General features: G+C 46.4%; 1 protein-coding gene across 6 annotated transcripts; it reads right to left on the reverse strand.

The window, feature by feature from the left end:
• Positions 1-40055: 40055 nt before the first annotated feature.
• LOC134408524 (mitochondrial peptide methionine sulfoxide reductase-like) lies at positions 40056-104354 on the reverse strand. Of its 6 annotated transcripts, none has more exons than XM_063140850.1 (7): positions 104191-104354; positions 91396-91510; positions 76843-76911; positions 73424-73543; positions 67059-67163; positions 55167-55273; positions 40056-41716 (listed from the first exon to the last, which is right to left on the reverse strand). In XM_063140850.1, exons 2-7 carry the CDS (start codon positions 91466-91468, stop codon positions 41558-41560), a joined length of 633 nt encoding a protein of 210 aa, XP_062996920.1. In that variant the 5' UTR covers positions 91469-91510; positions 104191-104354; the 3' UTR covers positions 40056-41557. The 6 variants fall into 6 exon arrangements, with proteins under 6 accessions (XP_062996920.1, XP_062996919.1, XP_062996922.1 ...); XM_063140849.1 differs by having other exon boundaries at positions 104099-104354; XM_063140852.1 differs by lacking the exon at positions 104191-104354 and adding an exon at positions 103972-104068.
• Positions 104355-144179: the final 39825 nt, after the last annotated feature.

The raw sequence follows: 144179 nt of genomic DNA on the forward strand, positions 1-144179 counted from the left end.
AAAAAGCCATAGTTTCTGGATCGACCATCATGCTAAACGATCCAAGGATACAGTGTCCCTGGGTTGTTAAACTGTTCCCACTGTAAAGTGATCCGATAGCATGTACTAGCAGGCTGTTGCAGTTGCAACAACCCAAGGTTTAAAAAACAAAACAAAACACTCTGCTCTGTTGATCCATCCAAACTGGGTCAATATTGCAGTGTACAGTGTTCTTGTTCAGGGTTACACCCAGCCAACCACTCCCTCTTCCAGGATACTCCATTACATCCCTCCCATGATTTTCTGTCCCCCTCTCTTTAACAGTAACGTTTTGTTACCTTCTCTGTAGCATTCTGTAACTACTGAGCTTGTTCCGTTCTCACTGGTCCTTTTTTTCCCTTTTCCTTTTATTTGACCAGCTACGAAAGAGGGCAGGGCTCCTGCAGCTGTAACTGTCATGATGAAGAGGGAATTTCACCAGGTGCTGCATGTATACAAATGATACCTGCTGAAATTCCCTTTTCTATACAAAGATACAGGAACCCTGTCCTCCTTTCCATATGGTGGCCTTATTTATGCCTATGGGAGATTGGTGGAGAGGGTCTCACTCCCTTTACCACTTAATGCTAAGCTGCAGCGGCAAGAAAAAAAGTTGAATTTCATCAGACGGAAAAACCACATTTGGGGTGTGTGGGAGAAGCTTGCTCCTGTCTATTTCAGTGTAATTTTTAGGGATTTGCTCCACTTCTCCTCAGACCGGAGAAGCAGGAGCGGATCAGGGGGCTTCGCCTCTGCTTAAGGCGGAGGCGAAGAGGATCAGGGGAGCCGCGGAGCGTTGCGGAGTGGATCAAGGTGAAGGCGGATCCTTCGCCTCGATCCAGAGCTCCGCAAAAAAAGGTAAGGGGGGTTTACTTGGACCTGCCGCTGTCACTGCCGCCCGTGTGGCAACGACGGCAGAGCCAGGTAAGGGGGAGAGGGTCTTACCTGCATCTGTCTGCGGTCCCGCGGCTGCTTCAACGGAGCCCGAGGACTCAAACAGGAAGACTAGGCCCCTAGTAATTTTGGTGCATATTTACAATTTAATTTATTTTATTTAAAACATTTCAATTGTGACACTTCCCAGCCTTGGGTTGGATCCAGATTCTGGTGTGCGCATCTCTGCTTGTTGAAGAAGATCGCTCTCTCGCTCTCCTCTTCTCCATGACCTCATCTCCATCTACCCCGAAATACTCTATAGAGGGTTAAGGGACCCTACAGTGTGGGGAGAAGGGAGATCCCTGAAAAAGGAGGGGAGGCACCTTCTGTGACCGAACCCTTCCATCCTCGAAAAACAGATCTCAAATCCAACCCCTTGTCATTGTTTCAGGAGATATAATTGGAGGGTATGACACCGATTCATGCATTCTCCTGGCAAGCCGTCTGGAAGAAGGCTCAGGGGCAGCCAAGGGGTTCCCCCTTATCCAGGCTCATTCTTGCTGGTACCCTTTTCCAAAGCGCCAACCCACATCGCAAGCGGGAGGGAATGCAATTCTTTTGTTTGACAACAATCCAAAATGATAGCTTGCAGTTTTGCAAAGCAGCCTGGGAAAGGTTTACTTAAGGGCAAGGGGAGTTTGAGAACTTGCACCTGGGAAAGGACAGCTCGACTGACTGTAACACTCTGGCATCCGCTTGACTCCAGCAAGTCTGTTCTGCCATCTGGAACCCATATCAAAGACAGCCAAGGCTCCTGATGGAATGTCACCCTCAAAGGGGGCTCTGCCCTGTGCAGTTTGCAAGCAATCTTCTGCCCCAGTCCAAAGCAATGGGTGGGAGGGTGGGTGGATAGATCAAGAAATCGCAAGCGAAAACCCGTGGCAAAAGCTGGGCAAAGTACAAGGATGAGCTTTTGCAGTGCACTCCTATTGCATGTCTACTCAGTAAGTAACAAATGAGTTAATGGGTCTTGCTCCCAGATGAGGTTGTAGACCTGCTGCGGCTTCAGACTGCAATCTTATCCACCCTTATCTGGGCGTAAGGCCCATTGAACGCTATAGGATTTACTTCCCGGGAGACATTCATAGGTCTGCACTGTTAGGCACGTGTTTACAAGGCAGAGCTTTTGGAGCCAAGGAGAGGCCGACCAAGGTTTGCCAAATGAACATGTATGCCATTGCTTCTCATTAGAGTCAAAACCACATGGCTGTTTGAGCATGCCGACGCATAGGTCCGTGGATAAATATTGCATCCCCACTAAAACCGGTGGTGGAAGTGAGCAGTTAATGGTATTCTTAGGGGTGGGCAACTTGTGGCCTTCCCAGTGCTTTGGCCTACAGCCCCTATAAGCCCTCAGCATTGGCTATCCTGGCTAGCACTGACGGGAGTTTCAGACCAAAATATCTGGCAGGCCACAAGTTGCTCAGTCTTGGTGTACAGAGTGATTTCACAAAGTTTAGCTAGGGAATGACATATTTATATAATGATTTATTTATTTACAGTATTCATAAATCGTCTTTTCACATAGTTTCACAAGGCAGTGCATATAATAAAACTACCAAAATCCAACAACTGCAACATTTTTTAAAAAAATAGTTTAAAAAGAGTGAGCAAACTCTTACTTTTATGGGAATCTGAGTTCGGGTAAAGCTGCTCCCTTAGTGGAGACTGATGCTTGTTTTGTCCAGTAATGTGATAGTCTTCATTTCTGATGTCAGTGCTTTAGCCAGCAAATCAGAAAATCACTTAGTAGCTGGACCACCTTCCTAACAAATGTAAACTTACATCTCAAAAGGCTCAGTTAGTTTGAGCCAGTCGGCCCATTGTTTTAAAACAACAACAACAGCTTAAATTTTGGGATGCATATTGTAGGATGAAAAGGGGAGATTCAGGGATCCTGGCATAGGGCTAACTTACCAAGGAATTACTGGGAATGATATAAATTGTAGTCAGGGCTGGCGCTTCCATAGAGGCCAGTTAGGCGGCTGCCTGGAGTGCCACAGTGGTAAGGGGGTGCCGAATGGCACGCCCAGAAGTCGCCCTCCCACTCCCAGAGCTGCTCTGGCCGAGTGAGGACAGCTTCCAGGTGTGCTGTTCCGAAGCCTTCCGCCCCACCCCCACCCCAGCACCCCTGGCTTGGCTTCAGCTGGGCGTCCGCCCAGCAGCCGAAGCCAACCCGGGACACTGGGGGGTGGGGGCGGGGGGCTCCACGTTCTGACTTCCGCTGCGCGCCGGACGTCAGAACGTGGAGCCATCTGACCGCCCTCCCGCAGCTTCCCGGCTTGGTTTCGGCTGGGCCCTCCCAGCCAAAGCCAAGCTGGTGGTGGTGGGGGAACAGACGGAAGTGGAGCTGCCCGCCCGCCCGCCCATCCATGCCACCGCAGCGTCCCGCCAAGCCGGGAGGACTTCGGGAGAGGGACAGGAAACCTGTCTCCGCCTACCTGGGGTGGTGGGGGATACGGTGGGGTGGGAGGGGGTGAAAGCAGGTCACCTTGCCTAGGGCGCAAAAAAGCCTGGCACCGGCCCTGATTGTAGTACAACACATCTGGAGGGCACCAGGTCAGGGAAAGCTGGTCCACATGTTGATGTGATATTGAAACAAGGCTTCTCAAGCCGTATGATTTACTAGTACAATCTTACCATTTCTGTTTCATTAGGCAAGGGTCATTACACCAGATAGGTCCATCTGCAGCTCTGGAGCTATATAGAGCCTCCATGTTCAGAAGCAGTATAGCCCCTGAACAGGGCCGACCCTACCATTAGGCAGAGTGAGGCGATCACCTCAGAGAGGAAATGATGGGTGCTGTGGTTCAGTGGCAGCCCCCTGGCCATTGCCCACTTTTGGAAGACAGCTGTGCATTCCTTGCAGTCTTCCCTGCATGCCCTAATTGAGCCTGCAACTCTCAAGTGCAAGAGAGGATGAAGTCCCATCCTCAGTACTGAATAAGATTCAACTACCAGTCCAGTAGGTGGATTTGAGTGAGAGAACCATTTTGCCCACTGCTTCAGATTCAGCATAACATCTTGCATCAGCCCTGGCACTGATCCTGGTGGTAAGGGGCAACTGTAGGAGAAGACTATTGCCCACATCCCCTGCTTCTTGGCTCCCTGGTGGCATTTGGCTGTCCTCTGTTGGAAACAGGGTGCTGGAGACTAGATGGCCCTTTGATCTGAGCCAGCAGGGTGCTTTTTAAACTCATGCCTAAACAAACACCTCATTAGCAGTGGTACCGAGAGTCGCAGGTCAAAACTCTGGTGTACAGTCCATGTAAAAAAAAGGTCTCCTGATCTGGATCGGCTGAAACTGACTTAGGTCTTTCTCTCTGTAGCTCTTTTGCCTCCCTGCGTTTGACATCCCTGCCCCGTCCCCTCTGCAGGCCAAAGCGCTAAGAGAAGCATCATCAACCATGCTGTTCCGCTGCCTCCTTCTCCCATAAGCTTCCTCACCCAGTGAAGAAGCTTCCCAAACTCCAAATGCTGTTAATAGGGAGGCCTCTAGTGGAAAGTCGATGGTACAGTCCAGTTCAGCCAGGCATTTTGGGACAAATTGGATAATGAACTGGAAGAGGCCTGGGAAAGACCTGCCTGAAAATGGTCCCTGGGTCTTGAAGAGAAACAGATCTCTCCTTTTCAGGCAGGCCAGAGTGTCAACCTGGGCACAGCCAGCCAGAGTGGAGCAGCATGTAGGGTGGCCACTTATGCGTTGCCCCCAAAGAGGAAATACTTCACCAGGAAAAAAAAGGACAAAAGAGGACACCAATTTGAATAGCACTTGCATAGGCTAATGTATATGTGTAAATGCTAATTTAGATATGGAAATACAGTACAGCTCACCCTAGTGAGGAAAACAAAAACTTATTTATTCTTATAAAATTTGGACAAAAGAAAAGAAAAGACACTTGTGTTAACGCTTGATGGTCAACTTCAAGCTCCGCCCTCGTTCTCCCTTCTTATGTTCAGCTTTCAAACAGACTTGGTCTGAGCAGTCCATCAAGTAGAAGATACTTCCAAATAGAGGATTGTCCTCTGATAGCTCTTCAAATAGAGGATTGCCCTCTCCAAAGTAGGACACCTGGCCACCCTAGCACCTGGCAAACCATCAAGGAGCAGCTGGGAACTTGAAACCAAAGGTCAGGCCAGAGGTCAAGTCAGGAGGCTATTTTTGCGCAGATCAAGTCACAACGATCTGAACAGGAAGCTTTTAAAGTCCTTCCCATTAAAAACAGTAAGGCCGGCCTGGAAGCCTTCACTGGCCACGGAGATATCATTGTTGTTATCGTCGTCGTCATCATCAGTTATTAATTGCATTTCTATACTGCCCCATGGCCGAAGCTCTAGGCAGTTTGTAAAGATGAAGCATGTTAAAATGCAGTATGCAAAGTTTTAAAACTTTTTACATAAAATGCGCAATATATACGAAGATGGCATTTATCTAAAAACAACTTTGAACAGTCACCCATAACCATCAGACAGATTCAGGACCATTGAAAAATCTGTCATATGCTGCCAAATTCCTGAGAAAAGAGATAGGTCTTAACCTGATGTTGAAAACGTGATAATATTGGTGCGAGGCAGGTCTCCTCGGGGAGATCATTCCACAGTTGAGGGGCCACCACTGAGAAGGCCCTCTTCCTTGTTGCCACCTTCCGAGCCTCTAGGCTCACCCCTTGGGGCAGCTGTGGACAGGCCTGTTGTCCCTATTCCAGTCCCTGCACTCATGGGAGGTGTGTGTGTGTGTGTGTGTAGGCATGCAAAGGGGACTGGCTGTCTAATCTCCCCTTTGTAGATATTCAGCATTAGAACTTATTTGAACATATAAATTTATACAATATATTGGCTGGGGCCATCTGGGAAACCCAGAGGGCTGGATTGGAACCTCAGACCTGAAGGTCTGCTCCCATGATATATAGGCTCGGAACATGGTGTGATGGTAGATGGTGCAGCAACCTTGCTGTAGCTAAGCAGGTCTGAGTCTGGATGGGAGATCACTTGGGGAAACTCACATATGCTCATCTGAGCCCCATCAAGGAAAGCCAGCACATAATGCAATATAACAAGAAAAAAGTATAAATCGTTGATATCCCCTTACCAGCAATAGTGTTACTTCCTTCCAATTGCACTTATTTGATGGGTCCAGTATGTATCACATCATTTGCTGATTAGTACCTAATAATATTTCCCAGATGTATCAATCTGGCAGCTATAATTCTAGTCTTTTGCTCTAATACTAGATTGCACAACTTTGCTACAATGTGTGTGCCAACCAAGTTTTGACATTCTGAATATTACCATATTTATGGCTGGAGTAAATTGCACATCACTTGACATGTGGGATCTAGTTGTAAATACATGTGCATGGTAAGGTTGTAAGGCTTCCAGAACCTTTTGTTGCAGAGGTGGCAAGGAGAACAGAGGGCAGGTTGGGAAAAGCTCGCTCCCATCAGTCACCGCAACTAAATGTCACTCTTCCCCTTTAGGTTAGATCTTCATACCCATTTTTATCCAATAAACGTCTTGATCACCCAAGGCCCCAGTAGCATCTAGATTTTCCATTCAATGGGAGATTGGGAATGAGCTGCAGGTTCTGACATTCTTCCATGTGTGAACCAGGTGCGAATCTAGACCAAAATGCATCTAATTACCTATGCAAATAGACTGCACTTAGGGAATCCAGCCTCTTTTGTTGCAGATGGCTCCTATGAGTGAGGCCTATTTGATAGGTAGGAGCTAGTTGGCTTTGTGTAGGACAGCTTTCCCCAATCAGGTGACCTCCAGATGCTTTGGACTACAACTCCCAGAATTCCTGACCATTGGCCATGCTGGCTTGGGCTGATGGGAGTTGAAGTCCAAAACAACTGGAGAGCAACAAGTTGGGGGAGGCTGGTGTAGGACCTCATTGACTTTGGAAATTCTGTATGTGGAAGGTCTGGGTTACAATCATAGAACAGTAGAGTTGGAAGGGGTCTATAAGGCCATCGAGTCCAACCCCCTGCTCAATGCAGGAATCTACCTTAAAGCATCCCTGACAGATGGTTGCCCAGCTGCCTCTTGAAGGTCTCTAGTAGGGAACCTATGGCCTTCCAGATGTTGTTGGGCTACACCTCTCATAATCTTTGATCATTGCTCATGCTGGCCAGGGTTGTTGGGATCTGGAGTTCCAACAACAGGTTACCCCACTCCTGGACAGGGCAAGATGTACAACTCAAAGGCTAATGCATATACACCACTTCTCATTGGGTGTATCTGGCACCTGGAGGTATGCATTCTTTTTGTAAAGCAGGGGTGGGCAACTTGTGGTTGTTTTGGCCTACAACTCCCATCAGCACTAGCCAGCATAGACAATGGTGAGGGATGATGGAAGTTTTGGCCAAATCACCTGGAGGACCACAAGTTTATCATCTCTGTTGTAAAGAATGAAAAATTGAACCAAGTGGAATTCCACTTCCAATCATTACTAAACAAATGCTATCAAGTAGGGATGGAGGGGAAATTAGTTCACTTTCCAGTTTAATATCAACTTACCTAATATTGCACATTTGAACCAATATATTAACCAAAACTGGGATAGCCTTCGAAATTCGTGCTTCTCCAAATTTTGGCAGTGGAGTTCCCCAATGAAAAAAAGTGTACAAAAATGAGTATATCAGGGGACACCACACACAGAAATGTGTACATTAGTGAAAATAACATTAAAAATTCATTAAATTAGAAAAATGCAGGCGCAATCTGTGGTCAAAGTCCATACATTTCTGAGCTGGCGATGTGATTCGTGGGGCCCCCAAAATGTGTTTGAAAGCATGCATATATTTGGGAAATGCACATGAAAAATGTGTCATTTTTAAAAAATGTGTACAATTATCCTTTCATAAATGGGAGAAGAAAGTGTACATTTCAAAGGTGTGTACAAAGGATGCAGACATTTAGAAAAATACACATAGGACTACTCACAGCTTTTCATGCAAGAAGAGAAAGACAAACTTTGCACTCTGCTATGGATTGGATGAAAGAACTTTGAGTTGGAATTCAGAGATCTTTGGCAAAATCACGTTTTGCTGATTCTCACATCCCTAGGCTATAGTTCGTCATACATTATCCCACCACCACCACTACTATGTATTGATTGTAGGGGTGTCCCCAAAGTTTATCTCAGCCTGGCTTGGATACGAACTCCCAGGGGCTCCTAAAAGCCAGTGTAGAAGGATCAATATCGGGGTGAAAGAAGAGCCTTCCCCCTTGGGCGTTGTAGTCATTCCAATGGGGCGTTCACCCATCCCTAGTTGAAAGTCATGTGTGAACAGTCCTGGATGAGTGTAACATGCATATCATCATCTCCTATATGATCCTCCTCCTCCTCCTTCTCCTCCTCCTCTTCTTCTTCTTCTGGCAGATGGACTTTACCTCTGGGGCATCCGTGCACAGAGATGGAAACACTGTTGGATTGATCATGCATGAATGTTCGGCGCACAAAGCAGCTGTATGTGTGTGTTCAGGGTGGGGGTGGAGAACTTCATGAAAGCTGCCTCTGTGACAATCTTCCCCCCCCCCCGCCCTATAAGGCAAGGAGCCTGCTTTCCTTCGACTTGTGGGGACACGGCCTAGGCATGGCGTGAGCAATCACTTCCTCGCACCTGGGCAAACGCATCAAAGGTGTGTCATTAACAAAGTACTAATTACCCTGAGAACCTTGAAAGGGAAAGTGCAGGCAGAGGAAGGGAATGTGGGTTGGCTGCTTCTCCCCTGGGAAAGCGCTGAGTTGCCAATTTGCTGGTTTCTGTTCTTTGTATTCTCTCTTCCTCCTCCCCCCTCCCCCCCCCCCCAATCCTGCTCTGGGTTCAGCAGCCCGAGGCAGCAGCTGAGCCTGTGCGCACAGAGCAAGCGGAAATCAGAAAGAAGGACCTGCGCTGCTGTGGCTGCTGCTACCCGGAGCTGCAGGCTACTCACTTGTACCAGGTTTTGGAGGGTCCCTGGGAAAGACGCTCTCGATGGGGCCCCTGTGTCCGTGAGTTCACCTTCTCACTGCCGCTGTCGCCAGCTCCTGTCGCTCCTCATCTTCCTTCTCATCCTTGCTCCCACTTGCTTGCTTGACAGGCAGAGAGCCAGGGAGCAGGTCAGCAGGGGCATCTCCTCTTCCTCTTCCTCTTCCTCCTCCTCCTCCTCCTCCTCCTCCTCCTCCTCCTCGCCACCACCCTCGTCTGGGCCAGAGCGAGAGGAAGATCAACAAGCAGGCTGCCATGGTGAAGAGAAGGAGCAGGTCCAGAGAACGCTGGTCAATGGGCCCCTGCAGGGGCAGGGGCCCTTGACAGGTGCCCAACCATGCCCAGATTTGATAGGCTTTTTGCCATTTGAGGCGGGGGGGGGGGGGTTAAGCAAATTTTCTAACTGCACAAATGCCCCATCAGGCCATGGCTAGACCCGCCAATATCCTGGGGATCACCCTGGGATCATCTCTGTGCATCCACATGATGCACAGTGGATCCCGGGGGAAGTGAGGGATGATCCCTCCCTTGTCCCGGGATATCAGCAAGCCCCTTTAGCCTGCTTTTTCCCATGGTCTCAGGATGATCCCGAGACTGGGGGATGTATGACCAGGTGTCGCAGATTAGTCCCAGCTCCTCGCAAGTAACTGAGAGGATCCAGGAACCATGAATGGGGCACAGAGCTCCTCAGGGTGGGGTGGGGGAGTGGGACGTGTTTTTTTTTTTAAAAAAAAACCACTTACCTTTTGTGCGCGACCGCTCCTTCCCCTTTAAAAACAAAATGGTGGCCGCGATGTCCTCCTCCTCCTCCCAAGACGTCGCGCGCCACGTGTAGACAAAGAGGGAGATCTCGCGATCATAAAATTGCAAGATCCTTCCCCCTCTGTCGCTCTAGACCAATAGGTCTAGCCATGGCCTCACTCACACACACACATGCCCCTGCCTAAGCCAAACACATTATTTCTCTTTCACGACTGGACAGATGATCACCAACAATAGTAGCACCTTAAAGTTAGAGACAGATTGACAGGGCCATACAGATAGCCAGGAAAGATGACTGACCAAGAGATGTACACCACTGGTTGTCACCTACACCCCTCAATTGAAACCACTGTAACGGATCGTCAGTGAACTCCAACCCATCATCAGCACAGACACTTCTCTCACACAAGCCTTGGGAGGCAGACTGGTCCTGGCCACCAGACAACCTCCCAACCTGAAGCAGATGCTAACCAGCAATAGTACACAGGACGGAGGAACCAGACCATGCAATAGACTCAAGGGCCAACTCTGCCCCCATATCTATTCAGGCAACACTGTCACAGGACCCAACACCAGTCACACCATCAAGGGCTCTTTCACTTGCATCCTTATATAATTTGTGTTACATGCCATCCCTGACTTTGTCTATTGTTAAGTTCTTAATAAACACATACACATAACATGTGTCGTATTTTTTCACCATTTTTTCCAACTGCACATTGACAGATTTCCAACTGTACATTTTCTCCCCGAACTGCACATTTTGTGTCCAACTGCACACTAAAAAAAAAAAACCTGATTTGAGGGAAAGGAGCATTCGTAGTTGTTGCCTAACAACCAGAACCCCCAAAAGTCAAGCTTTCTCCAGGAAGGCTGTGCAATGATGGGGAAAGTTTCCCTGGTAGATTTCTGTCTGCTCTGCAATGTTAAAAGCACAGAGTCTTTATCTATAATCCCCACATTCACACATACGCAACAACAAATTTATCTGTAAAGTTTAATTCTAGGGCACCCAGATGATGATCATTTCCAATATGCTAGTTGTGAGTGCCGTTTTTTATGTAGCCGAAATAACAGCATGCACACGCACACACGAGGGAAGTATCAGGAGGCTTGGGGGAAATGTGAGGTTTGCAGAAGTACAAACACTCTATGTGGGGGGAGTTCTAAGTGGGGAGGACCCCCAAAACAACCCAGGGAGGACTGCATTGCTTCTACTGCCATCGCCATCACCGCCGCAGCATCTGAGAACTAGGCCGTGATTTTAAGATATCGTGGGGGCAGCCACAGAGGTACTAATCAATCAATCTCTCTCTCTCTCTCTCTCTCTCTCTCTGTGTGTGTGTGTGTGTGTGTGTGTGTGTGTGTGTGTTAGTGTTGTGCCAAAAATATATTCCACATTTTTTCATCCATACATATTCAATTTGATACAAAAGAAATTGCTTTTGAAAAGAGGTGGTGAATAGGGGTATGCACGGACCTCCCAATCCGCTTCGTGGCCCGATCTGGAAAATACGGATCGGGCCCGATCCTCTTCGCGCTGCTCTGCCCATCTCCCACTCCGCTCCGCGGAGCGAGATCCGGCTTCGCCGCCGTCACTATATGGATGGCGGCGGCAGCGGCGCAAGATAAGCCACCCCACACACACACCTCCTTACCTTCCTCTGTCACGGGCTTCAATTGAGGCCCCAGTTGAAGCCGGAAGAGGCCTCGGCCTTCACTTCCGGCTTCAACCGGGGCCTCAATTGAAGCCCGCGACGGAGGAAGGTAAGCGTCCCTCCTCCCTGCTCCCTTACCTGGCAGCGCCGCCGCATGGATGGCGGCGCCGGCGGCGCCAGGTAGGCCAGGCCCCTGCCCCGTTACCTTCCTCTGTCGCGGGCTTCAATTGAGGCCCCGGTTGATGCTGGAAGAGGCCTTGGCCTTCACTTCCAGCTTCAACCGGGGCCTCAATTGAAGCCCGCGACGGAGGAAGGTAAGTGTCCCTCCTCCCTGCTCCCTTACCTGGTGCTGCCGCCGCCGCATGGATGGCGGCGCCGGCAGCGCCAGATTAGTCCACCTCCCCCCATTTACCTGCAGGCAAAGCTCCGGATTGAGGCGATCCTCTTCGCCTCGATCCGCAGCCCCCCTGACTCTCTTTGCCTCCGCCTTTTTCAGAGGTGAATTAGGACGCCTCACTCCTGCTTCTCTGAACCGAAAAGAAGCGGAGCACATCCCTAGTGGTGAAGACATTTTTGTGGTTTGGGTTTGGGGTTCTCGTGTCTACCTTACTTAGGCCAAGGAGTGCACCTGAGTGCCCTGTCTTTCATTGTCCAATCAACTCTGTAGCTTCCTCAGCTTCCCACACTTCAGTTAAAGTCCAGGAGAAGGCCTCATGAGGTACTTCCTTCCATTGGGCCCTTTCAGTTCTAGAAGCGCAGGCAGCCTGGGAGGCTGACAGGAAGCTAGCAATGATCAGGTAAGCTCAAACACGCACACGCACACAAACACAAATGATAAAACACCCTGAGAATGGGTAGAACAACAGACACCTCTTTCACGGGGGAAGAAAACTTTAAGGAAATTGGAGGGCAGAATTTGGCCCAGCGCTAGTTCTACCTCTTCCCTGGAGCTAGACATGACACTATCCCCCTCACACCTGCATTCTAGAGGATGCAAAATGGGGGCCAGCAGCTGATGTTGTTACACACACACACACTTATGAAAAACCAAAGAAGCTGTGTGACAACCCCTGCCAATGACGAGCCCTACTTGTGAGACACTTGTGGAGAATTTCTCCTCCCCCTGGAGAAGTTTGGTGAAATTGTTTCCTCAATATCTGTGACCAAAAATAGATTAGAGAATTTCAAGGAGCCACTTATGAATAGCTCTAATATGTGTGTGTCTGTGTGACAGTGAGTGTGACATTTTACAGGCCAACTGAAGGCAAAGCAAAGCAAACTTTGGAGAGGAAGACAAACCCTTCGGCTGATGAGTCATCAAGATGGGCCATTTCCTCTGAGTCAGCACCCTCCCAACAAAAACACCTCTTTGCCTGGGCTGGCCACCACTAGCCTTCCCCTAAGAGGGAAAAGCCCGGCCAATTCTCATCTGCATAGGATTATGCTAATTATAGGCCTACAAATTGCTCACTCTAATTACCCTGAACCAAAATCATCGAGAACTTTAAAATTAAAGTCCAGCTAGCAAAACAATTTAAAACAAGCAAACAAACAAACAGAACCTAACCACACTGAGACTAGCTAATAATAGGCCCGGAGATCTTCTTCAGAAGCAGCTGCCTAGGGCAGCAATGGGTGGGTAAGAGGCCCGTCTATAGCTTCGGCAGCAGGTGTGAGGGTATTTCCTTTCTCTGAGCCAAACAAGATGCAATAAGATCACCAGTCTCTTTAGATTTGGGCCAAAAGCAGCCATGGCTAGAGGGGAAGGGGTAATTTGCCGTTTCTTCTTCTGATGTTGGTTCCTTCTTAAAATTGCCCCTCTCAAGCTGCTATTAGGGAAAATGTACATCTGCTCAGGTGAAGTTGCAACTCACCTGTAAACATGCATCAGGGCAGATGCATTTCAGGTGCAGGTGGGGGCTCCCAGACTTGCGTCTGCAGAAATAAGCATTAAAAAAAAAATCCTCCTTGTAGAAAGCTAGTATGGCAGGAAGAAGGGTTCTAGTTTTCTGACATGTTAAGTTTCTGGCTGCAGGGAAGGTTAGTTTGTGGAGGGGAATAAGGGAGGACCATGGCTCAGTGGTAGAGCACATGCCTTGCATGCAGAAGGTCCCAGGTTAAATCCTCAGCATCTCCAGGTAGGATAGGCTGACCATATGAAAAGGAGGACAGGGCTCCTGTATCTTTAACAGTTGTATTGAAAAGGGAATTTCAGCAGGTGTCATTTGTATATATGGAGAATATCGTGAAATCCCCTCTTCCTCACAACAGTTAAAGCTGCAGGTGCCCTGCCCTCTTTTAAATCTGGTCACTCTAGTATAGCTCCTGCAGCTTTAACTGTTGTGATGAAGAGGGGACTTCAGCAGGTGCTGCAGGCATACAAATGACACCTGCTGAAATTCCCTTTTCAATGCAACTGCTAAAGATACAGGAGCCCTGTCCTCCTTTTCATATGGTCACCCTAAGGTAGGGGTAGGAAAGAATCCTGGAAAGCAGCTGCTAGTCAGTGTCAACAATTCTGGACTAGATGGACTAACAATACTGGGCTAGTCAATATCATTGTCAATCAGTGTCAACAATTTCGGGCAGGATGGACTATCAATACTGGACTAGATGGACAAACAATATTGGGCTAGTTAATATCACTGCCAGTCAGTGTCAACAATACTGGGCTAGATGGACTATCAATACTGGACTAGATGGACAACCAATACTGGGCTAGTTAATATCACTGCCTGTTAGTGTCAATGATCCTGGGCTAGGTGGACTACTGGACTAGATGGACAAACAATACTGGGCTAGTTAATATCACTGCCAGTCAGTGTCAACAATACTGGGCTAGATGGACTATCAATACTGGACTAGATGGACAAACAATATTGGGCTAGTTAATATCACTGCCAGTCAGTGTCAACGATCCTGGGCTAGGTGGACTAACAATACTGGACTAGATGGACAGACAATACTGGGCTAGTTAATATCACTGCCAGTCAGTGTCAACAATACTGGGCTAGATGGACTATCAATACTGGGCTAGATGGACTATCAATATTGGGCTAGTTAATATCACTGCGAGTCAGTGTCAACAATTCTGGGCTAGATGGAACTGCCTGTAACCTTGGAGAGCCACTGCCAGTCAATGTTGCCATAATGGGTTAGATGGACCAATGATCTGATTCAGTACAAGGCAGGTTCTTGTGTTCTTTTATGTGAAACCCACACATAGAACAATCCAGACACAGAAATAACTAGCCCCTCAGCAGAAGATGGCCACTTATGCATCACCAACGACAAAGGAGAATGAAAGAGAACATGATTTGCATTAAATTGGCATATGCTAATTTATATGCATGGATGCACATTTATAAATACTATAATTTAAGAAGAGTTACAAGACATCCCACCCTAGTGGGGGAGACTGTGACCAGGTGACTTATAGGGCTGCTCAGTCTGCTGTCCTCTCCCTTCTCATGATTCTCTGTCTTTCCACCAGCCAGCCCTCCAAAGAAAGGATGCCTCCAAATATAGGGGATCTGTCCTCCAACAGCCCTTCACTGAAGGCTATCCTTTGTGAAGCGGGACATATGTGGTTGCATCCAGTTGTTTCATTCCACCATAGGGAGGGAACCACTGGTGGAATGGTTTCCCCTTCCCTCCTGTAGTCCTCCTCAATGCCCCCCAACTCTGCTCTGGAAAGTCAAAGCACCCCCTGGAGCAAATCCACAGTGTACGCGGAGAGCTGCAGTGGAACCAGTGACCTAGGGAGGTTGTGGGCTCTTCCACACTAGAGGCCTTCAAGAGGCAGCTGGACAACCATCTGTCAGATATGCTTCAGGGTGGATTCCTGCATTGAGCAGGGGGTTGGACTCGATGGCCTTATAGGCCCCTTCCAACTCCTGTCATGCAAGTCCTGTCACTCCAGCAGATGTCCCATCACAAGAATGGAAGCCTGCTCACATGATGGCTGGATCCAACCCATGACCACGCTATTAGTACCTCAGGCTAGGAATGTCTCCGGAGCCTCCTTTATATTTCATAGAATCATAGAATAGTAGAGTCGGAAGGGGCCTATAAGGCCATCGAGTCCAATCCCCTGCTCAATGCAGGAATCCACCTTAAAGCATCCCTGACAGATGGTTCTCCAGCTACCTCTTGAATGCCTCTAGTGTGGGAGAGCCCACAACCTCCCTAGGTCACTGGTTCCTTTGTTGTACTGCTCTAACAGTTAGGAAGTTTTTCCTGATGTCCAGCCAGAATCTGGCTTCCTGTAACTTGAGCCCGTTATTCCATGTCCTGCACTCTGGGATGATCGAGAAGAGATCCTGGCCCTCCTCTGTGTTCGGGCCTTGAATACCATGGTTTTTTTAAAAAAAATAAAATGTAGTCATAGCCCACTTTATGACTTTCATGCACAAGTTACATGTGTGAATATCCGCTCTCAGACAAGATGATACATTTGCACACATGGCTATCCTTGTAATAGCTTATGGCATTCATTGAATGGACGTAATTGTTATACATTTCCCTGCAAAAACAGACCAATGTACCCTCAGAAACAAACATGAATGCAACACCGGCCATGGAAGGTCAAACTGGCTAGCTTTACAAGGAGGGATGAACTGGCCCGTACGGATTATTTAAACTGCGCAGTAGATATTTGAGAACCAAATGACATGTTTTAAAATGTTATTTATATCCTGCCTTTCCTCCAAGGAGCCCAAGATGACTTATATGATGATAAGAAAATAAGAAAAGCCCTGTTGGATCAGATCAAGGGTCCATCTAGTCCAGCATTCTGTTCACACAGTGGCTGACCAGCTATTGACAGGAAACCCACAAGCAGGAAATGAGTGCAACAGCATCCTCCTGCCCATGTTCCACAGCAACTTGTGTACATAGGTATACTGCCTCTGACACTGGAGGCAGCATATAGCCATCACGACTGGTAGGAGACCTACAAGCAGGTCATGAATGCAACAGCACCCTCCTCCTCTCCATTTCACCCTCACAACAACCCTGTGAAGTAGGTCAGAGTGAGAGTTAGAGATTGGTCCAAAGTCATCCAGCAAGCTCTATGGCTGAACGGAGACTAGAACCCAGATCTCCCGAGTCCCAGTCCAGCTCTCCAACCACTATGCCATACTGACTAGGGTGACCATATGAAAAGGAGGACAGGGCTCCTGTATCTTTAACAGTTGCATAGAAAAGGGAATTTCAGCCCATGTCATTTGTATATATGGAGAACCTGGTGGAATTCCCTCTTCATCGCAACAGTTAAAGCTGTAGGAGCTATACTAGAGTGACTAGATTTAAAAGTGGGCAGGGCACCTGCAGCTTTAACTGTTGTGATGAAGAGGGAATTTCACCAGGTTTCCCATATTTACAAATGACACCGGCTGAAATTCCCTTTTCTATGCAACTGTTAAAGATACAGGAGCCCTGTCCTCTTTTTCATATGGTCACCCTAATACTGACTCTCCGCCACCCTGTTCTGCCAAGTGGGGCCCTTGACTGCTGCCCCCAAAGTCTTGCCCTAATGGTACCACTGCCCAAAAGACCCAAAGAGGGATGGTGATTAACCAGAAATCAAGGACCATCCCCTTAAAAATATAAGGACATTTGGTAGATCTGGGCAGGGTCTGTAAAAAACACCCACCCCGACTATAATACCAACAACAACAACAACAACCCAGAAGCACATGCAGCATTGTCTCTAAGAGGTGCAGCTGGGGCGTCTTTCTTCCGACAGGACATGAGTAGGTGGCAGAGCTGTGCAACACCGAGTCACTGGGGCGCTGGAGCTGGGTCGGCGGCTTCGCTCGTGTCGAGCAGCAGGCGGCGAAGCAGGGGGAACGTGGGCGGGGAGGAAGGGCGGCCCGGGTGTGGGTGTCAACATCGGGCTGAGCTGCACGGCTGGTCCGGCACCAGGTGAACACCGGGATGGGGGAGCGTGGCTTGCAGGAGTGGCAAACAGGACACCGCAGAGATGAGATTACTCACCTACAGCTGTGAGGCACAGCAGAGCGGCTAATAAAAGACCCAAATGCTTCCTGTTGTTTCCTCATTAACACCCACCCACCTGACCTCGGGCCCGAGTTGCACAGAGAGAGAGAGAGAGAGAGAGAGAGAGAGAGAGAGAGAGAGAGCGGTGAAGGCTGATAAGACAAAAGGTTGGGAGGAGGGACGATGCAGAGTGGGTCTTCTTGTGAGGTGCTTATCTCCTTTTGACAGCTACTGTGGGCCAAATGGTTCTCAGACAAATTACCGGAGCAGTGGCTGGGGTGGGGGAGAGAAGCGGGGAGCAAAAAAGGCTTGGTGCACCTAATCTGTTCAAATGCCCCCCCCCCCCCACTTAGCTACCATTGTAGAAATCTAATGTGTGGGGGTTAGAGCATGTTTTAGCTAAAATTGGAGGGAGTCGAAGTGGGGCTTATGTATGTCATTGATTTCCCCCCCCCATGCATGCGCATGTAAACACACACACACACACAACACATAATTCAAGCACTGGGCCTATAATCATTGGATGTACCCCTAGGTTGACCATATGGAAAGGAGGACAGGGCATCTTTAACAGTTGCATAGAAAGGGGAATTGCAGCCGGTGTCATTTGTATGCATGCAGCACCTGGTGGAATTCCCTCTTCATCACAACAGTTAAAGCTGAAGGAGCCCTGCCCTCTTGACCAGATACAAAAGAGGGCAGGGCTCCTGCAGCTTTAATTGTTGTGATAAAGAGGGAATTTCACCAGGTGCTGCATGCATACAAATGACACCGGCTGTAATTCCCTTTTCTGTACAACTGTTAAAGACACAGGAGCCCTGTCCTCCTTTCCATGTGGCCACCCTAGATGTACCCCGAAAGAGTGGTCGTGTATCCTCTGAAGTTGGATGTGTGTTTTACAAGTTGAACTTACGCTGTTAGAAGTGGGCACCGCTGAGTTCAGGGAAGCATAGGCCAAGATAACTATGCATACTCATTGCAGTCATGCTGATCCTAATAGACTGGGTATTATACTATGTGCTGCTGCTCTTTGGTGTGTGTGTGTGTGTGTGTGTGTGTGCGTGTGTGTGCGCATGCACATGCACACACATGCATACCCAAAATTATAATAAGCTCCTGCACTTTAAAATTTATGACTGCACTTTTATAATAAGCTCTTGCACTTTAATAAGCTCTTGTCACTACACTGCACTGAAGACTGGTGGCTCCAATGTCAGGGGTAGGTGGTGGTGGGGTTAATCCGCCCTTAGCTTCAGTCCACCTTGGATAGCTCCTTTAGAGTTTTGACTGAAACCCGGAGCAGATTCAACGCCCCACTGACATTGGATCCACCAGCCTCCACTGTTACACTGCCATTATGAGCGCCTGCACTTTTATAAGCTCACTACAGTGTCATAATAAGCTCTTACACTTTAAAACTCACCACAACGCCATTGCTTCCATTCCAGAATTTTCAAAGGAGTGATGGGACTGCATTGCTTATTTACCATGGACAGGAAGAGGTATACAAGTTAGGCGGTCAAGAATTAGACAGTATAGGCATATGTCTTACAGTGTTTTATTGTGCAGTCTGATCCCTGCGCATGTTACTTCAAAGCAAGTCCACTGGTACTTCATGGTGGGGCTTACTCCCAGATAAATACGCCCAGGGCTGCAGTCCTACATTGTAATCCCAAGAACACTTACAATGAAGCAAACATGGTGAAACTTGCTTCAAAGGAAGCATGTGCAGGGTTCTGTTATGAATGAGCTTGCAGGGGGGTCTCTGGTTTGACTCAGCAGTTCAACTCTTGCAAAGCTTATCTTTCCTCTCTTAATCCCGCAATATCATTTGCTCAGGAAATCTCAGCCAAGAACCACATGACCTTATCACACATAAAATGAAACAGATTAGAAAGGAAGGAAGCTTTGCAAGATAGATTCAATAGCAGCAAAAAGCAGTCTAGGTAGTGGGTCAGCCCTTACAGCAGGCATCTGCCTTCCAACCCCGACACTGGACAAGTAGGTCTTTTACGGTTGTCATTATATATCGTTATATATCGGACTAGGAATATAAAAGAAATCCTCAACAGAGCCAAATAAGTTCAGATTTCTATGAATCCCAACTGAGGATTCTGCAGTGGATGGGTTTTTCCAAGTCACACAGGTTCTGTGAACTTGCAGACCGATTTCTCACTATTGGGGGGGGGGGGAGTGTGTGCTAATGCACATTAACAAAGGCATGAATGTGCATTTGGGCAAATGTGCTAATGTACATAGGTGCAAATTAGCACTAATGCAGATAAGCGCTAATAAAAATGACTACAAGTAGAACAAAATTCTGTTTAAAAAAATACGATCCTGTCCATGAGTGGACATCGGAACGAAAGACAATCTGTGGAACATACATCCCTAGATCAGACTATCGGTTGATCTAGACAAGTATTGTTTGGTCTGATTGGCAGAAGCACTGCAGAGTTTCAGGCAGAGAGAGTCTTTTCCATGGTCTGTATCTGATCCTTTTTTAGCTGGCGAGGTCAGGGGTTGAATCTGGGCCTTCCTGTTTTGAAAGCATGCAAAAGATCCCAGATTCACAGGAACCTAGGAAGCTGGCTTATACTCAATCAGACCATTGGTCCATCTAGTCCATTATTGTTGACACTGACTGGCAGCTGCTCCCTAAGGTTTCAGGTTGGATCTTTTCCTAACCATACCTGGGGATGCTGGGAATTGAACCTGCATTCAAAACAGGGGCTTTACCCCTGAACTACTGCCCCTCCACAATCCCTGGTATCCCCCGGTTGAATTGGGAAAGACCCCTGACTAAAAACCCAGGAGAGCCACTGACAATCAGGATAGATAATATTGGCCTAGAAGGGCCCGTTGTCTGATTCAGAATAAGTCAGCTTCCTATGTTTTAATTAGGGGTGTGCACGGACCCCCCACTCCGCTTCACTTTAAGATCCGCCATTTTCGGATCGGCCCGCTCCGCCCCGCCCCCACTCCGCCTGTGCCCACTCCGCTCTGCTCGGAGCTCCAGATCCGGATCGGAGCTCCGGTCCCCCCCCCATAGGGGGGGTTACCGGGCCCTGCCGCCATCGCCGCCCATGCGGCGACGGCGGCAGAGCCCGGTAAGGAGGAGGGGGGCCTTACCTGCCTCCGTCTGCGGTCCGTCGCCGTCTTCAATTGAGCCCGCGGTTCCACCAGGAAGTCTGGGCCGTGTGGCCCAGACTTCCTGCTGGAACCACGGGCTCAATTGGAGATGCTGACGGACCGCGGACGGAGGCAGGTAAGGGAGAGGAGGGCGGGAGGCGTTACCGGGCCCTGCTGCCGTCGCCGCATGGGCGACAGCGACAGCAGCAGGGCCCGGTAAACCCCACTTACCTTTCCGGCGGAGCTCCGGATCGAGGCAAAGGATCCGCCTTCACCTCGATCCTCTTCGCCACGCTCCGCCGGCCCCCCAATCCTCTACGCCTCCGCCTTAAGGGCAGGCGAAGCCCCCCGCTCCGCTACTGCTTCTCCGGTCCAATTAGAAGCGGAGCACATCCCTAGTTTTAATCATCTTGTTATTCAGATCCAAGAGGACTGGAACCTTACTTTACCTTTCAGGGGAAAGACCATAGCTCGGTGGCAGAACTGATGTTTTGCATTCAAAAGGTCCCAGGTTCAATCTGCCATCTCCAGGTAGGGCTAGGATAGCCTTCTGCTAAACAGCATCAATTATAACTGCACTAGCTGGGTCGATGGCTTAGCTGGGTAGAAGGCAGCATTCTGTATTCCTTGTTATGCTCTTCCCCTGCTCTTGTTTTCCCCCTATGGCCAAGTGGCGTGTGCATCAGACTGGAGCAGCGAGAGGCTGTAGCAGGTCAGGAGAATTCCAACGCATTCGAGTCGCCCCAGGCGCTTCTGGCAGCAGCAAATGGGGGATTCTGGCCCATGGCATCCAGCCCCTCATCTCCAACCAAGTTCTTTAAACCAGCCCTCCCAATGGGCTCATTGAGTGCCTATTTTGAGCCTGGATTAAGAAACAGTTTCAAGAGCAAAAAGAAAGAAAAAGAATCCTCGTTCCACTGGGGCTCCCTGCTGAGTAAACACACACACACAAGCCCTGCTTTTGCTCACTTGGCGAGCGCATGTGCCAAGTTTGCCTTCTGTTGCTGCGATATGGAGCAAGACAATGACTGGGGAGAGACTGGGAGCCGGCACGCTCCAACTGGCCACCTCTCTGCTCGACAGCCAGGGTGGGAAGAAGAATCCACCCTGCCCAAACTGAGAGCAACCAGAACCGGGGTGGGCAACTTGTAGTCCTACAAAACTATTGGCCTACAATTCCCATTGTCCCTCACCATTGGCTTCGCTGGCTAGGGCGGATGGGAGTAGTAGGCCAAAATCTCTGGAGGGTCTCAAGTTGTCTGCCCCGATCCAGAGCAAGCCAAAGTGCAGAAAGGCGAAAATCCATCACCATTTGCATGACATTTGCATATATATATATGCGCTGAAATTTAGAAATAATGGCTAGACTTTAAACAGAAATAGAGTACATCTCACCATAGCGTAGAAGATTGTGACCAGGTGAAGTATTCAGGCTGCTGTGCTGGTGCTCTTGATGGGGCAGTCCTTATGGCTCTTTATCTTTAAAACAGAATTGGATAGGACAGCCCTTCCAATGGAGGAATGTCCTCTGTAAAATAGGATACATAGATGTGCTGCTTGGGGATAGGAACAAAATTGAGCTGGGAGGGAGTTTGCAAATAACCATCTGTACGTGAGAGCAACTGGGGCATGTGGATTGAGCCCCCCTTGCCACCGCTACCAAGGCATGCCCGATTTTAATGACACAGACATCAGCCCTTGTAGTGCATCCTGGATATCATAAGCCTCAAGGCCTACGAAGAGAGGGCCAGAATGAACTGGGCAGATTCTGGCTTTGCCAGGTCTTCTGGCCCTCAATGGATTGTTGGTCCCCAAATCTGGATACATGAATTTGTCAGTGGAATTCTCCCAAGTTTTGCGGCCCATACTCTCTTGAGTTTTGCGGCCCGACTTCTGCAATGTGCTCTACATAGGGCTACATTTGTGCCTAGTCCAGAAAGTTCAACTAGTTCAAAATATGGCAGCCAGGCTGGTCACCGGTACACCTAGGCGTGACCATGTCACACCAGTTTTAAAATCTCTTCGCTGGCTGCCAATTAGTTTCCGAGCGAAGTACAAAGTGTTGGTTATTACCTTTAAAGCCCTAAATGGTTTGGGTTCAGGTTACCTGTGGGATTGCTTTCTCCCATACAATCCGCCCCGCACACTCAGATCCTCTGGGAAGAATCTACTTCAGCTAGCAAAAACTAGATTAACAACTGTTACCCAGAGGACCTTCTCTTCTGCTGCTCCTAGACTGTGGAATAGCCTGCCGGAGGAGACTCATCAACTTAACAGTCTACTAGCATGCAAGAAAGCTATAAAGACTGATCTCTTCCGGCAGGCCTATCCAGTGGAATTTTAAGATGTTTTTAGGATGTTTTAGGATGTTTTTAACAATGTATATTATGTTTTAATTCAGTTTTATGTATTTTATCGTTTATTGTTGTTCCCCGCCTTGATCAGAGTGGAGAGGCGGGTAAGAAATTATTATTATTATTATTATTATTATTATTATTATTATTATTATTATTATTTTCTCTGCTATGGTTGCTTTAGTTAGCTTCTTCACACATTGGCCTTAAGAATCTGTAGAATGATCATCAACCTGCCAACGCAACATCGAGGATGTCTTTTCATGACTTGTCCATCCCAAGGAAGGGATTTTGTGTCCTAAAGCTTGCTTTCCAATGTTTTACATGCTCTAATTACATTCTACACCCACACTTGTAAGCCACACTTGTCTAACATTCAGAACCTGGCTTTGCACTGAACCACCAATCCAGATGTACAGGAAGCTGCTGTGTGTGTACGTGGTGCTCTTTGTGGCTTCAAGATGACTCCCGTGTCAAGAGGAAGGTGCAAGCAATTTGCCACAACCTGTATGGATAGAAGTGCTAAAACAAACAGTTAATAAAGAGGAATAAAGTTCCTAGAGCTGGGCTGGATGGTTTCACTGGAGAAAATTATGAAGAAAATCTTTCATTCTACTTATGTAAAGCCCTTGTTGTCACCATGGTATTCTTACTCCTTTCCTACTTTTTTGCCCCTCACCACAGAGAGGCTCATGAATAATGCAGTTGTGGCTCGTGCATAGTGAACCCCCCTTTGACGTTTGCATGCAGTACAGTCCCTCCCCCTCCCTTCCTCCCACACCCTGATTGGCTGCCTCACTCCCCTTCTTCCTCCCCACTGGGAGTGATAGCCTAACAGCATGGCTGTGCCCAGGGCCCACCTTCATGCCACATTGATTGGCTGAGCAGGGCTGTCCATCATCCTGATAGTGGAGGACATTAATTACTATTAAAGCTTGAACTTTGAACTTTTTTGAACTTGCAAAATTTTCTGTATGGCCACACTGTTCAAACTTCAGTTTGAAACAAAAAATTAGCAAAATTGGTATGGTAGATCTCTGGTGACCAGCCTTACACTGCTGTATTCTTATATACGATTAGGTCCTTTGCTAAATTTAATTAAACAAAATTAGGTAATAATGTAATTTTCAAGATACATGCAAATTGAAATATGATAGTAATCGGTGTCCTGTAAACCAGTTTCTCTCCTTAATCTGAGGCCCGATCTACACCAAGCAGGATATTGCACTATGAAAGCAGTATGAAAGTGGTATATAAAAGGCAGGAGCCACACCAAGCAGGATATAGCACTGTGAAAGTGGTATATGGCATGTGTCAATGGGCCCCAACAGTTGTGAGTGCGCTTCAATACCGCTATAAAGCAGTAGTGTGGCTCCTGCGTTTTATATACTGCTTTCATAACGCTTTCATAGTGCAATATCTTGCTTGGTGTAGATTAGGCCAATATTTCAATGTCTGCGCAAGCATCCTACCCAGATCATTAAACTCTGCAATTAACCGAGACATTTCAGATGACCAAACAGAATGTATTAAAGAGTAATATCACTCTATTAAAATAAAATATATAATTCTTTTTTTAAGCATTGAAATAAAAGGTTATCTCTCTTTTTCCAATTCTTTAAAACGTTCCCATCACAGATCACAACCCGAGTTGACAAATTTGGACTGAAGCTCATTTCAATCCTCTTGGGGTCGAAATGTGGATTTACATCCCCATTTTCCCACCTCCATGTGGGTGTTTTCATGGCTTGCGGGATATGCTGCCTCCCACTCACAGACAGTGGTGTAGTGGTAAAATTTGAAATGCAGGCACTCGGCTTGACTGTGCCCATAGCCGCATACCCAAGGAGTGTCAAAAAAGATGTCCCTTCCCCCCCCCCCGCCGTCTCTCTCAGTAGGTCTGCTTGATGACAGAGAGAAAATGAGCCACTGTTTACAAACACCCCAGCCAGCCAGCCTTGCCTGGTCCAGACGTCACAATACTTGAAAGATTGTCACAAAGAGGAGGGCCAGGATCTCTTCTCGATCATCCCAGAGTGCAGGACACGGAATAACGGGCTCAAGTTACAGGAAGCCAGATTCCGTTTACACATCAGGAAAAACGTCTTGACTGTTAGAGCATTACGACAATAGAACCAATCACCTAGGGAGGTTGTGGGCTCTCCCACGCTAGAGGCATTCAAGAGGCAGCTGGACAGCCATCTGTCAGGGATGCTTTAAGGTAGATTCCTGCACTGAGCAAGGGGTTGGACTTGATGGCCTTATAGGCCCCTTCCAACTCTACTATTCTATGATTCTATGAACCCATGCCTGGTGAGGGTAATTATGCCAGTCTCAATTGCCCAGGGAGAGAAAATAAGCCATTGAGCCTTATTTTCCTATCATGACTGGTGAACTCAACCTGTGTAGGGTTGTACAGATTTTGTAAAATCTGTTCCTTCTGTGTTTCGTCGATTTTCAGGTGCCTTTCATCCCATTATCCACTCATTGGCAGAATCAGATTCTTTTCAATCAGCCCAAAATGCACAAATTCCTCCAAATTGCTCAAATCCTCACCACCACCACCATAAAATGTACATTTTTGCACTTTAGCCTATGGGGAAATGCACATTTTTTTTGCTGGTGGTGGTTTTTTAATGTACAACAAAATTTGCATAAAATTCTGGAAAGTAAAAAAATAATAAAAAATGAGCCGCAGGTCTGCAAAACCCATATGACTCAGGAAAACCACTCCACTGCAGAATCCATGAGTGGGATTAATAAAAATGTGAACTCATTTGATTCCATTGCAGATTTCTCTGACTTCCCTAACCCTCTGTGTGTGTGTGTGTGTGTGTGTGTGTGTGTGTGTGTGTGTGTGTGTGTGTTTTATAAAGAGAATGAGTCTTAATTACTCATTCTTACCCATTCAGGACCAAGCCATCCCCAGAGTCTTTGTATTACAAAAGGAATAAGTCACAACAATATATTGTTGCTAGGAAAACCAGTAGTATAAGGGGACACTTTAATTCATCAAACGAAAAGTGACAGGTCAGTGGGGGTACGCTTGTGGCCCTTGTTTGGGGGCCACAGGGCCCCCCACTTTTAGGGGCCTGAGAAAAAGATGTTTTTTGGGGGCTCAGGGCCCTGGGGGCCCTTCCTGGTGCCCCCCAAATAGGGACCACAAGTGTACTCCACTGACCTGTCACTTTTCGTTTGATGAATAAAAGTGTCCCCTTATACTAAATTGAGAAGGAACAGGGAAGCCAGAGAAGGGGGGGGGCAGATGATGACTGCAAGAAAGACAAATGCTATTTTGGGCTGCATTCATAGAAGTATAGCTTCCAAATCACGTGAGGTTCTGGCTCCTCTCTATTCAGCCCTGGTTAGGCCTCATCTAGACCATTGCGTCCAGTTCTGGGCTCCACAATTCAAGAAGGACGCAGACAAGCTGGAGCGTGTTCAGAGGAGGGCAACCAGGATGATCAGGGGTCTGGAAACAAAGCCCTATGAAGAGAGACTGAAAGAACTGGGCATGTTTAGCCTGGAGAAGAGAAGATTGAGGGGAGACATGATAGCACTCTTCAAATACTTAAAAGGTTGTCACACAGAGGAGGGCCAGGATCTCTTCTCGATCCTCCCAGAGCGCAGGACACGGAATAATGGACTCAAGTTAAAGGAAGACAGATTCCAGCTGGACACCAAGAAAAACTTCCTGACTGTTAGAGCAGTGCAACAATGGAATCAGTTACCTAGGGAGGTTGTGGGCTCTCCCACACTAGAGGCCTTCAAGAGGCAGCTGGACAACCATCTGTCAGGGATGCTTTGAGGTGGATTCCTGCATTGAGCAGGGGGTTGGACTCGATGGCCTTGTAGGCCCCTTCCAACTCTGCTCTTCTATGATTCTATGATTCTATGATTATCCCTGCTAATGAAAATGTCCCAGGGTTTCAACCCTGTGAGACCAGAGCCCACTACACCACTGCTCACAGAGCTGCATATGTCGCAAACTTAAGAAGCAGGATGTATGACAACTTCCTATTACAAACCCCCTACTGGGCAAGAAGAGTTAATACAAAATCAGCTGGAGTGGTGGTGATGATATCACCAGAGGCTTGTGGGTGATATTTAAAGTTGTTTTCAAGTTCTTGGCAAAAACCCATCTTGAAGTCAATGGGGCATAAAATTAGACTCATTTTGCCTTTCTGATCTTGCTGTTGGAATTTCAAATTCAACAGGCCTGAATGCGTAGAGGCATGTTTAGATGGCGGGGGGGGGGGTGTCTACAGTTCCCAGCATGCTGCAGCCTCTTCCAATCACTCATGGCCAAGCCTTAAATGTCAAATGTTGACACATTCAAAGAATATTCGCCTTCCACGTTTGCAGAAGTGAATGGATTATGAGCTAGCCTGCCTGCTTCATGGGAGAAAAAAGAGCTTTCAGGAACTGCTCACGTTTCAATATTGATGAAGAACCAGTTCATCATGGACAGTTGGAGTAGCCTTGATGACTTCTTCCCTGGCAAGTTTCGCAAGTGTCAGTAAGAACTCTGCAAAAGCTTTCATGGCCAGTGGTTTGATTGTGTTTGGTCTGTGCCTGGAATTTGGGTGAAAAACGTATGGGATAAATTATGGATGACTCCATCAAAGAAAACTGTATCAACCACAGTCCTTAGGGAAAATTCATTAAAAATGTGATACCGCTGGTATATTACACCAGGAATAGCAAATGCAAACAATACAAATGCAAACAACGTGGAAAGATCTGTAATCAGCAAGGTCTATATATTCATATGTGGTGGTCATATCCTGTTGTGTCACAGATTTGTAATGTGATATTCTCAGAAATGGCAAAGGTTACACATTGAACTATCTATCTGTTTTACATCAGCATTGGTTCTTCTATGAATAATATGAGAACAAAATGCAAAAGTGACCTCTAAGGAATTAATCATGTTCATGCTGATGGCAGCTTGCAGGGTAACAGCTAGTTGGAAAACTGCAGAACTTCTAATGCTGAAATCTTGGCACATGGACTTATGGCAAATAGCCATGGCAGAAAAATTGGCAGGAGAAATTGACATGCCAATTGAAAATAGGTCAGAAAGCAGAGAAACACATTCTCAAGATGCAAAATAGTTTATCTGCAAGAAGACCTGCTTTGGATGCTTACCTCACTTCTGTTTTTTTCAACGGAAAATAGGCTAAAGGCAAAGTCAAAATATCTGATATTTCAAAAATAAAATATGGTATGATTTTTATTGTGTATATATAAACCTGGGACATATGCTTCATTATTTTCCAAAGTCTTTTCTCCAGTTATGGAATAGAGGCCTTAGCTAGACCTACCTGAAAGTCCGGGGCGGAGGAGGGGAGATCTCATGTTGTGATTAACGTGAGATCTCTGCCCCATTTACACGTAAGGCGCAATGACTTCAGGAAGAGAGGCGTCGTGCCCGCCATTTTTTAAAAAGAGGATGCAGCGCATGAATGCTTGTGCGCTAAAGGTAAGTCTTTTTAAAATTTATTTTGTTTTTCCCACTCCCCCCACCCTAGCCCCAATGGGAGCAGCGCTCCTGAGGAGCGCTGCGCCCCGTGCATGGCTCCCGGCTCCACGCGAGTAATCATGCAGAGCAAGGTCGAGCCACGGAAACGGGCCACAACCCGAGACTCAGCCCGAAACCGTGGAAAAAGTGGGCCTAAAGTGGAGGGCTATATCCCAGGGCAAGGGAGGGATGATCCCTCCCTGATCCCAGGATCCCCTGTGCTAGGGTGACCATATGAAAAGGAGGACAGGGCTCCTGTATCTTTAGAAGTTGCATAGAAAAGGGAATTTTAGCAGGTGTCATTTGTATATATGGAGAACATTGTGAAATCCCCTCTTCATCACAACAGTTAAAGCTGCAGGAGCTATACTAGAGTGACCAGATTTAAAAGAGGGCAGGGCACCTGCAGCTTTAATTGCTGTGATGAAGAGAAAATTTCACCAGGTTCTCCATATATAAAAATGACACCTGCTGAAATTTCCTTTTCAATACAACTGTTAAAGATACAGGAGCACTGTCCTCCTTTTCATATGGTCACCCTACCTGTGCGTCATCTGGACGCACAGGGATGATCCCGGGGTTCGCCCTGGGATGTAGCCTGGTCTAGCTAAGGCCAGAGATTAAAGGCGCAACCCTATGCATGTTTAGACAGTCAAAAAGTCCTACAACTCTCAGGCTGGCTGGCTGAAGGATGCTGGGAGTTGTAGGACTTTTGTCTGTGAAAACAAGCATAGGATTGGGCCCGAAATAGAATTTATTCTTACGAAGAACCATAAAGAAAACCTCTAAGCATCCAATGGATTCCACCTATGATTCTAGCAGTAAAATAAAGTGAGAAAACATTACACGTACTACCCTTTGTCAATAACTAGATTTAAATTGGCTGTATTTTTTTTTTTTTGCAGGTTTGTTCATTGTGTTTGGAAAATTAATTTAAAAGTAGGAAAAGGAATTTGGTTGGGTTATTTTAATTTTATTTTTTGCAATTTATTTTGTAAATTGTAGAGCAGAGGGAGAAACCATGGGCATATCGAAAGCCACACAGCAGTGGGTGAAAGATGGCTTCTATAGGGTGACCATATGGAAAGGAGGACAGGGCTCCTGTATCTTTAACAGTTATATAGAAAAGGGAATTTCAGCAAGTGTCATTTGTAGGCATGCAGCCCCTGGTGAAATTCCCTCTTCATCACCACAGTTAAAGCTGCAGGCGCTCTGCCCTCTTGACCAGATAGAAAAAAGGTACAGGGTTCCTGCAGCTTTAACTGTTGTGAGGAAGAGGGAATTTCACCAGGTTCTCCATATATACACAAATAACACCTGCTGAAATTCCCTTTTCTATGCAACTGTTAAAGATACAGGAGCCCGGTCCTCCTTTTCATATGGTCACCCTAGCTTCTAGCTATATTAGACTAGGAGGTCCAGCCTCTTAATCCTCCTCCCCCACCACCAGAAGGCATTGTCAGCATTTGTTGATCCTTATCAAGTAGGGATGTGCTCCGCTTCTCCTCGAACCAGAGAAGCAGGAGCGGAGCGGGGGGCTTCGCCTACCCTTAAGGCGGAGGCAAAGAGAGTCGGGGGGCTGCGGATTGAGGCGAAGAGGATCGCCTCAATCCGGAGCTTCGCCTGAAGGTAAGTGGGGGGAGAGGGGGACTAATCTGGCGCTGCCGGCACCGCCATCAATGCGGCGGCGGCGGCGGCAGCACCAGGTAAGGGAGCAGGGAGGAGGAACGCTTACCTTCCTCCTGTCGCCGGCTTCAATTGAGGCCCCGGTTGAAGGTGGAAGTGAAGGCCGAGGCCTCTTCTGGCTTCAACCGGGGCCTCAATTGAATCCCGTGGCAGAGGAAGGTAAGGGGGCAGGGTGGGTGGGTGGTTTCTCTTGCGCCGCCGCCACCACCGTCCATATAGTGAGGGCGGCGAAGCCGGATCTCGGAGCGGGAGACGGGCGGAGCGGTGCGAAAAGGATCGGGCCCGAACCGGATTTTCCGGATCGGGCCACGAAGCGGATTGGGGGGTCCGTGCACACCCCTATTATCAAGATCCTTCAGTGTTGACTGTTTGAAAGCAAAGGAATGCTCGAATACTTCTGACCTTTTGGACTCTCTGAACTTAATGAAGGTGGTAATATATGTATTACTTTAGGTGGTAATGTGCGTATTACTTCAGGTACCTCAAAATGTGGTAAGTCATTTACCTCCTGGTCTTTTTGCCAAGCTGGGCCCTTGACCTCTGCTCCAAAGTCCTGCCCTGATGGCATCACTAAATTGAGCCAACAGCTGGCATTTCCCCCTTCCCTCCCTGACTCATGCTGGTCCTTTGCCCTGAGCCGCCCTCTTGCACCTGTTTCAGATGCACTTCCTGTTGTGAATCACCTGCAGGTTCCCAACGCTTGCTCATTCCCCTGGACTTTAAAACGAAGGGCTTTGCCAGGGATGTTGTCTAATGGATGCATTCTGAGAATGTGGGCTGCAGACAGGGAGATGTAGTACAACACCGATGGCCTTGATCCACAAGATGAGTCCTTCCACACATTGCAGCCGAGATGGGGAGGATTCATTATGGGGAAGCAACAGCAGCAACAGCAGCATAGCTTCTGCCTCTCAAAGTAGAACTGAGCTGAAGCATCTTAGATTTTTACAAATATTTTCAGCAGTTTTTTTTTTTAAATGAAAAAAAGTCCTCTCCTTTCTGGTAAAATGTTAACTTTTTAAATTTAAATTGTCCTCACGTAGCCAGATCTCTTTGATAATGGAGCATTGGCATGTCATCCTATTCACTGTGTGATCCCTGATTGGTAATAGAGCATTGGCATGCCAGCCCATTCACTGCAGGATCCCTGATTGGGTGGGATCGGCCACTTTTACTAACCCAAGTAAAGAGAAAGAAGCAGCAACTGGCGGTGGGGTGGGGTGGGGTGAGGTGAGGAGCAGAGAAATGACACCAAAGAAACCACACAGAGGAGAAACTGTGATAAAAAAGAGAATATTTGCAGAATTTGTACCAAACCAAAACTACTGGTCAGCAGCTGATGCTCCACCACCACCATGGAGAATATTTGGCACAGCAGCTCTTGTTTTTAATCAACTTCTTCCCAGTTCAGAACTGATAATATGGGAGAAGGACATAGACTTTAGCTAGACCTACCTTGTAGTCCGTGACGGAGGAGGGAAGATCTTGTGTTGTGATTAATGTGAGATCCCTCCTCCATTTACATGTGAGGCGTGATGACCTCAGGAAGAGAGGTGTCGCACCCACCATTTTTTTTAAAGGAACAGGAGCGCACGAACGTTTGTGCGCAAAGGTAAGGTTTTTTTTTTAATTTAACTTAATTTCTCCGCTCCCCCCACCCTACCCCAAATGGGCGCAGCTCCCGGGTCCATGCAACGAATCACGTGGAGCCAGGTCAAGCTGCAGCAATGGGCCACACGTTCTGTGGTCTCGGGATCAGCCCAGGACTGCAGAAAAAGTGGGCCCAAAGTGGAGGGCGAGGTCCCGGGGCAAGGGAGGGATCAAGGGAGGGTTCGCTCCGGGATTTCACCAGGTCTAGCTAAGGCCCTTCAGACCTTATTGTTTCAGAAGCCCTACGATAGGTAAAGATAAGAATAGAAAGTCAATACTTGTACTTGGTGCTTCCTTCCTTCAAACACAGATGGTTAGTTTGGAGCCACAAGACAATCAAGGCTCAATTCAAGGCTGCCAGAAGAAGAAGAAGAAGAAGAAGAAGAAGAAGAAGAAGAAGAAGAAGAAGAAGAAGAAGAAGAAGAAGAAGAAGAAGAAGAAGAAGAATCTTTTGTAAATCACCTAGGGAGCTTTGACTATGGGGCAGTATAGAAATGTAAATAATAGTAACAGTAACAGCAACAATAATAAGTAGGAGGGAGCACCTGACTTGGACTCTTGTTTGCATTAGTTAACAATGACTTTTCATCACTGACCGACCAGAGATGGTACCAGTGTTATACAATTCTTGAAAAAGAGATCTAAGTCCGTTATTTTCTTCTGTCATTTTCCCATCCCTAGCAATGCCATAATGAAATTCATCTGTAAGACTTTGGGTCCAGACCTCATGCCCAGGCATGCCCACCCTGATGCCCTCCTGATCTGTTGGACTACAATTCCCAGCATGCCCAAGCATACCAGGCTGGGAGTTGTATTCAACATATCTAGAGGGCAACCGGTTGAGGTACCCTGCCCTATACTCTTTAGGTGTCTAATGAACTAGATCTTGTAATCTGATCACCAATGGGTCACACTACACTTCTTTCAGGTGACCCAGTATTCTTCTGCCATTTCTGGTCCCTAAAACCTTGTTCCTTATCATCCAAGCCATGTTACTTTTGCATCAGGTCCTTGCTGAGTAGGATGGGAGCTTATTTTGCCTTATCACGGAAAGGTTGGCTTCTTCTAGCCTTGTCATTTAGGAATAGCCTGATAAATGCTGACCAGGGGCTTGTCTATACGGGTTCTTTACCCCGACCTAAATGTACAGATTCGCATTTCAGGACACATGACACAGCTGTCCATTAGCTGTAGCGCCGGGTTTTTAACGTGATGATGCGCATATTCGCATTTGCGATTTACCGCGACTTTTGGATCAACATCCGAGTTTGCACCGCGTTATAGTTATGTGTCATTGGGGGAGTTAAATCGCATTTTGACATGTGGGTGGAGCTTTCAGGGCAGGACAAAGTGATTGGCCGATTTCCCACCTTCCCACCTATCGCGTCCTCCTCTGGCTCCCTCATTTCTTCTCGCCATTTTCATTTTAAATTATATGATTCTATGGAGCTCCGCAGATAAAGCTTATAACATTAAAACAAAGAGGGGGGAACAGGAAGCCAGAGGGAGGAGACATGTTCAGTCCCTGTTTCGCTCCCTCCAGAAAAGCCTCCATTTTCTTTTTTTCTTTATTTATTTATTACATTTCTATACCGCCCAACAGCCGGAGCTCTCTGGTCAGTTCACAAAAATTAAAAACATTCAAAGTATAAAACAACAGTATAAAACTATAATATAAAATACAATATAAAAGCGCAACCAGATAAAAACAGCAGCAATGCAAAATTACAAATTTAAAACACCAAGTTAAAATTTACTTATAGACTGTTAAAATGCTGGGAGAATAAAAAGGTCTTCACTTGGCGTCTAAAAGCATATAATGTAGGTGCCAAGCGAACCTCCTTAGGGAGCTCATTCCACAGCTGGGGTGCCACTGCAGAGAAGGCCCCTCCTCCTGGTAGCCACCTGCCTCACTTCCTTTGGCAGGGGCTCACAGAGAAGGACCCCTGAGGATGACCTTACGGTCCGGGCAGGTACATATGGGAGGAGGCATTCCTTCAGATAGCCTGGCCCCAAGCCGTTTAGGGCTTTAAATGTTAATACCAGCACTTTGAATCGGGCCCGGACCTGGACTGGCAGCCAATGAAGCTGGAAAAGGACTGGCATGATGTGGTCTCATTTACAGACTGTTAAAATGCTGGGAGAATAAAAAGGTCTTCACCTGGCGTCTAAAAGCATATAATGTAGGTGCCAAGCGAACCTCCTTAGGGAGCTCATTCCACAGCTGGGGTGCCACTGCAGAGAAGGCCCCTCCTCCTGGTCGCCACCTGCCTCACTTCCTTTGGCAGGGGCTCGCGGAGATGGACCCCTGAGGATGACCTTTGGGTCCGGGCAGGTATATATGGGAGGAGGTGTTCCTTCAGATTTTCTTTTTAAAGGGTTGTCCTTTGCAACGCGCTGCTTTCCCCCCTCTTGCAGCCTCGTTCCTTTTCCCCCCTTCTCAGTTTTTCTCTTATATGAACCTGTGGAGGTCTGCAGATAAAATTTATAGCTTCGCTCCTCTCTCCTCCGTAGCATTGTTTCATCGAATGTGCGCATCAATAACTGCACTAGAAAATAAATTCAGGAGATAAATCGCTGTTGCTGCTGCAGTGTGACGCTCTTTGCCTAGATTCGAATCAACGAAAATTCGGGTTTATATTCAATGAGGAGCCAGCAGGGACTGGCTTGGATTATGCTGTTTTTTTCGGGTGCATTAGATTCACTCTGATTAATGTAACAGCTCCCCCAGCTGGCAGCCTTCGGAATCACAATAGAAAGGCAAAGGGGTGCAGCATTTTGGAGTGGTTCAGCCATGGCCAGCTCACAAGCCTATCTTTAATGTCCAACACATCTGGAGCATCCTTCTCCCAGACGCCCCCAATCACCCACCAAAGGAAGTGAGGTGGGTGGCAACTAAGAAGAGGGCCTTTTCTGTTGTGGCACCCTGGTTGTGGAATGAACTCTTAAGACAGACTCGCCTGGCATCTACATTTGGGTCTTTTTGGCACCAGATGAAGCCGTTCTTGTTTTCCCGGGCATTTTTGTCCTTCAGTTTCTGTTTTTAAATATGTTAATGGATTTGACATCTTTGCACTGCTGCTAGGTTTTCGTTGGTTTTCATTTTGGTTTTATACTGTACTTTTACACTTTAAATTTTAAAGCACCTTCTTGCATGGACATCACCGGGGATGTTTCCAGGTGGACGGGCAAAGTTGTAGCGCACAGCAAGTTATTGTTACAGCTCACATGCATAGCATGCACCGCTACAACATACCAGTGCACTTTCCTTCTTTGTGCAGTTCGTTGCTTAGCATCACGTTCCATGCCACACTACCCCTGTCCAGTTTCCGGCGTAGGTCATCCACCAAGGCGACCAAAGCTGTTTCTCTCCCATAACCAGGCCTGAAGCCAGATTGAAATGGATCTAAATAATCTATCTCATCCAATTTCAATTTTTATTCGCGGCTACCCTAAATGGATTTTAGCCCAATACATGTTATCACACATTATTACATAAAAAATTAGTTTGTGGTGCACTATACAGCAATTACTCCCATCAACACACATCTTCTGTGATATACATATCCTACTTCTACGGTGACACTTGAACCTGTCCCCTCTTAATTTTTGCAGTTCTTACTGCAAAATAGGCCAAATTCAGTAGGGTCGATTTCTTTGCAGTTAGAAAGTAGCCTACTTTTGCTTGGTCCGTTAGATGCACCATAGGGGCCAAATACCTACCTAAATATTTATTCTTAGGGCTATTGTATAATCTGCAATATAATATATAAAGAGCCAAGTCCATCTAATCCAGGAATCCCTGAAGATGAGAGGCCACCACACGCTCCAATACCTTGCCCAAGAATGGAATATTGGAGACTGACAACTTCATATGACTTGCCTGGAATGATTTCCTTCATCTTGGAAATATTAGTGAATGTTCTCTAGAGCAGCCTTCCTCCAATCTGGTGCTCTCTAGATGTTTTAGACTACAACCATTGGCCATGCTGGCTGTGGCTATTGGGAGTTGTAGTGCAAAATATCTGGAGGGCACCAGGTTGGGGAAGTAGAGACTAGCAGTCCAGTCTGTGGGGAGTGCCTTTAGCAGTGGGAGGAGAATTGGGTTGCCTTTCCCCACCTTCCTCTTTGTATAGGCCTTGGAGCTGAGACAGTGCACTGTCTTTTCCTATGTACTGTAGTAATAAATAACCCTGTTGGAAAGGTATCTGCATGTATTATGTGTTGCCTAGGAGTGGCTTGCAAGCTGAGCAGATCACACACACACCAATATTATTAACCACACCACTCACCCCTGTAATGGCCTTTGGCCCAAGAGCCATTAGAGGGGTGAAAGGAGTCGGGGAAAGAATTAAGGGTTTCAGCTGTGGCCAGGTCTCAGGAACAGGAGCAAAGGAAGCTGTCTTTTACAGCTGGAGTGTGTTCAGTGGAGGGCAACCAGGATGATCAGGGGTCTGGAAACAAAGCCCTATGAAGAGAAACTGAAACAACTGGGCATGTTTAGCCTGGAGAAGAGAAGATGGAGGGGAGACATGATAGCCCTCTTCAAATACTTGAAAGGTTGTCACACAGAGGAGGGCCAGGATCTCTTCTCGATCCTCCCAGAGTGCAGGACACGGAATAATGGGCTCAAGTTACAGGAAGCCCAATTCCGGCTGGACATCAGGAAAAACTTCCTGACTGTTAGAGCACTACGACAATGGAACCAGTTACCAAGGGAGGTTGTGGGCTCTCCCACCCTAGAGGCATTCAAGAGGCAGCTGGACAACCATCTGTCAGGTATGCTTTAGGATAGATTCCTGCACTAAGCGGGGGGTTGGACTCGATGGCCTTATAGGCCCCTTCCAACTCTACATTCTATGATTCTAGAGTCCATTGATCCATCTAGCCCAATAGCACTGACACTGACTGGCAGCAGCTCTCCAGGGTTTTAGGCAACATTCTTTCCTCACCCTACCTGGAGATGCCAAGGATTGAACCTGGGACCTTCTGCATTCAAAGCATGTGCTCCATGCCACCCCACTTCTCAATTTGGATCCAAACAGAGAGTTGGTTTATACAATCCAGTACCCCAATACACCTTCTTTGCCGCCTTCACCACCATCACATTATAGGTGTCATTATATGCTCTCAGGCACATTTGGTCTTCTTCATGATGAGTCTTCTAGTCTGTTTCCACATGCAAAGCTCCTTGATAAACCAAACTCTACACGCCAAAGAGGGTGCTTAGGAGCAACTGTGTTGATGGCCCTTTGTGCCTCACCATTTCCCCACTCTGATTTGCGAATCTGGTCATTGTCTGTGTGTGTTTCTTGTGGGGGGTGACTTCCCTGTTAGGAAGTAATTTCAGCCTCATTAAAAAGAAAGAAAGAAAAGACATCCAGGAATTTAGTGCAGTGGAAATTGGGCAGTAGTGTGTCTACCAAAAATCAAAAAGTAGCAGTAGAGATGGGGTTCATGATCATTTTAACTCAGGTCTTGCTAATACTTCTTTCCTGGAGTTTTTAAACATAAAAAAATACCCTGACAATGTATGCAGAGAAAATTCATCATTATTATACCCATTTTTATGAACCAGGATGTGCCTGGGTGGGAGGGAGAGTGAAATAGAGGAGGAGGGTGCCCATTTAATGGTGGCTGTAGATAGATGGTTTGGCATGATGGAGAAGGGATCTGGAAGACCTAGACGTCCCATCCTTCTCTTCTGTCCCTCTTCCATACTGCTGGTTCCTGGTGTCCCGGCTATGGTACCATCTGACCTGGGCCGTAGCTAGACCTAAGGTTTATCCCAGGATCATCCTGGGTTCATCCCTGCCTGAGCACTGGATGCCCTGTGTGGCACTTAGATGAACAGGGATAAACCTTAGGGATAAACCTTAGGTCTAGCTACAGCCCTGGTTGTACCATTGGTGAATGCCAAGTTGACGTGTAATAAGACCTCAATCAACCATGGTTTATTTTTGGGTGAGGGAGCCAACCTGGTGTTCATCACTGGGACCTGCGTGGGTGAGCTGAGTGGTGTAGATCTGCCCCAGATTTGTCCATCTAGGTACTCCATACAGCTTCAGGGCAGGCTGAAGGGACAGGAGATAAGGAGTAGCACATGTTTTGATAGAAACATTTCTATCAAACTGAATGAGAATGGTCAATATTTTCATGGGAGAAATGTTTGGCAACAGCACTACTAAATGCTTGTATCACTGTAAATATTGAAGCATGGATTGCTTTACAGCTGCCTCATTTGTTTTTAAGCACTGCTAGTCATTGGAAACCATTCCACATTTGAACGCCTTTTGAATCAATACCATTAGCATATGCAGATGAGGACCTGCCCCTCCCATCTTTCTCTTTTTCTCTTGGAAGCAGCAGCAGCAGCAACCCTGAAAGGGACCTATGTCAATACCACTCTTCTATCATGCAGTGATGTGGAATTGGTGGACCTCCAGATGTTGTCAGACTACAACTCAACATCATCCCAGAACATGGATCATGCTGGTTTGGACAGTTGGGGGAGTTGAAGTCCCAAGATCATAGCTCATCTTCTTCACAGAGTGCATAGTTAAATTTGCTACTGCAAGATGTACTGGGTGACAATATGAAAAGGAGGACAGGGCTCCTGTATCTTTAACAGTTGTATAGAATAGGGAAATACAGCAGGTGTCATTTGTATGCATGTAGCCCCTGGTGAAATTCCCTCTTCATCTCAACAGTTAAAGCTGCAGGAGCCCTGTCCTCTTTTGTATCTGGTCAGGATGGCAGGGCTCCTGCAGCTTTAACTGTTGAGATGAAGAGGGAATTTCACCAAGTGCTGCATGCCTACAAACGACACCTGCTGCATTTCCCTTTTCTATACAACTGTCAAAGATACAGGAGTCCTGTATGGGCACCCTCCTCCTGTATACAGGAGTCCCATATGGTCACTTTAAGATGTACTGGCGGCCAACAATTTGGATGGCTTTAAAAGGGGGCTGGACAAATTCATGGAGAAGACTATCAACGGTTACTAGTCCTGATAGCTGTATGCTACCTCCAGTTTCAGAGGCAGTGTGCCTTTGTAAACCAGTTGCTGGGGAACATGGGTGGGAGGGAAGGTGTTGCACTCATGTTCTGCTTGTGGGTTTCCCATGGGCAGCAGTTTGGCCACTGTGTGAACAGAATGCTGGACTAGTTGGCATCTTGGTCTGATCCATCCGGGCTCTTCTTACATTCTTAACACCTGGAGGGTCACAGCTTTCCCAACCTTGCTTATAATGCTCAGGAGTGTGTGAGACAGCCAGGCTGTTTTCCACCATTGCAACCCGAGTCAGACATAGCGAGGACCAAAACTGACTTTTCTCTAAACATGAGTCTACCAGTGACATTTGTTTTCATTTTTACTCTAGAGTAGGCACAGTAGAGGAATCTGCTGGGGGAAGAGTCCTGCTTCCCCCTGCTCATCCTCCAAGGACACCTGAGGTTCCAGGTGTGGACAGAGCTGAACTGTGACATCAAGAAGTTTAGTGCTTTCCCAAAATGGCAGGTGCCAGCCCCTGGTGTGCACGGAATATTAGACCCTAGTGCAGGGCTTACATCTCTGACACCACCTAAAGCAGGGGTGATGAACCTCTTTCAGCCCAAGGGCCACATTCCATTTCAGAGAGGCTCTTGGGGGCCACATTCCAGGGGTGGGCGGGGTCAGAGGCAAAGGGGCGGGGCCAAAAGACCAGCATATTTCAGCTGAAAGCTCTTAGGTAACTGAGTTTCAGGAGAGATCTTTCAGCCTTCTAAAATGGGGGAAAGAACTGCTTGAAAGCCAGAAAACCACTGAATGATCAGTAGTCAGGGAAAGAGAAGCATTCCAGAAGGCTGGATTTGAGGTTCTGCATCCCATTATATAGTATTTGAACTCCGGTAGCAGTAAACAGTACATTCAGACCTTTAAAGAACCTTGTGCAAGTAAAATAAAAGAAGACTGCCAGAAATGGTAATATGTGCAGCTTTATATTAATCACTTAACATCTGCCTGCCTGTATAATTTTTTTGTTTTGTTTCAGATATAAAAAAAACCCTGAAATATCACATGTATCACACGTAATCATAGCACACATATACAGAAAATTCATTCTATTGCGCATGGCAATATCATTTGTCTTTTTTTTTTTTTAAGATAATCCCTAAAACTAAAGCAAGCATCAAAAGATCAGTACAGAATCAGTAGTGGGGAAAATTTTGGGTCAGAACTTAGGTTAAGGCACTGGTGGGGAGTGGAGCAGCAAGCCAAGTCTCTCTCTCTCTCTCTCTCTCTCTCTCTCTCTCTCTCTCTCTCACACACACACACACACACACACACGTGTGTGTGTGTGTGTGTGTGAGAGAGAGAGAGAGATGGACCATAAGGAAAGCTGAGCAAAGGAAGATAGATGCTTTTGAACTGTGGTGTTGGAGGAAAATTCTGAGAGTGCCTTGGACTGCAAGAAGATCAAACCAGTCCCTACTCCAGGAAATAAAGCCAGACTGCTCACTTGAGGGAATGGTATTAAAGGCAAAACTGAAGTACTTTGGCCACATAATGAGAAGACAGGATACCCTGGAGAAGAGGCTGATGCTAGGGAAAGTGGAAGGCAAAAGGAAGAGGGGACGACCAAGGGCAAGATGGATGGATGATATCCTGGAGGTGACGGACTTGACCTTGGGGGAGCTAGGGGTGGCAACGGCTGACAGAAAGCTGTGGCGTGGGCTGGTCCATGAAGTCACGAAGAGTCGGAAGCGACTGAATGAATAAACAACAAAATATACATACCTACATGGGAAACTGGTGGGTCATAGCTGAGGCACAAAGTCTGGTAATCACACTGAAACATGCCTTGAAGATAGAACAATCTTATAAATGAGCCCATGGGCAATTAGGGGTAAGGGTGGAGTGGAGCCAATCAGAGCCCAGTAGGTGTGGCATAACCGGACATGGATGGGTCCTGAATAAACAATAAACTAGATGTTGTCAATGGTGACGGGTTGGAAGGCGGCATCCCCCACCCCAGAAGTGGACTGCACCCTACTGTGGCCAGAAGTGGCCATGTGGGAATCTGGTGGTGGTGACATTGGCCACAGTGACAATAGGAGATCCATTGGAGGGTGTAAAAGAAAACCCTATGGAGGCGCATGGGCTGCGCATCACACCCACCACTAGAAAAAAATTGGGGGAGGAAAGTGACCCACTCTGCTTTTTGGTTGCTGTTTGTTGAAGGAGAAAAGGGAGATGGAACTATTTTCAACAGTAGCTGGCCTGTGGTGCCCTTCATATTTTAGAAGAGGTACTGTGAGCTGAGCGGAGAAAACACAGTCTTGGCTTTCACCACAGGCCACAGATGTAGAAATCCTCCATGGGGTCAAAAGAGCAATATTTCATATTTCCAGATGGCCTCTCCCTGAGTCACAGTGACCAAAAGAGAATGCTACAGAGAGAATTGTGAGCGGCCAATATGGAACGGGGATATATGGGAATCGCCGTTTGCTTGGTCAGCTATAAGACGCCCATAAGACAGCAAAGACGCTGCAATTAGGATAAAAGCGTGATGCGTCTACATTGGTGCCTCTCTAGGCAATACCGGACAACAGCCCTGGATGGAAATTGGTCAATCTATCATATCCATATCGGGTATCAAACGCACAGAAAGGTCTCCCAGCAGGCCAACCATTTTTGCCTGTCTCCCCAAACCTCACAGTGTCCCACAAACATGAAAAAAAGAAACAACGCCCCCCCCCCCCCGTTGCTAAATTGCAGTTGAATTAAGAGGCTGCTAGGCTGCTTCGGTTTCCATGGAAACTGCTCAAGGGTTACGATTACCATGGCTCCCAAGAGCACTCCCCTTTGGGGAGCTCTCATTTGCCAGAGGGGTACGCAACGCCGGTGCCTTTCAGGATGGAACACGTGCTCTGGTTTTTGTGCAGGTATTGCTGGTGGTAATCTTCAGCGTAGTAGAACTCCGTGGCTTCCAAGATCTCAGTAGTTATTGGTCCCAGCTGCTTCTTAGACAATTCCTGCCAAAGGATGACATTTTAAAAGAAAAAAAAGGGGGAACTATTTAGTACTCTCAACAGGAGAGTAAAAGCAAAATATAAGCTCTCCCCAAGCTCCTTACTTGAACTTCAGTTTATCTCCCCCCACCCTCCTTTTCAAGCGGCGGAGGCAGGTGACTCTGATGTCAGCAAGGTGGTGAATCTGCTCTGGGTTTCACACAGAACCGGTCAGAGCTGTAAAGGCGCTGTGCAAGGTGGCTGCCCCACCGACATGGGAACCACCAGCCTCTACTGCTTTGAAGCATCTGAGCAAGGTTGAAAATTTGGGGCTCATCTACACCGAGCAAGATATTCCACTGGGAAAGCAGTATGAAAGCAGTATATAATATGTGTCATGGGTCCCAACAGTTCTCAGCGGGCGTCAATAATACCACTACAAAGCAGTAGTGTGGCTCCTGCCTTTTATATACCGCTTTCATACCACTTTCATAGTGGAATATCTGCTTGGTGTAGATGAGCCCTTGTTCTTGGGGGGATAGAACTTTAACAATCTCAAGACTTCGGTCCCATTCAGAAGACACCTTAAACCATGGCTTTAATTACAGTGAATAAAGCAAAAAGCCTTATTCACCATGGTTAAAGCCATGATTTAAGTAGGGTGACCATATAAAAAGGAGGACAGGGCTCCTGTATCTTTAACAGTTGTATTGAAAAGGGAATTTCAGCAGGTGTCATTTGTATATATGAAGAACCTGGTGAAATTTCCTCGTCATCACAACAGTTAAAGCTGCAGGTGCCCTGCCCTCTTTTAAATCTGGTCACTCTAGTATAGCTCCTGCAGCTTTAACTGTTGTGATGAAGAGGGGACTTCAGCAGGTGCTGCATATATACAAATGACACCTGCTGAAATTCCCCTTTCTATGCAACTGTTAAAGATACAGGAGCCCTGTCCTCCTTTTCATATGGTCACCCTAATTTAAGGTGTCTTCTGAACATGGCCTAACTTTCTGGCTTAACCACCATGGTTAAAGCCATAGTTTAAGGTGTCTTCTGAACATGCCCATAATTGACAGAAAATAAGTTGCTGGTGCTCATGGCTGTGAATATGTGGGCGGGGACTGAGGAAAATGTGTGGGCGGGGACTGAGGAAGGTCCGTGGTGTTCAGGGCGTGGGACTTCAGTTCCTTGACTTATTCTTTTCTCCTCTCCACACTGACTGGAAGTGAAATAAATCATGCAGGGCAAGCAAATATACGAGTGAAGTGACCTGCGTTAGTACAGAGGTGCAACATCTCACGCTCAGGGGCCAAATTTGGCCCACCTGGAATTGACCAGACAGACCCTTTCTCTGAACCCGTTCCTTCCCTCTGGTCACTGATCGTATAGTAGCTTACTATATCGTATAGTAGCTTCTGGGCGGTTCATTTTTGTGAACTGCCCAGAGAGCTCCAGCTATTGGGCGGAATAGAAATGTAATAAATAAATAAATAAATAAAAAAATAGCTTCTCAGGTTTGGTGCAGTTTGCCTCCAATTCTAATAGGTCAAAATGCCTCTCCTAAGGCTTAGTTCCTGACGTTAAGATCTTTAGACAACAATATGCTGGTATTTATTTATTTAGTTGCATTTTTGCCCTGCCCCTTTTGCCTTCAGCCTCTCCCACCGTTGAAATGAGTGCCATGAGACTTTCTCTAAAATGCAACAGCTGGAGCATGCTCAGAGTTGTAGGGCTTTTTTTCTGTCTAAACGTGCATAGAATTCTGCCCTTAACTTGTGGAACTCACCGCCACAAGATGGGGTTAAGGCAAGTGAATCAGTGTTAAAAGGAGAATCGAGAAGTTCAGGAAGGATGTTTCTACTAATGTCTATCAACCCTTATAGGTAAATGAAACCACCATGTTCAGACAACAGGGGAGGGGGGGGGCTTTTCCCTTCACATCTAGGAATGGGTAAATCAATCAAGCTCACTTTCGCTTGGGTTCTCTTTTCCCCACTTTTATATCCATTCCATCTTGTTTCTTCATTGAATTGATGTTTTTCTTTGTCCACAGGGAAATTTGTGTGTGTTTTTCTGCATGTTTTTCTACGTTGTTGTTTTTTTAAAGGTGGGCCTTTTGCATACACTTTTGCAAACATACACATTTTTTTCTAGTGATCTCCAATGCAAACAATGTTTTTGTATGCACTTTAAACAACATGTGCAATTTTGCGCACGTTTTGGAAATGCACACATTTCTTTGGGTGTTTTTTTAAATATATATAATATATAATATAATATAATATAATATAATATATAATAAATATATATAAAACACACACACACACACACACACATTAGAGGGCACATTGAAATGTAAAAATGACGTCACAACGTAAGAACGTCATTTAATGTAATCATTAACAATTGTGTGTTATTGTGTGCACTTTTTGCAAACACATTTTTCCAAGCAATTTTTCAATGAATAAATGGGGTGCACATTTTTTCAAGTACATGGGATTTGGGTGTATTTCTTTTTTGGGAAATGGCATGCAGTTCTTATGCAGTGTGTGTGAGAGAGTGTGTGTAATTGGCAAACAGCATTGCAAACCAGAAATGTACAGATTTTAATAGCAAACTGCATTTTGGTTCCCGTTTAGGTTTGAGAAGTGGGAATTTGGATAAGTTCGCACTGAAATGCGAACCGAACAATTTTTTCACCCCCCATTGTTCACGCTTTGCTCGTGGACCTCCCATTGTTATCTGACTGGTCATTCTGGGAAGCAGGATGCAGACTGACCTTCAGTCTCATCGTACAGGGCTCTCTTGTTATGTTTTGTACCATGCTATATGCACCAATCACTTTGCCGCCATATGCCAGAGAGATGCAGGAAGCTGCCTTATAAGGAATCAGAGCCTTCGTCCACCTAGCCCAATATTGACGATGTCAGTGGGGCGGCAAATCTGCTCTGGCTTTCAGTCGGAACTCTAAAGGAGCTATCCAAGGGACTGAACCCAGCCGATCTTTAAAAAGAAAGAGCAAATAGAAAGTACTAATAACCAATCGGTTGTGGCTTGTGGTTGGTGGGATATATATATATATATATATATATATATATATATATATATATATTGTAGGATTTCTTCTGGCTCAAAACATCAGAACAGGGCCACAAAGAGCAAAGGTTGCAGTGCGCTAAACTGGCCACATGGGGGCGACCGAGATCCCCCTCTTCTGCCGCAGTTCTTCTGACTGCTCCATAACTCCAAAGGATTTGCCCATGAACGTCAAGATGACCTTCTGGGCACCTAACAAGGAAATAAAAACAGAGGCAAAAGAGTAGGATGGGGAGTTTCCCAAGAAAGGAGCCATTCTTGCTGCTTGGTATGGCCCTAGATTCCAGAATCTCCCCTCTTCCCCAACACTTGGGGTGTTTGCATTCGAAGTTTTCATTGCCCTGCCTTATTCATGGGTTTTATTTGGTGTGGGTGTGTGGGGGGGGGGGTGTTCCAGGCAACGTCTTCTTCCATTTGTAGCCCTCCTGGATTTTCCCTCTGATTCTTCTGGTTTTTTGTTTTTGTTCATGGATCTCCCAAGGTTTCAGTTTTTACAGCCTAATCAAAAACATGTCTACTCAAAACTATGTCCCACTGAGTTCAATGTGACTTACCCCTTGGTTAGTGGCTATTAGCCTTCAGACTTGGTCGCATTATTATTATTATTATTATTATTATTATTATTATTATTATTATTATTTCTTCTTGCTCATGGCAGTTTTTCTACATGGACATGACGAGCATTGCCAAGTCGTGCAGTGCTTTTACAGATTCAGGAATTTCCTGAGAACTGAGCATGTTTTAATTATGACTGCTTTTTGGATGGTGGTGTGGATGAATTTTGGTAGGCTCAGTTTCTGAAAGTTTTCTGTATAGTTTTTTGATGTGCTGCCAGTGACTGATGTGACTAATGGAATAAAAGTGACCTTTTCCTGTTGCCATAGTTCTTTGACTTCCATGGCCAGTGGTATATATTTTTCTCTTTTCTTCTTCTTCTTCATCATTATATTTTCATTGCTGCTTTGAAAACTTTTGAAAAATATTTTTAGGATGCAATCCTATGGGCATGGCTATAAGCTTCTAAACTCCTCCTGCTCTGCATTTAAGCTAGATGGGCTTTTGTCGCCCATCTAGCTGAGGTACTGGGAAGGGGAGGGGAAGGACAGGAGAATTCCTCATGCAGCGGCCTCCCCAGTGCCCTCAGCTCCCCGTCCACAGGAACAGCTCCTTTACCGTCCTTTCAAGGTTGCTTTTCTGACCTCAGCCGGCACAGTTCTCTCCATGCCAGCTGCAAGTGGAGGAGAAGAGCTTGGGTTCCTGGGTTTCTGACTTCAGATCCTGGAATCTGAAGCACCATATGTCCTCACCACACACACACTGCCTAGGGTCCATAGGTTGGCACTCTTAGCGTGTTTTATCATCTGTGTTTGTATTCTTTTTTTATTATGCATGTTGCCCTGAGAGCTTCAGTGAATGGGTGACTCATAAAAAGAAATAATAATAATAATAATAATAATAATAATAATAATAATAATAATAATAATAATAATAATAATAATAATAATTTGATAAGTTATTGGAGCAGCACGGGTTTTACACTTTCTCTTGAAAATTCCCCCAAGCTGAAATGTGACCCTCTTGTGTGTGAAGGGGGGGGGGGGATAGTGGGTCACTACTCATTTCCCAGAAGGCAAATTGGTGAGACTAAGAGAAAAGTCACTTTCCCAAGTACAAGGTAGAGGTAGAGGCCTGAACCCCAAAACACAAAACCACTCTTTTGAACCCAGTTTTCTGCTCCAACACCCTTATCACAGAAGGCCAACTGATGGGGCTCAGTGACATAGTCAAGGGGCTGAAAACAAGGCAAAGATAGTGACTGAGCTCCAAATCACAAGCCACTCTTTTGAACCCAAATAAAGATAGCATAGGAGGACAGCCATTTGCTGCGCAGCTATAATAACTATAATAATTTTAAAATCTTAAAAAGCAATTAAAAACCAGGAGAGGCAAGGAGCCCGCTGGGTGCTTAGAGAGGGCACTGTGTTGGAGACTCTGGGGTTTGTAGGCCCAGCAATGTGTGTGATGGAGACCGGGAGGCTGTCAGCTCAGGGTAGGATGCATTTTAGTCAGAACTCTAAAGGAGCTAACCAAGATGCAAAGCTGCCTCTGACTGAAACCTGGAGCAGATTTCCTGCCCCACTGATATTGGAGCCACCAGCCTGCTGCATTTGGGTGGGGGTGAGGATACTCATTCTACAGAGTGGGGCCCCAGACATCTGCCCTGATGGCCCCACTGCTTACCTAGGATGGGCTTAGAAGAAACTGGCCTACTCTTAACCTGACTTCTCCCTTCTCTTTCGCCCTTTCTTACCAATACTCAGGCCTCAATCAAATGTCCCTCTCCTTCTCCACTGCTCTTTGGAAGCCTGTACCTAGGGAGGTGAAGGTAGCAAAAAGAGCCCAGCCATTGCTTGACCAGAGGGTGGGAGTTACGCTGGGAGAAAGGTGGGGGGGGCGGAGGGAGAATGTAGCCCAGCTCCTCAGCCATCTCTTTAACCGCAACGGACAGCGCTGGCTGCTTCGAAAGGAGCTGCTGCCAGCTCAGGAGACATTCCAGCCCAAGGAAACTGGATTGTGCATCTTGGGGAGGTGGTGCCGGGAACTGGAGAGAGAGAGAGAAGGGGGGAGGGAGGCACGTGGATCTCCAGGGCTCCGAACAATGAGGCTTATCGCGGGCAGAGTTAATTCGCATGCGGCACGGGTGCTGCGTGCAAGAGAGCCGATAAGGCAACACAGTTAATTAACTGGAACCCAGCTGGGCCCGGCGTTGGCAGAGAAGCTGCAGCAGCAAAAGAGCAGGGGCAGTCAGTCTTGCATTGAGAGAGAGAGAGAGAGAGAGAGAGAGAGAGAGACTGCATATGCATTTATGATTCAAAGTGAATGTATAGGGGTTAGGGATCCTAAGGGATTTCTTCTCCTCCTCCCTTCTCCTCCTCCTCCCTTCTTCTTCTCCTCCTCCCTCCTCCTCTTTTCTCCTCCTCCTCCTCCTCCTCTTCCTCCTCCTCCTCCTCCTCCCTTCTTCTTCTCCTCCTCCCTCCTCCTCTTTTCTCCTCCTCCCTCCTCCTCTTTTCTCCTCCTCCTCCTCCCTTCTTCTTCTCCTCCTCCTCCCTTCTTCTTCTCCTCCTCCTCCCTTCTTCTTCTCCTCCTCCTCCCTTCTTCTTCTCCTCCTCCCTCCTCCTCTTTTCTCCTCCTCCTCCTCCTCTTCCTCCTCCTCCTCCTCCTCCCTTCTTCTTCTCCTCCTCCTCCCTCCTCCTCTCTTCTTCTCCTCCTCCCTCCTCCTCTTTTCTCCTCCTCCTCCTCCCTTCTTCTTCTCCTCCTCCTCCCTCCTCCTCCCTTCTTCTTCTCCTCCTCCCTCCTCCTCTTTTCTCCTCCTCCTCCTCCTCTTCCTCCTCCTCCTCCTCCTCCTCCTCCCTTCTTCTCCTCCTCCCTCCTCCTCTTTTCTCCTCCTCTTCCTCCTCTTCCTCCTCCTCCTCCTCTCTTCTTCTCCTCCTCCTCCTCATTCTTCTTTTCCCCATTGCCAAGGAGGTGCCCTCCAGACATGTTGGACTACAACTCCCATCATTCCAGTGAAGTCCAGTGGCTCCAATATCAGTGGGGCGTTGAAGCTGCTCTGGGTTTCCATCAGAACCCGTCATCAGGTCACTAAAGGAGCTCTCCAAGGTGTGGAAGCAGGTCACTCTGGTTGTAGGTCTGAACTGATCACATCGGAGGGCTTTTGAAATGAGGCTGAGAGGCACAGGAAAATAGGCCCGGGGGCTGCAGGTTGCCCAAGGTAGGAAGTTGATCTGTCATTATTAGGCCACAGAAGCAACCAGTTGTCAGCCTTATAAAAGCAGAGATGATTTTATAGAGCTGACAACTGAAGGCACAGGAATGTGCCTTATGCCAGTATTTGTCTATCCAGACCAAGTACTGTCTTGCTCTGGAGCATGGGGTGAGTGGCTGTCACCATACCCTCTTGTGGTGGGAGTAGGGATGTACGGCGCTTGTAAAATCCATTCTGTCTGTGTTTCGTGGATTGTCAGGTGCCTACGCTCTCCATCTGCCCAGAGCCTACATTTTCCATCTGAGGCTTTGTTATCTGCCACACCTCCTGGAGTCAAGTCAGGACCCAGGGCAGAACCTTGGAGGGATGGTTGGCTGGAGTATTTGCCACCAGTTGTTGTTGTCCCAGCAAAGGACTGCAGTCAACAGAGGCCTTAAGAAGATTGGCAGAACTTGGTCTTTCAGAGGCTCCATCCCTTCTGGATTTTCTGAGGTTCTTAAAGGCCCATTGTCTGTTTCTGCAGTCTCATGCTCTTGTGCGGGTGAGGGACATGGGAAGCTGCAGAGGCATGATCCTCAGAGTCAGATAATGCGAGAGCTATACCCTTAGGCTGGGAAGGCGAAGGGGGTGCCAAGGGCTCCCTAGAAGTGGGGTGACCTGTGACCTGTCTGAATTGGAGTCCTCCTCAGGATAATGTGGCGCCTCAGAACCAGAGGACATGACACCATGGAGCTTAGTTTCAGTTCCCTCATTATTGGCCTTTAGATGGCTGGTAAAAAAAAAAGGGGGGGAAGCATTGTTCTCTCAAACTTTTACCGATTTTACTGTTCTTTGATTTTTGAAGGTTCCCCCATTTTATTGTTCCATTTTTTATTAGCTGTGTTTGGAATTGGTCTATTTTATTGGATTTACAGTTTTATTACAAATTGCCACAAGCGCTCATTGAGTAGAGGGTGGATTCAGAAATAGTTTAAATAAAGAAGAAATAAAAATGCCCCTCCGCTCTTCCTGGAACTGTCTCTGCGATTCTGGAAATTCAAAATGGCAGCCAGGCACCAGCCCTTCTAGTGCTCCATAGTTTCCCCCCCCCCTTTGGTATTTGCTCTCCAAGGGTGGAGAGTTGGCCAACAGCACCATTTTGGATCACCTGTGACTTGGAATTTTGATCTCCAGGAGAGCAAGGACAAGAAAGCCATGAGTGAAAAATCCAGGAGAGTCTCCTGGATCTGTTCATCCGGGCACTACCAGACAAGCATCTTCGCAATAGCCAAGCAGTTCAATTCGAGCTCGCTTCCATTTTCAGAGACGTCTGCGTGCAAATTCGGAAGAGTTCTGTCCCACGGTTGAATGCGGAGCACAATATTTGGATAGCGCGGCCCTGTCCCAGCTCTTCTTTCAGTCTGATCCTTTGAGGGAAGCAGGGAAAGCCATCCCACAGGAAAAGACAGTGCTAGTGAGCTACTGAAGCAGGATCCCAGGTGGTTCCGGACAACAAGGAGGCGCGGCCTCCCTTGAAGCTATTAATAAATGCTAAGATATTTCTTCACCGCATGCGGGCCTCAGATGAGCTAAGCTGTAGGGGCCCCTCCAGGGAGCAAGGAGCAAGTGCCTGGTATTTAGGCTCCATGGAGGAACAGAATATATAAATAACAGATTGTTCCTGGAGGCAGCATGCTGTCCCCCTGCCCTCTGGGACCGGGGCTATTGAATATTTTCCTCCCTGGTGGGGAATATCTTAGCATGTCTAATGGGCCGTTGGAAGCAAGCCTGCCAGTGTGAAGCTGCACATGTCAGTTGGGTTCCCAAGACGGATTCTGATCTCAGCTATGTTGCCACATAGCCAGAGATACCCTACGGATGGCAAGAACAGGAGATATTCTGCTAAAAGTGCTAGAATTACTGGCCCATAAATTGTTGGGGCAACTAAATGCAGCCCGTCAGCACTGATGAGCCTGTACAGATGCTTGGTCTGCCCTGATGCAACTCTAGGCCCATATGGCCATGGCTGACATACTTGTTGGTAGGAATGCATCTGAGAACTGGCTTAGCAGAGAAACAGGCGACGTGGGAGGAAATTTCTGGAAGGTCCTTTAAGATGGAGAACAGATGGGCCTGAGATGGGGGAAATTATGCTGAATTGTGTGGTCCGAGAGCAAATTTAATTCCATATCGAGGTTTACGGGGCCATGCAAAGTCTCTCTCTGCGTTGACCCGCGTTTCTGTGTTGCTTCTCAGCTAGCTACAGCAGTGCAGAGAGGCACTGGCCCAGTTCAGATGGCACGCTAAACCATGCTGCTTAACCACAAAGTGGTTAAGGGAATCCTTAGCCATGGTTTAGAATGTGGTCTGACACACATTTTAGGAAAGATTTTGGTCCGTTAACCACATTGTGGTTAGGGTCACTAACCACATTCCGCAACTTGGTTAGTGGCAGTAACCATGGCTAAAAGTGTTGTCTGACACTTGAATGTGCTTAACGGGCAAAAATAATAGAGCCTGAAGTACAGAGTGGCCGAAATTGCCACGGCTACTCTATACTTCGAGCTCTGTGCTGATCCGGGGGGGGGGGGGGTGTGCTAGGGGGAGGGCAAGGGGTTTTAATTTAAATTGCCCATTGGGGGGTGGCTGGGCTGGGGGGGAGGGCGAGGGGTTTATTTTTTTAAAAAAAACTACTCACTTCTGCAGAGAAGCGCTCCTGTGCTGCGTTCTGTACCCAAAAATACATTCAAAATGGCGGCTGCAACGTCCTACGTCCTCCAGGCACATTGCGCGCCGTGTGCTTGTAGAATGAGGAGGTGGGCCCTGGATCCCACCCCCTCATTCTACACACACACATTTTAAATGGATATTGCTGGTTTTATGCTTTTAAATTTTTGTATATTTGTTTTTAATGTTCACTGTTTTAACTTTTGTAAACCGCCCAGAGAACTTCGGCGCCGGGATGGTGTATAAATGTAATAAATCAATAAATAAAGTGAGGAAGAAGCGGGCCTGCTGAGCAGCTCTTCCCCAAACACCTCTAAAAGAAGAAGCCAAAACAATGCGGAAGGACCCAGAGGTGCTGCGGCATGATGTGGGAAGTAGGGATGTGCTCCGCTTCTAATCGGACCGGCGAATTAGAAGCAGAGTGGAGGGCTTCGCCTGCCCTTAAGGCGGAGGCGAAGAGGATTGGGGGGCCGGCGGAGCGTGGCGAAGAGGATCGAGGTGAAGGCGGATCCTTTGCCTCGATCCGGAGCTCCACCGGAAAGGTAAGTGGGGTTTACCGGGCCCTGCCGCTGTCGCCCATGCGGCGACAGCGGCAGGGCCCAGTAACACCCCCCCGCCCTCCTCTCCCTTACCTGCCTCCGTCCATCGGCGTCTTCAATTGAGCCCGCGGTTCAACCAGGAAGTCTGGGTCGTTTGCGGCCCAGACTTCCTGGTTGAACCGCGGGCTCAATTGAAGACGCCGACAGACCGCAAACGGAGGCAGGTAAGGCCCCCCCTCCCCCTTGGTCCCTTACCGGGCTCTGCCGCCGTTGCCTCATGGGTGGCGATGGCGGCAGGGCCCGGTAAACCTCCCGCCCTCCTCTCCCGGCCTTACCTGGCGCCACTCCCCTCCACTGCGGAGCTCCGATTCGGAGCCGGAGCTCCGTGGCGAAGAGGAGCGGAGTATGGGTGGAGCAGCGCGGAACGGAGCGGGCCGACCCGAAATTTTCGGATCGGCCCGCGGGGCGGAGCGGGGGGTCCGTGCACACCCCTAGTGGGAACCGCTAGAATGGTAACGAGAGGGGGCCACCACCTGTTAGGCCAGAGACACATGTTTGATTGAGCTGAGGGCTGTGTCCAGAATGAGACTGGTGACTGTTCCCCTGGAGAATGACATTCCAACCCACCTCCGCTCGCCACCCAGGGTCACACTCGGCCTAACTTCAGTTTCATTCATTGGCTTGCTAAGAGGATCTACAACCTGGCACCCTCCAGATGTTTTGGCCAACAACTCCCATCATTCCTGACCATCGGCCATGCTGGCTGGGGCTGATGGCAATGGAGGTCCAAAACATCAAGAGGGCAGCAGGTCGGGGAACCCTGGTCTCCAGCCATGCTGGCCCAGTGTGGCATTGGCTAGCATGTGTTTCGACTAAGTATAAGGCCTCTTCAACCTCTCCCTCTGTTTCAAACTATATTTAAGGGTACGTGAATAAATGTGCATCTCGCATGGCGCTCGGAATGAGGCTCTGTCCACCCGTGAGACGGCAGGCTCACGGCCCAGCCGGGCTCAGCCTTCAGCGGCTCCATCCAAGAAGGGGCAGGCTGTTCAAACCCACCCCGGTTGCCCTTGATCTCACCTCTTCCACAGCCAGCCAACGTGGAGCTGCTTTCCTTGGCAGAGAGACGTCGGTCAACCAGCTTTGCCTGAAACCCACCCACCCCCACCCCACCCCCACACACCCTCCCCCAGGCACACGCCAATGTCTGCCCGGCACGTGCCAATTTTCAGCTGGGTTGCCCTTAATTGTCCCCGCGATGGCGGCCGGGGGCAAACCGCTTATGGCAATGAATCATTCTGAAGGGGGTGAGGAGGGGGGAGAGATGTTGCACCTGTCTTTGCCAATGACCTCTGCTCCCTGGCTGCCAATTGCTGTGATGGCAAGTTGCCAAGGAGACCGACACGTCCCCTCCCCCTCCACAATCCCCCTTTTCCATCCCAGAGTACATATATGGCCTTGAAGGAGTAATTATCTATATTCACTCTGCCTGCCTTTGTTGCAGAGCATGGCTTAGGGGGCAGGCTCTAGTCAATGGAGGGGACAGAAACAAAATATGGCTTCCTTAAAGTCTCTCTGTGTCTCTCTGTATTTTTCTGTGTGTATGTCTCTGTGTGTGTGGGTGTGTGGGTGTCTGTGGTATATGTGTGTCTCTCTGTCTGTCTCTCTGTGTGTGTGTGTCTGTGGTGTGTCTTTCTGTGTCTGTGTGTGCATGCAAGGTGGGAAGGACATGCAAAAGAGGAGCTGTACCACCCCAGCAAGTGAACATTCACATTGGCAGTTCGTTGGAAGATATTGACAGTGCTTTGGAGGCTTTGGCAAATTTCAGGAAACTTTTCAGATACGTTGGCACGTATCAAGAAACTTTTTTCGGAAAGGGAATTTTTTTTCACAGCTATGAATATTCTGGAACCTCAACCAACTTCCTTTCCCACACAATTTTAAATCTATCTTCGCAACTAGAAGGGCTGCAAACTTGCAAGCAAGACAGAAAACTGGGTTTTGCAAGCAAGGTCTTGGTTTGCAATATTCCGTGCTTCTGCAGGACTGTGGCATACACAAAGCCCCCAACTACAAATATATAGATTCATTTGGGGATAGACTTCGTGACTGCAAAATAACCCCTGAGCATTTTTTCTGAGGATTATGAGCGAATGTGTGAATTCCTTTTCTGGTTTTTCATTTTTCTTACATTCATTTTGACCCAGCTCCCCCTTTTTAAAAAACCTGCATAAAAGTTCATATACATTTTCATGCATGCTACTCTTAATAAATGCACTATTGCACACACTTTTTTCTAACATACACATTTTTGCAAGCAATCTTCTCTAAAGCATTTTTACGTAATTTCCACAAATACATTCGTATTTGTGTCCACCCTTCTCTTAGCATGCATATTTCGTTGTGTGCACTTTCCCCCAATGAACACATTTTTGTACAAATTTCCAGAGCAGAGACTCTATCACGAAATTTGGAAACGAGCGAATGTCAGTGCGCAAATGCACCCCGGTTCGCTTATTTGATTTGGGACTGCAAATTAGGTAAGTTCGTATAAAAATTTGGACTGAACGAATTTCACCTGACATCCCTAGTTATGGGGAACAACTACTCATAACCAGGTTGTTAATTAACACCAGGCTCAGGACTCCACTTCAACACTGGAGCTGGTGCTCAGTTGAAAAGCACACGCTGTGCATAGTGAATGTCTTCAGTTTAATTCCGGATATCTCCAGTTAAGAAGTCTCAGAGAGTGGGACTGCCCAAGACCCTTGTCTGAGACTTTGGAGAGCTGCTGGCAGTGTGGTGTAGTGGTTAGAGTATTAGACTGGGACTTGGGAGATCTGGGTCCTAGTCCCCACTTGGTCATGTAGCTCACTGGGTGACTTCAGGCCAGTCACAGACTCTCAGCCCAACCAACTTCACAGGGTTGTTCTGAGGACAAAATGGAGAGGGTGAAGCTCACGGAAGCCACCTTGCATTCCTTGCAAGAGTAAAAGAGGTGGGATATCAATGAAATACTAAATGAATTATATTAGTCTTCAGGTAGACTGTGTTATAATGTACCAAGGGGCTTTGTATCAGTGCTTAAATCCCCAGTACCCATGATCTGAACCGATATGAGAAATAATGAGAAAAATCAAGGGCCAAATTCCATTTCAGATCTTTGATCTTTCAGCTCAAGGGTCAAATTCCTTTTCAGAGAAACTCTTGGGATGCATTCCAGTGGTGGGTGATGCAAAGGCAAAGGAACCAAAGGCCCAAAATACCACATCTGCCTCATGAGCCTGAGCTTCTGCACTCCTTTGCTAAATGGACCATAGGTTTAGATCCTGCCGTGCCCCGCCCCAAGTCAACGTCTCTCGCCTACCTGCTCATAGTTTGCCTTCGATTTCAGGGCAGACTCCATCTGCTCTGCTCCAATGGTGTAGATTACGGACCGATACTGGGTGCCAATGTCTTCATGTTGCTTCATGCCTAGGGCGAAAGCCAGCCACAATAGGGGTTGTTACAAGAATTGGAGCTGCAAGGTTACCACACTGACCCACCTGTGCGGATAGCAACTTTGAACCAGTTGGGGCAGCCCCCCCCCCCCCGTTGAATGGGAGAAGTTCCAGGGACTTCTGTCTGTGAATGCCAAGCACACCATAAGAGGAGGAAACACCCGTATCTACAAGAGAGCAAGTTGAGTAGCTCCCAATGTTGCAACTCAATTCCAGTTAGCTCCAGCAAGAAAACTCTGTTGATGTTGTTGTTGTTGTTGTTGTTGTTGTTGTTGTTGTTATTATTATTATTATTATTATTATTATTATTATTATTATGTATTACATTTATATACCGCCCCATAGCCGAAGCTCTCTGGGCAGTTTGCAAAGATTAAAAAGACTAGAGTAAAAAGAGTGAACATTAAAAATCAATCTACAAAATTTAAAAACAAAAGCATTAAAACAGCGAACATTTTAAACAATTTTTAAACACTCAGCCAGGCCAAAGCTCATTTTGGAGTCAGTTAAAACTCACCTGAGAGCCAGTACGGTGTAGTGGCTAAGGTGTTGGACTGGGAGCCGGGAGAGCCGGGTTCTAGTCCCCACTCGGCCATAAAAACCCACTGGGTGACTTGGGGCGAGTCACATACTCTCAGCCCAGCCAACCTCACAGGGTTGTTGTTGTGAGGATAACATGGAGAGGAGGAGGATTATGTACGTCACCTTTTTTCCTTGGAGGAAAAAAGGCGGGATATAAATGTAATAAATAATAAATAAATAAACAAACATATGCTGTTAAATGCCTGGGAGAAAAGGAAAGTCTTAACATGGCACCGAAAACATAACAATGTTGGCGCCAGGCGGGCCTCATCAGGGTGATCATTCCATAATTGGGGGGCCAACACAGAAAATGCCCTCTCTCTTGCTGCCATCCTCTGAGCTTCCCACGGAGTAGGAACCCAGAGGAGGACCTTAGATGTTCTCTTGCTGCCTCTGTCTCCAACTAAGATCAAGTGATGGGAAACACCAGGATCTGCTGTGTCCGACCTATGATCCATTTCTAGCCCATTTTTCCGGAGGCAACACTGGCTTAGATGGACTAAGGGTCTAACAGACACCAGCTTCATATCTCCATATAATTCACCCTGTGGGGAAGAAGATGTGAGGGAGACTGGAGCAGGCAGGGACCATCAGAGCCTGCTTCAGTTGGACCACCGCCCCCACAGGGCTAACTGTCATCTTCGCCCTGTGGGGAAGAAGATGCAAGGGGGGGCTGGAGCAGGCAGGGACCATCAGAGCCTGCTTCAGTTGGACCCCCCCACCAGGGCTAACATCTTCACCTTGTGGGGAAGAAGGAGCTGTTGGTTTGCCCCTCCATTGGGAGATGAGAGGACGAGCAGGGCCTTCCCACCAGCCTAAGCAGTCTCCTTAATTTCTTTTTATTTTCTCCCTCTTCCCTCCCCATCCACTTTTCCTTGTGTGTCATGTCTTTTTTTAGAATGTAAGCCTGAGGGTAGGGACTGTCTTCTTTATTGTTACATTGTAAGCCGCTCCGAGAGCCTTTTGGCTGAGGTGTGGGATAAAAATACTCTAAATAATAAATAAATAAATAAATAAATAAATAAAATTGTTTAGTTCTTTGCCCATGGATGGATACCTGAGTATCACTAGGGTGTCAAAGCTTCCCTTTGCCTGACAGCAGTAACTCCTAAATTGTAGGATGGGAACAATGCAGAAAGCAGCGATTTCCCCCATTGCTCCTCTTCCTTTTAGATCCTTTCATCTCCTAGCATATCTTATATATCTTTTAGATCAATGGGGAAGATAATGTGGAAATTGTCATTTTCCTCACTGCAAGGAACAGCGCATCTCACTCGCACAGGTCAAGTTGATGATCTATCGGTGGGAGCAAATGGTTTCCGGGCAGCTGGGGGTGGGGAGGGGAGCCTCTCTCCAGTTTGGAATGGGGCACCCAGCATAGCTTGGAGGAAGTGGCACCTCCTCCAGGCAAACGTGAGGAACTGACCATCCTTTTTAACAGGAGGTGCTGGGGAAGCAAACCTGGCACCTTCTGCCCACAGATTGGGCGCTCTCCCACTGCACGATGCTTTTCTTCAGCTAACTGTCTGCACCAAGCACTGGCCTGTCCAATGCATACTCTTCCCCCTGCCGCCTTCTTCCTCCTAGCCAAGAGCAAACGCTTGCTGTTCCTCTCAGGGGATAAGCCGTTAATCACCTACGCATGACAGATCTTAACGTGCCCGCTGGGTGACTTGTCAGCCCAGCCATTCGTGAATATATTACAGGGCCTAGGTATAGAGCAGAGAGAATGGGGCACGGGAGAGGAGGGAATAACCCTAGGGGAGTGAAGTAAGGGAAGAGGCCAATGTTACCAGGGGCAGGGTAATGTAGGAGGCTGCCTTAGACTGAATCAGATTGGTTCATCCAGTGCAGTATTGGCAACACTGACTGGCAGCAGCTCTCCAAGGTTTCAGGCAGGATCCTTTCCTTGCCCTCTCTGGAGATAACAGAGATAAAATCTAGGGCCTTTTGTGTGCAAAGGAGGGGCTGTACCACTGAGCCATAGACCCTCCTCCAGAAGAGTCTTCCCCCAGAAGAATCTGTGGTGCGGTGGGCCAGGGATGTAGCAGGCTGCAGTCCGATAAGGGCTCTGTAAAACTATGCATGGTACGGAGGCAGTGCACAAAGATGTGTTTTGTTCCTCTCCCATAAATACTAGAAGTCAGGTCACCCAATGAAACTGATTGGAAGTACTTCTTCAGACAACCCGGTATTCGTTTGTAGAGTTCACTGGCACAGAATGTAGTGGCAGGGGCTAGCTTAGATGGCATTGAAAAGGGAATTCGACCAATTACATTGGGTTTCCCTATTTATATCCCACTTTTCCTTTCCAGGGAAAAGCCAAAGCATCTCAACCAGCTCTGAATCAAAGAACAATAGACTGGGTTCACACAACACAAAAAATAACACTCAAGGTAGAGTATGGGTTGAGTGTGGGTTGTCATTGAACTATGGTTTGTTGTTGAAATGTGGGTTGTTGTGTTGTCTGAACCCAGCTGCAATTACAAACCATGGTTTGTTAACTATGAACAACCCACAGTTCACAACCCACGAACAAACCATGGGTTCTCTTCATGGGTTGTTAGTGTGTGGTTGGGTTCAGACAATACAGTGACCTATGGTTAAATGACAACACACATTTAACCTTGAGTGTGGGTTATTGTGTTGTGTGAACCCAGTCATTGTCTCCAAAATTAAAAGAGACACAGTTCATGAATCTGCTAAATCTGTCTTAAGAGTTCAATAATAAAATCCCAGCAGGTGAAATCCAACGTACGTCCTTCTTAGAGTAGACCAATTTAAATCAATGGGGCTTAAGTTAGTTATGACTAACGTAAGTCTCATTCATTTCAATGTGTCTACTCTAAGTAGGACTTACACTGGATTTCACCCAGTATTACAACAACAATGAACTACCTAACAAAATACTTGCATAGCACACCAAGGAATCCAGAACTATTTCTCTTCAACAAACACTATGAAATAAGCATCACTCAAATCTAATGAAATACACAGTGCCAAAATTATATCAAGCACCTACAGCATAGAAGCATAAGAAACATAGGCAGCTGCCTTGTACTGAGTCAGACCATCGGTCCATCCAACCCAATATCGTCAACACTGAGGTTTCAGCAAGGCAGCATTTTCCCTCCCTATGCAAGAGAATGGAGAACTTGCTCCATTCCCTTGCAGAGGGGGAAAATAGCCATGCGGGCACCACCGCCTAGCCTTGCGGGCGCAGTGGCACCCACAGGCGTTGCATTGGGTACCCTAGCTATAAAAGCTTCTGAGCTAAGTTTGGACAACAATGGGATCTCCTGCATGCACTTATTATAGCATTGTAGCACTGGATGAAGGAGCGAAGTGTCTCTTGCCCCAACACGATGGTTTCCCCAGGATGTACAAACACCAGCAGGGGTCGTGGGCTTGCAATTCACAAGGGCTGTTTTATCATTGTTCCCAGGGTCCTACGGCACAAACAAACCAGCCCATGCAGCCATCTGCCCTCACGGCAAGGACTTATTTGGCCGCTTCTCAAGGGACTGTCAATTAGGGGTGTGCACGGACCCCCCGCTCCGCTTCACTTGCAGATCCGCCATTTTTCGGAGCGGGTCGCTCCGCCCCGCCCCCGCTCCGCCCACTTCCGCTCCGCTCCGCCCGGAGCTCCGGATCGGATCCGGAGCTCCGTTTTTGCCCCCCCATAGGCTTGCATTGAAAGCTAAAAAAGTAAACAACTTTTTTTCCGTTGAAGTTAGAAACCTCACGTTTGGCACCATGACACCTCATGGGCGTATACACACACACGCCAAGTTTCAAGGCAATCCCATCATCCCCTGATTTTTGGCGAATTTTTGAAAATCGGGCACCCCATTCACACCCCTTGGGATAGCTCCGTCAATTTGCATGTTACAAACCTCAAACTCGGCACCAGGGCAGCTTATCCATGTGTCCACATGCACGCCAAGTTGCAAGCAAATCCCATCATCCCCTGATTTTTGGCGCGGCTCTACCCTCTAACGCACCTCCCATAACCCTAATTCACACCCCTTTAGATAGCTCCGTCAATTTGCACGTTAGAAACCTCAAACTCAGCACCATGATAGCTTATCCACGTGTCCACATGCACGCCAAGTTGCAAGGCAATCCCATCATCCCCTGATTTTTGGGGAATTTATGAAAATCGGGCACCCCATTCACACCCCTTGGGATAGCTCCGTCAATTTGCATGTTAGAAACCTCAAACTCGGCACCAGGAGAGCTTATCCATGTGTCCACATGCACGCCAAGTTGCAAGCAAATCCCATCATCCCCTGATTTTTGGCATGGCTTAACTCACCCCAAATTGTCCCATTCTACAACTACGTCAATTTGCACGTTAGAAACCTCAAACTCAGCACCATGATAGCTTATCCACGTGTCCACATGCACGCCAAGTTTCAAGGCAATCCCATCATCCCCTGATTTTTGGGGAATTTATGAAAATCGGGCACCCCATTCACACCCCTTGGGATAGCTCCGTCAATTTGCATGTTAGAAACCTCAAACTCGGCACCAGGAGAGCTTATCCATGTGTCCACATGCACGCCAAGTTGCAAGCAAATCCCATCATCCCCTGATTTTTGGCGCGGCTTAAACTTTTTAACTCACCCCAAATCAAGTCCCATTCTACAACTACGTCAATTTGCACGTTAGAAACCTATCCTTTGGTCCCATGACAGCTTACCCATGTGTCCCCATGGACACCAAGTTTCAAGGCAATCCCATCATCCCCTGATGTTAGGGGAACTTTTGAAATTTGAACACTCCAGTATGTCAGGGATTTAAAGTTGCAATTGCAGACAGCTCAATGGGGCCAGTTCCAAGGCAATCCCAACATGCCACGAGATAACCCTAAATCTTCTGGCACATTTGAAAAAGGGATTATTGAATTTGATAAAGTCTAAGTGAGCGCAGGAAGGACTTCTCCCCTTAGTCAAAGCAAGACACATACACCATCGCTGCAAGGCGGGAAGGGGAGAATTATTATTATTATTATTATTTATTTATATAGCACCATCAATGGAAAGCAGGCAGGCAGCATGCATTGTAGTGCCGCAAGGATGGCTTGAGCACTAACGCATAGCAAACCAACCCATAAGTGGGCGCAAAGTGAGGCAAAGATGGCTGGTTGTTTCTTTCTAAGCCAGCAGTTACGCCTTGAGGGGCACAGAGGAGGACGATTGGGAGCAAACCAGGCACCAGGCGGGCAGAGAGGCAGGCAGAGTAGGCGAGGAGTCAGTCCTGGCAGATGCCCCACCACAGCAGCACCCCGGGGGAGGCGGGCAGGCAGGCAGGCAGGCTGCGGGCATTTCTGGGGGCACAAGGAAGTGATGGCTGGTTTCTAAGCCAGCATTGCAGTTAGTCACGCATTGCAAACGCAAACCATCCCAGCGAGTCGGTCACCGAGGAGGACAGGCTAGCAGAGGGGCAGGCAGAGTGACATGTCATAGATCTAGTATTGGGGAGGAGTCAGTCCCGGCAGATGCCCCAACACAGTAGCACCCTGGGTGGGCATTGGAAAACGCCATCTTGTGGGTCAATACTTCCCCCACCCCATGTCCTGCAGGGTTGCCTGCCTAACCCTTGTGGGGATGGGAGATGGAGAGCTTAGAGTGGCAGTGCCAGCAGCAGCCTTCGGCTTTCCCCTGGAACCAGTCGCCTTGCCCGCCTCTTTCCCCAGCAAGATCGCCTGGTGCTGCCTATGAAGATGCATCTTCATGCTGCTGGTTCCATAATGCCCTGTCGATGAACCCCTGCTTAGGCTGAGTTTGCAGTGGCGACAGACAGCAAAGCGGGGATCCGCTCCCAACTCAAAGTGGTCCCACACGATGCTTGTCTTTCGTTTCTGTGGTGACACCACCAATTGCCCGCCTGAGCTCTCTGGTGTTGCCACAGAAACAGGGGTGTGGGATGAGACTGGGGAGAGAGCCTCGGCCTGCTGCTGCTCCTCCTCAGCCCCCACATCCTGGAGGCCCACCGCCTCCTCCTCCTCCCCCCCCTCCACTGTGCTGAGGACCTCGTCTAGGTCCATCAGCGGGCTCGTGGGCTGAAAGGAGAATGAAGGAGTTGGGGATACTCCTCCTCCTCTAATGGCACTGCTGCCACGTGCCTCTTGCAAACGGGCACTTTTCCCATTCCCACCCTCAAAAAGAGAACGCCGGGCACAAGTTGCAGAAGAGAGTGGCTCTGCCTGCTGCTTGTCCTGCTTCTGTTTTGGAGCAGTCAGCCAAGGAGTTGCCCGTTTGAGTTTCACAGGAGGAGAGGAAGCCCTGCTGGCAGACTGAGCCTTGCTGCTTTCAGCACGCCTGCTTTCTCTTTTCATGATGACTAACAAAATATTAATACTACTAATACTATGTATAAGGTACTACTAAGAATATGTATAAGAAGAATATAATATGTTTAAATGTAGGGAAATGGGACAAGAACAATAAAATATACTACTACTAATATGTATGAGAATATACTACTAAGAATATCTACAAGAATATAATAATATGTTTTAGAATATTACTAATAAATGTAGGGAAATGGGACAAGAAATGGGACAACCACTACTATAAGAAGAACAAAATATGAATACTACTACTAATATGTATGAGAATGTATACTAATAGACTACTAAGACTATGTCAAAGAATATAATAATAATATGTTTAAGAATAGGGAAATGGTGTGCGTATGCTTTCCCCAAAATGCTCAATCTGTGGCTGCCTGTTGAACTTGACAAAAGCAGCCCACTCCGTCGAAGTTACACAGAGAAGAAAAAGAGAATCCAATTTTTTTGGTATATTTGGTATATAGAAGATAGAAGGAAACACAATCAGGATTTAAGAGAGGGGAGGGGGAAAAAGAACCAACCACTACTATAAGAAGAACAAAATATGAATACTAATATAATATGTATGAGAATATATACTAATGGACTATGTGAAAGAATATAATAAAATATGTTTAAGAATATAAATGTAGGGAAATGGGACAAAAAGTGTGTGTATGCTTTCAAAAGAAAGCTTTCACAAAAGCAGAACAGTCAGGCTTTAATACAGGGAAGGGGGGGGGCAACCAACCCAACCACACACTCCAAAATTCAAAAATAAAGTTTATATTAAATCAAAGTAAGGGGAAAACACAGGGCAAACTAAGCTACAAGTCAGAAAGAAGCAAACAAACACACACACGCGCCAAACTAAACCTATATTAAATTAATCTATCTCCAAAGCAGGAGCACTAGCTAAGTAAGTGTTCCCTCCACGAACGCCAACCCACAAAGAGACACAAAACAGAAAGTTCTCAGGGTGGGTCTGCCTTAGTCCCCCCTCCAACGCTGGGATTGGAGGAGGATGCTTTCTGAGGAGATGAATTCTCATCAGGATTGGGAGTTGAATGTGCCTGTCATCGCTTCCAAAAAAATAATAATAAAAAAAAAAAACCCAAACCCCGATTTTTAAAAAAATATTGCACGTGAACCACAGCACGCAGAAAGTTGAGAGTGGTCTCAAAATGACCCCCATCCACGACTCTCTGTGCACAAGAATTTTCAGAACGATAGCTTAAACCCCCCCCCAGTTATCCCCGATTCTTTCCCTCAATGCAATCCTATGGGCGAAAAGCCGAAACGGAGCCCCGCGGTTGACCCTATTTTTAAAAAACTTCTAGCCCGCGACCCGTACGATGCAGAAAGTTGAGAGTGGTCTCAAAATGACCCCCATCCACGACTCTCTGTGCACAAGAATTTTCAGAACGATAGCTTAAACCCCCCCCCAGTTATCCCCGATTCTTTCCCTCAATGCAATCCTATGGGCGAAAAGCCGAAACGCAGTTTGAGCCCCGCGGTTGCCCCGATTTTTAAAAAAATATTGCACGTGAACCACAGCACGCAGAGAGGTGAGAGTGGTCTCAAAATGACCCCCATCCACGACTCTCTGTGCACAAGAATTTCCAGAACGATAGCTTCAAAAACAACGTAGTTATGCGCGATTATTTGCCGCAATGCAATCCTATGGCGAAATGTTTTCAAGATGGCGACCGGAGCGCTCCGACTGAACTCGGAGCTCCGAAAAATGGTCGCTTCTCTTCGCCTTGCTTCTAGGGGGTCCGCGGTCCGCTCCTACTCCGCCTCTGGGTAAGGCGGAGCAGGCCAATCCGCTACTGCTTCTACGCTCCTAATCGGAGCGGAGCACATCCCTACTGTCAATCATTCTTGTTCCTTTGTTGTCTGGAGGCATGGCGGGGGGGGGGCGGGGGGGGGCTTTTCTGCAAAGCCAGAGCCTTGAACTTCCACCCTATGCCTTTCAAGACTTCACGGATTATAATAGGGACACGCTCCTCACTGGGGATCACTCGATCCCTGTCTGCACTCTTCCAAGATCACAAATGGACAGTGCTGGTTTTAGGAACAAACCAAGCAAACCGTGGCCTAGAGCCTCATATGATGAAATGCCTCTAAATACATTGGCGATAACTAAGATCCATTACAACTGAAATCGCTTTGCCTTAAATGTTTTGGAAAGTCTGGTGTGACTTACAGCAGAATTGCCTTATATAGAGAAAGTGTGGCAATACAGCATTTAGTATTGGAGGCAATAAATACAGTTTAGAGCCAGTTTAAAAGGGAGTTTAAATGAAATTATTCTATTAGTGCTTTTATATACATCATCGGAGAAGGCTACCTAACACAATTTCACTACAAGCACATCCTAATGCTGAGTGGTACCCTTTCATTACCTTTTCCATTATAATGTAATACACTTTTTCTCCTGATTTTTATGGTATGGGGCCTCTGAATCTTGACATGGCTTAGGGCCTCAGCATGTCTTAATCCAGCCCTGAAAATGATGATGTTGCCTTGACATGTAAAGACAAGTTATCACCTGTTAATTGCTGCGGAGCACACCACCATTAATGGCACACCTACGCAGGTGGCAGCGGTCAAAATGTTGGCAACCCTAGCTGTCATATTGGCTGGGCGTGATGGGTATGGTAGTCCACCAACTTTGAAAGAGCAGCAGATTAGAGACAGATGTCCTCTGCAATTGCCCGTTATTCAGTCTAGCTGGAAGGTGTGCAACACTGCAATGCAGCCTAGTGGTTAGCCAATGGGGAGTGTCCCAAAGGGAGCTGAAGGTCTTTGGAGAACTACTTCCTTACCTTTTATATTTAAACAGGGCTTAAGGAAAGGATCTGCGGAATAGAGAGGCCGTCAACTTAACAGTCTTTTAGCATTTGAGAAAGCTATAAAGACTGATCTCTTCCGGCAGGCCTATCCAGTGGAATTTTAGGATGCTTTTAGGATGTTTTTTTTAGGAAGTTTTAACAATGTATACTATATTTTTAATCAATATTTTATGTATTTTATATTTATTGTTGTTCCCTGCCTAGATCAGGACGGAGAGGTGGGTAAGAAATAAAATTATTATTATTATTATTATTATTATTATTGTTATTGTTATTGTTATTGTTATTATTATTGGGTGTATCCTGTTTGGCTAATATGCTCTGCCCCACACCCCAAATGCTGCTGGGGAAGGGAATCACCAATGCCTTCCCCCATCAGCAGTGGAGGCTGATGGCTCTGATTTCAGTGGGGCTGCGAATCCATTCCGGGTTTCAGTCAGAACCCACTAGAAGAGCTATCCATGGTGCTGAATCTTATCCCCAACCTAGGTTCAGCACCTTGCATAGCTCCTTTAGAGTTCTGCCTGAAACCTGGAATGGATTCACATCCCCACCAAACTTGGGAGCCACCGGGTTACACTCAATCTCCATTTGGGGTATAATGGACAATTATGGAAGGATGAGGTGGAGGGCGGGGAGAGTCGTCCCCCTCCAAACCTGCAAGTTCTGTCAGGGGCTTGACCTGAGCTGAATTCTTTCCTTCCCCCAAAGCCCCCACTCAGGATCCTCCTCCCCCTAAGATGTCATCCACGCAGACACACGTTACTCATTAAAACGCAAACACGCAATTACCAGCCCGGAGGAGTGCCCCTGCCAGTGACACACAGAGAATGCTAATCTCCTCATTAAAATTACACTTCATTGCCGCCGCCACCAAAAAAAGAAAAAGAAAAAAGCACTCAGCCTTCCCCAGGCCTCCGACCCTCCCCCCCCCCCCCCCCGCTGTCGCTCAGTGCTGACGTGAGGCGGGTTTCAAGCAGGCCTTTCCCCCGCACCTCCTGGTTATTAAAAAAAAAAAAAAGGAAAGGGTGGGGGAGAAAAAACTCCGACTGAAATCCCCATTTCCCACTTCTTTGCAAATGATCCCCTCCTACTTCAGCAGAGGTCCCCTGACGTACGCACTGTTACCCGGCCCTGCACGCCAGCAGGGCGCTAGAAGCCATTTCAAGAGACACAAAGCTGAATGCAGAGGCTGGTTTACAAAGTCAGGGCATAAAAACAGCCAATCCTTGAAGAGGGGATTCAGGAAATTGCCCTGGGTTATAAGCCTCAAGTATCCTCTGAACATTTTATTTATTTATTTATTATCACAGTCATATTTGTTCATTTTATTTATTACATTTCTATACCGGCTAATAGCTGGAGCTCTTGGGAGGGTCACATTATCCTGCCTCCCCCACCCTTTGCAAGGAGCCCAACATGGCAGAGCGGTAAAGCAGCAGTTTCTGCAGCTGAAACTCTCCCCATGGCCTGAGTTCGATCCCAGCGGAAGCTGGTTCTCAGGCAGCCGGCTTGAGTCGACTCAGCCTTCCATCCTCCCGAGATCGGTAAAATGAGTACCCAAGTAGCTGGGGGAAAGGGAACGGCAAACCACCCCGCTACAAAGTCTGCCAAGAAAACGTCAGCGAAAGCAGGCATCCCTCTAGGAGTTAGTAATGACTCAAGTGCTTGCACGAGAGGTTCCTTTCCTAAGGAAAGGGGGCAGGTATGTAGCATAGATAAACGCAAACTCAGAACTACCACGTGCATCTTCTCCCTCACTGTGCTGTTCCAGCAAGTAACACTGGACAAATGAGATGCTCATAGATCTAGCCCAGCTTTCCCCAACCTGCAGCTCTCTAGATGTTTAGAATACCCATGGAGAGCATGGGAGTTATAGTCCAAGTTATCTGGAGGGCACGAAGTTGGGCAAGGCTGATCTAGCCTAATTAGAATGTCTGTCTCTCATTCCTCTCTTCCTCTGATGCTAGTCACCTTACCTTGGGTTGGATCATGGTTCTCCCAGAAAAGTTTTAGAAGGTCCTCATAGCTGATCTTCTGCGGGTCAAACACAACTCGTACTACTTCAGCATGTGCCGTCATCCCTGGAAATTAGAACGGAGAAAGCACAGAGAGAGAGGAAGAGAAGGAGGGAGGGACACAGAGAGAGAGAGAGAGAGGGTCACTTGATGAGCTAGACGTTTCCCTTACTGCTTTGGAATGCGTCCGGAGGAAGACAACAAAGATGGCGAGAAGGCTGGAGGAAACATCGGATGAGCTCCGTATACTACGCCTCGAGGAGAGACGTTTTCCTCCAGCTAAGCCTGGACATCAAATAGTTCAAAACCTCACATGGAATGGAGAGGAAGGAAAGAAACCCCTTTTGTCGATTCTGTGGCTCATAAACGCAGCCCATATGATGGGGTGAAATCTCACTTTGGGGTTAAGCTCAGCCATCTTAATTGAAGAGTTTGAAGTATGTGAAGATGAATGTGGGAGTATCGTTTCCAGGGCTAATCAGCTCCACATTCTGGGCCACCCAAGTTCTGACCACAGAAAAACACCCACCCATTGTGTAAACCAGGCTTGGGGAAAGCTCTGGCCTGCAGGCCAAGTACAGCCCACGGGGTTTCCCTACTCAGCCCACCAGCTTCTTCTGGCAGGGAAAGGGTCTTATTTCTTCTGATTAGAGACAAGAGCTTTTCCCTGCTAAGCACCAGAAAAGACGCCTTGCTTACATCTTACAGTCCTGCAGTGTTTACTTCTGAGGCTTGCCCTGCTTACTCCTGAGGTTTGCCCTGCTTACTGCCAAGTAGACATGCTGCTCATGATCATGCTTGCTTCTGAGCTGGAAGTAAGTTCCACTGCTCTGAAACTCACAAGAGTTCAAATACCTAAGGCAGAGGCCAGAAACATAGAGCCTGTGGGCAGCATTATGCTAGTGACACCTTTTTGGTGTCCAGCAAGGGGTTCTACCCCTCCCACTTTCCCCCCAATTAATATATTTTCTTGCTGGCAGCTGGGATTGCTGGGAAATAGAATTCTATTGGTGCTGAAAACTGTACATTCAAAGAAGTTTAGTGTGTTAGGGCTCAGTCCCATTCCCCCCTCTGCACCTCTGCTTTGTACTCAGTCTTAGTACTCAGTATGGGGGTGCAGGTTACTTCTCCCCCCCATATCTCCCATGGCAGCCATTTTGTGGTGGTGCCCAGGGCAGTTTCTCAAATTGCCAAATGTGCACATGGGCCCAGAACGTTGCCCACCCATAATCTAAAGCCATACAGTCAGGATTGGGCTGAGCACATTCTGTTTGAACCCAACTGTAAGATGGATTTCATATGAGCAATGTATAGATCATGTGTGGGGTGAGGGGGGGTGTCTTAGAAGGATGAACTTAGCCACAACCGCACAACACTTTGCGCTGTAAAAATTCTCAATTAACTGACCATTAAAAGCCTGAACAGAAACTGCGTCCTTTTAGCACGCCCAAGCAGATTTTACTCATACCGTGGATCAGGCGCGATACAAGGGGCACTGCAAGAGTTAATCGCAATTAAAGCATCTCCCCTGAATTGCTGGCTGACTCCTATCAAAAACGGGGAAGGGGGGTAGCCACTCTTTCCACTACCGCATCCATTGATGGAGCCGGAGATCCTTCTCAAAGAGGCATTTCCCTGGAGCGGTTTCTCATTACGTTTTGTTCACGCAAACCTGCTGCCCCTCACATGGTAATGGGGGGAGGGGGAGGGGGGCCATGGAAGGGTGACGTTCCAATGCAATGAGTGGAGCATGACCAGCGATCCCGTTGTGCCTGCTGCGAGGTGCCCTACATACAGGAGGAGGAGGAGGGGCTGCCGGGAGAGGGCCGGCACTGAAGGCTGTTCCACCCGGGACATGTTCAGGAGCGGATCGGCAGCAGTTGGGGAGAGCACATTTTCGCTCCCTGCCCCATCTATCCAGCCCTCGCACCGCAAGGTGGGCAAAGGGGAAAGCAGGCAGATCCCACCGAAGCCAAGCTCCTGAAGCAAGGCCAAGGGCGCTGGCGCATGCAATAGTAGTTCCTCTCCCCCCACCCCACAAACCTCCCCTCCTGGCCATGCTGTAGGAGGGGTGGGGGTGGGGGAAATCACGCGCTCCTGCGGCAGAGGAAGATTCACAGCTGCAGCCTGAAAATAGGCCTGCTTCTTTTCTAGCCTGGAGCATGCTGAGTTGCAGGGCTGTGCACCTCTGCCCTCTGCTGCGACTCAGGAGGAATTGCATGCCCGGGTGCCATTTAAGAAAGCGGGAGGATGAACCGAGAGCAGGAGTGATGCGGACGGGTCAGGAGGCAGGGCAGAACAGGGCAGGGCAGGGCATGAAGGAGGTTCGGCCATGGCTGAGCCAAATCAACCTGCCTGGGGATGTTCTTTGGCTTTGTTGCAAAATTACCCCTAAAGCAAAAGATGAATTGGAAGGGTATATATATATGTGGGTGGGGGATACCAGTATCGGAGTTGTTGCTAAGCACTTAAAAGATTTGGGTGGGCAGATGCATAAGACACAAATCTGCATTAAAATTTGCATTATGTTGAATTATATTTCTATATCCGAAGGTAGTAATAATTACTAGGATTTCTTGACATCTCACAAGAAGATGTTTAATTTCTCACCCTGCGCCCAACATCAACTCGAACCAATAGAAAAAGTTCTTTTCTTCTTCCCCTAAGCTTAACTGCTGTGAGGGAAGAGATTTGCAGTGGGATGTGGGGTGGGGGAGAGTTACAAGATATGGGGAGGGGAGATTTAACTCTTCCCTCCCCAGCTGCAATCCCCCTTGAATATCACCCTCTGCATGGCCATCAAGCTATGGAAAGAGCTCCCATTGGGAGCAACGGGCACTCAGGGAATCCAGGTTTAGCAACACCCTTTCTGCCGGCTATCCCTGGGTAGCTGGTGATTGCTTTCCTCTTACCCTTTTTGCAGTGATGAAAGAACAGTATGGACTGCTGGTTTTTAGGGACAGGTCCTCTCCACGAGGGAGCCGACCTCCTGGCCATTGACCCCACTGGCCACTTGCTTGCCCTCTCTCCCTGAGGCCTAGTCTATCCTTAAAGGAACAGCAAGCAGAGCCTGTTTCTCTTCCTCCTGGCTCTTGTCACTGTTTGTGGACTTGAAGAGGGCAGGGGAATCCACAGCCACAGCAAGGAGGGCTAGGGCCAGGTAAGGTGATTTTGGGGTAGGTCAGCAGTGGGGACCCTGTTGAGCTGAGGACCTTGGCATGTGCCCAATGATGCCAACCCTGCTTGGGGCTCCATTGTCATTTGGTTTGCGCAAAGCCTGTATTCCATCATAAAGTTGGTAGTGACACCAAGGAGGGCTGTGAAGGTCTGGGAAACGAGACCAGGCCCTGTGCTGGGATGTGGGCCTCCACAGGAGCCTGACAAAGCCAAGCCCTGGTGCTGGGGCCCTAACCATCCACATGGGCGAGGGAGAAATCACTGGCATACTCATGGATGACAAGGAAACACCATGGGTTGTCTGTACCTCACGGTTTTCCACCCGGTGCTGACTCCACCTTCAACATGAGTATCAACCTCTTGTGTTCCAAAAGAGCAGAAGCACAACAGAAGACTTGAAACTGAGCAGAGGGATTTAATAGCTATTGCAGCATTCCCAGGGAGTGCCTTGGGCATCTACAAATGCCAAAAGACCTTTCCAAACGGATCCCCCAACATCCTCTCACCTCCGGCTGCCCCAGAAAGACAAGGCAGCAGAGGAGGCCATGCAAACCAGCTCCCAAACGTCCACCAACCCCCAACCCCCATCTCATTTGAAGAAGCAAAAGGCGACGTCCTTCTCCCGCTATCTGTCAATCCAGATTGGGAAGGGTTAAGCTCAGAGATGGGTTATAATTAGATGCACCTCGGCTGCAGTTTTAGCCCAGTGCAGCATGTAATTGGGGGAGGGGGGAGTCTGTCGCTTTCTGTTATCTGCTGCCAACCAACCAACCATCGAGAGGAGAGGACAGAGGCTGCTGGGAAGGCTGCGCAGCAGAGCTAGGCAAGGGGGCTGCTGCCCCAGTTATCCAAGGGGCAGCCAATCCATTTCTGCAGAAAGAAAAACTCCGTTCTCTCAGCAGGATGAGAGATAAGACACGCCGAGGAGACGGGAAAGGGAAATGCAGTGGAGGCTGGTGGCTGCACGAAAGCTGGGGCTTCTGGAGAGCCTCAGAGGATAGCCGGTTCTGCACCCCTGATCTACATTGACTGACAGCAGCCTTTCAGAGCCTCAGGTGGAGGTATCCCCCATCAACTGATCCCTTGAATTGGTAGCGCCAGGGGTTGAAACTGGGATGTTATGTATGCAAAGCATGCGCTCTACCCCTGAGCTATGGTCCCTACCTTGATCTAGGTTCCTGGTAAGTCAAGGCCCCTTCCCATGCATTCAGAATTTTGCAGCTCCTTAGGACTCCCAGCCCATTTGCGACTCCCAGCAGGACTGGCACCAGGGCAGGCTGGTGGCTCCAATCTCTGTGTGGGAGGGAATCTGCTCCGGGTTTTAGCCAGGACTAGTCAGAACTCTAGAGGAGCTATCACACTTTGGATATCTCCTTTAGAGTTCTGACCGGTTCCATAGGCGTGCACAAGGGGTGTGCCAAGTGTGCCCAGGCACACCCTAATGGCTTAAGCAATAACCGGGAAATTGAGGGTTCCATAGGAGGATGGCTGCCCTATTGCCACTGTCCCCCAACAGTGCACCGTTGCTCCTGGCAAAAAGGAATTGCTCTGCTGGGGACCTCTCTGCCAGGAGCCTCATTTCAAAGAGGCTAAGAGGAGAGCCCCCGAAGGCTAATATCAACTCGTAAGATCCTCCTCCGGCCAGTGTCACCACAAAGCTCCACCAATGCTAAGGCTTGAGGAGCGTCTCCTCATTCTCCCCCATCACCTGCAATGGATGTTGGCCTTTAAAATAAATAAATAAATAAATAAATAAATAAATAAATAAATAAATAAATAAATAAATAAATAAATATCCCTGAGTGCACACCCCCAATGAAATGTGCTGCGCATGCCTATGACCGGTTCCGACTGAAACCCGGAGTGGATTCACCCATCCCACTGAGAGCAGAGCCACTGGTGTATCTCATCAATGGGCCTGAAAGTGCTGGCAACCAGCCAGAGTCCTACATGCCCCCTGTGGCTTTGTGAAGATCAGACCTTCCAGCGAGAGGTGCATGTGTGCGAGTGAGCGATCCGCTCCTTCCCCTGCCGCATTGTGTTAATACCCAGAATGTAGACAACAGACGTGGATAATATTTCTTGCAGACAGATAATCCCCTACACCCGCACTCAAAATGTTTTTACAGATAAGCTGCAAAACCGTCTGTTCTGATTTCTGATGGATCCAGGTTGAGGACAGAGGATTAACTCCGCCAATAAACGCATTAGCGTGTGCTGAAGGAAATGGGGCAGCCACGTGATGTGCTCCCTTGCCCCTCCTGCTCCTGTTTGGGTTTTGAGGGGGGCCCTAGAAAGCCCCTGGGGTTCTGCCCAAACTGAGCCAAATCAGTGTGTCGACCTTAGTATTTTGGAAAAGGGGCACCTCGCTTCTTTCCATAGCACACAGCCTTTGCCAACCACAAGTCCCCTGGACGATGTTGCGCTACAGCTCCCATCATCCCCAATCACCAGGCGAGCGTGATGGGAATGATGGGAACTGTAGACCAACAATCACTGGATGCCCTGAGCTTGGAAAAGACTTCCAGAGTCCTTGGAAATAACTTCAAAGGTTCCTCCATATAGAGAACTCCCCGAGAGATATTCTAGCTCATCCCCTCTTTGCTGTGCTCGATTTCTACTATCAGAGAGATTTTTCTGGGGGAGGGAACTTCAGAAATGGTTGCAACGGCAGTTTCCCCTCCTGGCAGAAACAGCCGTTTGTGGGGAGGGAGGGGAGGCACTTTTCATTGGGTCCTGGCTTGTGTGTGTGTGTGTGTGTGTGTGTGTGTGTGTGTGTGTGTGCTTTTCCACCATTCTAAAACGTTGGACTACCTCCCCTAAGGTTTAGTTACTGGCAGCAAAAATATTCTGGAATTTGGAGCATTTGGGCCTGGAATGCAGCCTTCTTTGAAAACAAAGAGGTCCAATGCCTAGTGAAAATCTAATCACGAAAACAATTTTCAAAAAGGCCCGCCCCTTTTGAAGGCCATCTGAGATCAATGCAAGATAGCACCAACTTATTCCGTTGGATTCTATGAAGAAGTGTGTGCGTGTGGTAGAGATCCTTGCCATATACAGGGAAGCACACATGCACACCTTTTCCTATGGTCAGATGCATCCTCACAGATAACAGAGGGAAAAGATCACATCCAGAAGCAATCTCTTACCGGTGCAGACATCTTTATAGGTGGGATTGGCAGTGAAGCCTCCCATGAAGCCCACCTGGGTGGAAAAGACACCCGGAATCTTCCAGAACAGTTGCTCTGATCCCCAAAAACATCCCATGCCTGGGGAAGAGAAAAGGAAACATACAATTAAGAAACAGGTTACTCAAAGATGTCCATGGTTCCTGAATTGTTTTGGAGAGTGACTACTGGTGTGGGTGGGTGGGGGAAGGAGATGTTCCCCCATGAAGAAATGGGGAGCAACTCCATTGGCTCTACTCCAACCTCTGCAGATTCAATGGACAGTGTGAAAGGGACTTCCACATGTGTAGAGCCCTTTCACACCAGCACAAATTGGGCAGACTCAGGAGGCAGGGGCAGCTGGTATAGTCACCCCCCCTCCACCTGCATTCTGTGAATGCCTGGGGGAGAATTGAGCACACAGCCCTTTGCTTAGCTATCTTTGAATGTGGAGTGGTACAGCACCTCCTCTGGATGCAGAAGGACCCAGGTTCAATGCCCTGCATCTCCAGGTGGGGCTTGAAAAGGCTCCTATCAGTAATCTTGGGAGAGACCCTGCCAGTCAGTGATGACAACACTGGGCTGGATGGACCAAAGGGTCTGACCCCAGTATGAGGCAGATTCTGATGTTCCAGTGATAACAGTCATAGTACTGCAACGACAAAACCTGCTTAATCTGTCAATGTTCCTTTCGATGCAATTCTTAGGAGGTACAAAAGCCCTCTCAAGGGGTCTCTCCTTCTCTTCCATGTGCTCTTCTCCCAGTTTACTGTTTTCTCAGGGCACAATCTGCTCAACTCCTTCCTCCCGACATCCTGGCCTCTTAGCTTCCCTAACACTTGGGACTTCCAGTATTCAATCTACCTTAACCTTTTCACCTATCCCAAAGCCTGGATGAAAGGTGTGGTTGTTCCTTTCTTAGCCAAACTGACTTCCCATTGCCACAAACACAGCTGGACTTTGAACATTCTATGGTTGACAACTTCTTCTAGTGGAAAGAACCTCAGTGAACATTCCCAGAGATCATATCAGTCCAGATAATGGGTGCTGGGGGATTTAAGCACTGTCACAAAATCCCTTGGTATTATAATACTGTCCTCCTGGAGACTAGTTTTAATTTGGGGGCGGTTTTGTGCAATGAAATATTTGTTTATTATTCATTTATTATTCCATTTTTATTCCTTTTGCAAGGAACCCAAGGAGGTGTACATGATCCCCTTCTCCATTTAATCTTCACAACAACCCTGTGAAGTAGGTTACATTGAAAGTCAGTGATTGGCCCAAAGTCTCCCAGGGAGCTTCCATGGCCGAGTGGGGACTAGAACCCAGATCTCCCGACTCCCAGGCCAACACTCTAGCCACTACACCACACTGGCTCTTCATCTGTTGCCTATTTCTCCACCTTCTACAGTGATAAAAATGCAGCAGCAACAACATAACAACATGCCAACTGCTAAAACAGGCACACACCAAAAACAGAATCTGTGCCTAATTAAGTAAAAGACTGACTGGGTTCACTCAGCATGTTAACCCACACTCAATGGTTGGACATTATTTTCTCAAACAAGCCACATTGAGAACCCATGGTTTGTTGCTGGGTTGTTCAGGGTGGTAAATAAGTCACCCTCCAGAGAACACACAGACCGTAGTTCAACAAACAACCCACAGTTCAAAACAACCCATACTCAACCACTGAGTGACACTGATCAGATGACATACTAACCTACAGTGATTAAGCATTTTGAGCTAAACATTACGGCTTAGTGTGTCATGTGAACCATTCCTAACCATGGTGGCTACATAACACGGTTTAAACACGCTCACTAAACCACTTGCTGCAAAAGCGTTAGTGGCCTAACCATGGCTTAGTGTGTTGTCTGAACAAGCCCAGTGTGGGTTAACATATTGTGTGAAGCCAGCCACTGTGTGTGAAACAGGCCATCCCTAGTCTGGATTGATTGGCCTCCTGTGTCAAGAAGGAGCCCATGGGAAAATTCCAGCTAAGTGCAGCAAGGTGCAGGTCAGATAGCTGAGGTTCAGGACCAGGGAGAGCTCCTTTAGGAGCAAGATTCACTATTAGGCTGAATCAGTGGTGCAACTACGGCTGGTTGTTGGGACTAAAGCGCTTGCTGCTCAGCCCCCACCCCCACCCCCCAAATAACTAGCCAGAGAGAAGCAGATGATGAAAGCAGCAGCAAAAAGGCCTGGGTTCCACAACTAGGCCAATATGGACATTCTAGGGCCCACAGGGATTGACCCCGGCATCCTTTCTGCTTTTTTTTTTTAATCTTAAAATCAACGAGTATGGACATGTTTACAGATGCTCATTTTGTTGTTTTTAATTTAGATATATATTTGCCTTTTCTACAATGACATGGTGCTTCCTCACCTCCCTCCGCCCAGTAAATGTGTCTAGCACTAGGAGAGCAGAAGCATACGCCATTTTATTCCTACAGTCATGACAGTGCTAGGATTTCAGTGATCTTTATACTGTGAAACTGCACAGGCGCATAGAATTTTGCCTTTCATTAGGGTTGGCAAACGGTGTGTTTGTGTGTTTGTTTTTGCTCAAACATTTCAGGAACGTAAGAGCAGTTGTAAAGCGTGGAATCCCAGTGGGGTGAAAAGAGAACTGCTAGTTGTGTGCCTCAAAACTGGAATAGTACAGACAGTCATCTAACTCCTACCCCACCCTGCTATAAGACTACTAGGTGCAGGATCTAAAGTTACCTAGCTGCTTTACTAGGTTGGATATTAGGTGGTTAGGTAGGATGACCATATGAAAAGGAGGACAGGGCTCCTGTATCTTTAACAATTGCATAGGAAATGGAATTTCAGCAGGTGTCATTTGTATATATGCAGGACCTGGTGAAATTCCCTCTTCATCACAACAGTTAAAGCTGCAGGAGCCCTGCCCTCTTTTGTGTCTGGTTACTCTAGTATAACTCCTGCAGCATTAACTGTTGTCATGAAGAGGGAATTTCACCAGGTGCTGCATATATACAAATGACACCTGCTGAAATTCCATTTCCTATGCATCTTAAACATACGGGAGTCCTGTCCTCCTTTTCATGTGTTCACCCTAGCCTATATGTGTTCCATTCAAGCCATCAGGGGAGGTCCATCTGGAGTCATTCTCTGTCCATCGGTGGCCCCAACAAATTTACTTCCTTTTCTAAGATGTAAGTCTAGGACAGAGTTTGGTGGAGGGTGGAATTATATGCAAACCTGGCCATGAAGCAAGAATAAATTTATTTATTTATTTATTTATTTATTTATTACATTTTTATACCGCCCAATAGCCGAAGCTCTCTGGGCGGTTCACAAAAATTAAAACCATCATCAAACAACCAACAGGTTAAAAACACAATCATAAATCAAAGCAAAAACAAATCACGCACCAAAGATTGCCATCTGCATTCCTTCTGGGAATGGTGGGTACATCGGGGTTCTCTGGACGGCATGGCTGGCTGAAGGAGGGGGAGAAGAAAAGAGAGATTAATAAATCTTTTGTCAATTCCTGTACAAATCCAGGATTTGCATAAATCCTGAAGTCCAAATATTACATTCTTCTAACTAGACACTTGGTTTGTGCATGCCATGGAGTTTCAGAAAGAGGGAGATAGAGATGCATAAATCCTCTGCCAAGTCCCCTGGAGTTCAAATATCACATTCAACTAACCAGACACTTGGGTCATGTGTGCCATGGGATTTCAGAGAAGATTACGAAGTTGATGGAAGTTTGTTTTGGAGACACGGCTGCAGTGGGAACTACTAGGCAGGACAACTTCTCAGGCTGGAGGGCAGTGAGAAGAGAGTGAGACTAATTTCAAATTAAGTAAATGCTCTTAAAGCAGGACTATAGCTAAAAAAATATTGTGCTGAGGGGTGTCTGGGTGTTTGTTTCTGTGTGAATGCAGAACCAGAACTTCTGGACCTGAAGTTCTAATCCCCTCCTCTAGTCAGTAGGGAGGGAGCAAGGTGTCTTTGTGTGCAAAGAAGAATAGACTATAGCTTTGAGACAGAGCCTACAAAGGACACAGACAGAGAGAGCTGAGTATCTTCAGGTATGGACTATCCCCCAAGAAATGCTGGTTCTAACCTATAAAGCCTTCCATGGCTCACGACCACAATATCTGGTGGAATGCCTCTCCTGACAAGAACCTACCTATACACTACACTCAACATCTAAGGTCCTCCTCCGAGTGCCTACTCTAAGGGAAACGTGGGGGATGACAACAAGGGCAAGGGCCTTCTCAGTAGTGGCCCCCGCAATTATGGAATGACCTCCCGGATGAGGCCTGCTTGGCGCCATCATTAATATCTTTTTGGTGCCAGGTCAAGACTTTCCTCGCAGGCATTTAGCAGCATGTGTTGAATTGATCCTAGTTACATCTTAAGGTTTGGCAGAGAGCTCAAAGTTGTTTTTAAATGTATGTTGTCTTTGCATGCTGTCTGTTTTCATGGTTTTAAATTTTGTGCATCTATTTTTAATATTTTAATGTTTTAATCTTCTGTAAACTGCCCAGAGAGCTTTAGCTATGAGGCAGTATATAAATGAAAATCAGCATCATCATTATCTCCATCCTCAATACACAGCATCTTTAGAAGCAGCAATCCCTGCTGGTACGGCTAGGTGTGTTGTTTACAGCAGAAAATGCAGAAAGAAGTTTCACATTGTTCACGGGAGTATAAAAACAAACCCAGCTTGCAGACGGACTGCTTTTCGCCCTTCACGATGAATGGTCCCTTGACCTGGCTGAGTGCAATTGTGGCTGCAAGCCACAGCTACACCTTGGCTTGAATAGGACAGCCTTTCCCCACATGGCGCCCTGCAGATGTTTCGAACTACAACCCCCATCAGCCCCAGCCAGCATGGCCAATGGTCAGGAAGGTTGGGAATTGTTGTCCAAAACATCTGAAAGGCCCCCAGTTTGGGGAAGGCCGGAGTAGGTCAAAGGCGTACACAGTACAGACCTTTGACTTCTGCAACTTTACAATCTATTGTGTCTACAGAGCTCATGGCTGGAGCAGCCAGAGCTAAAATCGGAAACACCAGGCAGTTTTCAAAAACCAGTTTTCAAGACAGTTTGTCCACCCAGCCCATTCTTTTGAATGGCTACTACTTCTTGCAGGTCCATGCCTGCTCTCGAAGCATCCCAAAGAAGAGGGAAAATTCTGGAAACCTGATTCTATCATCAGAACTACACCAATTGGCAAAACTGGTTGAATCACTTGTAATGTAAAGTATCCTGCAGGTTCTCAAACAATATGGGTCATTTTTTTTTTGTATAGGGGTGTTTTGTTTTTATCAAGGAAAGAAGCTACAGGAAAGGACAAAGGAGATGCCACTTCTAAAGATCTTGGGAACCAATTTTATGCATGTGGCCTGATTCTGCACTTTTCCAAGAGATGTGCATGCAGGCTCCCTGACTCTTTCACTCACAAACACATCAGCACGGACACACCCACCACCATGCATGTACAAACACACACAGATTTCTCTCTCTCTCTCTCTCTCTCTCTCTCTCTCTCTCTCTCTTGCTTCCTCACACATACATCGGTCCCCATGACAACTTAGTCTATAAGCATGGATACTTTCTCTCTGTCTCTCTCTCTCATATACATATGCACACACACACACATACACAAAGAGAGAGAGACAGAAACACAGAGAAAGACACAGAAACACAGAGAGAAGAACAGACAGACAACAGAGAGAGAGAGAGAGAGAGAGAGAGAGAGAGAGAGAGAGAGAGAGAGAGAGAGAGGATGGGTTCTCCAGTTCACTTCACCTTTTTAAACTCCATTCCCTCAGTCAGATGGGGACAGAGAGAAGGAGAGAGTGGGGGGAGAGGGAGAGGGAGAGAGAGAGGTCACAATTTGGAGGTGGGGAGAGAAAAAGAGAGCCACAATGCCCAGGGGAAGGCATAAATATTCTCTGCCTGAGGGTCAGCAGAAATGTGCAGGCGGCCTCACTGTACAAAATACTCAGAAGGTTTCCAGGCTATTTTGATTGGACTGCAGGGGCAGGGAAGCGAGGCTAGAAGTGGAACAAGAATGCAGGAGTCCAAGTCAGTGCATTCATGGACAGGGATGCTGCCACACTGTTGCCACACAAGCCAGGAAGCCAGACTTCTACATGCTAATCTGCAAACCCAGACCAACGCCGGCATCTCCAGCGGATGCGCACCAGAGTTATACAATGTTCCTCCGTCTCAGAGATTAAGACTACGGAAAAGCCCTGATCTGATTTCTCTCCGGCCGTCACCCTCCCACTAGCCATCCTTCCTCTGCAGACCTCTATTTTAAGTATCTTTCCCACACCACGTGCCCAGAGGATGGGACAGAGCAGGACAGCTTGAACTGGCTCCGAGAAGAGCTTTCCTCCCCTCTAACAGATGGGACGGGCTAAGCCTGTAGATGTCCAGGGACAGGCCGGTTGAACGCTGCTTTGGCTTTCGTGCTGCCGTCGGGGCCTCCCGAGGTGAACAGCGAGGAGTGGGGAGTGCACAAACCTCCCTTGGACATTAGCCTGGGCGCTCTGAATGCAGAGGGTAGCGCAGAAGCCTCAAAGCCAACCTATGGGTTAGGACAGCTCCTTTCCTTCCAAAGCCCTTCCTTAAGCATGGCCACTGATTCTATGGCTCGGCAGAGAGAGAGGAGACACAACCAGAGGCACAACGAACGCTTGCACGGGGAGAAGCAGGTGGGCTGAATCAACAGCCTCTCCCCAGCCTCAAAAAAATTAAAATTCTGCATCAAGGCAATCAATCCAGTGGTTGTGAACCACCCACCCTGCCCCTTGTATGCTACTCCCTTCCAACATCCTATGGGGCTCATCCCTCCTCGGCCAATATTATTATTTTAGTCGCTAATGGGCAAAATGTCTGTGTTTTGCACACCCAAGAAGTGCCTTTATCGTCCTTCATGCAATTTGCACAACGGATTTGAATCGGCTAATACTGGCTATTTTTTAAAAAAAGGGAGAAAATGCTAGCATAGCATTCTAACCTTGGCGCGGTGCTGCTAGCGTGTTCGGCCTCTGACATTTCACGGGTGAAAAAGAGGGCTGTGCTTGTGTTTCTATGAACAATCCTTGCTCTCCCCTAGAATTGCTGCAAAACACCCCTCCACCAAATACAGACATTAAATGCCCAATTACAGTGAGCTGAAGATTCTCCTCTTCCAAATGTACATGGTCTTTCTTTACCCTGCAATTCTGATGTGACCTGCAGTGCCCTTTGAGGCAGAACGTTGGCAAAGCGCCCATCATAGTTTCATTTTTTTAAAAAAACTTACTGCTATGTTATCTGAGGATGATGGGGGTTGTAGTCCAAAACATCAGGAAGACACCAGGTTGGGGAAGGCTATTTAACTGGGCTATGGAAAGAAAACACGGATGCAGGCCATTTTCAGAACAAAGGAAACACTGGCTTGAATGGGGACCATTCAGTTCATTTTTTTTTTATTTGATCCTACATGAATACATCAAAGAATGAATGGTGAGAAATGGGCACACTTCTGTTATTCCCATTTGTAGCCATTCATTCTTCATTTGTGCTATTCAGATGTGAGAGAACTCATCCGTTCTGGCAAAAGCACGGGTCTTCTCATTTGCTGCCTCCACATGGGCCATGGCAGGTAGCAACCACGCAAAACAATGGTGGATGCCAGTGGGAACCTCCGTTCCCACCCTCTTTGCCATCACCACAATGCAACGTCCAGAGAATTATGGGGAAATGCTACGGCCGTCCGGATGAGCTGCTCTGTTGCTTCTGCTGCCATAGACATTAAAAAAAGGTACAAGTAAGAAATAACAATAACATCAAATATAAGCAATGAAGCAAATAGAATTTCAACTGATGCATAATGAAATAAATGAGGCCATTAATAACAAAAATGAATTGAGTATCAAAACTGCCTGATCTTTTCCTTCGTGCCCCACTTGCTAAGGTGAGTTCGTAATTTCAAAGCATCTAAGCATCTTCATCTCCCAGGATAACACACACACACACACAAACACACACACACACACACACACACACACACACACACGTATGGCAAGCAAACTGGGAGCAATATGAAATCAGCTCTGCAGGGAGCTGTTGCTAGAAGCAAAGGACAATTTAGCACATGGGCAGAGGTTCCTTCTCTTTCTAGCACTCTCCTTACCTTATTGCAAATCCGCCTTAGTTGAGAATTCCAGCCTAAGTAAGCTGCCCTCTATCGGAGATTGACTTTCCAGCCTGAGCTCCGGCCTCCCGGACCACACCCACCCAACGCAGCTGACAAGCGCATCTAACAGCAATCCAAAACCTTCCAAAGATGCAGCCATGTTTGCATCTCTGCCCTCGCCTGCACCTAACTCCTTTGGAGCGCAAGGACCAAAGGAAAAGGTATAGAAAACAGGGTTGGCTGGGCAGACATTTGCCCGGCACAAGGGACCAACACCAGGGAATTCACTCAACACAGAGAGCGTGTACCGATTTTGCCAAATTCGAAACTCTGGAGCATGAAGGGAGGGTGTGCTGATGCTCAAGACGGCACAAAGGAGGCTTCGATCCATCCAGACCTAAACTTGTTGTTGTTTAAAAGTCGCACTCGATTCCTGAGAGATGCCAAACCTTACACCAACCCTACCCCCCCCCCCAATCACAAACCCTGCTGGCTTGCAAAGATTTCAATGTATGGCACCCAAAAATAAAAGAGATGATGGGGACCATGAATGGAAGCTTTCAGTCCTTCGTTTTCCTACCTGTCACAGGCTCCAAAAGCTGCCCATTTAAGAGCTCGAAGCGAATGAGCCAAAGCCATGCTGGGAACCAAGGGGACGAAGCCAGACGCCCAAGAGGAGTCAAAAGGCATGGAGGCCCGCTCGGCGTTTCGTTGCCAAAGTGGCCAGGCAGCTCGGCAGCTCGCAGCCAATTCCTCCCAGTCTCTCTCACACACACACGCACACTTACTCCCCCTTTTCTGAGCGAGACAAGCCGGCTACATAATTTCCTTGGCCCGGATTCAATTCCATCAGTGTAGGAACAGCCGCACTCCCTAAACACGGCTCCCCGCTCCGCCAAATTAAAAGAAAATCTAACAAACAGAACAACCAACCAACATCCAGGAGAGAGGGGAAAAATCAACGATGAAAGGGCTTGCCATCTTTTTTTAAAAAAATCATTAAAATACCTAGGCACAAAACAAAAGTGTCCAGTTCAGTAGTGTACAATCTTCAATCCCCCGCTCCGCTTTCTGCATTTCACCATTTCTCCTCCCAAACATACATCACCACGTCCAGGCTGCCCCATCCTTCTGTGGCATCTCTGCCAAGCGTCCTTGGCAGCCCTCCAGCCTGTACCAGCTTTATTCTCTCTCCCTCTCCCTCTGTCTCACATCTTCCCTGCCAACCTTCATCCCAACTGTACTGATTCTATGCCACCCTCTCTTTCCCTCCCCTCGCTTCCTTTGGCTGCTTCGCCTGCCTGGCGGAACCCAGAAAGCAAGCCAAAAACACACACGCACACGCACAAAAGCCCCTAGAAAGGTCCGAACATTCATAGCAACTAGTTTATTTTTAAAAAAAAATCAGAAAGAACGCAACACAAGGAAAATCTTACCCCCTTTGGTGTGCGGTTCCCCATTTCCTTCAGGCCAGCGCCCGCTGGTACCCCTTTGGATGCCCGCCTCATGCCCTCTACCCACAGGAGGTTCTGGAAGTCAGGAAGGGGAATCAAACAAGCCAAAGAGTTCAAGACAAGGAAGATGCAGTCAGAAGCCCTGGAGAGTTTCATCTCCAAATGGTGCCAGGTTCTTTCCACCCCTTCTGCCATCAGAAGAACGGGCAGCAAACAGACACTCTTTTTATATGGCATCAGCTTGCTGAGGTGCAAAGCATCATGGGACAAGGAAAAAAGGGAGGAGGGAGAAGGAGAAAGAGAGAGAATAAAGGGGAGACAATGAGCAAATTTATCCTATGCCAGTTCTGAGACTTCTTAGCATACACACACACACACAAGTTCAAAATTAGCCAAGAAAATGAGTGAGAGAAATATCAGAAGAACATAAGAGTCCAGCAGGATCAGACCCAAGGCCTATGGAATTTGCTACCATATGATGAAGGGATAGATGCCAACTTAGATAGCTTTAAAAGAAGTCAGGCAGATTCATGGAAGATAAGACTACCGATGGCTACTAGTCGTGATGGCCATGCATTCACACTTTGGGCTCTGGCCATACCCACTGACAAGTTTCGACTCCTACCCACTATCTTGCAAGGTATGGGGGTTTGGGGAAGAGGGAGAATGTGGCCGGAGCAGGGATGTACTCAAATGCTACAGTGGGAAAATTTCTGATTCAATACATTCAGGCAAAGCTACATTTTTCTTTTGCAAATGGCGGTGTCTAATCCATTCAAAACCACATAAGCAGAATATGCAGCAACTCTTCCTCCTCATCCCACTCTGAAAGTAGGCTGCAAACTTTGGGATAGATCCAGATTTAGTCATTCTTAATAGACCCATTGAAATCACTGGAACTGAAGCTTGCCGATAATCAAATTATTCCCTATTGATTCCAGTGGGATCCCTCACATTTTGCTTCAAAAGAAAGGGAAGGTGTTTTGGGATTATCTCTCTTTTTTCTTTTCCTTGAAAAGCTAAATCAGATGGACAACCTTTTTCCCATCAGGGCATGACCTTGGTCAAAATCTGCCATAGGTGTGACCAGAGCCTAAAGTGGGCGGAGTTGGAGCCGAAGTGGGTGGGATTTGCAAAGCGAACCAATGTCTGCATGATGCTAGGCTGAAATCCACATGGTCATGCCATTCTAAATTCATGAAATAGTGTAGGGAGGGAAATAATAGTAAATTGTTTTGCTTCTTTTAAAAATCTATTTTAAGGTGTTTTATTCTGTTTTTATTTTATTTTATCTTGTACACCATCCTAAAATTTTGAATGGGGAGTGGTATATAAATATTGTAAATAAATAAATAAATAAAATCCCTATCTCCCCCCCCCACACACACACATTGCATTTCCGTGTGTCTTTGCTGGGGGGTATCACTTCCTGTTTGTGTCGGAAACAATTTATGTAACCCACTGTTTTGTCCCTGCCCAGCAAAAACAGAAAAATTGTTAAGTCCTTGGTAGGCTAGTGCACAGACTAGGTTGGCTGTGTTCAGCTTGGTTGTATGCAGGGCTACCCAGTTCTTTGCAGGGCTACCCAGATACATACCTATCATTCATTGCTCATTTCAGTCAAGCTTCAAAGGAAGTGGATAGGAAGTTCTGGAAATAATGCAATTAATTGCTCCTGATGTTGAGAAGATGATGGACTAATAGATGAGGTGCTAGGGAACCTCCAGTCAGTGCTTCAACCAGCTAATGATTTTGGCACATGGAAGGGTGCGTGGTTCAGGTCATCTGACGCCCCAACCCATCCAGTTCTCCACCCCCTGGTATATCCATCCTGTGGAACATGGAGATCTCTATGTGTGGCTTTAAAGCCAGAGTAAGAAGCTGTGGCCCTCCAGATGTTGTTGGACTACAACTCCCATAATCCTCAACCATTGGCCATGCTGGCGTTGAAGCTCAGCTGGAAGGCCATGCATTGCCCCGCCCCAGCCTGAACAAAAACTTCATTGACAAAACCTTCCTTGCAATGCTTCCTGTTCCTGCCCAGGCTGGTTCAACGCCTCTCTCAGGGGAAAGAAAGGCGTGACAGACATCAGCAATGGCATCAAGACTGGGATCAAATTTGGGGGATTTCCCTTAGGAAAGCTTAACCCGCAACAGTTTGCTTTGATTTATATTTGCTTGCTTCGAACCACAGTCCTTTCAAGTAACCTATTGCAGAAGATGAGTCAATTTAAGACAAATGCTGCATCAGAAAGCCAAGGACAACACCCTGGCCATCAGCTGTTGGGGGACAGATAAAGAGGCATTAGTCAGGATTATGCAGACTATGGTATTTCTGATCTCCATGTATGGATGTGAAAGTTGGACAATGAAAAAAGTGGATAGGAGGAAGATCTACTTATTTGAAATTAGGTGTGAGAGGAGAGTTTTGCAGACCACAAAAAGGACCAATAAGCGGGTTCTAGAACAAATTAAGCCAGAACTCTCAGTAGGAGCAAAAATCTGAAACGATCATACTTTGGACATATAATGAGAAGAAATGACTCCTTAGAAAAGACAATAATGTTAGGAAAAGCAGAAGGGAGAAGGAAAAGAGGAAGACTAAACAAGAGATGGATTGACTACATAAAGGAAGATATGGACATGAAGTTACAAGATCTGAATAAGGTGGTTTACAACAGATGTGACCGGAGGTCGCTAATTCATAGAGTCGCCATAAGTCGAAGTTGACTTGAAGGCACATAACTGACTACCTAGTCACCAATAGCCCCTTCTCTTCTTGTCTGACACTTACAGCCTCTTGATCACACTATCCTCGAACATCCCTTACTCTTGTCCAAGCATAGACATTGCCTCACTGCATAATGCAGAGGTGAGCAACCTTCAGGTTTGCAGGATCTACTTCATTGTGTGTGCGTTACTAGAACCCTTAGATCTACAAGTGGAGCCAGGTGCAAGAGATCTACTCCTAGAACTGAAAAACTATGAGCTCAGGAATTTGGGGCAGGGGGTAGCAGAGTACTAGAACTCAAGACAATTCACATTCCTTCCACACACAAAAATCCATTCTTGGTTTCTTCCAAGATTTGCTCATTTCAGCAGTCTAATTTTGGGTATTCTTCCCCAACCTGGGCCAGATCTACACCAAGCAAGATATAGCACTATGAAAGTGGTATGAAGGCAGTATATAAGAGGCAGGAGCTACATTACTGATTTATAGTGGTATTGTAGTGCACTGACAACTGTTTGGGCCCACTGACACATACCATATACCGCTTTCATACCATTTTCATAGTGATATATCCTGCTTGGTGTAGATCTGGCCCTGGCGTCCTCCAGATGTGATAGAAGGCAACTCTCATCAGCCCAGTCAGCATGGTCAATGATCAGGAATGCTGGGAGTTGCAGGCCACAACATCTGGAGGAGGGCACCAAGCTGGGGAAGGCTGGTTTAAGGCATGGGAGGGTTGTCATGTGGTCATTACTATGGTTAAACAACTGGGAATCAGAAATCCTTGGTGATCTGCTTCAAACCACCCAGAGCTTGACTACTAGTTCTGGTGCTACCCACCCATGACCTAATACGTCACCAGACCATCACCCACCACCGGTCAAAGCCCAAACAGAGCATGTCAACATGAGTGGTCTGCAACCACATCTTGAGTCTGTGTTCCTTTGGTTCATCCTCATTGTTCGTAACAGAACTAAAGCCTCAGCTAGACCTACTGGGTCTAGCATGGCGGAGGGGTGAGGATCTCGTGATAGTTTTATCGCGAGATCTCCCCCTCTGTTTACACATGGCGCACAACAACCTCAGAGAGAGGATGTTGCACTCGCCATTTTGGTTTTTTCCCCTTAAAGGAGATGAACGCACAAGCGCTCGTGCGCAAAAGGTAAGGTTTTTCATTTTTAACAATTTTCTCCGCTCCCCCCACCCTACCCCCGATGGGCACAGAGCTCCTAAGGAGCTCTGCACCCCATGCACAGGTCGCAGCTCCTTGCAAGTAAGCACGAGGAGCCAGGACAAACTGCGACGCACAGCCACATGTTCCATGGTTTCCGGATCAGCTCGAGACTGTGGGAAAAGTGGGTCAAAGGGTAGGGCTCCCTGATCCCGCGAACCCTGTGCATCATGTGGACACACAGGGATGATCCCGGGGATCGCCCTGGGATATGCCCCATCTAGCTATGGCCTAAGAGGGGCTTTTCAAGAGATGAGACTCTGCCAGTGAGCACTGATTCCTCAGGGCACTCATCTGTCTGCCTGTAAGGGACAGCCAACTGTCACGACACAGGCTCTGAACACCAAGCCTGGCCACAGCTACTCCCTGCTCAAGCCAAGCACCACCGCTTGATACGCCTGAGGCAAGAAGGGATAAAAACCACCTTCCTCCAAACTATGTGGAGAAAGGGGTTTAAATGGAGAAGGATTTCAATATATAAAATAAAACACTGTGAGTTATATGTGCTGAGGTGAATTATTGTCAGAGTGGGTGCTAAATGTGTAAACCTCAGATGAGAAATGCCAAACAGACACGTGGGATTTTTGTGGGAGTTAAAAACAAAATTTATTTTTAAAAGTTCACAAGCTTTGTTTCAAATAAAACATTTAAAAACCTTTTTGAAACCTTTCATCCAATCCTTCCACTCATTCACATACACGCTTTCCTTTCTCTCACACAATCCCTCTTGAGCTTTCTTTATTATCTGTATTGATTAATATACATCAACTATGTGCACACCACACTCCAAAGTCACCACTCTCTACCCTGAACCTCAAATTTCCCAGAACTTAAGTACTCTAAACACAGAGAGCACTAAAGACTCTAAGAGTACCTAAAAAGTCTCCCACAATTCCCCCAGTCATTCCCTTATATATCACTCCTCCCCCTCCCAAGACATTCTAACTCCGCCCACTCAGGCCAACATTCTAAACTCACCACAGACTTACAAACTGCAGACATACATTTGGAATTGACTTGTAGGGTGTAACGCCACACCGACCATTAAGGAAGGGCTGGGCATTTCCAGGTTTCTGGGGGGCCAAGCCCCTACCCCAGAAACCCACGTGGGGCTGCAACCCCTGCTGCTATCAAATTTGCCACTACCGCTGCTGAAATTTGCCAGCACGACAGGAAAAGAGACAGTTCCCCCCCCCCCTTTGAAACAAGGTGCGCCTTGATTTAAAGCAAAATCACGTTCTTCCTTGGATTCTTGGGAGCATGATTTGGCTTTTGAAACAAACTGAGCATTCCTCGCAGGTCTTGTTTTATAGGAAAAACAGAGCATTTTTGCCAATGCACAACTTAATTCAGTAAATTCAGGAGTATGGTGGTTGCAAAAAAAGTTGGTTTTTGGTGGGGGGAGGGGGCGGGTCTGCTAGGTGACGTATTGCCCACCCCTGTGATAAGGGTAACACCACTGTCCTAAGTTGATGTAGATCTAATCTCACATGTTTATTTTTATATTTTGGAACAATTCTTTTTTGGGAGGGGAAAACCTGGGTAAATATTTCTCAAATACATGAATTGACTTATGTCTAATAAACTAAACTAAAAAAAAAAAGTATGCCATGCAAATTCGACATGCTGCAAAAGTCTGCTATCCTATGCACACTTATTATTTATTTATTTACCGTGCATTCATATGCATGTTTAGACAGAAAGAAAGTCCCAGGATACCCAGCATTTCCAAGCCAGCATGGCTGACTAGGGAATGCTGGGAATTGTAGGGGCAGGGGTTCTGTCTAAACATGCATAATAATGCACCCTTAGAATATTTTTACCCTTCTTCTCAGCCAAAAATCCTACCAGAGCTGCTTACAAATCATCAATAAGACAGTCACTGCCCACAGGCTTACAATCTAAAGACCCAACACACAAGGAAGAAGGAATAGGGAGGGAAGAGGAAAAAAATTAAGTCTTTCACCAGAACAGAGGAAATGACTCTGTTTCTAACCTCTCATCTCACTTAATACAGTCTGCTGGAATGGCTCCTGAAGATGAAGAGGTGAGGGAGGAGAAACCTTCATGAGGTGATCTTCTAGGCTGGTGAAATTTCCTTTCTTTCACCCTGTAAAAAGCTCTCAAAAGTTCCCCCCCCCCAATAGCCAAAAGTCACTTGGCCCAAATATTTGACTAGGGAGGGGGAAAGAATCAATAAACTGTACTTGGCATAGGTAAATTTTATATTCAAACGAATACAAAGCTATGTTTGTAAATTAATTTTTACCTGAAAACTTGCAAAGAGATACCACAAAGAGATACTGTGACTTCCTTCTGAATAGACACATATAGGATTAGGGTTGTAAATCTCTCTCTCTTAAAAAAAAAAAAAAAGCCCACAGCCAACAGTAGCAAGGCTCAAATATTTGATCAGGGAGGTGAGGAATCAAGAAAGTGCACTTGGCATAGGTAAATATTACTATTATTTAAACTCATGAAAGAACACACTGGGAAATGACTTTTACTAGAAAAGTTGTAAAGACATCTTATAGAGACATATTGGGCCTTCCTTTTGAATAGACACATATAAAATTGGGCTATAAATATTTCAAAAAAGATGTCCTATAGCCAGCTGGAGCTGGGCCAAAATATTTGCCTGGGGAGGAGAGAAATCAATATTATTTTCAAACGAATTCAAGGCTATACTTGAATATAATTTTTTTACTAGAAAACTTGTAAAGATATATTGTAAATATTGGAACTGAATGACCTTTTGTTTTGTTTTTGCATGCCTGAAGACCTGGGCGCATAACTACGCCTGCTCCCTAGAGTAAAAATTTGACATTAGATTCAAGTGATGACATATTTATTCCAGTTGCCCACTTCGTTCATGATGCTACCAGTAATTTTATGGAACAGTGCATACCTAAACATAGAAAGTCCCACTCCTGGTGACTGATTTGATGTTTCTATGAATTTTATAAGGGCTCAAACCTACGCATGTTTAGACAAAAAAAAAAGTACTACAAGTCCCACTATTCTTCAGCCAGCCATGCTCAGAATTGCACCCTAAGCCACTGAGCATTTCCAGGGTCCTGATCATGAGAACATAAGAAGAGCCCTGCTGGATCAGACCAAGGGTCCATCGAGTCCAGCACTCTGTTCACACAGTGGTCAACCAGCTGTCAACAAGGGACCAACAAAGCAGGACATGGTGCAACAGCACCCTCCCACCCATGTTCCCCAGCAACTGGTGCATACAGGCTTACTGCCTGTGATACTGGAGGTAGAACTTAGGTTGGATAAATTCCTACTCCAAGAATTTATCCAACCCCTTTTTAAAGCCTTCCAAAGTGGTGGCCATTACTACATCATATAAATCAGCATTTCCCAACGTGGTGCCCTCCAAATGTTTTGTACTACAGCTCCCAGCATTCCTGACATGCTGCTTGGGCTGATGGGAGCTGAAGCCAAAACATCTGGAGTGCACCAGGTTGCAGAAAGCTGCCTGTAAGCATGTTTAAATGTAAAAACTAAACAAATAACCAACTTGCTTCTATCCTGATTTTAGAAACATAGGAAGGTACCTTATACTTAGTCAGACTATTGGTCTATCCAGCCCAATATTTTTGACACTGACTGGCAGTGGCTCTCCAGGGTTTCAAGTGGGATTCCTCTCCTCACCCTACCTGGAGAAACCGGGGATCGAACCTGGGAACTTTTGCATGCAAACTATGGGCATGCCTACACCATACTTTTATCCCGGGGTTGTCCCTAGATTGCCCAAATGACACACAGGGGATCCTTGGGGCAAGCAAGGATGACCCATCCATTTTCCCAGGATAACTGAGACCTCAGTTATCCCTATTTTGCCCCCGGTTCCAGGAACATACCAAGGACCGTGGGTGGTGTGGCACTCGCTCCTGGCTTCTCCCTTCCTCCCCACAAGTAGCGGGGCTCTTAAAACGGGCACAGAGCTGCACAGGGGCAGTCCATGCCATCGGAGGTGGGTGGGGGAACATTTAAAGGGTTGTTTTGTTTTAAAATGTACATGCGCTGGAGCATAATTGCGCTCCGTCTTCGTTCCAGGGGGGTGGAATAGAGCCACAATGTCCCTCTTATTTTCTGGGACATTGTGTGGCTGTCAAGTCACTGGGAGAGGATCACGTAAGTAGGTAAGTCCACTATCCTCCCCACTCCGTCCCTCTACACCCTTAGGTGTAGACATGCCCTATGTGCGCTATCACACTCCAAACTTTTCACTTCTAAAAGAAGATTTTTCCTTTCATAGACGGACACAGATGCTTAGGCAAGCCCCATAGGACACCCATCCCACCACTCCTTCAACAGCGAAGTTGAACCCTGATACTTTAAGTACCTGATACGACGATGGTCTCAGGTCTACCAGGCAAAGCCTCTTCCAGACTGGGTAACATTTCTTTGCTCGCCATTGCTGTGATCAGGATGAGCGCAAGCCAAGATGCAGAGCAAGCCTACAGATGAGAGGATTCTTGATGAACCAGATTAGGTAGGCAGCAAAGTTTTTGTAGGAAAGGAGGGAGTGGCTAGAAATGGGGTGGGGGAAGGGTTATGGAAGGGTTACCCTTGTGCAAGACCAACCCACTGGCTGGAACAGGCTGGGAGCAGAATTGATTTACCAAATCAGCCCAGCTGAAACACAATGTGAATGAATGAATAACATGTATTGCGTTCATCCTTGGTCCGTGGCAGCACAAAAGCAAGTTACAGAAATTACATAAGCTTACTTAAAAGTACAATAACACCCAGTTAAAAGTAGTCACTAAAAATTGTTAAGGTTAAAACAGATTCTTAAAATAGCAAGCAATTTCATGTATTTGGATGAATACAACACCATCTACTGCTACAGAAGTAGGCAGAAGTTAAGGTGCAGTTCACAGATAGACAATTAGCCAGTTATCTGATGAGGATTCTTTTATATAAACTTCCATAAAAATATAATAATCACTACTTAGAATTAGTCATGAAAAAATATTAATGTTAAAATGTATTCTTAAAATAGCAAGCTTTACTTATAAAAGCCATGACATTATAAACTTATTTCAGAACGCATTTCTCATATTCTGAAATCTCCCAGGCTATTTACAGCAATGGACTCTATAGACTTCTCGCTACATTTAGCAGCCTTTACTGCAAGAAGCAACCCTCTAGACCACTTACAGGTTAGTTGCTTGTAGTAGGAAACCCAGTTTCCTCTTTACATCCCAAAATTTCATGTAGATTTGTATACGGGCAAGCCTTCCCCAACCTGGAGCTCTCTTGAGCAGCAGCAGGCAGAAAGGAGATTTCCAAATGTTTGGGACATCAACTTCCAGCATTCCTGTTCACTGGACATGTTGGCTGGGGAAGATGGAAGTTGAAGTCCAAAACATCTGGAAATCAGCCTTCTGCCCAGCCCTGCTGTAGAGCAGCCTTCCCTACCCTGATGGCCTCCAGATGTGTTGCCCCAGCCAGTAGGGCTAAGAGTCATAAATGCTGGGAGTTGTCATCTAAAACAGCTGGAGGGCACCAGTTTGGGGAAGGCTGGACTACAGGGTTGCAATCTTGTGCATATTTTTGTAGGATAAGCCTCAATGAATACAGGGGGTCTTACTTCTGAGACAACATGCATTGGCTTGCACTTCACATCATTCTAAAGTGTGAGTGTTGAACCTCAGGCTTGTGGGCCAAATCTGGCCCATCTGGGTCCTTCAAGTGGCCACACACCCTTCCCCTCACCCCCAAATCATTTGGTAGTCTCCCATCTTTTGTGCAGGTCCACTCCCCATTCTAAAAAGTTGAAATGCCTCTACCAGTAGCTGGCAGTAACAGCTGGAAACTGACATATGGTGGTGTTTTGGGTCTCTTCCAACCTGATGCCTGGATGCAATTTCAGAGAAGCTCTCGGGGGCTGGTATTCTAGTGGTGGGTGGGGCCCAAAGGCTAGAGTGACAAGTCAAAGGCAAAAGGGGTGGGACCAATAAGGCCAGCATCTTTTAGCATGAAGCTCTTAGTGCCTGGAACAGACTCAAGAGAAGCATTTCAGCCCCTTAGGCCATGGCTAGACCAGGCCTGTATCTCGGGATCATCCCTGTGTGTCCATATGATGCACAGCGGATCCAAGGAACAGGGAGGGATGATCCCTCCCTTGGCCCAGGATTTCACCCTACCCTTTAATATCGCTTTTTCTGTGGCCTCGGGATGATCCCGAGACCGCAGAACATGTGGGCAGGCGTCGCGGGTTGTCCCGGCTCCTCGCAAGTAACCGCGAGTTGTGACCCACGCACAGGGAGCTGTGCCCATCGGGGGCGGGGGGAGGGTGTTTTTTCGTTTTTGTTTTAAACAACTTACCTCTCATTCAAGCACTCCTGTGCTCATTTCCCTTTAAAAAACAAAAAACAAAATGGCGGCTGCAATGTCGCGCACCACGTGTAGACCAGGGTGACGATCTTCCGATCATCAAATCACGAGGTCGTCGCCCTAGTACCCCCTCGTCTAGCCATGGCCTCAGAATGGGGAAATGACTGCACAAATGCTAGGAAACCACCCAAAAATTAGTGGGTAGGGTTCAGAGAAGGCAAAATGATGGCAAGTCTGAGGATTTCTTGGCTTTTGTGCATTTAAGTGCTTTAGAGCACAATTCTATGCATCTTTAGATGGGGGGGGGGGAGTCTTACAGTTCCCTGCGTTCCCCATCCAGCCATTGGAGAATGCTGAAAGTTGGAGGATTTCCACCTAGCTACGTATTGGAAGACTTCTTTCCACCTACACATGCATAGACTTGTACTTTAAAGTAGGGCTGTGCACAGCCTCCCCAATTCCAAGGCTGATTCAGGAGCTACGAATGGGCCGACCTGCTTTGGATTCAGTTCCAAAGCAGGGTTCAGACTCCCCCTGAAGCAGGTCAGCCATCGCAGGCTCCATTGAACTCCCTCCTGCCCACAAAACTCAGAACAACTGCCCCCACTACCTGCAGGACTTACCTTCGCAGCGCATCCTTGACAAGAGCTGCCATTTTGTATGAAGATGGGGTCTCTGTGGTTTTCCTAGATCTACAGTCACAAATGGCTCTTCAAGGCCGCTGTAGTTTGTGACTGTAGATCAAGGAAAAATAAAGAGCCCCCCACACCTTCATGTAAAATGGTGGCTCTAATTAGGGATGTGTGGCTAAGGTAAGTCCCTCGGGTGGCAAGGGCAGCAGTTCCGGGTTCTGGGAGCAGGGAGGGAGGGATGAAGGGGGAGAGAGGGGGAGAAGGGGCTCCAATGGACTCCTAGTTGGTCTTATGGCAGGCAGGGCAGTGGTTCACGACCATCCTGAATTGGGCCAAGGCACCCCAAAGCTTTCAGACCTGTTCTGATCTGCTTTGGAGTGCCTCAGCCCAATCTGGTCCCACTCGGATTCATGGTTCAGTCCCGAGGCAGTGCACAGCCATATTTTAAAGCTCCCATTTGCTGGTATTTTGGGTATTTGGGTGCCATCCACCCCTGCTCCTGCCTTTAGCTATACTGCTGAAATGAACATTGTTTCACGTAACCTCGAGGGTGGGCAGACTTCAGCCTTGTGAAATCTACTTCATTTAGGGTGTGTGGTGTTTTTTTACTAGAACCCTGAGACGGACCAACTAGAAGTCTGATGGAAAAGTCTCACACTTAAAGAATTCTGAATGGAGGAATTTTCTTTGAGTACCAGAGTTGGTATTCCTCCCAAACAAATATCCACCTTCAATGACCCTAAGTTTTGCTCATTTTAGCAATATAATTTCCGGCAGGAGCAGAAGCGGTGCTGGTGGAAAGACATTTTCTTGCTATGTTTTCAACAATTAGGAGTCAGAAATCCTTGCCAACCTACTGCAAATCAGCCAGGGAATTTATCAATAGAACAAGATGTACCTTCTGCCCATCCACATTTTAAGGGGTGTAACTGCACATGACACACTAAATCTGTCACTGGAAGTATAAATTGTTTGGGGAGTTGATGGGCAATGAGGCATTATCTTGATTGATTAGGTTAATGTGTAGCAACTGCTAAGCTCAGCAACGTGCAAGTTAGGACAGGAGAAGGAAGTCGAGGAGTCACGTAGGACAGCAAACAGAATTACAAACTTTTCTTAGAACTTCTGCGCTAACTTTTGGGAATCCTCCCAGGCCATGGCTAGACCTACCTGGTCTAGCGTGATGGAGCGGGTATGATCTCACAATATGTTTATCGTGAGATCTCCCCTCTGTCTACACGTGGCACGTGATGTCCTAGGAGGAACAGGTCTTCGCGCCTGCCATTTTGTTTTTTTATTGGAGACGGAGCACACACGCGCTCGTGCGCAAAAGGTTGGAGTTTTTTTTAATTACATTAATTTCCCTGCTGCCCCCACCCTACCCGATGGGCACAGAGTTCCTGAGGAGCTCTGTGCCCCATGACTGGCTCCCAACTCCTTGCAGTTACTTGTGAGGAGCCAAGACAACCCGTGACATCCGCCCACATGGAGGGACCACAGAAAAAGTGGAATTGAAGGGTAGGGCGATATCCCAGGGAAAGGGAGGGATCATCAGTGCTCTTCAACATTTTTATTAATGATTTGGACGAGGAGGTGCAGGGAACGCTGATCAAATTTGCAGATGACACCAAATTGGGTGGGATAGCTAATACCCTGGAAGACAGAAACAAACTTCAAAGTGATCTTGATAGGCTGGAGTGCTGGGCTGAAAACAACAGGATGAAATTTAAGAGGGATAAATGCCAAGTTCTACATCTAGGAAATAGAAACCAAAGGCACAGTTACAAGATGGGGGACACTTGGCTCAGCAATACTACAAACGAGAAGGATCTTGGAATTGTTGTACATCGCAAGCTGAATATGAGCCAACAGTGCGATATGGCTGCAAGAAAGGCAAATGCTATTTTGGGCTCCATTAATAGAAGTATAACTTCCAAATCACGTGAGGTACTGGTTCCTCTCTATTCGGCCTTGGTTAGGCCTCATCTAGAGTATTGCGTCCAGTTCTGGGCTCCACAATTCAAGAAGGATGCAGACAAGCTGGAGCGTGTTCAGAGGAGGGCAACCAGGATGATCAGGGGTCTGGAAACAAAGCCCTATGAAGAGAGACTGAAACAACTGGGCATGTTTAGCCTGGAGAAGAGAAGATTGAGGGGAGACATGATAGCACTCTTCAAATACTTAAAAGGTTGTCACACAGAGGAGGGCCAGGATCTCTTCTCGATCCTCCCAGAGTGCAGGACACGGAATAATGGACTCAAGTTAAAGGAAGCCAGATTCCAGCTGGACATCAGGAAAAACTTCCTGACTGTTAGAGCAGTGCAACAATGGAATCAGTTACCTAGGGAGGTTGTGGGCTCTCCCACACTAGAGGCCTTCAAGAGGCAGCTGGACAAGCATCTGTAGGGGATGCTTTAGGGTGGATTCCTGCATTGAGCAGGGGGTTGGACTCGATGGCCTTGTAGGCCCCTTCCAACTCTGCTATTCTATGATTTTATGATTCTATTATCCCTCCCTGCTCCTAGGATGCCCTGTGCATTATGTGGATGCACAGGGACAGTCCCTGGACGATCCCTGGGATATCGCCCCATCTAGCTATGCCCTCAGAGAGATCCTATCAGTGTCTCTTGAAAAGATGCAAACAGAAAATGTTTCCTGTAAAGATTCGGCTTGGAATGGAGCCAGGACAGGAGAGCCAGGAAAGTGGAAAAACTCTGAGAGAAGAGATCACCAAAAAGCAAAGTTTGACCATGGGCATCTCGTTGGACCAACATTTGTGGAATTAAAAGCAGGCCACAGTGTCATGCACCTTTCCCCAACCTGGTGCCCTTCAGATGTGTTGGACTACAACTCAATTGACAGATTTAATGTCATATGAGGTCTCCAGTCTCTCTTGAACACAGGTGGGTAGAGTCAAACAAAAACTGTTTTCTGTAATGAAACTTGGGATGGAGCCAGAACAGGAGAGCTAAGCAAGTGGAAAAGCTCAGAGAGAAAAGTTCACCCAAAACTGGAATGTGACCATGGGCATCCCATTGGACCAACACTGTGGAATTAATATCAGGCCTCGCTGCCATGCAGCCTACCCCAATGTGGTGCCCTCCAGATGTGTTGAACTTCAACTCCCCATCAGCTGTGGCCATCATGACCCATGATCAGGAGTGATGGGAGATGTAGTCCAAAATATTTGGGAGGTCCACAAGGTTGGGGAAGGGTGGTTGGCTTTTCCTCTGCTACTGAGAAACCAGTTTTATTGTCAGTTTTTGCTACTGGGATGAGAGAACAGATGCTTTATAAAGAAGAGGCATGATTTGCTCTGCATATGTTTATCTGTTACATGTGTATCCCACTTTTCTTCCATTGTGGAACTCAGTGACTACATGTGGTTCCCAGGTGGTCTCTCCTCCAAGCACTGACCAGCCCTGCTTAACTTCAGCAAGGTAGCTGCTTCCTATGCCTTCAGACCATGCCCTGCAATTATGCCCTGTTTTGCTTTGCATGTACACTTTTTCCTATTAGCTGCTTCAGTTACTAAATGTCCCATGCTACTATGCTGAAATAAGACGATACGCCACCCACAGGCATTACAGGATTATACCCTAAAGCTCAGAACTCTTTGAGAGTGTCTATAAACATGTAGACAGAAATGATCAGGTAGATATTGTTGACTTGGACTTCCAAAAGGGTTTTGACAAAGTCTCTCACCAACGATTCCTGAGCAAACTTAGCAGTTGTGAAATAAGAGGAGGTCCTCTGATGGATCACTAACTGGTTAAAGAAGAGAAAGCAGAGAGTAGGAATAAATAGTAATTTCTCCCAATGGAGGGAAGTAAATAGTGGGGTCCCACAGGGATCTGTATTGGGACCAATGCTTTTCAACTTGTTCATAAATGATCTGGAATTAGGAATGAGCAGTGAATCTGCCATGTTTGCCAATGACACCAAGTAATTTAGGATGAATAAAACAAAAAGGGTTTTGTGGAGCTCCGAAAGGATCTCTCCAAACTGGGAGAGTGGGCATCCACATGGCAAATGTGATTCAAGTTTAAAGTGAAGTATGTTGGAGAAAAAGAACCAAATTTCAAGTATAACCTGATGTGATCTGAGCTAGCGGTGACCAACCAAGACAGAGATCTTTTAGTGGTGGTGGACAGCTCAATGAAAATGTCAAACCAGTGTGCAGCTGCTGTTAAAAAAAAAAAAGGCAAACTCCATGTTAGGCATAATTAGAAAAGGAATTGAAAATAAAATTGCCAATATATTGCCTTTATACAAATCTATGGTGCGGCCACACTTAAAATGCAGTGTACAGTTCTGGTCGCACTGTCTTTAAGTGCAGAGAAGGGCAAATAAAATGATCAAGGGGCTGGAGCATCTCCCCTATGATGGAAGGTTACAACAGCCGGTATTGTCTAGCTTGGAAAAAGGGAAGCTAAGGAGAGACACGATAGAGGTATACAAAATTATGCCGGATGTGGAGAATGTAGATAGGGTGACATTTTCCTCCCTCTCTCAAAATGTAAGAAACGGAGTCATTACACGAAGCAGATTAATGGGAGATTGAGGACAGATAAAAGAAAACACTTCTTCACACAGCACATAGTTAAACAATGGAATTTGCTACCACAGGATGTAGTGATGGCCACCAATTTGGATGGTTTTAAAAGAGGATTAGATACCTTCCTGGAAGAGAAGGTGATCAATGGCTAGTAGTCCTGATGGCTATATGCTGCTTCCAGTATCAAAGACAGTATGCCTATGTACATCAGTTGCTGTGGGGCATGGTTGGGAGTGTGCTCTTGTGCTCGTGTCCTGCTTGTGGGTTTCCCATGGGCAGCTGGTTGGAAGAAAATGCAGGACTAGATGAACCCTTGGTCAGATCCAGCAAGGCTCTTCTTATGTTCTTATGATGCTGGACTAGCCAGGGGTGGCCCAAGCCATTTTGCTGCCTGAAGCAAAGGACAAGATGGTGCCCACTTCCATACCATCTGCAATAGCTGAATGGATTGGGAGATGAATTTTACTTTTAACACTGACAACGAGACAGCATCCTCCAAGATGCCTGAAGGCAGCAGGTTAGCTTGGGGAGCATAGCACAGGCCACATGGCCAACAGCACTCTTCTCCAGCACTTTGCTGCCACCTCCTAGCATCTGCTGACTGAGGCAACTGCCTCATTTTGTCTAATTGTAGGGCCGGCACTGGGACTAGCTGAACTTTGGCCAGTTCTAAATATGTATAGCGCCTCCTAGGATCATAGCCATCTTGAGCATCTTATTCTGCATTGCATCCATAAATTGAACTGAGCCAGATTGGTGGGGACTCTTCCATTTCTATTCAACCTGGGCGAAGGCCATGCCATCGCAGGACCCTCCTACACACCACAGATGTGCAACCCCAGAAGGACGCCCAGTCTTCAACTGTTACAGACACCTCCTCTGCCTAATGGGCTGCTTCTGTAGTGGTTGTAATTGTGCTTGCCACCACATTTCAGGAATAATCTTGTTCCAAAGGCACACGGGGAGAGAGCAGGAGAGGAGGAGGAGGGATAGGAAGGCCGTCGGGCATCCCTCCCAGTCTTTTACTCCTCCTCTGTCTCCTAGCAACGCTATCTGTTGCCATGGAGAGTGCAGTATACCCCCATCCCCAATCAGCACGCGGGGAGCTAGGGCATCATTCCGTAGCACAGGCCCTTGGCACATGTTCAGAATGTAAACAGAGATGACACTCTCTTGGGAAGAAGAGTTGGGAAATCTGCAAGCTACACCTCCCCTCTCCCTGCCCCCACCTTACATACAACTCATCACCCACTCCGGAACAAGGAAGGGAAGAGAATGCACATTGCGGAATGAATGCAGGGTGTGCTCACACTGACACTCAACGGTCAACAGAGCGGATCTGGAAGGCAAGGCGCGTCAACTGAAGGTCAAGTCACTGTTCCTTTTCTATGCAAAAGGGAGGAGTCAATAAAAATTGGCCTTCAGGAGCTGAAGCAATGGAGTGCTCCCTGGTAAGCATCTGTGGCTCCACTCCTAGTGTTCGTGCTTAAGGCCCAAAAGGTAATAGACTCACTCCATCTAACAGCAAACTCGGCTGCTGAGTGCCAACGCGGTTGCGGCATAGACAGAGCCTCTGGGAAACAAGAAGGAAGCATTGGCATGCTTTGGAGAATACCAAGGTTTGAAGAGGTACAACAGAATCGGGCGGGGGGGGGAGCAAGACACACATGCACACACACCTGGAACAAACTAACGGGAACTGGGCTCCACAATTCAAGGACGCAGACAAGCTGGAGCGTGTTCAGAGGAGGGCAACCAGGATGATCAGGGGTCTGGAAACAAAGCGCTATGAAGAGAGACTGAAAGAACTGGGCATGTTTAGCCCGGAGAAGAGAAGATTGAGGGGAGACATGATAGCACTCTTCAAATACTTGAAAGGTTGCCACACAGAGGAGGGCCAGGATCTCTTCTCGATCCTCCCAGAGTGCAGGACATGGAATAACGGGCTCAAGTTAAAGGAAGTAAAAAGAAGCCAAAGGCAAAGGTAGAACCAGGCAATCTTCAAAACGAAATATTTACAAAAGTTTATTTACAGTGCCGCCTACGCGTTTCGAACGCAAACTGCACTCTTCCTCAGGGCTGTTATAGAGTTCGTTAAGTTGTCTGCAGAACTCTATAACAGCCCTGAGGAAGAGCGCAGTTTGCGTTCGAAACGCGTAGGCGGCACCTTGGCACTGTAAATAAACTTTTGTAAATATTTCGTTTTGAAGATTGCCTGGTTCTACCTTTGCCTTTGGCTTCTTTTTACTCCCCCATGGGGTTTTCCTTGCTTTTGCACTTCAAGTTAAAGGAAGCCAGATTCCAGCTGGACATCAGGAAAAACTTCCTGACTGTTAGAGCAGTACGACAATGGAATCAGTTACCTAGGGAGGTTGTGGCCTCTCCCACTCTAGAGGCATTCAAGAGGCAGCTGGACAAGCATCTGTCAGGGATGCTTTAGGGTGGATTCCTGCATTGAGCAGGGGTTGGACTCAATGGCCTGGTAGGCCCCTTCCAACTCTGCTATTCTATGATTCTATGAAAATGCCCCATGGCTGGAGAAGGCTGAACATCTGTTGAGGCTTTGCTTTGGTCCGTGCCTAAAGCCAAGTGTAACGACAAAATGAGGCCCTTTAACTTGTTCCACTTGCTCTCATAAGTCAGGAGAAACTTTGCTGGGAAGTGCTTAAATCCACAGCAAAGGTCTCCTTACCTCCCCTCCCGCCCACTGTTATACATGTATGCATGCAAATTCACCAGTGTGTGTGGGTGAGGATGTGTGGCAACATCTAAAAGCAAGCTGTGAGGCCCAATTTTTGCAAACAGAGGGATAGATGAAAGAACGAGGTGGGGGAGTGCCAGGGGAAACACCAAGCTTTGCAAGTTCTTCTTCTTTCCTTAGTTCTAATTCATATATGGACAGTGCAGGGCAGTGGCTAGAGTGCTGGATTCAGCCCCAAACGGCTCATTTTCAATTCCCCACTCACCTCTAAAGCTCCCTGGGTGACACTAGACCAGTCGCAGTTACTGGGCTGCAGCTCAATGGCAGAACATATGCTCTGCATGTGAAAAGTCCCAAATTCAATCCCTGGTATCTCCAAGTAGGACTGAGAAAGACCTCTCTCTGAATCCCAGGAGAGCCAGGAGTGTACAGCATCCTTCCTCAACCTGGTGCCTTCCCAATGTTTTGGACTGCAATTACCAGCATTCTTGTCGATGCTGGCAAGGGCTGATGGGATCTGAGGTCCAAACCAACTGGAGGGCACCAGGTTGGGGAAGGCTGGTGCAGACCATACCGAGTTAGATGGACCAACAGTCTGACCCGGAGTAGGCCAGCATCCTGTATCTCAGCCTAATCTACCTTACAGGGCTGTTGTGAAGAGGAAAGCAGAAGAGGAGGACCATGTGTACCACTTTGAGTAAGGTGGCCATATGAAAAGGAGGACAGGGCTCCTGTATCTTTAACAGTTGTATTAAAAAGGGAAATTCAGCAGGAGTCATTTGTATATATGGAGAACCTGGCGAAATTCCATCTTCATCACAACAGTTAAAGGTGCAGGAGCTATACTAGAGTGACCAGATTTAAAAAAGGGCAGGGCACCTGCAGCTTTAACTGTGGTGATGAAGAGGAAATTTCCCCAGGTTCCCCATATGTACAAATAATACCTGCTGAAATTCCCTTTTCAATACAACTGTTAAAGATACAGGAGCCCTGTCCTCCTTTTCATATGTTCACCCTAACTTTGAGTTCCCGGGGAAAGGGTGGGATAAATAATGCAATAAATAAAACAGAAGGAGCAAGGGTCACATCATTCTTGGAACTTATCACTTCAGTCTATAGCTGAGAGCAGGGAGCGGTTGGGTGATGGGGATTGAATGTTTCCTGATGGGGAAAGGAAATCTGTATGAAACTAGAAATCAGAGAGGAGAGCTTTACCCTAGCTTTCTTTCCAATGTGCTAGTTTTTAATATGTAGAATCTTCCAGCCCAACGCAGAAACATTTAACCTTGCAATCTCCCACCAGTTGTCTGAAATTGTCCAGGAACAGTTTTATCATGCAATTTATCATGCTTTGTGTGTGCTAGGACTTTATAGATTCCCCGTGCCTGAGGAAGCAAGGAGATAAAAATAAAGTTGCCGCTGCTCTGTGGACTTTAACCTTTGTTCATTTGCCATTAACAAACAAGTTGCTCTTTTCTAGGGAGAAATAAATTCATCACCCTCCTGCTTCATTGCCCATATCACACACACACAGTGCCCTGCAACCTACCCTGCTCAGATTTGCAGGTTCCAGAGGTGAAATAATGAGTTTGGGAAAAGTGTGGGGGGGGGTTGAATCCACCCTCTCCCCCAGATCTAGCCAGCTATCTGTCAAGGATGCTTTAGGGTGGATTCCTGCATTGAGCAGGGGGTTGGACTCGATGGCCTTGTAGGCCCCTTCCAACTCTGCTATTCTATGATTCGATGATACCACCATTTCTACATTGGAAAGCAAACACCCTGGAAGTTGTAGTAAAGCTGAACGGAATTCTCGGATTCAGCCCAGCCCAGGCACATATATGAGCAGCCCGAATAAGGAGCTGAAGTTTGCATATCCAAAACTGAACCCAATTCCGTATGCCAAGGGAAAACACGTGTTAAAGGGAGGGGAGGGAAGAGCATCTTGGTACTGGAGCAATTCTATGCCTGTTCAGACAGGGGGGAAAAGTCCTACAACTCCCAGCAATGGCTGGCTGGGGCATGCTGGGAGTTGTAGGCTTTTTTCACTCTCTAAACAGGCATAAGATTTCTACCTGTAGGAAGCAATCTTACCTACGCTTACCTGGTAAGCTCCATTGCAAGCCATAGGACTTACTGTTGCGCTTACTGTGAAACAGGATGGTTAGGCTCGCTCAAGCCTTATTTCGGAGTGTGTTTGTGCGTGTGCTCAATGAGAACCAAACCGGACATTACTTTAAATTCGGATCTAGCAGCTATGTCTTTTCCACCAACCCCCGACCCTCCACCCTAGATTAGACGGTGATCCCGATCCGGATCTTAAAGCAGGGTCCCGATCCGAATGGGGCCATTAAGAATTGTCTTAATGTGGGTTGAGGGTTTTTAATGGAATTGTTTTATATGTGATTGTAAAGCACCACGATAGCAGAAATGGTGAGGTAGCGCTATAAAAATGCATTAAATAAATAAATAAAAATTAACTACTCTAGAGTAAAAATGGCCCGCGGAGGGGGCGGGGCGGGGGCAGTTGTGGCTGCTAGCTAGACACAGATTTAAAGCCACATCTGCTTTGGCCCAAAAGAAGGGGAAACCAGCAGCCATCTTTCAGCCACGTGAAGTCGACCTCTTCTTCCTTCCTCTCCTGCACGCGATAAAGTAACTGATCGGTCTCCCCCACCCACCACCCACCCAGGCGAGGAAGAGCAGCAAGGCAGGCTCGGGAACGGAGAGAGAGAGAGAGAGAGAGAGAGCGAGCGAGCGAGCAGCAGCAGCAGTGACTTTTTGGGAGGGGGGGAATTCTTCTCAAAGCCCCCACCTCGAAACGATCCGGAAAGGTTCACACGCGCGTGCATCCATCCCTTGCACGCGCCCAGACAAGAGCCTGCGTGTGGTCTCCTCCAAAAGTACCTGAAGCTACAGCTGTTTCAGTTCTGCCCGCCGAAGCCTCCTCCCGACCGGGCAGCTGAGCTTTACCAGGCATCGCTGCGGAGATCCACCAAAGGAACTGCCCCTGTCCGCCGCCCCCTCCCCCGGCTCACGCGCCACCAACCAGCCGCTTCCGATATCCAACCAAGGGGCAGCCGATTGCTGGAGAGGAGGGGAGGGCCGTGTGACGCAAGGGGGGACGTGGAGACCCAAGTCCGCGGTGCCCTGCCTTGATTGCATCATCATCCATCATCATCATCATCAAGAAAGTGTCGCGCTTGATCAGACCAAGGGCCCATCTAGTCCAGCGCTCTGTGGCCAACCAGCTGCAGGATATGAATGCAACAGAGCCCTTTGTACTTTGCTGGAATTTGATCAAAAGACTGAAGAGCTTCAACAGAGGAACCCGATAGGAACCATGGGCTCCCTCTTTGCTGTGTTTTCAGAGGCAGGCCAAAACTTTTTTGTTCCGGCAGGCCTTTGGGAATACTCTGGACCCGTGTTAATGCATTGGATTTATTTATTTATTTATTTATTGTTATTTGCCTTTAAAAAAAAAAAAAGTTTTAATATTACAGGGTTTTTAAAATTCTATTTTAACCTTTGTGTATTTCTATTTATATGTTTTAATTGTATATGTTTTAATTTTCTAAAGCCATCTTGAGTCACAGTATTGGGGAAAAGGTAGGATATAATAATAATAATACATCAACTTCACAATAATAATAATAATAATAATAATAATAATAATAATAACAACAACCATGATGCTATAATATCTTTCTTAAAGTTAGGATTCCTTGCTTGCTGCACTTGCTGAGTAAGTTTAAGGGTTTTTAGTACGGGTATCATGATTGGACTGGAATGTCCCAGTTAATCATAGAGTTGCCATGTTCCGAACGAGCTGAAATTTCCAAACAGTCTTCAAGGGCAGACCCACTTATCCAGTAGCATCCTAACTTGGAAGGAATAATTATAGATGTCATGTCAGCGGTGTAGTGTTCAGTTCTGAAATGCAGCCGCTCATCATGACATTCCCCATAGCTATGCCCACAAAGAGAGTTCAAAAATTCCACCAGCTCTGTTGATCTGTATCAACAAACTGGTTTCTATCAGTTTTCATCTCCACCAGAAGCAAGTCTTTTGTAAAGTGAGCGGATCTTCATTGCTCATTCAAGACCAAGCATACACACCGCAAACCCTTTGCATTACAAGAGGGAATGATATATTGATCCTCAGGAAATCATTCTCCCCCACCCCAACAGCTACTGTGAGGATTGCAGCTAAATTCAGAAGGAACAGGGAATTCTCTAGGGAGGGGGTCGCAGTTCATGTCATCATCACAATACCCGACGGAATGCCTCTCCCGACATGAACCTATCCATACACTACGCTCAACATCTAAGGTCCTCCTCCGAGTGCCTACTCCGAGGGAAGCTCGGAGGATAGCAACAAGGGAGAGGGCCTTTTCAGTGGTGGCCCCCCAATTGTGGAATGATCTCCCCAACGACACTCGCCTGGCGCCAACTCTTATCTTTTCGGCACCAGGTCAAGACCTTTCTCTTCTCCCAGGCAGTTACCAACAGGTGCTGAATTGTTTTTTAACTGACCCCAAAATAGTTGTTTTAAACAGATATTGCTGTTTTCAGGCTTTTGATGGTTTTAAATTTTTGTATATTTGTTTTTAATGTTCCCTGTTTTTAACTTTTGTAAACTGCCCAGAGAGCTTCAGCTATGGGGCGGTATATAAATGTAATAAATAAATAAATCACCCCTGCTAATCAAAAAGTCCTGGAACTTTGACCCTGTAGGCCCTGGTTTCATTACACCCCTGTGTGTTGGGCTTATGCTGTCTGTATTCCTCATATCCTTCTCATGTTTCACTTCTCATTGCCCAAAGAAGGAGCTTGATAAACCTGCTGTCTTTCACTTTCCTTCCAGGTCCTCCTTTACGATCCTCACCCACCCACCCCAGCACACACACATACACCTCCTCCCACCCATCTCCTATGTCTCCAGCAGCCTGGGCTCAATTGTCACCTGAGTGAGTGACTGAATGTACGTGTCCTATAATTTCCTACTTAATGTCAATTGGCATTTAATAAGGATACTTTGTGAGCACCTAATAACATACTTTCTTGCTCCCCATCCTTCCTCATAGCTCTCTTGCTTTCTTCTTTGGTTCCAGTTGCTCTATTAATTGCGCGTGTAACTCCTTTGTTTCAAGATAAGTCTTTTCTTGAGATGAGATGGGAAAGAGTGACATCTGGGAGGAGAAGCCTGAGCACTGAACAGCCCCAAAGCCACTGCTACGGAAAAGGAGACGGGGCCAGATCTACACCAAGCGGGATAAGATACTATGAAAGCAGTTTGGAAATGTTATATGGAATAGGGCTGTGCACCAGCACCCCGAACCGCTTCGTGGCCCGATCCGGAACTTTCAGATCGGGCCCGAACTAGTTCAGGACGATCTGACCCTCCCCAGACCTGCTCTGGATCAGATCCTGGAGCGAGACCCGAAGGGTCGGATCAAGATTCGCCCCCCATTTTGCCCCCCCTTTCCCACTTACTTGCCTTGGAGGCAGGTAAGTGGGGAAGGGGGGACAAAATGGGGGGCGAATAAGTCCCCCTCACCCCTTACTTGGCTCCACCGTCTACCACCACATGGACCGCGGCAGCGGCAGGTGGTGGAGCCAGGTAAGGCCCCCCTCCCCCCTACTTACCTGCCTCCGTTGCAGTCCACCGGCGGTTTCAACTGAGGCCCAGGCCTCAAACTGGAAGAGTTGGCCCAGGCCTCAGTTGAAGCCATTGCTGGACAGCGACGGAGGCAGGTAAGCCCCCCTTACCTGGCTCTGCCACCGTCGCCGCACGGACTGCGGCGCCAGGGCCAGGTAAGCCCCCTCCCCCACACTTACCTGTCTTCAGAGCTCTGGATCGAGGCAAAGTGATCCGCTTTGTCTCAATCTGCTTCGTCTCAATTCGCAGCTCCCCCAACCCGATCTGGCTCCACCTTTGGCGGAGGCAAATCAGGTCACTCCACTCCCGCTTCTACGAACCGAAGCGGAGTGGAGCACAGCCCTAATATGGAATGTGTCCTGGGCCCCATCAGTTGTCATTGCGCTTCAATACCATTATAAAGCAGTAGTGTAGATCCTGCCATAGTGGGCCAAAAGGCATCCTGGAGAGAATGAGGATACCTGACTTTCCATCCAGACATTTTTCCCAGGCTGGTGGCCCTCCAGAGATTTTGGCCTATAGTTTCAATGAGCTCCAGGCAGCATAGCCAATCATCTGGGGTGGTGGGAGTTGTAGGGGGGGGTGTTTAAAACATATCTGGAGTGGACCAGGTTGGAGAGAGCTTGCAGCACACATTTTCACAGTGCTGTGACCCCCCACCTAGCTATCTGGCCAAGGCACCTGGAGAAGATGCAAAGATCCCAACATGTGTAGGCTTCCAGTCCTACAATCTCTCTGTGTCACAGATCCCTTGATGCTTACACTTCTAGGGCTGAGCTACCTACAGCCCTTGGCCTAATCTCAAAGGCCTCTGAAAGCTATTGATTCTGATTTCTGGCCAGAGTGACCTGTCCTTTCCTCACCTCAAAAGCCCCCCTAGATAGCAGTGGAGGCTGGTGGCTCCAATTTCACTGGGGCTATTAATCCACTGGGGATTTCAGTCAGAACCAGCCAGAATTCTAAAGGAGCTATCCAAGGTGCTGAATCCTATCCTCAAAATACTTTAGCAGGTGACCCACAGAACCAATGGGTGCCTGACTGGTCCTTTAGAGACAGGGATGAATCCTCAGTCTTAGCATCTCACCTGCAGGAGAAGGTGATAAACAGCCTAGTCATTCCATTTTTATTGCTCAAAAAAATATATCATTGTGGTTGTTTTATTTATTCCATTAGGAATTATTAGCATTTTAAGTAAACAAACAAGGCAACTTTCAATGTCCAGGATTGGAAGTCAACAAGGTCATCTGATCAGAGAAGACAAAAGAAGGGGCTCTTTCATATCGTTCAGTCTTCCCCAACATGGTGCCCTCCAGATGTGTTGGAATATAGCTCCCAGGAACCTCCACCAGCCATGCTGAGAGATGCTGGCTGGCGGATGCTGGGGGTTGTAGTCCAACACATCTGGAGAGCACCAGGCTGGGAAAGGCTGACAAGCCCATCATTCATTTAGGGTGCAGTCCTGAGCATTTTTTGATGGGGGGGGGGATACAACTCCCAACATTTCCCAGCCTTCATGGTTGGCTGGCGAATGCTGGGGGCTGTAAGACTTACTTTCTGTATAAGCATGCATAAGATTGTGTCCTGTGAAATTTTCTGTCACAAAATATGGTGTTCAGGTATTAGCCACTGGCCACTGAAGAGGGCTTCGGGAAATTCATGGAGGAGAAGGTTATCGATGGCCACCAGTTATGATTGCTGATGGCTGCTTTACACACCATCTGTTAGGAATGTGTCTAGTGCAAGGGTACATGTCAGCATGTAGGGATTTTGTAAAATCCGTTCCATCTGCCTTTTGCAGGTCGCCAGGAGCCTTTCATTCTGTCATCTGCTCATGGACAGAATTGGATTTTTTCCCCCCAATTCCCAGAATTTGTGTAAATGCACATTTGCACAAATTCACACTTGTGAAAGTGCAAAAATTGCCCCCAAATGCGCAAATCCCCCTCCCCAAATATGCATTGCGGTGTTTTGGCCTATGAGGGAAATGTTCAGCCAGTGTTTTGTTTTGTTTTAAGTTTACATAGCTTTCTACAACTGAATTTGCATAAAATTCTGCAAAGTTAAAATGTGATTCAGAAAAAGCCAGTCTGCTATGGAATCCATGGGTTGGATTTGTAGAAATCTGAAATCGGTGCCCATTGAGGTGGGGGTCTCATTGATAAGGCTTGAAGATGCCTCTATGTCTGGAAAATATGGAAAGTTCCTTCCGGCTCCAAGGCCTTTTCTTGGTTATGTTTTCATAGAATCATAGAATAGTAGAGTTGGAAGGGGCCTACAAGGCCACTGAGTCCAACCCCCTGCTCAGTGCAGGAATCCACCCTACAGCATACCTGACAGATGGTTGTCCAGCTGCCTCTTGAATGCCTCTAGTGTGGGAGAACCCACAACCTCCCTAGGTCACTGATTCCATTGTCGTACTGCTCTAACAGTCAGGAAGTTTTTCCTGATGTCCAGCTGAAATCTGGCTTCCTTTAACTTGAGCCCATTATTCCGTGTCCTGCACTCTGGGAGGATCGAGAAGAGATCCTGGCCCTCCTCTGTGTGACAACCTTTCAAGTATTTGAAGAGGGCTATCATGTCTCCCCTCAATCTTCTCTTCTCCAGGCTAAACATGCCCAGTTGTTTCAGTCTCTCTTCATAGGGCTTTGTTTCCAGACCCCTGATCATCCTCCCCTGAACACGCTTCAGCTTGTCTGTGTCCTTCTTGAATTGCGGACGCAATACAATTCTGGGCTCCACAAGCCCACAAGCTGAGTTACAACCTTTCCTCCATGTCAGATTATCTGGACGGATGTGGGGCAAAGGGTTTAGGGCAACCTTGAGCCAGAAGTACTGTGTGCATGCTTGTGTACTTTTATTCGGGCTGAAATGGGGGTCTTCTAAGGGGTTCAGAAGGGGCTTTTCAGATTTCTTTATCAGTCCAAATCCTCTGATGTTGCCTTTGGTGCATCACTCAAACTAAGATCCTGTCCTTTTTATCCTGTCCTGTTTATTAGAATGTAAGCCTATGTGGCAGGGTTTTGCTATTTTATTGTTTTAATCTGTACAGCACCATGTACACTGATGGTGCTATATTATTAATAATAATAATAATAATAATAATAATAATGATGATGATGTTGATGTCCCGGTCAGTTGAGATGACAGATGAACAGTTATTTTCTCTTCATTCTCCCCCTCCCCTCAAAATTGCAATAGCCAGTCTGCACTGGATGAAACACAGGGGGAAAAGATGAGCAGATCAATTTAATTTACCATTTTTAAAAAAAGCATCAGCATGGTGACTGAAAAGTGAAAACTCCCCTTGGTGGCCCACAACACAATGACAGTCCAACCAGACAGCTCTGAGTTCATTAGGTTTTCCAATAATATTGAAATGGCATGAAATGCATAAAGGAAACTCCGGGGGAGGGGGTGGAGAGAAGGGAGGGGCTGCTTCTGTAGTGGGGGGGGGAGTGTACCATTAAAAGGAACCATCAGTTAGGAAATTGTATTGTGGATGAAATTGCAGGGTAAAATTACATGTTGAGGAAGGGAGGGGAGGGGAAGAGGATCTTAAATTCAAGTGAGGACTATAAACTAAGCATGGATTCAAACCCCAGAACAAGCCATTTAGGTCACAATCAATATGCCCAGAAAATGATGAGTGGGGAGAACCAAATGGTAAAAAGCACCAAGCTCAAAGGAGGAATATTGTCACTCGGTGGGTAAAAGACCTGGATAGGGCGTTGATTTAGGTTCTTAATCAAAATGCTTTCTTCCTTTCTGGTGTCTTTGTTTCTCTTTCCCAATCAGCTGTTCTCTGTAGCACTGAGCATGCAAATTGACACTATAGAAAGTGTGTGTGTGTGTGTGTGTGTGTGTGTAGAGATAGACTAAGACCCATCCAGCTATTGAAATGGACAAGGATGGGTGCTTATTCTGTCTTCCCCATGGCTATGGAGAGAGGAATGGGGATTTGCTCCTGCTTTTCAGTCATGAGATACCCTCCCTGTAGGGTCCACTCTGTTCTTCTTTCTGGTGCTAAATGAAGGCCATTGTCTGTGTAGGGATTTTAGATTTTTAAGCCTTTTTCATTTTGTTTTGTTTCCGTTTCATTCCTGCCATTCTGCTGGGCTTTCACTGCTGCTATTGTTGTGGGCTTGCTGTTTGATTATTGGGAATAGCAATATAACTGTGACTTTGTCTTAGGCCACAGCTAGACCTAAGGTTTATCTTGGGATCATCCAGGGTTTGCCCCTGCCTGAGCACTGGATCCCCTGTGTGTCACCTAGATGAACAGGTTTGACTCCTGGATGATCCAGGGATAAACCTTAGGTCTAGCTATGGCCTTAGAAGCCTACTGCAACCTGGTACCCTCTAAAAGTGTTGGGAGACAAACATCATCCCCAGGCAGCATGCCCACTGCAAGCCTTCATCAAAGCCTGGGATTTGGACAAAATAATATTAATGGCACAGGGTGTTCAGTTGATTCACCCTAGCAGAAGCTAATGGTTGGGAAACATCTTGTGATCTCTCTGAGATGTTTGGAGTTAAACAGGAGAGGTAGCAGAGTTTGGAAAGTGACAGACCTTTTTTTTCCCCACCCCCAAAGGTAAGGAAAGGGGACAGATCTAAGAGGACGAGGATAACCTGGCTTCAGTACTGTATACTCCGGTACCCTTGAAGATTGCAACTTGTGCAAAATGTGGCAGCCAGATTGATAACAGGACCAGAAGGTCTGAGCATGTAACAGCAATTCTGACCTGCTTCCATTGTTTATTATTTATTCATTTATTAATTATATTTCTCTACCGCCCAATAGCCGAAGCTCTCTGGGCGGTTCACAAAAATTACAACCATTCAAAGTATAAAACAAACAGTATAAAAACACAATATAAAATACAATATAAAAGCACAACCAGGATAAAATCAGCAGCAGTGCAGAAATACAAATTTAAAATACAAATTTAAAACAGCCAAGTTAGAATTAATTTGATAAACAGTTAAAATGCTGGGAGAATAAAAAGCTCTTCACCTGGCATCTGAAAGAATATAGTGTAGGTGCCAGGCGAACCTCCTTAGGGAGCTCATTCCAGAGCCGGGGTGCCACAGCAGAGAAGGCCCTCCTCCTGGTAGCCACCTGTCTCACTTCCTTTGGCAGGGGCTTATGCAGAAGGACCACTGAGGATGACCTCAGGGTCTGGGCAGGTACATATGGGAGGAGTTGTTCCTGACCCCAAGCCGTTTAGTGCTTTAAATATTTTACCAGCACTTTGAATCGGAGCCGGACCTGGACTGGCAGCCAGTGAAGCTGGAAAAGGACTTATTTCCTCCTTCTTTCTTCCTCCCTCTCCCCTAGCCACTATGAGGATTGCTAAATTCAGATTAAACAGGGAAACTTGAGCGTGTTGCTGGCAAATGGCATCAACATCGTTGCTAATAAAAAAAAGTCCCAGTGCTTCAACCCTGCAGGACCTGGTTTGACTACACCACTGCGAGTTACAATGCTGGTGTAGTTTCCCTCAATTCCAAGGGTGTGTCAGGGAAAGGGAAAGGCAAAGGCTATGCAACCTGTGGTTCTAAACCTTCCCCTGATACATCCCTGACATGCTCATGGAACACCCCCTTTTTGCTTCTACCAATGGCAGAGTAGCAATGGACACAGAGGTTTCCACAGCAGCTGGGAGTGGCTGACAAGGGTGGATCTCCCTCTCCATGGCTGGACTTCTCTCTGCACCCTCAGAGGGTGACTAGCTACCAAGAAGAGGGCCTTCTCTGTTGTGGCACTCTGGTTGTGGAATGAGCTTCCCAGAGATGCTCATCTGGTGTCTACATTGAGCTCTTAAGAACATCAGAAGAGCCCTGCCGGATCAGACCAAGGGCCCATCTAGTCCAGCACTCTGATCACACAGTGGCCAACCAGCTGTTGACTAGGGACCAACAAAGCAGGACATGGTGCAAAAGCACCCTCCCACCCATGTTCCCCAGCAACTGATGCAGACAAGCTGACTGCCTCAAATACTGGAGGTAGCGCACACAACCATCAGGGCTAGTAGCCGCTGATAGCCTTTGCCTCCAGGAATTTATCCAACCCCCTTTTAAAGCCATCCAATTTGGTGGCAATCACTGCATTTTGGACAACCTTATATTCCCAGGCATTTTATAGTCTTTTACTTTCTGTTTTAAATCTATTTTAAATCTTTGCACTGCTGCTAAGGTTTTGTTCTGGTTTCTATTTCCTTTTTCATATTGTAGTTTTAAACTTTTAAACCTTTTTATATTGTATCTTATGTTGTACGTTATGGTTCTAATTGTTGCGAACCGCCCAGAGTGCTTCAGCTATTGGGCAGTATAAATAAATAAGATCCAGACATAGTACGTCAGTTTCTTAAAGTGAATTTTGTTTTGATGACATGAAAACTATCTATGTTTGCACACAACCTGCTTAAGTTTCAGATATTATCCTTACATAAAGACAAATGCATTTTACTAAGCTTTCCCCCTTTGGTTACAAAAGGACAAGTTTCCAAAGCATTTTGCCATACGTATTTTAAAACAACAACATTTCCTCCCAAACGAGTGGGCTAAAACTGGTTAATTTTAAGAACAAAATTCTTTATATACATATTTTTATATACACATGTTCTCTCTTTCTCTCTCTCTCTCTCTCTCTCTCTTCAGGGCCACATTTGCAAAATGCTTTATTTATTCAACATATGTTTGACAGCCTCCCATGATTCCATCGGCTTAACTGCATATTTTCTTTTTACGAGTTCCTGATCATCAGAACAAAAACCTGCTCTTTACCATTTCTATTTCCCCCTCTATCCTTTTAGAGGGGGATGAGTGGATCTGGGCACAAGACCCAAACGCTGAAGGGCCTTAACCCATTTGTCCGACTGAGTCGGAAATGTACGAAGCTGGCAGACGGCTCTTGGTACTATGAGCAACATAGAAATACTAGTGCTGCAGTTCGTAGAGTGGAGAGGTTTTAGTGTGTGTGTGTGTGTGTGTGTGTGTGTGTGTGTGTGTGTGTGTGAGAGAGAGAGAGAGAGAGAGAGAGAGAGAGAGAGAGAGAGAGAGAGAGAGAGAGAGAGATGTAAACCATTTGTCTATCAACAGGTAACTCAGATAACCCTCCACCCCAAATCCTGATGTCTTGGAGGAAATCCCGCTCCCGTTGTCTAACCCGGGCCAGGCGACCCACCCTCATTGGTAAGCTGATGAAAATTCCAGCAGCATCTTCGGTTTTCCTTGCTTTCCCTTTCACGGCCTTAAGAGTAGGCATACCTTCTGCGCTTTTTGGCATGTGCGGGCAGAAGATGCCTTCAGTGCCTCGCCACGAAAGGGTTAAATTCACACACAGGAGACACAGACACACATCAGGAGGGGTGGGGGAGACACCTAACCACAGTGGTGGCCTCATTCTGGTTGGAAAGGCGACATTGACACCCTGGGTGTCACCCATCAGCTCACTGCTAAGATCTCACTTGGGTTTTATTTGTCTGTACGCCAGGCGTCTCCTCCCTCCCTTTCTCTCTCTCTCTCTCTCTCTCTCTTGCTCCCGTCTCCAGTAAGAAGAAACAGCTTGGAGTGTTCTGCAGTTCAAACATTAAGGTAATTATGATTCAACGGGTGTTGGGAGGGGTAGAAAAAGGGGGAGAGGGAGCTTAGGGAGGGGGGTGGATTGGGGGTGGGGGGGTGGGGGGGAGATGGCTATACACTGTCCTGTATGTCCTATTGTTTCAACTTCAAATGGGGAATTTGGGGGAAGGCTTGGAGAATGGATAAGAGATGTCTTGATATCTAGTGGGAGGCTGTGTGTGTGTTGATTCTCTGTGTGAGAGAGTGTCTGGGTGTGAGAGACTCTCTCTCTGTGTGTGTGTGTGTGTGTGTATGTGTGTGTGTGTGTACATGTGCTACAGGAGATAGGGTTTAGACCTGGCGCTGAGTGACAAATGTGGGCCATTGGTACACAGCATGGCAATAGATGTCTTTTGTGCATGTCGGGGGCCGCTGCATACCTCCAGAGAGGCACACCTTGAGCCCTATCCTCAAACCTGTCATCTCTTGAAGCAATTTTCTCTCCCCACAGATGCAGGCTTCCCCCCTCTCATATCTTTATCGAGATGGGGACCCATCTAGATCGGTTAGAGGGACAGATTCCCCCCCCCCCCTTGACTCATAATCTATAGCAGCATGACTGCACACATTCTTCTTTGCCGTGAAACCACTCCTCCAAATCGCATTGTCCTGTCTGGTCCTCTCCCTGCAGCACTTTCCTCACAAGTCTCTCTGCATTCTGATCCACATGAACACCCCCTCGCCCTTTTAGCTCTGCCTTTCCCTTGCACACGCACACGCACACACACAGAGGCACCCATGAGCTCTAAGACTACTCCTCACAGTGCAATCACAGACTTCCGGTTTTCATTAATTTCATCCTACAGCAAGACCCAGAAGCTCTCTGCACCATCACCTTGAATTTGCATCAAGCATTTTCTAAGCACCTGTCCCATTCTCTTTAAAATAGATAATCTTAATCAATCTCTCTCTCTCTCTCTCTCTCTCTCTCTCTCTCTCTCTCTCTCTCTCTCTCTCTCTCTCACACACACACACACACACACACACACACACCCAACCAGCAGTTCCATTGTTCTATAGAGCTCAGACCATACCACTGTACCTCAACAGGAATGGAAAGAGTTTAGGCTTGTGGGATCTACTTTGTTTTTTAACTGGAACCTTCTCTGAGCATATTGTTGGCCAAGGAAAATGGTGACGGTGGTTTAAGGATCAGTTCACAATCCTTTCACACAAAAATCCATTCCTTGTTCTACCCACCTCCACCACTCCCTTAGTTCTTCCTTTCTTCCTTCCTTCCTTCCTTCCTTCCTTTCTTTCTTTCTTTCTTTCTTTCTTTCTTTCTTTCTTTCTTATGGTTTGTTAGATTTCCCCCCATGTTCCAATACAATACAGAGAGTAATTCCTTCCCTTTCCCCCTCTGCTCCCATTTAGGTCCATCCCCCTTTTCCATATCATTCTATACTTAAGCAGTAAAGGTTTCATGTCTATAAGTAAAATCATTAAGCAAAAAGTGGATGCATTAATAGTTACATGGGCAGGAGAGGGGGTGAAATAAAATACAATAAAAGCTTTCTTTGTTCCAGCAGTCAACCCTCCAAAATAACAACAACAAAAACCACACACCCTTTCTGTGGTTGCTGTTGATACACGATTGGAAATAATTTTTTAAAAAATCTGGGTGATCTATTGCAAATCACCCAGAGATCTACCAGCAGATCCTGATCTGCCTTCTGCCTTCTCCTGTTCTACAGGCTCAAAATCATAAGTCCTGTGCTTTTAGGATCACGGGGTGAGGGATGAGGGGTGAAGTAGCAATGCCCTGAATTGGAGCATATGATTTTCCCAAGGAGCACTTTTGAAATAAGGGAGACAAAGGAACCGGTGCGCCCCTCCCCACCCCCCATTCCCTCCTTTCTCATCCCTCCACTTTCAGATATTACCCTAGATAGAAAATGACCTTGACAGAGAAAGGTACTGCAACTTCCTGTTGGTGGGGATATTTAACACACACACACACACACACACACACACACACACACACACACACACAGAGTGCTAATGCATATGCAGAGGCCAAGAGACTGTAAGCAAGTCCCAGCAATGTGGTTTTGTAGATTCGGAGTCATCAGCTGCCCACATCCATCCCCCCCAACCCCTCTTGTCTTTGTCAGGCTGTTGCAGGTCAGCTTAAAGAGTTAACTCTGCAGGAGGCAGAGAGAGACTAAGCAAGAAGGGGAATGGAAATGCTTGTGCACAGGGACGCAGTGGTAAATTTGGAAGTGCAGTCGCTCATCATAATCCTCCCCATAACCACACCCCCAAGGAGAGTCCAAAAATGCAGGCAGCTGTGTTGATCCAATTCTAGTGGTTTTCCTCTCTGCTAGGAGCAGGTCTTTAGTAAAATGAATGGGGTCTTCATTGCTCATTCAAGACCAAGACATCCCAAAATACTTGGCATTCCAACATGAAACAATAAATTGTTGCTGGGGAAATTAATTCCCCACCTCTGCCCCTACGGCTACAGTGAGGGTTGCAGCTCAGCTCAGAGGGATCAGGGAATTCCAAGGCATGGTGGTGGCAGATGACTGCAACATCCCTGCTAATGAAAAAGTCCTGGAACTTCGACCCTGGGAGCCTTGGTTCCATCACAACACTGGGTGTGCATCCAAATTTTAAAACACTGTTTCCTGGTATAATAATAATAAAAAAGATTCTCCCTCTTTGCATCCATGGGGTTTGTGTTGCAGGAATGCAGCTCTGGAGCGATGATGTCACTGGCTGAAGCAGCATTTGCTGGTGGTGTAAGCGTGTGCAGCGGTGGGCGGTGGGAACAGAATATAGTCCCACTGGTACTGGATTAGAGCCAATGTTACTTTAGTGCAAGAGTGGGCAAATGCCAAATTTCCAAAGCCTTCTACTAGCAATTTGTTCAGAACCCTGGCAAAAGCCATCAGTCCTACCCTAGTGGCCTACTGTGCAGGGAGGAAGAAGGAAAGGTTGTTGGGGGTGGAGATGGAAAAAGAAGGGAGTGTCAGAAAGAAAAGGATGGAAGATAGTTTTAAGGTGGATTCCTGCATTGAGCAGAGGCTGGACTCGATGGCCTAATAGGCCCCTTCCGACTCACTTTACTATTCTTTGATTCTATGGTTCTATGATAGCAGAAAGAGAATGGAAGAGAGAAGGAGTGGCAGAAGGAAAGAGAGAGAGGGAGGGAGGGAGGGAGAGAAAGAGAGAGAGAGGGAGAGAGTAAATGAGGTGATTCCAGCCACATTGGACTCTGGCTAGGGATGGATGAATCCATCAATTTTTGACTTCTGACAATTTCTCATTCCCCGCCCCCATCTGTAAGTTTGTGCATTTCTTTGCATTTTAAAAAAGAAAAAAGTCTGCAAGAAAATGTGTAGGCATTTGTATGTCCATTTCTCCCAATATACTGCTTTTAAAAATACAGTTGTGCCTAATACATCCTTATGGAATTCATTTTTGTACATTATTTTCATGATATGCATGTGTGTGTGTGTGTGTGTGTGTGTGTGTGTGTGTGTGTGTGTGCATTTCCCCATTAGTGTCTGTGTTGTCATACACATTTGTTTAAATCAGAAATCTACATCACAATATTCAGAAAACCATGGCTATCCAAGGATAACCATGTTTTGGTTTGTGTATTGGTCTTGGAAGTGCAAATTAGATAAGTCTGCATTGAGGGGCAAGCAAAACTCATTTCTCCCCCACCCTCTAGTTCTGACCCTGCCCACTACTGGCTTTAGTCCTGCCCACTGCCAGCATATAGCACACACACACACACACACACACACACACACACCAGATTATACCCACAAATGAATGCAAATCTCAACATAAAAGCCCCCACCCCACCACTGCTTTAACACAAACAATTATGAACATTGTTGTGGGTTGTGTAGAACAGCCTTATCATTGAGAGCCAATGTGGTGAAGTGGTTAGAGCATGGGACTGGGACTCAGGAGACCTGGGTTCTAGTCCCCGCTTGACCATGAATTTGACTGGATGACTTTAGGCAAGTCACTGATTCTCAGCCTAACCTACCTCATAGAGTTGTTGTGAGCATAAAATGGAGAATAGGAGGACTGTATAAGCTGCCTTGATTATTTGCAAGGGGGGAAGGCAGGAAAGAAGAAGAAGAAGAAGAAGAAGAAGAGTTCCCATAGTTAAAAGTTCCAGGCCCTCTTGGTTCTGTTCATGTTTTATGTTGTATCTGTTGGCCCTAATATATTCCATTCTTCTTCCTTCACACTATGGGCAAGTTCTTCTCTGTCTTTCCCTCCTTTGTTGCCCACATTAGGAAGAGTAGCCCTATTCCATGAATATCACCTTCAGTTTCACACAGTCCACTCTCTCCTTTCTCTGCATGACTGCAGATGCTGTCACTTACCATGTACAATGTCAGTCAGTGGTTCCCAATTGGTGGTCCACGGACCCCAGGGGTGCACGTAACCCACCCAGGGGGTCCCTGGCACCATTCATATATTCACCATTCATTTCTGGAGTCCACTGATGATGAATTCCTACCAAAAGTAAAATATAACATCACTGAGCACCTGCGTGATTTAGCGACTAGTTTTAGAGATTACTTCCCTGCACCTAATCCTGAAAACTCATAGATAAGGAATCCTTTTGAATGTGGTGATGTACAACTAACAACTCTATCTGCAGAAGAGTAAGATGCACTTGTTGACGTGACTTGTGATGGGTCATTGAAATCATTTTTCAAAGAATATAGACTGGACCAATTCTGGGTGAAGGTCTTTCCTGATTATAAGTTAGGTGAAAAAGCTTTGAAACATCTAGTTACCTTTTGTTCCACGTATCTTTGTGAACAAACATTTTTGACATTTGTTATATGAAGAACAAGCATAGAAATCGGTTCGATGTTGATCCAGATTTGAGATTAAAAGTAGGAAATATTGAACCGGATGTGGAAGGGATTGTTCGGGACAAAAAGAAGCATGATTTCTCCCATCACGTTTAGGTTTAGTAGCTGCTAGACATGTCATAATTTGTTCAATTGTAAACTAGACCTTAGTAAAATTAAATTCGTCTTTATATTCCTAATTAAATCATTGTTATTTTCGTGTGGTAATATCACAAATTTTATGGTCTGTTTTTTAGTATCCCTAAAAATGTTTGCTTATTAGGGGTACCCCTTATTTTCTCCAAAAAATTGCTTCGCACAGGTAACTACCATAGAGATAACATTTTTTTTTTCAAAAGTTGGGGGTCCATGGCTTGGCATTTGAAAAAAAAAGGGGGGTCTGCAGTACTTAGCTAATTGGGAACCACTGATGTAGGTTATTTTTGCCCCATGGTGCGCCCTAACAGACACAACGCATGTCTGTTTCAAATGTTTGGCTTTAATGCCAGTTTCACATATGATACTCAAATGCCTTTTGCATTTCCCAGGTCTATAATGCAGACATTTAAACACACACACACACACACACACACACACTTCACTAAAATGAACATTCAATTTAAAAATGTTTCTCCACTGTTTCCTCCCTCCATATTAGCACTATGCAAGATTAGTGAAAAAGGTCCTTTCTGTGTATTGTAACTGTTTTAAATAATTTTGTACATTAACGTTTTTATATGAAGTTCTCGATGTTATATGTTGTACTCTGGGGTTGTAATTTTTGGGAAACACCTGGAGAGCTTTGGTTATTGGGCAGTATAGAAAAGAAATTAAATTAAATGAATGTCTCCCCAAGGGCTTCAGCTATAAGTCAACTCCTAAATTAAAATAATAATGATAAAAATGATGATGATGGTGATGATGATAATGATTTAATGGCATTTATAAAAAAAAAAAAATGTCCTAAGCATGCTCCTAAACATGTTGTGTGGGTTGTAAGCATGGTGAATAAATGTTGCCTATACAATCTGTAGACTTTGCTATGATATAATCTCATTCAAAGTCTCCCCCACCCTCCCTTTCTCTTTTCAGGGCTGATCTACATTTGCAGCACAAATGTAGTGGTAGATTCCTGATGTACAATTTCTGCCTGCAGATTTAGGATCTTCTTTTCTTTTTATGGTACCCTACATAAAACCTCCCTGTAAGCAGGAGACTAGCCCATAAGGATAGAACTGACCTTGCACCTTTCTCCGTAATATTCTAACTCCATCCACAGTCTGGATGTGGTACAGTCCACTATGACACCTTGTTACCATCTCATTTTGCTGCGCGAGAAGCACTTTCTCATGCTCTCTCTCAAAGGCAGATACATACATGCAGTGGAAACTTTAAGAATATGAACAGGGCAGCAAATTAATATATTTTATGCTATAATAACTCTCTGATACTTCACAACACAGGGCTCACCAAACCTGAAATTATTAACTAGATTAAATGGATTCTGTTCATCCAAATATTTCTCCCTTCCTCCTCTTATTCCCTGCTTTTAACAGGAAGGACAGTTAATAAGAGACAAACAGATAGCAATCCCTCTGACATGGACGCTGCCTCCTGTTCTGAATAGCTGAAAACTGTATGATTGGCTCAGCTGATTCAGCACCAAGGAGAGCTCCTTGCTATTAGGCTGAGAGGGTGGTTCCCTCTTCACACAGGCTGTGAGAGATGGAGAATTACCTTTTAATCACTTGGCAGTTCATGTCAGGGGACCCCGCTTTATGCATGTTCACAATGCAATGGTTGCACAAAGGTAACCCTCTTCCCCTCACACCTTGCTTCAGTTTAGGAGAGGCAACCATGCCCTTCGTGAGCTCTCACTGTTATTTTTATTCTTATTGCGCATATGGCTGCATTTTAAAATAATGTCAGTTTTTAGTTGTTTAGTCTTTTTATCTCCTTTAAATCTTGGGTTTTTGTTGCTGCCTTGTTTTGTTATTGGGTTTTATCAATTGTTGTATTGTTTTAGAGCAACTCGTAAACTGAAAATAATAATAATAATAATGCCCACATCATCCATGTTCACCTACAGCACTAACAGTGCCTGTTTGAGGCCAAAATCTATATACTCTAATAACTTTATTAGGCCACACACACACAAGATATTACAAAAAGCAGGTTTGTGGATGGAGAAAGGGAAAAGGCTGACTGGATTTATAGCTAGGATGTCTGAATAGTTTTAAAAAAACAAAACAGGGTTCTGTGATTAACACCTTCAGCCCTGTTGGGTCACCACAGGTGCTGACACTGGGGCAGACCTGCTTGCCGCTACCACATCTCTGCTGCTGTCTGGGCAAACATTTGTGGGGTGGAGATAGACTTTGGCCCTGAGGTCCACCCTAAGCTGCACCATTTGAAAGAGGGAGAAGACAGACTTTGTATTTCTGGGCGCAAAGATTACTGCAGACGCTGACTGCAGCCAGGAAATCAGAAGACGTTTACTTCTTGGGAGGAGAGCAATGACAAATCTTGATAAAATAGTTAAGAGCAGAGACACCACACTGACAACAAAGGTCCGCATAGTTAAAGCAATGGTATTCCCCGTAGTAACCTATGGCTGCGAGAGCTGGACCATAAGGAAAGCTGAGCGAAGGAAGATAGATGCTTTTGAACTGTGGTTTGGAGGAAAATTCTGAGAGTGCCTTGGACTGCAAGAAGATCAAACCAGTCCATACTCCAGGAAATAAAGCCAGACTGCTCACTTGAGGGAATGGTACTAAAGGCAAAACTGAAGTACTTTGGCCATATAATGAGAAGACAGGATACCCTGGAAGAGGCTGATTCTAGGGAAAGTGGAAGGCAAAAGGAAGAGGGGCCGACCAAGGGCAAGGTGGAGGGATGATATTCTGGAGGTGACAGACTTGACCTTGGGGGAGCTGGGGGTGGCGATGGCCGACAGAAAGCTCTGGTGTGGGCTGGTCCACGAAGTCACGAAGAGTTGGAAGCGACTGAACGAATAAACAACAATCAAGAAGCAGATGGTCTGAATCCATTGAAGAAAAGGCAGCAGAGGAGGGTGGTGGTTCTGATGTCAGTGGGGCAGTGAATCTGCTCCTGGTTTCAACCAGAACCAGCAAGAACTCTAAAAGAGCTACTGAAAGTGCTGAATCCTACCCCCCAAATAGGATCAGCACCTTGGAGAGTTCCGAGGCCTACACCAAGCAGGATATTGCACAATGAAAGCAGCATGAAAGCGGTCTATAAAAGGCAAGAGCCACACCAAGCAGGATACAGCAGTATGAAAGCATCCTATGGTCTGTATCCATGGGCTCCAACAGTTGTCAGTGCACTTCAATACCGCTATAAAGCAGTCATGTGGCTCCTGCCTTTTATATACCACTTTCATAGTGCAATATCCTGCTTGGTGTAGATGAGGCCCTTGAGAGTTCTGACTGAAACCCAGAGAGAATTCACTGCCCCACTGACATTGGAGCCACAAGCCTCCACTGAAAGGCAGACAGGTAAACTGGCTGTGGATGTGATACAGTGGAACTGGCTGCAAGGTACAAGATTAAGGAAGGCAATCAGGAAGCAGGCACACCTGTCAGTAGATGGTTGCAGTGACAATTCAGACGAAGGGAAAGTTTATATATGAAGATAGTTACCCTATTACATCCTATTGTGCTCATTTAATGGAAGCCATTAAGTCTCCACCCTGCACCACATTCAGAACACCACCCAATCTGTGTCAATTGTTAGTTAACTGCACTTGAATAAGGTATTTGCAATCCAGGATCATACCATTGTAAATCAACATGTTGCATTAGCTGCAGTTTTCCCCCAAGAAACCACTTGCTTCAAGAGCACAGTTACCAGCAAAACTTATCGCATTAGGCAATCATTTACATGCACTTCTACAAAGAAGGTGGTTTATTTAATTGAATGTTAAAAAAGAAGAAAAGAATGCCATATGCAGTAGTAGGGGAAACTGCAATGGGCCTAAGAAAAAGATTCAGTAACCACAAATCTGCCATTCTCACCAAAAAAATGGAGCAGCCTGTTGCAAGACATTTCAATTCTCATGCACCTAGTCTCCTGGATTTAGAGTTGGTTCCATCAGAACAAACAAACAGACCCTGATATACTTGACAAAAGGGGGAGAAAACTGGATCTATAGACTCAGAACTCTTAGTCCAAATGGCCTTAATCTGGAGGACAATTCGTAAGCATACGCTAATCATACCTCTGGGGGTTTTTTTCTCCTAAGGAGCTTTCCTCTCCAGGCATTCCAAAATTCCACTCCTTATACCCATTTAACATCACAGCTACTGATGAGGGTGGAAGCCAAAATGTTTAGCTTAAAATGTATGTGGATAGGGAGACATTTTTCTTGCTCTCCCATAATACTAGAACCCAATGGGGTCATCCCATGAACCTGATTGGTGGTAGATTCAGGACAGATAAAAGGAAGCACTTCTTCACAAAGTGCATAGTCAAGCTGTGGAATTCACTACCATAAGATGTAGTGATGGCCATCAGTTTGGAGGGCTTTAAAAGGGGGTTGGATAAATTCCTGGAGGAGAAGGCTATCAATGGCTACTAGTCCTGATGGCTATGTGCTACCTCCAGTATCTGAGGCTATATTTATTTACAGTATTTATATACCACTCCAAAACTGAGGGGAGCATGGGTGGGAGGGTACTGTTGCACCTGTGTGCTGCTTGTGTGTTCCTGCTCAACAGCTGGTTGGCCATTGGGTGAACAGAATGCTGGACTAGATGGACCCTTGATCTGATCCAGCAGGGCTGCATGGCATCTGGGACAAAGAAGAGATGCTTTATGAAGACAATAGAGAAGTGGAGCATGCGATGGGGGTTGGGGACAGGGCCTGGTATGAGTGTGTCTTCTGAAAGATGAGTTCATCTTCTGAAAGTCCCAAAATGATGCATTTGAAGTCTGGCTGGATCAGACCAAATGTTCATCTGTCCTTATGGACAGCCATGGATAGATTGACTGTCCATCTCTGTTCCTCAATACCATTTTTTCCCTGGAAGAATACATTTGCAGTGTTTTAAACCTCTCTAGTTAAGGCCAATCTTAATAGGACTAGGGAACCACTGTCAATTATCTTTGTGAAATCATAGAAGACAGTTGAGGTGCCGGATGACTGGAGGGGGCTAATGTTGTCCCTATCTTCAAAAAGGACAAAAAGGAGGAGCCTGGGAGCTACAGACCAGTCAGTCTGCCATCCACCCCTGGGAAAATTTTGGAGCACATGATAAAGAAGTCAATCCGTAAGCACCTTGAAAACAATGCAGTGATTACTAGAAACCAACATGGATTTGTCAAGAACAAATCCTGTCAAACAAATCCTCTCATTTTTTTATTGGGTAACCTCCTTTGTGGACTGTGGGAATGCTGTGGATGTAATATATCTTGACTTCAGCAAAGCTTTTGACAAAGTGCCCCATGATATTCTGATTAACAAACTAGCTAAAAGTGGGCTAGATGGAACAACTATTAGGTGGATATACCATTCACTATAGAATCGGACTCAAAGAGTGCTTATCAATGGTACCTTCTCAAACTGTGGGGAGGTAACAAGTGGTGTACTGCAGGGCTTAGTCCTGGGCCCAGTGCTCTTCAACATTATTATTAATGATTTGGATGAGCAGGTACAGGGAATGCTTATCAAATTTGCAGATGACACAAAATTGGGTGGGATAGCTAATACCCTTGTTTGAAGAAACAAACTTCAAAGTGATCTTGATAGGCTGGAGTGCTGGGCTGAAAACAACAGAATGAAATTTAGTGGGATAAATACCAAATTCTACACCTAGGAAAAAGAAACCAAATGCACAGTTACAAGATGAGGATACTTGGCTCAGCGATACTACAAACGAGAAGGATCTTGGAATTGTTGTAGATCTCAAGTTGAATATGAGCAAACAGTGTGATGTGGCTGCAAAAAAAGCAAATGCCATTTTGGGCTGTATTAATAGAAGTATAGCTTCCAAATCGCATGAGGCACTGGTTTCCCTCTAATCAGCCCTGGCTAGGCCTCATCTTGAGTATTGTGTCCAGTTCTGGGCACCACACTTCAAGAAGGATGCAGACAAGCTGGAGGGGGTTCAGAGGAGGGCAACGAGGATGATCAGGGGTCTGGAAACAAAACCCTATGAAGAGAGTCTGAAAGAACTGGGATGATTAGTCTGGAGAAGAGGAGGGAAGACATGATAGCACTCTTCAAATACTTGAAAGGTTGTCACAGAGGAGGGCCAGGATCTCTTCTCGATCATCCCAGAGTGCAGGACATGGAATAATGGGCTCAAGTTACAGGAAGCCAGATTTTGGCTGGACATCAGAAAAAACTTCCTGACTGTTAGAGCAGTACAACAATGGAACCAGTTACCTAGGGAGGTTGTGGGCTTTCCTACACTAGAGGCATTCAAGAGGTAGCTGGACAACCATCTGTCAGGTATGCTTTAAGGTGGATTCCTGCATTGAGCAGGGGGTTAGACACGATGGCTTTATAGGCCCCTTCCAACTCTACTATTCTATGATTGCAAGGTGGGGGGGATGGAGAAAGAGAGAAGTTTGTCTGGTTCACATTTTTATGCAAACTGGCCTAATTTCATGCCTTTGATCCAACCCACGAACAAAAATTCAGTACTCCTTCAAAATTCTCTGGGTGTTACGATGGAGTTTTCCAACGAAAACCAATGCCAACAAAAAAAATGTTTAGAAAAGGGTGAAGGGTGTAAGAAAAAAGTAGACATGAGTGAAAATAATGTTCAAAAATATATTATGGGAAATTTATTGCAAAGAGGCATGTATTGGGCAAAATGTCATAGAAAAATGTGTGTATTGGGAGAAATGTGCACATGATGAATGACGCATACAAATTTTTGTGCGAATATAATAAAGACAAAAACTCAAACTAATGTGGACATGGGATGAACCAAACTTAACATTATAAAAAATGAGAAACAGATCTAACAATTCCTAACTAGGCAAAAGTTACTCCAGGCAACAGTTCTGGATTGGGTAATGGGAGCATTTTCCTGCCTTCATTTCCATGTAGTTGGTTGGTTGGTTGGTTTTTAAACCAGAACTGGATAGCAGGAAAGGAAGAAGGGAAGAAGTCCCATTTTGACTTCATGTATGACCATGTCTATGGCTATCTCTGCTTCTTGATGAAGAGCAGAGAGGTCTTGATGATCTATTTTAATGATATACGTTCCAGTTTCCAGGCATGGCAATATCTGTGCAAAATTGGGGATGGGGACATTTTTGCTCAGGCCTTCCATATACAAATGGACATGGGGAGATCTTCTGCATTTTGAAGGTTCGCTGTGTTTCCTTTAGCTGGACAATGCCCAATGTGGGGTGAGGAACAGGAAAGTAAAGGAAAAGGTGGTGGAAGTCTGTGTTGGGTGAATTGGGTGTATACAAATAACCTCCTGATTATTGGAAGCCTCCCACAGGGCAGCTCCTTCTGCTTTCCTAAGCTTTAACGTATCATATTTTCAAGCCAGACTCATGAGTAAATGCATTCTCCATCCCTGCACAGGGCCTAGAACATGTTACACAGTGAAGAAACATGATCAACGGTGGCAGAAATAAGATTTTGGTTACCTGGCTCATCCATTGCCAGCTGCTCTTCTAGAAAGGAGATGAGACAGATGCTGCAGTGCAGGACTGCTTGGTCACGTCCCTCCCAGAGAACGTAGGGCAGGGCTATGACATCACCAGCAGCCAATCAGGAAGCTGCCTTCCAGTTCAGTGACCCAAAGCTCCCCAGAGTATCTTTTGCTCCAACTGTTCCTAGAGCATGTGGGCCAAACGCAGTCCTGGAGTGTAAAGTCCGTGGGAGACAGTGAGCCAAAACCAGGGTGGAATGCTACAGAGGTAGGTAGAATAAGACATAGAGGCGTACTTTCCCATTCACTGTCTCTTTTTCTTCTTATTTTGCTTTTGTGGGATGCTCGGGTGCCTGGGCTGTCCCTCCATTGAATTAATAAATGATCACTCCCACTTTATAAGCACTCCCTGCTTCAGAAGTCTACACACGATAACTGAGTAAGTAAATAAACATCTCCACACCTAAGATTGCCAACTTTTCGACAGCTGAATAATCTGCAGAAATGATTAGGGGATTATATTCGACCCACACTATGCCACGATAGAGCCACACTAAAAAGGCACAAGAGCAAGGACTGGTTAAGAAATAGGTAACCCCTACATACAGCAGGCAGCGATTAATTTTCAGTCATTTGTAATCGTGGAAGGGGGAGGGGTGACCAAGCGAGAACAGGGGAGTTCTTGAATGAGAATCTTCCCATTTTTAATTTAATGTTGGGTTGCTAGCAGAGGTTGTAATCTTGCACATGCAGGATCACAGCCGTTAAGTATTGCACTGGGAAGGGCATGAGTTTTCAAAGTGTTGTAGTATTGAGAGGGGGGAGAGAGAGAGAGAGAGAGAGAGAGAGAGAGAGAGAGAGAGAGAGAGAGAGAGAGAGAGAAATTGGTGCTGGAGCTCAAGGCAGTTCACCAATATCAGAATGCCTTCACAGCTGTCCAACTCCTCCAGCTCTTGTCAGTTTGGCCAGGGTTCAAAATCTGTTCGGGCACATGGCAAACAACACCAGATGTGGAGTAATGTGGAGGACAATAATGCAAGCAAGCCAATAGAATAATCCCTTTCCTTTGCTGTATTTTCAATTGAATAGGTTTTAGGGCAGGATTTGCTCTTGGCATCAGATACACCAGCCTGACCTAAATCTCGGAGCAGCAGAAGCGGTTTAAAGAGACAGTAACTCTCTTTTTTTAACCCTTTCCTTTCTTTTCTCCTTCACCCCCCCCCCTTTAAAATAACAAATAAAATAAAAACGCTGGTATATTATTCTGTCTTTTTCCTTATTGTATATTGAGCTTCCCTCCTTTTGCCAATTTTGGATTGTAGAAATGATTAGCATCATCGTGTGTGTTTTTAAGGCAAAGAAATCATAACTCAAGATGGCTGATAGAGGTAGGAAGGCCAGGAGGGGGAGGGAGAATGGAAAGGAACAGAGAGAGAAATAGAAACTCTCTCTTTCTTCCACCACCCATTTTAATGTGGCCTGACATTGGAAATGCAGCAAAGATTTGTTTTTTGTTTTTTTACTTTAAAAAAGAAAGATAGAAATCTCTTATGACGTGTTCTCTCTTCCAGAACAATTGATGAAACACTTTTCAAAGCAATGTTTTCAAATAATAGGTTCTGCTGCCCCTTTCATTCTCTGCCATGCTTTGTAATATGTATTTAAGTTGCAGGCAGTTTATGTCGCAAAGCGTCCCATATGGAGCAATTGCAATTCCCCCAAGTATTGCAAATAGATGCTTTGGAAATGTAAGAGCTAGCACTCAGAACTCTCTAGCATCAATGGAAACACAAGGGATAAAGGAGCCACTTTGAGTAGCATTTTTTGGCAGAAAGGCGAGAAATACATACATACACACATACATACAGCATCCATACATTTGGATTAGTGCAAGAGAGAGATTGATTCAAGTAACTGTTGTATATTTAGGGTTTCCAATTTCTCTTGGCACCTGCCAGGTTTCCTGCCTCCCCTGATTTTTGTTTGTTTATTTATTTATTTATTTATTACATTTATATACCGGCCCATAGCCGAAGCTCTCTGGGCAGTTTACAAAAGTTAAAAACAGTAAACATTAAAAAGTATACAAAACTTTAAAAAAACGTCAGAAACATAAAAACAACCGTATCCATTTAACAGTATCCATGTTTCCTAAGTTTTTAAAAATTAATTATTACTTTTCTATGAGATTTTATTTTATTTTGAAATAAAGTCTACAAAGTAAAGGCAATGAAAAGAAGAACATACATGCATATATACATACAAAATAAATCCAAATTAAACAAAGGAATTCATTAATTATAATTCTTAGTCTATAAGTGATATGCTTATGGAACATCTACAGTAAATAGGGTGGCCATATGAAAAGGAGGACAGGGCTCCTGTATCTTTAACAGTTGTATAGAAAAGGGAATTTCAGGAGGTGTCATTTGTATGCATGCAGCACCTGGAGAAATTCCCTCTTCATCACAACAGTTAAAGCTGCAGGAGCCCTGCCCTCTTTGTCAGAGGAAGAGCTTGCACCTTCAGAGCTAGATATCCCAGGGAACAGGAATTTGGCCCTACCCATGATAGTCCTGGCCCTTCAAGGCTGATGCCTTCAGATCTGCCTCTTTAAGAGGCAAAAAGCTCAGCTCTAGAGATGAATGCCAAGGGGTCACCTAGTGCACCAAGCATGTCATCATCTCCAGAGGCAGGCTACTAGGGTGTTTTTTAAAGAAGATGTACTCGGCTACCAATGAAGACTCCTCAGGAGGAAGGGACTCCCCAGGAGCGAGGCCTATAAGGTGACCAAGCTGAGCTGTGGGTGGGGCTGTGGTAGCTCTAGCTTTATCAGCTCTCACTTGTAATGTGAGAGCTGATGGAAATAGCATCTGGTCTTCAGTTTTGCTTGCTGTATCTTGTTTTTACCCCTGGCCTTGCTGTGTGTTTGGACCTTCATGCTACTGACCCCTGGACTTCTACCTGACCCTGCCTTTAGACTGTGTTTTTATTTGCTTAATCTCCTGGCTTTTGACCTTGACTGTGCCTCAGACATCGTTTTGGAAAAACCCTGATATGCCTGGTAAAATTGTGCTTGCTAAATTAACCACTCCATTGTACATGATTAGCAAAGAGCTAGGACTCATTTTAGAGCAGGATACCCCTAGCCTTCTGACTCCAGAGGCACTATGATTCAGTCAACATATGGACAAGTGGCTTTCAGGCCATGGGGATTCTAACGCACTCCACTTTATGCAATGCTTTGAATGGTGCTTCAGGTTTCTGTTCTGCTGCTAAGTGGTTCAAACCCAAAGTGAAGTTTGCGAAGTTAAGGAGAGACTTTGATTCTGTGCTTATGAAAAGAAAAGCTCCCAAGCAAGCTGGTTCTAAAATGGCATGGCTTTCTCAAACAAGCTGTTTTCCTTTTCTTTTCCCTTTTAACTGAACAGCAACAACCAACAAAAGAATATATTGAAACCTTAGAATAAAACATTCTTTCTAACTCCTCTGCTTGGGGCAGGGAGGGAGGGTGGTGGTGAATTGCTATGAATAGAAAGAATGGAGAGTGGCAGCATGCATGATAGGAGCGAGTGAAATTTCCATCAAACCTTTCCATTAACTGGCGATTTATTTGGAAGGGGAACCCCAGGCACGAATGCATGCAGAAAGTCAGAAGCTGAAGGTGGAACAAAGAGGAGGAAGTGTTACCTTTCATCAGAGTGGCCTGCCTCAAGCTGGAATGCCTTATTCTACAACTCCCATCATCTCCCCAGCTGCTGTGGATGCAACTGGAGATGATGGGATTTGTAACTGAATGCATCTAGAGGGTATCAGGCTGGGGAAGGAAGGCTGCATTACAGCAAGGAAAGTGATGGTTGGGGAGTCTACGAACAAGAAAGGGTAGGAGCTGGTAGAACCCACGGGGAAAGGGTAGGAGCTGGTAGAACCCATGGGGAAAGGGTAGGAGCTGGTAGAACCCATGGGGAAAGGGTAGGAGCTGGTAGAACCAACGGAGAAAGGGTAGGAGCTGGTAGAACCAACGGGGAAAGGGTAGGAGCTGGTAGAACCCATGGGGAAAGGGTAGGAGCTGGTAGAACCCATGGGGAAAGGGTAGGAGCTGGTAGAACCAACGGAGAAAGGGTAGGAGCTGGTAGAACCCATGGGGAAAGGGTAGGAGCTGGTAGAACCAACGGGGAAAGGGTAGGAGCTGGTAGAACCAACGGGGAAAGGGTAGGAGCTGGTAGAACCCACGGGGAAAGGGTAGGAGCTGGTAGAACCCACGGGGAAAGGGTAGGAGCTGGTAGAACCCACGGGGAAAGGGTAGGAGCTGGTAGAACCAACGGAGAAAGGGTAGGAGCTGGTAGAATCAACGGGGAAAGGGTAGGAGCTGGTAGAACCAATGGGGAAAGGGTAGGAGCTGGTAGAACCAACGGGGAAAGGATAAGAGCTGATAGAACCAATGGGGAAAGGATAGAATGAATGGGGAAAGAATAGGATGTGGAAAAACCAATGAAGCTCTGGGAGGTTGGACTGGCTCAAAGTTCTTTCTAGCCTAAGTGATATCCCTGGGCAGCAGCATAACTTGCCCAGGAACCCATTGTGGAATGCCACAGAGTGCAATCCGCAGGGCTGGCCCTACCATTAGGCAGAGTGAAGCAGTCGCCTTAGGCAGATGCTAGGATGAGATGGCAAGGTGTTGGAGCTGTGGGCGACGCAGCCTGCCTTGTGTCCCCTAAGTGTGCCTGCTGTGTTCAAGTGTGGTGGAGGACACTGTCCCACTGCCAGTGCTGAAAAAAAGATTCAACCTCTAGTCCAATTGGCTTTTGTTCATGGAATGGGAGAGGCCACCATCTTGTCCTTCACCTCAGGCAGCAAAATATCTTGGGCCACCCCTGGCAATCCCATACATGTTTATGTCTGACTAGGTCCAATGGGGCTTACTCCTTGGTAAGTGTTCATAGGATCGCACATTATGTGTGTATAATGTAGGTGGCAAACCCACGCACATATATCAGAACAGAGTAAGCCCTATGGAACACAGTGGGACTCCCTTTTGAGTAACGTGTATAGGCTCGCCCAGCACAGTTGTAAGCTTCTCAGGGCAAGGTACTGTGAAGTTTGTTTCATTTTGATTTTGCTACTCTATAAAGCATCTTAAGCATTTGTGGATACTTGTTTCCCCTATGGCTGGGTTGTTGTCGTTTTTCACAAAGTGAAAATTTGGCCCATAACCCTTTCAAAGTCACAGGGTTGTTGTTGCTTTTAATGCACATGCAGTTCAGACCATACTTGCGTGTGGCTTCCAATATGACAAGGAGGATGTTCCGTGTGTCCATATATTTGATCTGATCCCCACTACTGGGCATCTTTCTTTACTGTTTTATCATCATCATCATAACCATCATAACCATAATCATTATCATCATCATCATCTAGCAGGAGTAAATACAATTTGCACATAGCACCATCAATTTATTTATTAAAGTATTACTTTTTAAACTGCCCAATAAATGAAATTCTCTGGTATACAAATTGAAAATATAAAATACAAAGTGGCAATAAGAGCCATAATAAAACAAATTAGATAAAAACAAGATAAAACTAGCAGCAGCAGCATGGAATAAAATCAGAAGTAAAACCAACAACAGGGATAGAACAGTGCAAAGATCTAAAAGCACTATAAAAAAAAACACTAAACGAAAACAAAACCCGGTACCTACAATATTGATTTTACCTAGGAAAACAAAAAGCTCTTCACCTGAAAAGACCATAATGGAGGTGCCAGATGAGCCTTTTTGGGCAGGCATTCTGCAGATGGGGAGATGCTACTGAAGAGACCCTTTTCGCTTGTTGCCACCCACCTTGCCTCATTTGGCAGGAGGACCTGGCAAAGAGACTCAGATGGTGAACTTAGGGTCTGTGTAGATAAATATGACCAAATTTCCTTTAGATAACGTGGCCCCAGTGGAGATTGGTGGCTCCGATATCAGTGGGGTGGTGAACCCCCTCTCTGTTTCAATCAGAACTTTTTCACGCAGTGCATAGTTAAGTTATGGAACTCACTACCACAAGATGTGGTGATGGCCACCAATCTGGATGGCTTTAAAAGGGGGTTGGATAAATTCCTGGAGGCAAAGGCTATCCATGGCTACTAGCCCTGATGGTTGTGTGCTATCTCCAGTATTTGAGGCAGTAAGCCTGTGTGCACCTGTTGCTGGGGAACATGGGTGGGAGGGTCCTGCTTGTTCATCCCTGGATGATGGCTGAATGGCCACTGTGCAAACAGAGTGCTGGACTAGATGGACCCTTGGTCTGATCCAGCAGGGCTCTTCTTGTGTTCTTAGGTAAAGGAGCTATCCAAAGTGCTTATCCTTTAGAGTTCTTACTGCTTCTGACTGAAACCCAGAGTGGATTCCCTGCCCCATGGACATCAGAGCCACTCGCCTCCACTGCTAATGTTGAAAAGAGGATGCTGGTCTAGAAGCACCTTTGGTCTTAGGATCCTTCTGAGATCTTCTTAGAAAAGCAACAGAGTCTTGTGGCACCTTTAAAAACCAGCAGATTTATTCTGGCATGATGAGTTTTTGCGAACCACAGCCCACTTCCTCAGATACATGCAATGTTATCTTGAGTTGAAGGCACATGGTTCAGAGATGGAGGTTGTGAACAATGAGATTAGAGGGAAATGCAATACAGAAACTACAGGGAAGTGACAATGATGTTATTAACAGCATTCACAAAACAGTTATTGCTGATAACACAAACATCCTGGCTTACTGGGTAAGCTGGTAAACACATGTAGTGTGGTTTTTCTTTTTTTCTTTTAAGCCTTTTATCTTGATTTAAGCCACATGAGATAGAAGTGAACTTATTGAATCGTAGCTCAATGGTCTCATTCTCATCTCCCTTTGATGTTTCTTTGCTCTGTAAAGACCCTTTGAAGGTTACTGATGGAGTATCCTGGGGCTGGTGGGAGTTGTAGTCCAACCACATCTAGTGGCCCACTGGTTCCCCACCCCTGTGTTAGACTGTTGCTCACATTGTAAAAGTGTATAGAAGAGGGAGGACTTAAAGTGGAGAAGCAAGGGGCATGAATAGAGTCCGGAACCGTCACCCTGCCTTTCCCCACCACATCTTTTCGCAGTCACTTTTTGGGCCTTACCTCCAGTCTCAAATTTTGGACAGGAGAAAAACGGTGTGTATGGGGAGATGTTTTGGTGAGGCAGGAAAACATAAACTGCAGAAGAGCTCAGCATCTCTCTCTTCCCCTTCCCATGAAAACATCTCCCCATGCCTGCTTTGTCCCTGTTTCACATGTTCTAAAACATGGTTCTGCTCCTGTCACATCACATGGAAGAGACAGAGGCCTCAGCTAGACCTACCAGGTGTAGCGCGACAGAGGGGTGAGGATCTCACAATATTTATATCATGAGATCGCCTCCTCTGTTTACACATGGTGCGTAATGACCTCAGAGGGAGAGGACATCACACCCACCATTTTGTTTTGTTTTTCCTTAAAGGAGACGAGTGCACGAGTGCTTGTGCATAAAAGGTAAGGTTTTTTTAATTTTTAACGATTTAAATGCTCCCGGGATCCTCTGTGTGTCATGTGGACGCAAAGAGATGATCCCAGGGATCGCCCAGGGATATCGCCCTGTCTAGCTTTGGCCAGAGAGAAACCAGGAAAGGTGATAAAGATAATTTAAAGCATTTGAAATCAAGGCCGGTGAGTAAGGATGTGTTGATGGGAAGAGACACAGTTTGCTTTAAATAAGGAATACAGAAGACTAATCATACAAGCAGTTTTCAAGTACTTACATGTCTGCTTTTCCATTGATAGAGATCAGTTATTAACAATTTCCCAAGGGTGGAAAAATCTGCATGGCTGGAATTGTGCTGCAAATGATCCATCTTTTTAGGACAGACGTGGCAGAATCTGAACATCTTGCTTTTAATCGTGATCGTCCGCACCCTGTGAAAAAAGGAGGCAAAAAGGAGAAAGGACCAGTATTTTTCTCCCACTTTTTAGCATCCCTGTCCCTTACTTTATGGTTTGTTTCTCCCATTGGTTGCAATGGAAGATCAATCATAGGGTTGCAATGGAAGATAAATGATAGGACTGGCATATTTTTCTCCCCAATTCTAGGACTAAGTCAAAGAGCTATCATCATCATCATCATCATCATCATCATCATTTTAATTCAGAGATTGAAATGCCAAATTCCAGTTTAGAGTGGTTCTCAGGGACCAACCAACAGCCAATCAATCAGTGGTTTGGAAAAAAGGCAGTGGGGTCAGCAGAAGAGGATAGGGCTTTTAGGGAACCCAAAAAGACCTGCTTTCATTCATTATGCCCCTTTCCCACATAATCAACACAAGAGCAGCAATACACCATTAGCAATAATACATATTGCAATAATAACAACCCAACTGAAGCGATTCATTTCTTGGAGACCAACATGATAATATTTTAAGTTCATTAAAAAAAAATAGGCAACATCAACCCTTAAAACACAATATCAACTGAGAGTATTTATCAGTAAATGCATGTGCCAGAGCCACATACATTTGGCTAAACCTTTCCAGTGCATCGAAGCAGTGCAACCAGCAAACACATCCCCCAAAGGTGCCAAATTCAGGAAACAACCAATTTTTTTCACAAGCTGCAGTGGCTGATGTCTACCCGGCCCCCTTCTCTCATTCTGGTGCTGTCCTTAAGGTTCTGACAGAGACAAGGGAGTGGTGATGTTCCTACTGCTATGGAACCTGTGGATCCAAAACATCCTTGATATGCCTCAGACACACTCACAGAATACGCCTTTTTTGCATCTACGGACATTGGAGTTCTGAGATTGAGAAGCAATGACTGCAGATGTTTCCATGGCAGCTGCACAGAGGTTATGAGTTTGGAACTCCACCCTCTAAGGGTCTCATCTTCTCTGACCTCAATCCCCGCTTTGGCTCAGAAGAGGACTCATCCAGTAACCCATCATCTGCTTCTCAGGGATCACATAAGACAGAAAACATGGCTTTACTGGATGCCTCGGACTCAGGAGACACCCTTCTGATGCAGTCCTCACCACCTCCTGTGGGGCTGTTCACACAACACACTAACCCACACTCATTGGTTGAATGTGGGTTGTTTTGAACCATGGGTTGTTTGTTAAACTGTGGGTTAGCATGTTGTTTGAATGCAGCACATTTTCTGCTGGGTGGGTAATTGTGTTGTCTGAATACAGTCAAGGTGGCTTGATAATCATGTAGTACAACCTAGCAACAAACCATGGGTTCTCAAGGTAGCTTGCTAAAGAAAGTATGCCACACTGCACAGTTAACAAGCCATCCTGGCTGCAGTCAGACATCAACCTAAGCCACAGTCCATCAAACAACCCACAGTTCAAAACAATCCGCACTCAACTTCTAAGTGTGGGTTAGTGTGTTGTGTGAATAGCCCCAGTGGCTGAAGAATTGGACAGCTCTCCCAGAGGGGGCAGACTTAACTGGTCCTAGCTGCCAGTCTTCAGGGGGCTTCAAAAGGGCACCAGCCCTTCTTGAGTAAGTTCCAGCATAGATCTGTCCAGGGTCCTGAAAGGCCTTGCCTTGCCGTCCTGCACAGCCAAGTTTGACTCTGCCTCACCCTTCTAGTAAGTGCAACTGCTTCTGACTGGCTCCCATGGGAACCTTAAGTTGAGCTGGGCAAAACAGTGAGGGAACCTCTCTCTCCAACCTTGGAGGAGGAGATCTGAAACACCTTATGGCTCCCAAGATATGAGATGGCCTCAGAGACCATCTGCTTGCGGTCACAGCAGCAAATCAATATATTAATTTACTTATTAATTTACTATATTTTTATCCCACTTTTCAGACAATTATTGTCTCTTAAGATAGCTCACATCAGTAAAAGAGGGAGGGAGGGGAGAGAGAGGGTGGGGGGGGGAGAGAGGGAGGCCCAGCTACAATCAGGTTTGCAATCTAAAAAGACAAGGCACACAAGGGATGGGGAGTGAAAGGGAAAGAAAAAGGAGAAATCAGTTTTTCAAGGCCAGAACAAGGTGGTGAGCTATGCTATAATTGGGCATTTAAATGCACCTTGGGCCAGGCTGATCTTCCCTTGCTGGTGTTCTTGCTTGAATAGTAATTGGTGGCTCTTGTTCCTTTGATGGATGAATGGGGCCAGAGCGTCCTTTTCCCTTTACTGCAGTCCCAGGGATGTACTTACTGGCAATGGAGGAGAATGAACCTCCCTGAAACTGCCCCTCCTTTGGCTAATGGATGGGCGAAGTTGGTCTCCCTTTTGGCTTGATGTTATTCTGGGGAAGCAGGGAGTGCAGCCTCCCAGAGGCCCTAGGTCCCCTGGCTGATGGCTAAAGACAGAGGGTGTTTCTTTTCTGCTCTCCAGCCCCAGTGCAATTTTCTCTGAGGAAGGACCCCCTCAGCAGCAAGACCCTGGCCACTTCCTTGCAGCAGCAAATGCAGCAGAAGTGAATGTGGCAATGCCCTAAGGCAGGTGGGCAGGCAACAGCAATGGCCCAGTGGTGAGGAGAGCCAACTAGTGGCAGAGCCCCCAGCTGTGATCTACTGTGCCCCTCCTCCCATCTGATGCCTGGCTCAACCTGCTTCATGACAGCCCTGTGTAACATGAAAAGACAGTTAACTTTGGGATGAAGAGGGAAGGGATAAAAAATGACTGCAGAGGGAGGAGGAAGGAGGGAATATGGATCCCACCCGACTGAGTTTCCAGGACCCTTAGGCTGGGTACAGATGACAAAGCCATTGCTGTCCGCAAAGAAATATTTTTTTTCTGCCATCTGTGGTCAAAAAAGGCTGGGTAGGTTTTGATAATGGTTAAAAAAAAATATCCTGAAAAACTGGTCATCTCTGTCCTTACATTGAGTTGCCCAAGACTGGACCCAGGACCTTCTGCAGGCAAAAGATGTGCTCCACCACTGGGTAGGGTGCATGGCCTCTGCCCACTGCATCTTAGGTCCTTTAGCCACCCACTGGTCCTATTTTTCCCAACTGCTTCACACTTCCAGCTGGTCACTTTATTCATTTAATTCAATTTCTATCCATCCTTTGCAGCAGAAATGCTGCTCAAGGCAGCTAACAATAAAATTGAGATTAAAACAAAATTGAGATTAAAACAAAAATTCCCCCTGGGGTGGTTTCTCCTATCACAGTAGCACCATCGTGAGAGAGTGGAAAGCTGCATTTGACAAAATTTGGGCCTTCTATTCAACTCTGGAAAAATAATAATAATACAGGAGTGCTTTCAGATTCTAGAGTATTTCTTACTTGTTACCTTGAGAATTTTCAGGAGCAGAGGACATGGTGTCTCAGAAACGAGCGTGTGATCTGCAGGCAGAGGGCCTCTTTCTGGGAGGTTTGCGAGATCTGGGGTTAAAGGGAAGCTTCCTCTCTGCTGGGCTCCAGTGGAAGTCACCTGAATGCCTAATAAGGAGAATTAAAGCCATCTGCATTGCACCATAGCCCATAGGAGAGAGAGAGAGAGAGAGAGAGAGAGAGAGAGAGAGAGAGAGAGAGAGAGAGGTGTTTTGCAACAGCACATGATTCCAAAAAGTCCTGCGCCCTGATCATGGGGTGGCCATGTATCCTATTTTACAAAGGGCAGTCCTCTGTTTGAAGGTGTCCTCTCTTTGAAGGTTTGCCCAGTCCAGCAGATGAGCAGGCACAAAGGCCACCTGATTAAAGTCTTCCCCACTGTGGTGAGATGTATTCTATTTCTGAAAATCATCGTTGTGGTTTTTAAGATTCAATCTATGCATACAGATTAACAGAGGGGTGCTGAGCCTGAGGCCCAGGGAGTGGGGGGGGGGTAAATCCAGCCCTCTTGTAGTCCCAATCTGCTTTCTCAGATGGCCATGCCCCCTTTTCCTCTGACCTCTGATCATTGGATGGTTGCCTGGCTTTAGTGCACCCCCCCCCCCGTCTAAAATGCTTCTCTTAAGGCTTTAGTTCCTGGCAGTACTAGAAACTTCAAGCTACAACATGCTGGTCTTTGCGGGTATATTTAGCTCCATCCCTTTGCCTTTGACCACACCCACCACTGGATTGTGGCCCTTGAGAGCTTCTCTGAAACAGAATTTGGCCCTTGGAATGAAAGAGGTTCAACAGAGCACCAGCTTTGCATGCAAAAGGCTAGAGGTTCAATCCCCAGCATTTCCAGGTATCCCCAGGCAGAGCTGAGAAAGACCCCTGCCTGAAAGCCTGGAGAGCCCCTGCCAGTCAGTGTGGACAATACTGAGCTACATGGACCCACAGACAGAGATCTGACTCAATATAAGGCAACTTCCTATGTTCCTAGGAGAGGGAACGGGATGGGGAAGTGGAGTTGAGCCACCGTGCTCAACACAAGGTCTTGCTACATATGCCTAGAGAGGCCCTTGAGGGAAGAGGATGGATTTCGAGCTGCACTGTGACCTTCATGTGCTTTCTGTGTGCCACGTGAACCAATGTGCTCATTGGAACTCCATCACATTGTTCATTTACTTATCGGTTTCTTTGAACATTTATGTGTCACTTTTTGGCTGAAACAGTTCCCAAAATGGGTTATAACAGATAGATAGATAGATAGATAGATAGATAGATAGATAGATAGATAGATAGATAGATAGATGATAGATAGATAGATAGATAGATAGATAGATAGATAGATAGATAGATAGATAGATAACAATAAACCAGATATAATAAGTAGCAGGAGAGAGAGAGAGAGAGAGAGAGAGAGAGAGAGAGAGAGAGAGAGAGAGAGAGAGAGGCCTTAGACTTTTGGAAGTTCCAAATCAATTTTTCAAGTGTGGAAGAAGATTCATATAGGTTTATCTCTACTCCCCAATTCATGGTATGTTGGGATTTCCTTTGAAATGGGCCCATTGAGCTGTCTGCAGCTTTAAATCCCTGAGATACTGGGGTGTCCGATTTTCATAAATTCGCCAAAAATCAGGGGATGATGGGATTGGCTTGAGTCTCGGCATGCATGTGTATCCATGTATAATATATCATGGTGCTGAGTTTGAGGTTCCTAACATGAAAATTGACAGAGATATCGAAAGGGGTGTGAATTGGGGTTATGGGTGGTGCGTTAGAGGTTTAAGCCCCGCCAAAAATCAGGGGATGATGGGATTTGCTTGAAACTTTGCATGAATGTGGATCTAGATGGCATCTGTGAGGGTGCCCACTTCCAATTTTTTTATCTGTCAAAATGTCAGAGAACAGTCCATGTCTGAAAATGGGGTATCCGATTTTCACAAATTCCCCCAAAATCAGGAGATGATGGGATTGGCCTGAGTCTTGGCATGCATGTGTATCCATGGATAATCTATCATGGTGCCAAGTTTGAGGTTTCTAACATGAAAATTGACAGAGATATCGAAAGGGGTGTGAATTGGGGTGAGTTAAAAGGTTTAAGCCCCGCCAAAAATCAGGGGATGATGGGATTTGCTTGAAACTTGGCATGATTGTGGATCTAGCTGGCATCTGTGAGGGTGCCCACTTCCAATTTTTTTATCTGTCAAATTGTCGGAGAACAGTCCATGTCTAAAAATGGGGTGTCCGATTTTCATAAATTCCCCCAAAATCAGGAGACACTTGGATTGGCTTGAGTCTTGGCATGCATGTGTATACATCCATGAGGTGTCATGGTGCCAAAGTTGAGGTTTCAAACTTTAACAGGAAAAATGTTGTAGAGTTTTTTGGATTTCAATGCAAGCCTATGGGGGGGGAAGCAGAGCTCCGATCCGGATCCGGAGCTCCGCAGCGGAGCGAAGCGGCCCAATCCACAAATTGCAGAACTGGAAGAGAATTGGATCGGGGGGTCCGTGCACACCCCTACTCACGTCCTTTCTTTTAACACCACCATTCCTTCCCCAGAATATCTAAATTCTCAAACAGGGAGTTTTTCTAAATAAAGTATTTTGTGTAAGCTGAGCAGATGTATGCAATGCGATTGCTTTGCCTGCCCTTTTTCTTTCCTTCTTTCCTGAGCACATAATTATTCTTTCCCAGTAGGAAAACAAACCAAAAAGACACACACAAAACCCCAAAAAACCAACCAAGAATGTAGCACTGGCTCTCTGTGTTGTGCATCTTATGAACTGACCTATATATAGACAAGCATAAACTCTCATGGAGAGTATTTCTTTCTCTCCCACATTCCACGCTCCTTGTCTCTTTGTCCTGGTGGAGAAATACATCTGCAGTTTTGTTGATTCCGAATCTTTATTGACACAGGAATGGTTGCCTTAAGGAAATGGCGAAGGAGCAAGATACATATCCGTGTGGGTGTGCATGTGCACGGGGTGGGCATGCATGCAAATAGGCATGGATATGTGTGTTTCTCTTTGCAAATCTGAATGCCCATCAGAACCTGGAAATATTACCCTATTTCTTCAATTCTAAGACACACTTTTTTTCCCATATAAACATCTCTAAAAATGGGGTGCGTCTTAGAATCGTGGGTGTGTCTTAGGGTTTTTTTTTCTGTTGATGGTACTGAAATTAGTGTGTGTCTTACAATCGAAGAAATACGGTAGTGCAAATGCCAAAAAAACCAATGAAAAAGCACGTTCAGTAAAGCTCAAGGGGAAGTAATCAGGATAGGGAAGGGAGCAATTCCACTCTCTACAAATTCAACAAATTTGTGTATAAATTCTAGTTCAGGAATTTCACATCAAAGCCTCATTTTGAAGTCTCTTTGTGGAAGTACGCTGACTGTCAGCCACCTCAAGGCCCTGGAGGAAGGGAATGTCCCCACACTAGTTATGGAAGGTTACCATTTTTATAGGTCCAATCAATGTACATTTTTCCTCTTGGGTAGATATTGAATGGATTGTTCTATCCAGATAGCAGCAGGGCACTCCAGTATCAGAGATAGTATACCATTATTATTATTATTATTATTATTATTATTATTATTATTGTTATTGTTATTGTTATTGTTATTGTTATTGTTATTATTTCTATACTGCCCAATAGCCAAAGCTTTCTGTGTGGTTTACAATAGTTCCAAAAGAACTGAAAAACATGAGAAGAGGCATTTTGGATTATTCTAGCATTCTGTTCACATACTGGCCAACCAGCTGCCTGTGGAAAGCCCACACATAGGACGTGAGCACAATAGCACCACTCTGTTCTTGTGGTGCATGCATTTGGACTCCGTGTAGAAATGTCACAGATGATCTATTGCTAGCTTTTGTCTTTTATGGCTTTTTGGCTCCACTGTTTAAATAAATATCTGTGTGTGTGTGTGTGTGTGTGTGTGTGTGTGTGTGACCGTAGCTAGACCTAAAGTTTATCCCAGGATCATCCCGGGTTCGTCCCTGCCTGAGTGCTGGATGCCCTGTATGGCACTTAGATGAACAGGTTTGACCCCAGGACAATCCTGGGATAAACCTTAGGTCTAGCTACGCCGTGTGTGTGGGGGGGGGGTGTGGGTGTGTGGGTGTAAACTAACTAAGGGTGCTTCTGATGGTGTCCCTAGCCCATGAAAACTGATGCCATTGTAAATAAGTTAATTTTTAAGTTGCCTCAATGCTCTTTATTATTATTTTGATGCAACAAATGTATACAGTTATCCTTCTAGGATCTGTAACTAGATTAAGGATGCTTCTGAGTAAACAATTGCACTGCCAGTAAGCAATAATGCAATGGTGTGGGTGGGTGTGGGTGTGCACGCACGTGCATGAAGAAGCATGGTAACACATCTTTGTGACTAAAATGATCAAGGGACTAGAGCGCCTTCCCTATGAGGGAAAGTTACAACAGCTGGGGTTGTTCAGCTTGGGGGGAAAAGAGGCTAAAGGGAAAATGTGGAGAGGGAGACATTTTTCTCCATCTCCCATAATACTAGAACTCAATGGGGTCATCGCAAGCAACTGATTGGTGAGAGATTCAGGGCAGATAAAAGAAAGGACTTCTTCACAGAGCACGTAGTTAAAGTATGGAATTCAATATCACAAGATGTGGTGATGGCCACCAATTTGGATGGCTTTAACAGGGGGTTGAATAAATTCCTGGAGGAGAAGGCTATCAATGGCTACTAGTCCTGATGGCTAAGTGCAGCCTCCAGTATCAGAGGCAGTAAGCCACCAGTTGCTGGGGAATATGGGCGGTAGGGTGCTGTTGCACCATGTCCTGCTTATGGGTTCCTGGTCAACAGCTGGTTGGCCACTGTGTGAACAGAGTGCTGGACTAGATGGACCCTTGGTCTGATCCAGCAGGGCATTTCTTACATTCTTATGAGATAGCTTGTATTTTTAATTCAAGGCTAAAACTTGCATTTCAACTGGCTGAGGGTCTTTGGTAAAAGCCCGATAAGTTTTAACAGTTGAAATTATCCTATGCAGCGAAAGTAAGCATGACTGAGTTAGATGCGCCTTACTCCCAGGTAACAATGCATAGGATTGCAACTCTGCCCTGTAAACGTAATTGTGGGGTTTTATTAGTGGTTCATTCGTTTGGGATGTCTGTATGGTATGATGGTGTTTTAAGCAGAGTTCCTTTGAGAATAAACAGTAGAAAAGCAAGATACATAGGTTCAGATCTTCAGAAGTGTGGTTATGAATTATCCTGGGAACATGGCAATGACAGATGTCAAGTTAAGCTCTTGTACTTCAACATTTACCAGTAGACCATAGCCCGTAACTCTAGACCCCCTTTCCCCAACCTGGTGCCCTTCAGATGTTTTGGACTACAGCTCCGAGCATTCCTGACCATTGGGACTGCTGACTTGGGCTGATGGGAGTTGAAATCCAAAACATCTGGAGAGCACCAGGTTGGGGAAGGCTGTTCTAGACAGTGTCCTAACCAACCAATTCCCCCCACCCCACCCCAAAAAATCCCGCACAGCAGGCACAATGCATAAACACAAAGCCATGTGCTGCAAACAGCCACAGGACGGGATGCTGTGGGTTAATGCATTTCCATTTCCATTCATTAGGCATGAGTAAGCATGGTGCATTTCACAGCTGTGCCTCGCCTGACCCCTGTGAGTTATGGATGACCCCATAGGTTGTGAAATCAAGAAATGTATTTATTACCTACCTTTCCACTATGGGTCGTCTGGTCATCCTCCAGGATAACGAAGAAGAATACTTTAATGAAGCCATGGCAGAAATCTCCTAGCTGATGCTCC

This window comes from Elgaria multicarinata, chromosome 13, assembly GCF_023053635.1.
Source record: "Elgaria multicarinata webbii isolate HBS135686 ecotype San Diego chromosome 13, rElgMul1.1.pri, whole genome shotgun sequence".
Taxonomy (NCBI): Eukaryota; Metazoa; Chordata; class Lepidosauria; order Squamata; family Anguidae; genus Elgaria; species Elgaria multicarinata.

Coding starts and splice junctions, on each gene's coding strand:
- LOC134408524 (XM_063140851.1), bottom strand. CDS start 104,263: ATGCCTGGTAAAGCTCAGCTGCCCGGTCGGGAGGAGGCTTCGGCGGGC. Junction 73,544..76,842: donor AATGCAGATGGCAATCTTTG/GTGCGTGATTTG, acceptor TCTCTTCCCCAG/GCATGGGATGTTTTTGGGGA. Junction 67,164..73,423: donor CTATAAAGATGTCTGCACCG/GTAAGAGATTGC, acceptor TCTAATTTCCAG/GGATGACGGCACATGCTGAA.